The sequence below is a fragment of the Rousettus aegyptiacus genome, unplaced genomic scaffold, assembly GCF_014176215.1.
Source record: "Rousettus aegyptiacus isolate mRouAeg1 unplaced genomic scaffold, mRouAeg1.p scaffold_m13_p_3, whole genome shotgun sequence".
NCBI classification, from domain to species: Eukaryota; Metazoa; Chordata; class Mammalia; order Chiroptera; family Pteropodidae; genus Rousettus; species Rousettus aegyptiacus.
The window spans coordinates 28,021,688-28,143,647 of NW_023416306.1; the positions used below are offsets into that span (position 1 = coordinate 28,021,688).

Sequence of the window (121,960 nt, forward strand, 5' to 3'; positions counted from 1 at the left end):
ATGGGGTCAGGCACCAGATATAGGTCCAGTGTGGCTGATGCAGGACATGGTTCGCAATGAGGTTGGATAGGGAGAGTGTAGAAGGCCTGGGTCTTCAATGAGAAGCCACTCAGGATTTGGGGTGAGGGTCATGCTGGTTTGCTTGACTGTTCCTTCAGCAGCACCACTAGCTATGGGATGTGCTAAAGACTCGGGATAGTCTTCACATGGTTTGGTGACTTTAGGACGCACCACTATACCAGGGCAGAGTTAAGTAATGAAATTCTCAACTGAACTGGAGAAGAACCAGCACTGCCAGGAAGACAACATGAATAGAGAAAGGAACTCTTCATCTTAAGATCATTAACCCTCGAAATTATGAAGTAGTCTGTTTCTATATTGATAAACATTTTATTCTAATATTATAGTAATAATTCAAGTACAATTTTCTTTGAAAAGTCAACTCTGTTAAACAAAACTTGTTAAATATCTTTCATCAAACATAGCATATTCTTTTTAATCCCCTACCCCGGTCAGAGCCATGTAGCAGAGATAATATTCTTTTAAGAGCCTACTACATTTTGTTATTGCTAAAAAATCTGAATTAGTTGGCAAGGTCTCAGAAGCAGTGATTAATTAACTTTTGAAAGCTCTACCAGATATTCTGACATAAAATCATGAATCCAGATATCTGTGTCTGGCAGTGATGTGTCCACTAAATAGACCACTACTTTCCGGTCCCAAGGGTTAGTATTTTCTATAACCGTCTGCACCAATGCCACCAGAGGTTTCTTCTCCACATGATTTCGAAACACCATCGAAGCCTCCTCGGACCACTGGTTGCACTTCACTCCTAGGAGAGAGGCAGAGCAGTGAAGGGTCAAATAAGTCTTTCTTTGATCCATTGTAATAGAAAACTATTTAGTCAATTCCAAAGCAGCTTAAACATACCAGGTTAGACTTGCCTAAAGAGTTGCTGAACGATCTCAAAGCAGTCCAGCTTACAGCTTTTCTATTCTGAATGGGGTTATTTATGTAAACTTTTACCTACAGACACAGTTTCATTTGAGATTTAATGCTGTATTATAAAATGAAGTTATAATAATTATTGTCCATTTCCCTACATCAAGTATATGTAAATTTAAACTGATAATGGAGATATATAAGGGGAATAAAATATATCAATGATATTTCTCTTATTTACAGATTTTTTCCTGATGAACCAGATAGAGTAAAAAGTATATATACAGTATACTAATTTTTCAAAATTATATATATCATGTCAAAAGCACTGGATTGGAAGCCTGGAAACTCAGTTACTATTTCCAGCTCTCCCTCTATCAAGTGGTCAGATCTTGGGCAAATCAGTTATCTCTCAGGCTTTGCTTTACTTATAAAATAAACTGGCTGGACCAGATAAATTTTAAGTCTCATGTATTTCTAAATCTTCATGACTTTTAAATTTGAGAGCTCAAGTTAGTGACTTTTAAATTTGGTTTTAAAACAAAATTGAGACAAGAAGATGTATTTTTCAAGAAATATTATTAAACTAAATTAAACCCACATATATTTGATTAAATAAAGTATAAATTGTGCCCCATAGTGAGGAAGGTCTGAGAGTTTCACATATAATGTAAAGGACCTGCTATCTATATAGTAAGTGAGCTAAATTCTTTGATTATCAAGAATTTCCCACAAAAGAAGCCTACAATAGTCTCTAAGCTGTTATTTCCTGATCTGTATAATATCGATAGTAACAAAGCCTAGACCTCCTAGTGTGGGAAGAATTTAATGAAATGAAGTAGCATGTAGAGTAAGCACCAGTGACTTCAGCCACAGTGCTGGTGACGGGGATGAAGGTGCCACACACTCAGGCCTCACAGAGGCTCCTTCTCTGGGCATTTTGATTGTCATGTTTAACAAAATGTGTCGTTAACAAACTCCGAGCATTAAAAAGCAAAAATGAAAAAATGTATTAAATCTGAAGAAACCATTTAAAGGTTTGAGTTCAAAGCAGATCAATGGTAGCCATACTATGTGCAAGATGCCATTTTTAATTTATACCCAAATACCATGGGCGTTTCCTTTAAATTCTAGTAGGAGACAAATACTTTAAAAATAAGCATATGTATGTGTATATCTCCAATAAAAGCCAGTCAATAATAAAAACACAAATCTATATAAATAATTGATTTCATTTCTGAAATCAAATCTCTTCTGCCACTGTGCTAAGTGTAAGGAGTGAGCAGGGGTGAGGAATCAAGGTGGTACCACGTGGTCACAATTCCCCTTGTCCCAGCGTAGGAAGACACAGCCCCTGAGGACAGGAGGTGTCTGTACCCCTCAGCCCTTTTGGCCTTCACACCCCTCTAATGCTGACAGGCCTCTGGATGGAGCTTCATTCATCTAACTGCTCAGGCTACCTACTGGCGGAGAGCACATAGAGAAGCCACCAACATTCAAACTGCTTTTGTAAAAGATAAACAGAAATCTCATTAGACAATATTACAATTACGTTCCACTGTACACTATTATTAACTTAGCTACTCGAACTTTAGTGATAGTCAATAGGCTGGTGTAAATGTGGTGAAATCATGCACAATCGCTCCAAAAGTAGAGAAAAAGTGCTAAATAAAGAAAGGAGGATGCAATATTATACCTGTACTAAGAGTGCAGCTTTAGAAATAAACTCATACGTGAAACCAGAGACAGAAAGGAACGTGTTAAAACAGAAACTGCAGATATAGTGTGAGGGCATGACTGTGAGAGATCATTAAAAATTATTTCCATTATGGTAGGAAGTTGTTTGTGGAAAAAAAAAAAACTATCACAATGAGCCAATGATTTTGTACTCTCTAAGTACCCAGGACAAAACGACAATATAAACTATGTTGTGGCATTAGTTCACATTCCACAGAAATTACCTGCTAGTTGAGCTGTAACTGCTTGGAATGGCAGCTTTCGGAACATGTCTGCTAGGGGCTGTACTTTCCTTATGTTGACTAATTCGTGCTTGCCATAGTCCAGCTCATACACGGATACCAATCCATTGGTCAGGACTCCTTTTAAAAGCACCCTGTGCCATCTAGACATACAAAGGATTAAAAAGGAATTTAAAAACACACAAAGTCAACACCTGCTTTAAGGGTAGCACTTTATGATAGAAAAAAAAATTAATATGTTTATCAAAATAGAAAACTATACTGTCATAGTTTTTAAAGTGATTGCTTCTTCTTTTTCCAAGGTTATTATTCCCTGCTTTGCCATACATAGGCTTAGCTGATGAAATGCGCTCACTCAACACCCTTTTGCAGGCCTCATGGAGCTAAAGGAGAATGCAACAGTCTACCCACCATCACTAAGCAGGTTGAAACAAATGCCATGGAGGATGTTCAGAAATACCATAGTGGATCCCTTCACTCTGACAGGGAGATGGGGGATGGCCACATGTTGGGACAAGGTACATGTGCAGAAGATGGAAAGAGGGAGGCACGCAGGACCAGGCCAGGCTGAAGACATGCAAGATTCTACAGGGTACGGTGGTCTGAAGCAGAGCAAATACTACAGCACAGCTAGGCGGTGGAATATGTGGAGAAATGGAAGAGGAAGTCAGACTGGAAAGGGAGGTTGGGAAGAGATTACAAACAATTTTTAATGTAAAGTTGAATATTTTAATTAGGCCAAGTAAGGACATTAAAAAAAAAAAAGAAGAAGAAGAAACAAAAACCAAAATCTAACCCACTACCTAAAACAAAAAATCCAGAAAGGGTAGGGGACTATGGGGGAAGATCAGTATTCAAGGTGCCAGGAATTCGCACAATTATACTTTCCCTCTCTGGGCCTACATCATCATTATCAAAATTAGAAAAACTTAGACTTTGAAGTTCAGGTACAAAGGACTATTTTAAAGTCCTATAGTCTTGATTACATGATCAAAGAGTTATTACTCTAAGGAAAGGACATTGTTCCCAATGTCTCAAAGGGAAGTGTCTATGGAGGTGGTCTCTGCTCCTGAAGGGTGTGAGACAGGCTCTGTCTCAGGTGGCAGACCCTGCCACCCTCTGAAACAGGTTTATCAGCATCAAGCCCAGCGGAACAGCAGGCCCTTCACTGCCACACACAGCCGGCTGAGGCTGGCCAGACCGGACCGACTCCCCAGCTAATGTGCATCTAGTGGAGAATGGGCACAGGAAATCTATACCGCTGCCGTAGGGTGAACTACACAGTAAGAAAGCTACAAAGAGGCCAACTCGAAACACTGTATGTGACCGGGGGCTTCTGGCAGATACTCCAGAAACCTTTAGATAAGCCCAAAGTGCAGCAGGTGATAATCCACGAGATACAAAGACAACAGGCACACAGACAGATATCGTGGTAAGCATATCAGCTTAGGGGGCCAAACTCCTGAGATCGAATCCCACCTGAGTTGGGCCATTTTTCAGTTGTGTCACTTGGGCTCTTTAACATCTCTGAGCCTCAGTGATCTCATGTGTAAGATATTTAATTTTAGTTCACTTGCAGAAATATTACATATAAAGTGCCTAGCACATTACTTGGCATATAATAGGTGCTGGCAAATGATAGCCATTAATATTATAATAATTGTTATTAAAGGGAAGATCACCTGTGTAAATAGAAGAACTTCAGACCAAATTAAAGAGAAATTTTCACATGTGGAAATGCCATTTTGGTACAGGCTGTTAATCTGTTTAAGTGCAAAAGAAGATGAAAACATTTGGATTCCACTAATAGCATTGTCTTTAAATTGTACAGGGCAAACGACAGTGGTCTGTGCTTTTAGTCTATAAATAAGAGGTACAAAGCAGCGAGGAGAGAGCCATCAGAAAACTTTTGTGTGGTATTTCTATTTAGCTTTCAATTTTCAGAACTAATAGCTTAAATAAAGGCTTCTGTTTTGACTAGATTTTCAATTTCAGTGCAAGTCTGCTTGTGAATCACCTGGAGAGTTTGTGAAAACTCAGATTCTGGGGTTCCACCTCCAGGTATTCTGATTCAGAATGTCTGGGGTGAGGAAGGAGAATCTCCATTTTAAAGAGTTTTTCCAGGTTATTCTTAGTCAGTATAGATTTGGAAACCACTGTAATCAGAAATGCATCCAAAATTTCGACATCTTCACTTACTATAGTTGGGAAGGTTTCATAAATAGTCCTGGGTTGTAAACGAGATAGAAATTCTAAAAACTTTACAATGATGCAGTTTGCAAAGTTTTTTTTAAAAATCAAATAATCTGTTCTTATCTAGAAGATGTCTCTTGAGTATCTGGGGACAAATTAATTGGTTAAAGCCCAAGAGTCTTGGGGCAGGACCACTGGACACACCTGTTGGGGGTGGAGTCTGATGCCCCACACTACAGGCCTCCAGTTTATGGGTTCACCTCCCCCACACAGCTCTTGCCTACAAGTAGGACTCCACCCCCACCAGTAATCATCATTAATCTGCCCCTCGGATAACAGGTAACATTGCTTTGGTTTTGACTGTAATGAAATTATCCTCCAAAGAATTCTGATTGAGGCGGATTTATACAAATAATGTTCCCGTACTTAAACCCGTTTATGCCTATGGTTATAAATAATTTGACATAGTAAAAATGTTCTTTTGAAGATGAAAAGCTTGCAACATAAAAGTTGAATGCTTTTCAGAATGAAAACTACTATACTTTTAACTTTTAAGAGTTAAAAATTAGGTTTTCTCCCATGAAAGTAACAAAATTTTATAAATGCTTATATTTACTATCTTGAGAAAGAATGAAAACATTTTATAGAAAAAATAAGCAGTTTGAGTTTCCAATCTGAGTTTGGGTGTGTATATGTGTGTTGTGTGTGTTTGAAGTGAAGACAGTTTCTTGTGTTCAGCATCATCGAATAAGCTTGGTTATTTCCCCTAAGAAAGCTGGCCAAGGGGACAGGGCAGGGGCAGTTATGCCATTTTCCGAGCCTTCCGTGGCCTGAGTACAGAGTGTAGAATACAGTGCTTGGGTTTCACTGCATTGAAACCAGCACACACATCAGAGGAGGGCTTCAGAAAAGGAGGAGATGGATCCAAATGTGAAAATTTGAAGAAACAAATGGAAATGCTAAACAAATGTAAGGAATTATGGTTCTCACTGTCTAACGGTCACAGAGTAGTGAAACATGCTTTGTTGTCCATTCAAGGTGGTACAAGCTCTCTAGGAGACAACTGACAACACATATCAAGAATATTTCATCAAACAAGCTATTCCTCTTCTAAGAATCTATCTCAAATAATCGGAAATGCAAACAAAGATTTATGTGCAATGCTATTTATAATAGCAAAAAGTTGGGGAGAAAAATTCCTACGTGACAAAAGAGAATGATAAGTTATTATTTCTCTATATGATGGACTATTATTCAGCCATTACAAATGTTTATGAAAAAATTTTATCACATAAAAAAGTGTTCACAAGATTATGCAGGTAAAAAAGTAAGAACAAAATTATGTAATAATGATCCAACTGTATAAATAGGTATAAAAATCTAGAAGAAATTCATAAGTAGTTGAACGAGGGTGGTGTCTAGTTGATTTTAATTTTGCATACTTTTTCGTATTTAAAAAATTTTCTACAATAAACATCTTATTTTTAAAATTAAAGTTATTGAATAAAAACTAATTTTCAGAATAAACAGCTATTGTTTCTAATAGAAAAGTAGAAAAAAACATTCAAACTTTTACTTCAGATAGAATTATATTTTAACAGAAATGCAGTCACTAGAGTTGTAGCTAAATCACATCATTTTAAATATTAGAAAATTATTCATTAGTCTCATTTCACATTCAAAATTCTCACTCACGCCATTTCGGCCCCCCTGCAAGGATTAAGGACTCTTGGTATCACTCTACACATTTTTCTTAGGAGTAGAATAAAATGCTTTGTCCAAGGACCTACTTATTTTCCACTTTTGCGGCATACACTTGATCTTTTTCCACTGCCACGTGGCGCTCTTCTGACACACTGTAATACAGAATCATCTCTTCCATCAGAACTTCCAACTTATGTATCTCTTGCCATGGCTGGATGACAAAGTAGCCCGGGTGACAGGCCACAGGCACATACACATCCATGTGTTCCCCTGGCTTTGACAAGAGGACAGGAGGTGGCAGTTCCTCCATGGAGAAAGAGACGGTGTGGTCCACCACGGACTTTTTGATGACATCTGTGAGGCTCTTTCTGAAATTCTCTCCAGCATTGCTCACAGTGGGGGTGTTGCCACTTTTGCTGCTGGGAGAGCTACCTCCGCTGGATATGGCACTCAAAAACACATCCTTCTGATGCTTCCACAAGTCGGCATTTGTAATCTGGCGATTAATACTACGATGGGGATCAGGGAAGTTCTTAGGAGTAAATAAATAAACATGTGCAATTCTTCTGGTTTCATCCACTTTGGTAACCTTCGGAAAACACAAAAAAACAATTTAAGAAATCTGAGTTCACATTGAAATATATACACACACAAAAACCCAACTTCCTCAAAGCCATTTTAAAGTCAGATGAATTATCTATCACAGCTATATCGATGAATAAGCTCTTACGCAGTCTAGAAACCAGCAGCAAGCTTATGGAAGTAAAAAATTTGCTGACTTCTAAAATCGTTGAGAATACTTTTATAACTTGCTAGAGGTCATTATCACTGAGAGGAAATGATTCTATATATTGTGATTTAAAAAAATTTTTTTAATGACATTTTAAAACACTCAAAATAGAAACAACAGTAAGTATAATGAATCCCCATGTGCTCATCACCCAACTTCAACAATAAAAAATGATCATTATAATGGGAAAATGTCCTATAAGCACTCTGCTTAAGGCTGGTGCACCCTCAGACTGGGAAGAGAAGGGGAAAGCTTTGACATTCACCACATCCTTCGGGACCTCTGGTCTAAATTCCTTGTGTGGTCCTATTATCTGCTCTCACCCCTGAGAGAAGAGGAACCATGGGAGAAAAAATGGAAGAAATCTCCAGGCCAAAATTGCAGTTTTGCACCTTTTGCCCAGGAGACCTTTGACTTCCCAGCTACCTCTTTCTGACAGAGGGGTGAGTATCTGTATGGGAACACCACACACTGATAACTGGAAGCCAACTGCTGAGTGTCCGAAAGGGCTGAGTGACTGTTAATTCTTCTCATCAGCTCCTCTGGTCTATCTTAGGAATGACCGAAAAAAGACACTTCTAGCCACATCTATCTTTTATCAAATTGGGCTAGAAACGAATAGCAAGAACGTAGGCATGAAGACAGAAAGACTCCAGGAAGGCCATCCTTCTACAGTAATGTACTGAAATTCTTTTTCCTAGCAAGATGAATCTATTTAAATTCATCCTTTGGAGTGCTAATGAAGTACTAACTGCTAATTCATTTTGATACTTATGATACAGAAGTACCATTTCAAAAATCAATCATTAAAAAATATTGTTATTGAGTATCCAAAACCTTGGCTTTAGGAGTTGAAAAAGTAGCTGAAAAAACAATATTCATTATTATGTGGAAATTGAAGAATATAAAGGGTACATAATTGTGTGGCTATACATCACAAATCTTAGAGGCATGTGAAGATAGAAAAGTCAATGTGAGCTAGAATAATCTAGAGATCTTCGCAAAGCTATTTCCTAAGGATATGTCACTGTTAAATGTTCATATAAAATAATATTATTTGCAACAGTTAAAGCAAATATCATCTCACATTTCTATCCTTGGAAATATGAGCAATGATTTTATATGAAGATATAAAGGCACAGGAAAAAAGCAAGCTAGTGAAATAAAGCAGTTTAAGTAAGCTTTAGGAAAAGAGGCAAAATCCAAGATTATAAGCAAATAATTTGTTTATAATGCAATTTACTTTAAAAAAAAAAAAAAGAAAACTTACGTACCTCATTTTAAGAAACATTTACCAAGAGATATATGGTGCTGTCTCTGTTGGAAACTTAATTCCTTATCATGGTATAAAATAGGAGCAAGGAACCATCTCTGCTACTTTACTAATAATGGAAAAATTATATAAAGGGTTTAAAAATGATACTGGAAGTAAAAGTCTTAAATAAAACTTAAACCGTGAAGTAGCATCTCCTACACATGTAACCAACCTCTTGACTGTAAAAATGCGTCAGATATGAAGGCATCAGTTTACAGTAAGATAAAATTCTTTCACAAAAACCAAATGAGCCCTTTTGCCTGACAGCTCCCTTTCTAAATATATCAGAATTAACAAGATAACTAACCTTAATGCTACAGTCCGAGCAATTCAAAACAGAATCTCGTAACCAAAGCACAGCATCTGGGGTCCACATGCCAACAGATTGTGGAATATCTGCTAAACAGCATTTGATGGCCTGAAAAGAAAACACGACGGAAAAGTGAACATATCACCTTAAAATAGGGACTTATGAGTAATGTCAATGTTATTTTCCTAATAAGTCGGACGTTGCCAAGACAGAGAGCAAGCGATGACAATCGCGGCACCCAGGCTGGAACACTGCTGTGTTCCTGGCTCTGTCTGTGTTACTACTATTGTCTTTGCTCCTATTATGAGTCAGGGCTTATGCCAGGCACTTCACGTACGTCCTTCTCACCGTACAATACTTCTGCATTACGGGCCGACCTTGTGACCTCATTTTACAGACAGTGAACAGGCTCAGAGAGACTAATTTATGTCAGATCACAAAACTGAGAAGACAGAATTAGGCTTTATAGCTGGGTCTTCTCTCTAAACCCAACTCAAAAAAAAAAAAAATTGAAGTGTCATTTAAATGAAAACTGTCTCTTGTTGCAAAACTCTTTTTGGAGGCTAATGTGCTTCATACGGCATTTCATGTGTACCTTGTGGGTGCCAGGCATTTGTGCTCATCTGTGGAAGGAGGTTGTAATGAGAGTTAAGGAGGGTAAGAAAAACTGAAATCCATAGACAGCTAAAAGCCTCATTTCCCCCCAACACGTTTGACCTCCCACCATCAATGCATAAGCTTCTGTAGAAGGGCTAACGCAGGGAGTAAAAGGTGATCTCGGGAACTTCAGTCTCATGGAAGGAAGCCTTCGAGTTGATGGAGGCAATTTTATGAAGGAATGAAACCTGCTTCCAGGATTCCTGGGTTCCTTCTTTCTTCTCTGAGCCTCATCTTCCCCATCATGCTCTTCTCCCTCTGGGGCTCCAAGTCTCTTACTGTGCCCCATGGATAAGGTACCTTTCTTGGTGGGGAGGGCGTCACACACTCTCATTCCTGTAGGACCAGGAAGGCTATGAGGGAGTGAGGTGGCCACATAGGGCCAGTGCACTGGACAGCATGGCCCTGCACAGAAGAATGCCAGTCCCTACGCTCCTGCAGAACACTGTCTCACAAAGGAGAGTGCTCACTACCGTCAGATTTTCTATTTTGTCAAGAGGAGCTAGAAAGAGGAAGTTTTGTGTGAAATTTCAATTTTAAAATTTTGATTTTTAAACCTTGGCAACCAATCCACATTTTAAAACACTGTAAATGCCAAAAGCCCAAACCCAATATTTATGGGTTAGCTTTGGCTGACAGGCCATCGGTTTACTGGTCTGACTTAGACCTCCTGGGGAGATGCTGTTAGCCAGAGGCTTGGACTAACTGGTGTTCAAGGTTCCCCCAAATTCACATCTATCAAACAAAGAATCTACATAAAATTAATAGAAGAAAATTCTCGTGGCTTTTAATGCTGTAGCACATAGAAGGTACCATTGTGTGACTTTCAGTCAGAAGCAGTGGGATAGAGTCCTCTCCCTCTCCAGCCCATAGAACTTTTCTAGGTAAGGCTGGCCCTGGCAGATGTTCTAACAAGAGGTACAAAGGCCAGAGGTGTTATCAAGTGAAATAGCACTTAAAAGTCTAACAATTTTCAGTATTATGACTGAGCAAAAACAAGAGTAAAAGTAATCTTGAAAATTGCTTCTCTGTAAGTCACTTTAGAAAAGGCAATGGTAACTGAAGTGAGAGAAATTATAAAAGCCATGCTAATTATCATCAAGTGCTTTTTATTCACCGTGTTTTGATGGCATAAGGTATCTTTTGGCAAATATAAGTCAAGCGGCCTTTTGAAATTACAGAAAGTCAAACAATTTTATTTTCAAAAAATGATTAATTTCTGTACAAAATCCTCTACTTCTCCAAAAGGTAGGAAATAATTCTTAACAATTTTAACTAATTCAAAATTCTTATCATCTAAATTTTTACCAACAGAGGAAGGACAGGTTAATTTTTTTACTAAAATCTATGGGGGAAAGGTCATATAAGAAAATGATTAACTATAAACAGATATCTGAAGATAATCACTACCTAATTAAACTAAGAATTCTGGAAGTCATATTTACATCAATAACCCGCGATTGTGTAGAAGTCAGCATTCATATCTAATTGTTAAAAATCAAACCTCTAACTAGACAACATAGCCTAATGACAACATACTTAAAAACAAACATTTATTAAACAACATTCTGTAAGTCTGACTAGACTTGTTGTCTAAGTCAGCTGACTTTTACATCTGAAAACCAGTGAACGACCACATCTGGATCATTTCCAATTTTGTGACAGACTTCCATCATTATCAAGAACAAAAATAAAAGGGGGAATCTCACCACCTGATAACTGATACATTCAAATCTCCTCCAGCAAACCTCCTAGGCCTGCGGCATATAGTACCTGAGGTGGTATTGCAATCATTTCTTGTAGAAACCGAGAAGGAATTTCCCTGAGCTCAGACACTTTTACGGATGTCACGGTGCCAGAATCCAGGAACTGAACATCAAGAGCCCGGCTGCTGTGAACGTTCGTGATCTGCAATGAAACAAGTGTTGGCTAAATTCATTAGCACATCCAAAAGGTCAAGATGCTTCTGTGCAATTACATTTCCTTCAACCCTACATTGCATATAAAAGGCAACAGAGACTGTGTTATTAAATTCTAATTTTAAAAAGTACTTACAGGTATCCTTTTAGAACAGAATTGATTTCAATATCTAATTGTTAATTCGTTTAATCAGTAATAATCACTAAACTAATAATAATCAGTAAAATTAATAAACTAATATTTACTATGGTTTCAATTCTAGGACACTATTGATTATAAAATAATTTGATACATTATTATATATTGCTGATCCTAAGAGGCAGTCTGTTCTCCAAAATACTAAAATGTGAGGAAAAAAACTCTTGTGTCTTAGTAATGAGGAAATAAAAAGAATACAGAGACAGAGTTTTACTTGTAGTAGGTAAATACTATATATTTACCTATGATTTTTAAATCATAACATATTTTGTTATTTTATAGCTTCATCATCAGAAAACCTAATGATAATTTGTACCATTTGTCTTAACTAAAAAATTGAAATTCATAAAGTTGCAGAGAGGTAAAATATATCCAAAGTAATAATTCAAAAATAGGAACATTACACACTGAGTCGAATTAATAATTACCTGTGATCGAATGGCAATCTCACAATGTAAGATACTGGGTGCACCCTTAAATGACTATAATTTTCCTTAATAAGCCATTATGATATTTGCCATCATTGAACATAGTTACATTGGCTGAATATAGCCCCATGGGGATAGTATTCTTGGCAGGGACTTCTACCTACAACTGCGCTAACTACCACCTTAAGACTGGTGGTGCCTTCAACATGGTGACCATCAAGAACTGGACACTCTTAGGATGGAAGTCAGATATACCTTTACTGCCCCAGAGAATGCTTTATTAATAACATAAATTTTTCGTCTCTTAAGACATAATAAACACAAACAGCAGTATGAGGCACTATTTTAGAATGTATTTATTCAAATATATATACACACATATATATATGTGTGCGTGCGTGTATGTACACACACACACACACACACACGCTGAACATATATATTTGTATGGATGGTATATAGTGAATGCTTATTACATCCAGGCATAACTGGGCCACACAGATATACTTCTCCATCTCAAAGAGCTCCTAGTCTCATGAGAGATAACACAATTATATAACCACAATATAATATACTTAGGGCAATAATAAAGTTATATATGGAGTACTATGAGAACTCAGAGGATGGGTACCTGATCCAGCCAGGAAGCAGATGTCACGGCAAGCTTTCAGGAGGAAGGAATGCCTAAAATTGGTACCTTCCTTTAAAATTTATGTTTTTTTCTTCTTTTTAATTGTAGAAAATTTACTTACAGGAATGACATAAAAATCACTTGTAATCTACTATAGACTACAATTACCCTTCTTATCTTTTATCTGTGCATTTACAAAAAAATTAGATTTATAAAAATTAGAACATATTAGTATAAACTATTTCATAATTGACTACTTTTTGCTCAATGTCTCAAAAATATTTCATGTCATTAGTCTTCTATATCATTTTAATGTTACATAAATCTAACACAGAGATACAGTGTAACTTCTCTAAACTTTTGGATGGATAATTTAAATTGTGTGACTTTATGCTCCTTTAAGAAATAATCACATTTATTAAACATCTGTATTTCCTTTTTCGACAACTTGAATTTCAGAAATTTCACAAATGTATGTCTTTTCAGAGCTGGACCTTAAATGATGAACGGGAGTAAAACAGGTTGGTAGGAGTCTAGTGAGGGGCTAATCTGGACATTTCAAACAGGGGAGAGGATGGGCAAAGACACACATACTTCTCACGTGTGGGGCCTGAAAGCGTTTTGGTTATGTTGGAGCATGCAGTGAGGGCAAGGCAAGAGATAAAGCTTGGAGATAGGCACAGGCAAGGTCTTAGAGAGCTGGATATAATGTTTTAAGGAACTTAGGCTTTACCTTGTAGATGAGAAGAAGCCAACGTCGAGTCTCAAGTAGAAGAATGAGACGGTCAGCTTTAGAAAAAGCCATATACTGTTGGTGGTAAGACTCGGTGAGGGTTTTGAATTGGACAGATTGGGTTTTAAATCTCATCTCTCCTACTTTCTAGTTCAATGACTTTCCTCATCAGTAAGAATGGAGATAGTAGGGTTTTGTAAAGATTAAATGAGATCGGTCATGCAACATTTAACAACATTTAGTGTCTGGGAAACAGTAAGCCTCATCAAACATTGAACATATTATTTGCTATTATTTGCACTTTGGGTTGCTTACTCTAGTAGTATGGAGCTTAACTGGAAGAAGAGTAAAGGTAGAGAAATGAGTTGGTATGGTATTGCAGTGATCTAGATAAGAAATGACAAAGCTGTAAAATTGGCAATTTGGTGATTAGTTGCACTAGGGGCTGAAGAAGATAGAGAAGACAAAGATAACTCTTAGGGGACAGCTTGAATAGCTACAGGAATGGAGGTGCCACCAAAACACAGACATAGGAGGAAGATAAGGATGGAGAAAGATAATTTTGGTTTCAGACATGTAGAGCTTGAGAAATTTGTGAGACAGACAATTAGGCTGGCTTTTTTGCCCAAATCTGAACCTCATTGAGGTCTGGAAAATGACTTTAGGAGACATTAAGACAAAGATGATAACTGAAACTATGAGATGTGATTACCTAGAAGGATGCAGAGGCTAAAAAGATTGAAGATCCAGGATAGAACTTGGGGACACTAACTGACACTTCAGTGATAGGGATGAGGGAGAGCTTTAGGTGAAAAATAAGAGAAGGAATCATTAGAATATCATGAGGAAAATTAGGAGGATTTGATAATATGGTAGCCTAGTGAGAAGAGAATTTCAAGTTTCAACACTTGTTAGATGTAGCAAAGAGGTCTGATAAAATAAGACCTAGAAGTTACTAATTAGATGAGTGTACAATTCAGGTGCTGTTGCAAGAACAGGCTCTCTGATGAAATGCAGGCAAAAGGCAAACAGCAGTGGCTGAGGACTGACTGGAAGGTGGAGGAGAAAGTGAACGCAGACTACTCAGGATGTATTTGGAGGGAGAGTGATGATAGGGAGAGGCAATATCTAGTGCAGCTGAAGATATGCATTCCCTATGCCCAGAAATTCCATTCCTACATATGTACCCTGGGAGATAGGCACAGGAAAGTTCATGGTAAGCGCTGTTATCTAAATATCCATCATCGGGAGAATGAAGTGGTAACATTGACATGTTCATACGCTGTTAGGTCATACGGCAGTGAAAACAAATGAACTAGAGCTACACATCGACATGGATGAATCTCACAAACATAAAGAATGAGAAAGTATGTCTCAGAAGAATCAATACTTTTTACTATTTACATAATTTTAAATTTTAAAAACATTTATTCATTTATATTTTACTCATTTTTTACTATACTCTATATACATACTCATTTCTATATTTCTACTACCTATATACGAAAATATATAGATGGTAAAAATGTGTGCATATAGATACACATATAGTAAAAGTATAAAGAAATGAATAGGAATGAGAAACACCAAATTCAGCTGGCTGCTCCCCCAGGGGTGGGAGAAGACAGGGGGTGCGCAGAGGGAACGTCGACCATATTGGTCATGTGTTACTTCTTAAACCGACGATGAGTATGTAGATGCTTACTATATTTTTAAAAAACTTGTTTGTATATCTGAAATATTTCGTAAGAAGTTTAAAAAGAGTCAAGTGACTGATTTTACCTCAACTCGTAACCATTTTCCTTTGCAATGGAAGAGGCAGATTTTCCCACAGAAGGGTAAGGAAACGAAGTACTCTGAGGTCATGTGCTACAAAACAGAATAGCATGACACTTTTATTACTCTTAGCAAAGAGCATATTGCTACACCGTTAAAAAAACAACGCTGTGGCACAGGCCAACTGTTTCACCCATGTGTAATCAGTGGATGCAGGGCATGTCCAGGGGGTTACAGAATTTCTGCCTTGTTTCTCATACATTTGTTGATGGCGGTGATCTATTCTCCTTCCTTGCACATGGCTTATAAATCAGCTCTGTTAAAATGTCTGAAAATGTCAGTGTGGAGGTCAGTATGATTCATCCAGGCTCTGGTGCCATCAGTTAAACACAAAGAGAGAGGATGAATCTGACAAAGAGGGGGCCAACAGGCTGGATAAAAGTGAGGAGGTTGGGCTGGCTGTCCAACCTAAGGCCTCTTCTTTTCATCTTTTTACATATAGATTCAAAAATAAGATTTTATTTCCAAAACAAATGTTGTCAACACAAATACGGATATCAGTGCCAGTGAAATGTCAACACATGACGGCATAGGTCTCTTCAACCTCCTCTTCTGTTGTAGCTTGAAGCTGGGGACTTGCCATGGTCTCTTTCCTTCAGGGTGAGTGGGTGTATTCCCCCCCCTCCCCGCCCCCCGCCACAGGTAATGTCTCCACTCGGGTAACAAGAGCACCAGGGACTATGAAGAGTGCATTTCACCGCCATAGGTCATAAGCACATGCGTGCGAATGAGCCACTGGAATCAGCCTCTCTGGGTGTCTCAGATTTCTCCAAGACAGATTAACAAATTAAACTTAAGTAATATATATATATATATTTAAAACATCCGTAACACAGAAAAAGATAAAGCTATAGATCTAATGCCTCAATTCTAGGCTGTAGTCTGAATATAGGTTTAACCTGATTCGGCAAGTACTTTGGAATACCTATTCTACATAAGACACTGAATTAGGTACTATAGTATCTAAATGAACTAGGTACTTACCAGTGCCAGGTAAAGTTCAGTCTCTGCCCTCAAGAAGCCTACACCCTAGTACAGCAACAAATCCTCAAATAGTTAAAATTTGATGCTGCTACATAAGTGCCACGAGGTGCTCTGTGTGCTTTGCAGGTTAGAGGAAAGGGTTCACTTCCAGGGGCGAGAGGGCCTGGGTTGAAGTGGCATTAGGGTTTAGTCACTTGGGAACTACAGCACATTCTGGATGATGACTATAATGTCCTACTGAAGGTAAGCAAATCACCTTAGAACCTTAAAACAAAACCTCTAGATATCCTGATTCAGAAAAGAATTATCAGGGGGATCATTTCATAAACTCTATAAATGTCTAACCAATGTACTGTATACTTGAAACTAATAATAAAATGCTAAAAAAAAAAAAAAGAAAAAAAAGAAAAAAAAAAGAAAAGAATTAAAGGGTAAGATGCTTTTTAAATAAATTTCAATTGTAGAACCACATATACTGAGGCGGTAGGTTCTCAGGGACTGTAAAGAGCTTAGGAGTGATGCCTTAGAAGTCTTATTCTACTCCTAAATTTCATCTTTGCCCAAGGCAGAGGAGCCAGCTGGCTCTAGCAGACAGACACACGCAGCTGCACTTAGGATCATCAACTGAGCCTTGTAAATAACAAACCTACCAGTTGTTGAACACTTAGTATGTGCCCCACACTGTGCTAAGCTGTCTTGCGACCTCTCCACATGACAATCCTATGGGTACACACTATTATTATCCTCATTTCACAATGCAGAAACTGGTGGGGTGTTGTTGATTTGTTTTTGTTTTATTGTCTTTTGTTTTAAATTATGCAGTCTGTGGTTCTTAAGCCTGATTCTAGAAATTCTACCTCAAACTATTCAAAAGCTACTCATACAAATTAGTGACCACTCTGATTTGCAATTTTAAGACAATTTTAGAGGTAGATGATGCTCCGCCATACCTTACAATGGAAGTAGTCCTCTATCTTATGCAGAAGGTCATTGAGCTTGTTCAGACCCTTACAAGGTACCTGGCAGTAGAGTGTGCCATCAGAGCAAATATTAGTTACTCTGACATTTGTGTACATGGCATCGACCTGGAAGGAACAAAGGACACATCAAGGGTGCTGAAGAACCAAGCATGGCTCTTACCTACCTAAAGGGTATCTACCTAAATATCTCATTAAAAGTCTTTGTATTTTAAAATCTTCTACGCTAGGGGATAGATAGGATAGCATGAAATCCACAACTTAAATGTAAAAAACTAATTTAGATACTTCTTTCCAAAAGGAATATCTGATATCATTTGTGTCAGGCACAAAGTTGACATTCTGTATACACTAACTTATTACTACTTTCCATTGTCTGAAAAGCTGAGAATCTCCTTAACTTTATTTTCTCCCCATTAATTTATAAAAAGAATTATTACATAAAACATATTTTTGCAACATTAACAGAAATAAAAATAAAAAACTCTCACCAAATCAATCCCATTACCAGCCTACTTTCTAATCTATATCCACAGGCAACATGAATTTTAGTAATTTAAAAAATTGTAATCATAGTAAAGGTTTAATTTTAGCCATTTTTAGTCAAATCCTAATATAAAGACAATTCACTGTTGTTCTACCTTTCCCAATGTAGCTATGAAGCCTTTAAAATGATCATTTTTAATATCTCATCCTACTCTTTAAAGAGGCTGTTCTATAATTTATTTAAAGGTTTTCTTTTTTGTGGACATTTATGTTCTTCGCATTTTAAAAATGTTAAAGTTAATAATTTAATAAATATCTTTATTAATCTAATTTTCCTTTCTTTTGTACTATCCTCCTCTATTAACTTTGCAAAATAATTCCATATAAAATTAACATATGCTCATTGTAAAAACTGTAAAATTAAAAAATTCCAATTCCTAATCATTACTTTTTATGTTTTGGCATTTTTCTCCCTTTCCAGCCCTCCCTTCCCCTTTTACTCAATACATATATAACCTGTCTCTATGCAGTGTTAGTCTAAAATCTACAACATTCTTTTCTGATAACCTCCTTTCCTACAATGTGTGTAACAGATGACAACATTGGGCCCAGTGGTACCTGAAGGTGAACCTCTAATGACTCATCACACATGGCCTTTAAGCAGGTAGCATTGATATTGACGTCATCGTCTCCTGAGGTATCGTATAGAACAACAAGTGGAATATCAGCTTTTTCAAGTATTTCCACTGCAAAGATCTTCCCACAGGTTAAAGATTCAACCACCTTCACTAAACCAGGATCATCACTTAGAACTTCCAACCCTAGAAAATATCAAATATTTAAATTTCTACTTAATTAGCAAAATCATTTTAAGATGGATAGATCGATTGCATTTTTTGGCAACTTATTACAATTATGAATCTACTATAAATTCTTAAATTTTAGAGGGAAGCTTTGTTTTACAATTTTCTTTATATAACCTACCTTTAGGTTTTAAAATATGTTATAATGTGAACGCCCCTTTTGAATGATTACACTAAGGCAGGCAATCTTAAAAGAAGAAGAAAATTTGATGATCAATCAGAACTTCTACCTTGGCAGAAACAGCCTTCACTTATATACAAACACATATTTTTTTAAAAAAAAAAAAAACAAACTAATATGTATGTTATCAATTTCTGTTGCCAGTCATGTATTTGTAATATTCTTCCTAAAAATATACCTTTGACTTTTTAAATTTTCTAAATATACACAATTCTTTCTTTCTTATCAAATAAACATACATTCATTGGAAATTGAGACAATAACTCTTCCTTCCTTCCTTCCTTCCTTCCTTCCTTCCTTCCTTCCTTCCTTCTTGTACACCAAGATACCAAATAATTTCCTGACTTATCATAGAAAGATTAGTGTATCAGGTGAATTTTATTGTAGTCTAATTACTCTTTAAATTCTTTGAAGATTGTAATTCCATGTATCATATATGTGACGACTCTAAATTAATCTACTAAAATTAGCTCATCATCTCCCCAATGGTACTATAATGTCTATTTGTATATTTTTCCCCCTTTAAATCCATAAACATAAGCTCACAGACTCCCTCTGAGCCAGCTTTCTCTCATTCGTGTTCTGTTCTCCAGACATAGAACTTTATTGCTTTTATCAAACCTTTATCAGCATCCCAAATCTTGTCCTATGGTCTTGATATGTTCTTTTCAAAACTAACTCCCACAGGTTTATAACAGGGTTTTAAACTTACTTGAGATTTATCTCACCAATAGAGTTAAACCCGGCTTCTCTGACACAAAGACTTACCCCTGATAGGAAGGAGGGATTTCTTAACAGGGCTAATTTTCATGAAAGAATTTGGATCATTTTCTTAATTGAGCTCAGGCTCCCCTGGCACTAAGCATACACATTTCAATGCCATTCTTCATCGTTAACATGGCCACTGCATCCTCCATACTTTCCAGTTATCCCTACAATGACACTCTCACACACGTGCACACCTCTATGCTTCCCTGAGGAGGAAAGACCAGCACAGTGATACATCGACTGTGCCAGAGGCTGAACGTGACCTACAGCTGAACTAGCACTTGGACACACGAGGCTGTGTTACTTGGTAATAAGCAGCACCCACAGGGTCCATCTCAGTGGGAATGAAGCGGAGAGCCACTTTACAACATGTCGAACATGATTTAAACTGATCAGACCCCAAATACAGGGCCTCCAGCAGTTGTGACTATGGCAGTTAGAACAACAACAACAAAACCCCTTTGAGATGGCTAATACACATTTTTATAATAAACTAAAATATATGTTACATATAACAAAAATTACAGGAAAAACTATCATGTTTTCATAATGATTACGTCTGACATAGACTACATTAAACATGAATTTAAACCTTTCAAGAAATAACACACTATAAAACCTTGAGCTACTTAGTATCTAGGATTTAACCACCCAAAAGTACAATGGTGGTAATGTATTGCAATGGAAAGAGCTTTAGAGAAAGTTCCTCTTACCTGCTAGCTTACACTTTGTAGCTTGGAATGAGAGTGAACAGAACTTGGGATTCAATTTGTATGCTTTGCTCTTTTCAACGTTTTCACTAAATCCATAATCAACATAGCATACCTAATAATAAAAATAACAACGTTTAGGTTCAAATAAGATTCTTTATCCTCACTTAAAAAATTAAAAAAAAAAAAAAACACTTGATGCACTTAAGTGGCTCCATTTTATTTCATAATCATCACGTTAAGTGGCAGCAACTCCCTGAGATGTGCCTGGAGAGGTGCCTGTTACGTAGCCTGGAAGAGAAAGGCTAGGCCTGGGACCGGGCCGCCAGGCCCCACTCCTCTACTGTGCCTTTGTCAACAGGGAGAAAAGGAAAGACTGCTGAACTCTGATGCCCTGCTGTCACCAGCTTCTCAGCAGCGCACCCGTCTGGTTCTGCCAGCTTTGGCCGGCCTACCCTTCGGTTCATGCATAATGCCTGCATCACCTTATTCCTTCTTGATTTACACACTTCCACTAAGGATTTGCATACTTAGGCAACAATATTTTGTTTCTAGAGAGGGCATCACTCTGGTAGTATTTATCATAGTCTAAATCCCCAAAGCAGCACTTGTGATGGCTGCTCTTGGCTATTATGCTTCCAGACACCAAAATGATTTCTGTCGATGACAAAAATGATGTCATAGCTGGGTAACCTTGAATTCTACACTGTAAATATGGGTAGGACTTCATCTAGTTCAGCAAAAGGCCCCAAATCTTCTGGACAGAATTATGTTTGCAGAAACCTGCAGGCTACTTTCTCACCATTAATACAGATCATTAAGAGCCTGGATATGATTTTTAAAGTATTAATAAAATCTTCATTTGAAAAGGACTATGTAAAGCCTTTTTTTAAAAAAATAAAATAAAACCTGGAAACATTAAGCTATGGTTTAGAGTGATAACTAAGAATCTGAGAGAAAGTAGTGAAAAATGTAGTATGATTCTCTAATTAAAGCAGACGATAGTTATTATAAAAACAAACAAAAACACAACACAATCCAGAGCAAAGACATGGCAAAGAAAGATCAAGTAATAGAGAATTCTACTTAATGCAGAAAAATAAAATTCACAGCTTCTTAGTACCTAAATATGGTACTAAAAGTACAAAACAAAAATTCTCCCAGCAGAGAATCTAAGGGGGGTGGGGAGGAGAGACACCACTAAAGCTTTGCCCTGAACACCCGATAACTGTATATCTTATATTGAAAAGGATCATCTCTTAAGAGTCCCTATCGTGACTCAATGCTCCCTTAGACCTAGATTTCCAGAAGGGTTCCCGTATCAGCCAGCCAGCCAGCCATTCGGCACACTGGTTCATTTTTCCAATCCCAAATTAGCACCTGTTCTCCCTTCTCACAGGCCTCAGGACTCAGGCAGCTTTTGTTTCCTTTAATAGCTACCACCACCTACAACTTGGATTCTGCTCTTCCCAGGCCTAAAATGGAGATAATATGATCCAACAACAGAAGATAATATGTGAAATCATGATTCCTGAGGAATGCAGAATATATTTCTAGCATCAACAGACTAAAGAATAACTGCTCTAAAATCTTCAAAAGGTTTCTGTGATGTTTGGAGCTTGTTTCTTTTTTGAATCACGGCACCATATATTTGTATGGCAGCTGAAGTTTATAAAGCATTTGCCCATGGATTGCCCAGTCTGACTCTCACCACACTCTGCCCTTGTGTCCTTTGCTCTGTGAGGACTGGTGAGGAGTGTTTCTCTAACGCCCTGGGGGCAGCACTAGCAGACTCATATCCTGGCATCAGGCCCCAGTCCATTTCTGATTCTCTGGCACCATCAAGTGGCCAAAGGTCTCACAGCCACTTGAGTAATCAGTAGACATCACTAGGATGTGGACCTGGGTCAGGTCAAACTGGCACCAGTCTCAGGGGGTGACCGCATGTTCCTTTTTCTCACTCGCCAAGGTCTGGGGAAAGCAAGGAGGGAATCAGTACTTGCTGTCAGGCATAGTAGCATTCAAGAGAAACAAGACTTGCTAAGTAGCTGAGGTTTCTCCAGATAAAGGGAAAAATTCACCCCTGTCTGGTTCACGGGGGTGTGGGGAACAACATCAGGCCACTGTTGTTTCCTGATTTGCTACAACTGCTGCTGTCTTGAGCGCTTACTGCTGTACAGTATATCAAGCTACCCTGCCTATTCCCAACACCAGCCCAAGGCTCTCAGCAACGATCAACAGCCGGTCACTCCCTCCAGAACAAGACACTTTCTTGTTCTGGCTTCCACGATCCTGCCCTCCTGGTTTTCTTTCTTCTTCGGCGATTCTTGCAGTCTTCTTTGCTTCCCTAATGCCTACCATCTAACCGGTGATGTTTCAGAGCCTGGTTCCAGGTCCCCTTCTCCTCTCTATGGGTATTCTTTCTCTAGGTAATCTTAACCTAGTACCATGACTTCAAATAGCACCTACATGCTGATACCTCCCAACAAGATATATCTCGAGTCCTAACTTCTCCCTGAGCCCCAAGCTCATCTCTAATCTACAATGTCTTAATTCTCTTATACACTGGTCCTTCTCCCTGACTTCCCAATTTTAATAAGTGGCACCACTCTCTATCCGATTGCTCAAGTCCCAAACCCAACAATCCTGAATCTTCTCTTTTCTTTCCTTTCTCATCCAGTGAATCAGTGTCCTATCAGTTCTACCTCAAAATACCCTCTGAAGGTGTCCTATAACCTGTCTCTGCTACTGCCACCACAATTCAGGTTACAAGTTACTTACTAGCTATTGCAATAGCTAACTGATCTTACTTTCCTTCTTGCCCGACTATAATCCATTCCCCACACAGGTACTGGAACAATCTTTGAAGCCAATAAACCAGATCCCATCTTCTTGCTTATTCTTTTATTTACAGTTATTTTCTATTACAGCACCCTGGTTATTTCCTTCACTGCACTTAAAATGTCTCATTTATTTATTATATACTTGCTCGTTGTCTGTATTTTTTCACTAGAGTGTAACCTTGAGAACAAAGACTTGTTGTCTGCCTTGTCCCCCTATCCAGAATAGTGTGTGTGTGGGGGGGGGGTGGAGAATAAAAAAATTTATCTGATTTTATGGGTAAGGAATCAGAGAAGTTGAGTATCTTTCCCGAGGCCACACAGCTAGAAATGGCCGCAGTGGGATGCAAACTCAGGCTTAAATGACTCCAGAGCTTAAATTCCACAGTAAAAAGAAGGAAGGAAGGGAGGCCCAAGTGATTTTTGCCCTGCGGATTTCAGACTAAGAGATATCCTTGTGGAGCATTTGCAGTATTTATTGTAAACAATGTTGCACTGTTAATGAGTCACTAGAGTTCATGCAGTTTGTCTCTTCATAAGCAATCTCTATGTCTTCAAGTAGCTTAAGTTTTGTTGACCTTTCTAAAGGCAGGGAAATCGTCAGGAAGTGGAAGTTCACCTAGGAACATTTGGGCCAGTTATCTCCTATCAACTAGAAGCCACTCAGGTTTCTCAATGAACAGAAAGCAGTGATGGGGCCCCACTGACTGGGGTTCTGATCACCTAGACTTCCTGTCCTGTTGCTGCACCAAGGTTTCTGAGATATGCTAACCACCCTCACCCCATCCCCTCCCTTTCCCCTAGTATCATCTCTCCTCCTGGGGTCCTGACCTTCCACTGAGGGCACTCTGGCTTTGGTTATGGTACCCTCTCCCAAGCATTTCCCACCGCCACTCCCCCAAATACAAGTGTGTTAAAGGTTGACCCCTTTGTGGTATTCTTTCCCAGAGGCAATGCCAGTGAAGACGGGGCTCTCTATTGGAGAGTTTTCACACATGTAATGTCTCCAGGGACAGGCATTCCAGATACAGATAGGGAACAGTTAAGCAGAGTCTTTGGAGTCCAAGACCTCAAACTCCAAATCATTTAGTCTAATGCCTTTGCTTTGTAGACCCTTGGGGGGAAACTTGACCAAGGACACACGTCCATTAAACAGGCAGAGTTGGGACTAGTGCCCAAGTTGCTAATCACACTGCTCTCTGCTGGTCCAGTTATCAGCTTGGTCCTTAACTTTTTCTAGATTTTTTTTTTCAAACTTTAAGCATAATTTCTATTGAAAAAAGAATGCCCATTTAAAGTACAGTTTGATGTGTTTTGACAAATGTACATACCCACATAATCACCATGACCAAGGTAATAGACCTTGTCTGCAGCTCCAAAACGTTTCCTCTTACTCCTTTGCAATTTACCTGCCTCCACCTCCTGTCCCAGGCAACCACTGATCTGCAACTACAGATGAATTTTACCTGTTCTCAGACATTATTGCTATGGAATTATTCAGTGTAACGCCTTTCTGTCAAGCTTCTTTCACATGACCATCTGTGAGTTTTTATCCATGTGACTGTGTTTTCAGTAGTTCATTCCTTGTTATTGTTGAATAGTGTCCTATTATTTGAGTAAACTAAAATGTGTTTTGTTTATACGTTCGCTTGTTGTGAATATTGGGGTTGTTTCCAGTTTGGGACGATTAATAATAAAGCTGCTACAAACGTGTACAAACCTTGTGGACTTACGTTTTCTCTTGTGTAAACACTTGTTTCATATGAGTATTTAACTTTATAAGAAACTCTCAAACTGTTAGGCAGTTTTCGGTTCTTTTAAGTCAGGTCAAATTACTTAAAAAGTTTTATCTCTGTAGATTTGGTTAAGGAATTTCCTAAATTTCTCTGTAAAAGGTAGGTGGAAAGTCAGGGCCTCTCCTACTGAACAGACTAGGTAAGAAACAGAAGCATCCCTTCCTGACCACCTGACACTGTGCTTGAAGGCAGGGGTTTCAGGGGAGAGCACCTGATGGACCTAGGCCTGGGTTCACGGAATGGTTATTGGCACTTAGTAACACAAAAGAGATTATTTGCCAGGGGCTGGCTGATGCTGGCACAAAGGACAGGTTTTATTTTTTAATTTTTAAAAATTTATTCTCAATTACAGTTGACATACAATATTATGTTAGTTTCAGGAACAGATTTTATATTATGAAACAGAGGCCAAAGAAATAGAAGTGTATTTCTGTGCTTGCAAAATCTAGACAAAACTGAATCTTGAGGGTAAGAGCTCTAGTTGTCTCTGCACTGAGGGTACGGAAGGGCAATAGTCTAGAGCCTGCTGATGGAAGAGACTGCTGAAAGAGCTTTCTGACCTTCCACAATGACGGAGAGGGCAAGACTCAGAGCACATCTCAAGTCCTGTTTGGGGTTCTCCTCAGCTAACGGTGGAATTGGGGAGAGGAAGAATGTCATTTACTCTGATCTGCATTGCTTCCCTCACTCCAAAGTACTGACCTTCACCAAAAGCCCACATAGCTCTGATCAGTATTTATTATATATTCCTGGAGAATGGGAATAAAGGGCTCTTCCCAATTAGGGGTTATAGATACTCCAATGGAGGAGAATTTTTTTTTCCTTTTTTTTTTTTTAACTAAAATTCTGAGATAATATAACTATCACTACTTAAAAGCTGACAGCAATAATCTTTTATAGATATTATCTTTTCAACTTCTGAAAAAAACTAAATACAGTTTATTTATCATGTCTTTAGGATACACTATTAGAAGCAACATTTTATTTGAAAATATATGTGCTTGTCTTCATAATGCTATGACAAAGTAAACAGTGCTTGCCTTTATTTTGTTCTCTTCTGTTGAGATGATCTGTGCCCGTAACCAAGCGTCCTCCTCAGCATTTACAGCTAGCAACTGCCCAACATGCACCGTCTGGACTGGTGTGACCTTAGAGTTCTTACTGTAATACTCCTTCATTTCATCTTCCATTAACTCCTGAGCAGCAGAATAGTCCTTGCCCACATACCTGAGTTAGTTAAAGGAAGAGAACACAAATGAAGTAACGTAGAAGGAGGCAATCTACAGGGCTTCATTAATATTAGTGTGTTTCTACTGCCACCTTTGGTTCCAGTCTCAGACTTGCTTACGTCAGTAGAGAGGAGAACGTGTATTTAGCAACATTTATATCTTGATTAAGGAAAATATAACATTGTAGGGCTGATGCAAAAAAGAATACGGTCCAACACACCACAAAACAGAACAAATGCCCGACAACTGTCCAGCAGCTGGAGAATCTTCAGGAGGATAAGGCTGAGGAAAGACTCCAGGGACGAGAAGAGAGGAAGACACCGTGGAAAACGGAGATGCCAATGGACGCCAGAAAAGCAAGAGTCGACTTAAGATTTGACTAAGGTTGCTGTAGATCTTTTCGGATTACTGGAAGAGCATCTAGTTCACAGCTTTGCCTTAACTAAGGCTGGGTCTGAACAAAGCTCAAGCTCTGAAAACCAATGAAGTTTTACCAGAGAAAAACAAAGCCTTACACACACTAAACACAGTATGTGATAATCCCTCCCCAACTTATTGAACAAATTTAAACATATTACAACAAAATGTTGAGTTCTGACACCCTTAAAAGAGATAACATGTTCTAGGTAATGCCTTTTAAATTGTTGCTTTCTGAGAAAAATTTTTTCAGAATTTTTTTTTATCTCTCTCTATAATTTTCTGGTGTTGACAACTGAAGTCCCCTTGTCCTAATTCATTGCTGTCAAAACATACTGCCACAAAGAGACTATTTTATTTTGCCTTTTGGTCCTCAGAGACAATGCCATCAAAGGCCTCCTTCCAGGATTTAAAACCTGGTGAGTCAAGTTTGGCTCCTTTAACAGGAGCTGTCTCAGCCTTAGGATGAAGGGTTTTTAGCTAGAAGGCTATGCTGTCACCCAGCCAGGGAACTGGGGGATATGCCATAAATACATTGTTCTTTGTATTGTTCTAGCTTTTACCTAGGGTCCAAGTAATCCTACAGAACATTAAGAAATTACTCCTTTAGGAGTGGTTACATGTATTCTTGGTAATTATCTGCATGGCAGAAAACACCATAGTCAGTTAATTTGTTACTAGAGGGAAAAAAAAGTTTTAAAGGGTCCTATACAAAATGGAAAAAATGCTTCTTTTGAGGTAATGGCTATTTAAAAACCCAATTATTACATGCATATTATTCACTCCAGAAACAGCTGTAGGAATGAATTGAGCTTTACAAATATTAAAGTACTGCCTGGAATGCAGCTGCATTCTTGGTTCTAAAGTTTCCTGGAAGACCTGTAATTCTGCCCAAGTGCCCATGTCCTGGGACTTGTCTCATGGGACCTGCTGTAGTGCTGCTACAGCCCTGGGAGCTCAACTGGCAGAGACCTGGGCTGTAGCCCTTGGTTTGGTAGACTCCCTAGAACAGACTCCTGCCAGGGAGAAGGAAGGTGGTGAGAAGCAGCACGAGATCTGCAGGCAGCTTCCGTCTCTGCAGCAACCGGCGGAGGAGGATAGCTACACGGCTTGGGTGGGGTAGTGACATGACGGTTGGTACGATAGTGGGTAGTGGCAAGAATGAGGTCACATATTGTCCCCAAATTACCTGAGCAAGTGGGCAAAGAATGTATGTAGGCCAATTTAGGTATGCCATAATTATAAAGTTTTATAAAGTTAATTTTTGAGACTGGAGACAAGAGATTCCCACACTTGACCCGAGGATTCTGCTGCAATGCCTCTCTGGACCCTTTATGAGCCACAGGACTAGTTTCCAGAGCCTACTGCCTCCCTGGGTTATGATGTGGGTATAAAACAGGTCTCAAACCAGATGGAATTTGTTGTCTTCAGGGCGGTGGGGGATGCCAATGACCTAGGGTCACTCTAAGAGGAGACACTGCCTTTCCGCTGAACATGTACAATGCTGGCTCTGGGATTCAAATTTACACTGGAAAAAGGAATCTAAATAATCGGAGGATTCTGGATCTAATCATCCTGGAATAGACTGGAACCCTCCTATTGAAATCCTAGACTGATCCAGATTCCTGCCAAACCTTTGGGAAGAACATCAGAAATTACATGATTGACCTAGGCTCACGCTGGGTGCTTGGTCTCTGACGATGGGACCAATGACCACTGATTGGTAAGAGATACAGAAGGATCCTGCCAAGGAGGCAGATTCAGACTTTTTTTTTTTAAAAAAAAAATGTCATATAGTAAAAGTTAGCAATATGCTCAACATCCTTCCTTTACCTGAATTTATTAGTGAACCATAGGGGCACCCCTAACCCTTAGCAATCTATTTATATCTTCAGGTCATACTGCATCTTGGAATAAAAGCTTTATATGTTTACTATCCCTGTACAAAACAAGACTTCTCCAAAATTTCTATACATTCATTTAGTTTGAGCATCCTAAGATATTTAATTCTCATTACATTATCCACTCAGACTTAGTTTGTTCAAATAGTAGAGCTTTAATATTTTTGATCTATTCTTTCATTGAAGGACTTTATTTTTTGCGGTCTTTAGGCATTCCCAGCTCAGCTGACTCTCTGGAGGAGTAACAGGGCAAACTATAAGGACATTTTGGTTGAAGAAGCCTGGATTTGTTCTGTTTCAGCCATCTCCTGTTTTATCCAGCCACGGTCATACCCTAAGCTACTGCTTTGAGAAATTCAGCGACATTGAGTCAGAAACTTCAAACTTCAATATCTTCTATGTATTCTGTATTTTCTCCAAAAGTCCAGGTCAAACGCCTGGGGCTAGGCCGTTTTTTGTAATTCCAATTGTCATTAGCCATTTAGACAATGACTCCTCCCAGGCAATGATATCAAAAGGCTCAAAACAGAAGCACCTTTGGGTCCAAGGTCTAATCTGATGTATTATATTCTGAAGGTGGTACTTAGCTATTTCGAATATTAGGAAAGGCCACAGAGCCCCAGATTAAATAGTATTAACTACCTCGTGGGTGACTTGCTTTTTTTATGGACTAGCTCTTTTGACATATATAGTTACCATTATGCTTTTGATGTAGTTTTTCATGTTCAGAAAACATCATCATTCCAATTTTTAAAACTATTAGTAATCTTTTCTCATAAGTTATATATTTTGAACATTTAACAAATATTAAGAATGTATGTAGAGATTAATCTTTTTAAGTACTTTGATGCTCGCCATCTACTAGGAGAGACAAATATACTTATATAACCGTAAGTAGAAGAACTAAAAATTAAGTCTCTTAGGAGATACAGACAAAGTAAGTTCTGGCAGTTGAGAGAAATGTGCAAGACATGAAAAAAAGAATATTTTTGTACTTCACTATAACTCTATAGAACTTAGATTATTCTTCCTCAACCCCCAGCACCCATGTGAATAGCCAAGTAATGACAGTACACCAGGGTACTAAAGAATTGGAAAATAAAACTTGCCTGATAACCACTTCGTTTGTGTTGCTCAGTTCAACCACCAGTACAGATGGGGATGCCTCAGTTGGAATGATTAAGGGAGGAACTGTTATATTCTCCATAATGGTCTCGGCAGTTTCGGCAATGTTCTTTTCTATCTGCAAATATTCTTGTTCGATCATAGATTTGATATCGTAATCACCATGTGCTTGCCCTGCATCCTTCGGGGTTTTGTCAGTGGGCAATGGAAGTTTAGCATAGAGAATGGCTTTCTGGGGATTTCCAGAAATGTAGTCTATAGTGCATACATCAGAGAGTGAGGAAAGATTTTTTAAGGCATCTTCAGGGAATTTCACTTTGTACATGCCCTCAAATGCTTTTGGGAGTGCACTGGCCCAAAGACCACTTGAGTATTTCACTAGCAGCTCTCCAACTTTCTCTTTAAAATCCCCTGGCATAACTGTTGGACACCCTTTTGACGGTGGTATTTGTTTTGGAGCAGGTAGTGGGGGTGGAGGCACTTTTTCAACATCTAGTTCACTTCTCGAAAGCTGCTTTCTCTTAGCTGGATAAAGGAGCAAATCTTGACCGCCACTGCAAGGTTTTTCCACCTGAAATTTTTAAATAGAGCAAATGAAAATGACTATAAACAACCTGAAAACACATTAAAACATTACATTTGAGAGCAACACTGTTTTACAACTAAACAAAAGAATATCATAAACCACATTTCAGAAATACATGGAAATAAAATAGTATTAATTTCCCTTGTGAGGTATCTGAACTCCAAACACTAGGAAATCATGAATGGTTCTACCCAGTGCACCATACATCTCATTTAGTTCTCCCTGCCAAATTTAAAGCAACAGCTTACAAAATTGACTGATTACAAGATTGAATGAAGTTATGAAAAGGTATCAGGACAGTCAGGAAAAAACCACTGGGAAGAAAGCTAGGAAATATTTAGATAAAACTGAAGTGCTGTCTCTCTTCTTCCTGCAATATCCTGAGAAAACCCTCAGCTTCCCATTATTTAGAAAAAGACGCTCCAGAAATAAGGTACAGTTTTTACAACTATTACAATAGAAAGTTAGCTGAAAGTATTGCCTTTCCAACGAACAAGGGAATGAACAAATGCCTGGCATTTGTATGTTACCAATTTCTAATTTTATTTGCATAACATTCAGATAACATGAGAGGCATGGCAGATTGTCATCTCTGTGTAAGAGAAAAAAGAGAAACTGATGTATGGAACCATTTTTTCCAAGTTCTAAGACTTTCTAATGCTAGACCAGGGATCAGCAAACTATAGGCTCCAGCCCAATGCAGCCTGTCACCTGTTTTTGCATAGACCATGAGCTAAGAAATATTTTTAAGTGGCTGAAAAACTAAAATAATTATTTCATGATGTGAAAATTATATGAAATTCAGCGTAAAGTTTTTTGTTTGTTTGTTTTTTAACACAGTCATACTCATTTGTTTTCTATTGCTTTTGTAATGCAATAGCGAAGTCAAGCAGTTGTGCAGATGGTGGGTGACAGTCACGTAGCTCTTGGCCTGCAAAGCCTCACAAATTTATTATCTAGCCCTTTACAAAAAAATTTCTCAACCTCTGATTAGACCGAAGTTAGTATTTACAGGCTTCTGAAATGTTCCTATTTTGTCAGATCCTGCTCAGCTATTCCTTGGCTTCAATTTAAACCCTTAGAAGAGTACTCCAAACCATTAAAGCCCATAAGAAGTCTTCTCTCCCCTCAGAAGAAAAGAATATTAAAATATGCCAAGTGGACAGCTTGTTAGCAAAGAATACTGACTTCATTTACTTCATTTTTAATATAATACTTAGAACATAAATATGTATAAAGAAGGTATTCTCTTGTCACCAGAGGTTTAATAGTAAAAAACAAAAACAAAAAACAAAAAGTCAATTTAATATTTAGATTCCTTTCAGTCTGACTATTCTAGATGACATGTGAGGATGAATATTAATATAAGCGTAAATAAAGCATTAGGTTTTTCTCATTTTCTTCTGCCAGTGTGTATTGCTTAGGTTTCAAGGGCTGGGGAAAATTTTCTTGCCCCAAAAACCTAAAGCATCATTGAAAGCAGACATAATCTGGTCTGCCTTTAGCATCTGCAGGCATTTCCTGTCACCACTGGTGGATTTGTGACATTATGGATGGTGCAATAAATGACAAGCAAAATTTATGTCCCTAATTTTAAGCCTCAGAGGGACACAAATATTAGAAATACTTCTCATATTGCTCACGAAGGTTAGTCCGCCTCACTAGAGACTCGTGTTTTTAAATACGGAATCTTAAAAGGCCAATCTTCACTACACTTTAAGGTGCTTCACAAATCGCAATATAGATTGGGTATCCAGAGAAGGTTTGAGAAACATAATTTAAAAGCAAATGGAAAAATAAAAGAGAATTCTATGCGAGTTATTCACTTTGTTATATAAAATCCCAATCAGTGTAATTTTAGATTTAGACATGGCAGTCCTCCATATCCAGAGCTGAACCCCTGGTTTCATCTTAAAACCCTCCTTCAGTCTTCACCTACCAACCTCTTCTCAATTTCCATGGGTCAGTCTTATTTATCTAAAATAACTCTCACAAGCCCCATGTTCCACATGGCTTCTTATAACCCAAAAGAGGATAGGAAGGCTTTCTCAGGTTTATGATCCTTTTCTTTCTAATAAGTGAGCTGAGAATATGGGATACTTCAATGTGTGTTTTTAATAGTCTCCCCAATTCCCAGTCCCAAAGCTTCCATTCCCATCTGTGCTTTAGATGTAATCAGGACCAATCGCCTATCAACCTACTTTATCAAACCTCTAAACATGACCTCTGAACATGACCTCTGAACAGCACATTGAGTTCTTCTAACTAGGAATTACTATCTTAGAAGATATGAATGCTAGGTCTACTTAATGTGAATTGGTTCAGGGAAAGGGTAGAGTTCCTTTTTTTTTTTTCCTGACCTTTATTCCAGAATAATGCTTAAGGAGCATTTGGAATTAGTAAGCTTCCGGGGCTGTGTCTACAGCATTTAAGTCAAGCTCTGTAGCTTATAAAGTAGATTTTTGACCAATAAGCCTGAGTTTTTCCAAAGTCCAAACAAATGCCAAGCAATCATATGAACTAGAAAATTTCTTCCTTTAGCAGTTTTATTTTATTTTTGTTATTTAAAGTAGACACACCCCCATCCTCAAATGACTAGTTCCTTGAATTGTAGGCACTTTCCAATGTGCTTCTTCTTGATCTCAAGAGGCTGGTTATGTGCTTAAATTCTACTTTGTTCTCCAGTGATTTGGCCTCTTTAAATCAAACTAGCATTTACTAAACACAGGCCTGACTTTTAGGAACTGAAACTGACACTAACTGAAGTTGATCTGGATGTCTTCCAACACATTAGGAAAATACTCATGGATAAGTTTAGTGATATGGAAAATATATGTGATCCACATATTTCATTAACCTAATCCTTGGAGAAGGAAAAGTTACTTCAATTCAATGGGAAAATTACATGACACTCATTGTTTAGAGTTAAAAATGCAACTTAAATGTAATGTTTTTTCAACAAACTTTGTTTCGAAATTTTTTCATATGAATGAAATCTGCTTTTCCCAAGCATTCTACTGTGATCGCCATCTTTCTTCCATAAAATGTGTCTTTGTCTCTTTTAAATTTTCTGGTAAATGGGCTTAGGAAAGAGACCATACTACTATATTTGTCCCTAGCCTACAAAAATCTCCCCAAAGGTAAGGAATTGCTATAATGTGGGCTACAGCAAGGTGTCCATTTTTCACTGTGCTCTACTGCATATGACCAGACTTATAAGTTGATCTCCTGTCTCATTCCCCAAGGTAGAACAGCTATATTCTGGTCTTTGCAAATGACCAATGTAAGTCAACAGCTACTGGAACCATGCCTTTTATGTTTCCTTCCTGTGATAATCAGCTAATAATTTCAGTTGGATCTCTCAAGAGGATACTTTACAGCTTCTAGTTCTTTTAGTCTACTGGATTCAGGTATATACCTGAGGAGGGGATCAGGTCTCCTATTTTGTAGAATACTCAGGATCATAATCCTGCCCTTTTCCTCTAGCATTTCTTTGATTCATGGCTCTATTTTTGTTTTGGTTTTGGATGTCCACCCCCCAAAATCAACAGTCCAATGATTGGCATGACCTGGAACCCCATATATTTACTATGTATGGACCCTAACCTCCACATCCCAATAGGAGAGCCAGGTAGGTAACATAAAAGATTAACTCCTTATACCATAGAGTTCAAGCCATCTCCTTTGACAATCATCAGAAGATTCTGGTATCTATTATGCCTTATACTTTCTATCCCCGCAAGTTCATTACATTTAGCTTGATTTCTGCCTCACCTGGAATCATAACTTGAACAAGATACTTCTCTCCCACCTCTCTGGGTTTCTATAAATTTGGAGTAGACAGATTAGGTTTGGAAGATGTGAGATCCAAGGACTTAAAACATCAACTTCTTTAGGAACCCTGTATGTTCACACAAATAAAAGTCTTCATCCTATATGCCTAGAAACTTTCTTCTCCTTAATTCTAAGAGGCCTTAACTTCTTCCTTTCTAATTTACCTGTGCTGTAAACTTAAAGTTCTTGAAGACAAACTCCTTCAAGTTTATGAAGGCTGACCTGTTAATCTGTAGCATGGGCCACTGAGGTAAACTTACTGTCCCTTATAGAATTAGAATTTTCTTTGGGATTCTATAACAGAATTGGTATTGTCCAATTAAATCATAATTTCCAAAGCAGTTGTACAGGTCTCATTGAGCCAGTTTCATTTCCATTGGCTAGTGGTTCTTTGTGTTGAAGTTGGAAATTAAGTTCTAAATTCCATTTTATCTGGTTACCACCCAATACAAACTGGAAATAGAATGGCCTCTCTGCAGTTTACTGAGGCTAGTGATACAAGCCCAAGATAGTCACAAAGGGTTATAATTTTTTATCTTCTTCTGTGTAAGAAAGTACAACTGTTTGTGGCACATTCAGCAGAGATTTAATCAAAAAGTAAAGGTAAAGTTTCCTTGTAGGGGATAACTCCTGTTTACAAACATCTACCCAGATAAACTCTTTCTCTACTATCTTAGATGAGTAGTTTTATAGACTCTCTATATTTCAAGGTTCATACTCTTTCACTCCCGCCCCTTTTGCTAGTAAGGACTTTCTGTTGATGTTGACTGCAACTACTCATATTAGGATAAACTTCAAGTTGTTTTCTTTCCGCATGGCCCAAGGGTACGCCCTTGTTCACAGGTTCCTCCCGAAAGACAAGAGTCCTCTCTAGGTTATGTGTGCAGAGCTTTTGGGAATGATCTTGGCTGCCATCTGTGGCGTTCACTGTGCATTCTAGGCTAAGCAGGTACTCTAGGTATGCTCTCAATACCTTTGGTTGGCAGTGAGTGGGGGTGATCTGTTCTTCTAAGATGGCAGAAACTCACCTCATCCTAAAGTTTCAATTCCTTTGATTTCAGTCATTCACCGCTCATTTCCTCCCCTCCCCCCCCATTTTAAACTTTTATTCTGCCCTCTTTAGCTTTGCTTTTGTTTTCACTGAGATAAGTTCTTTTACAGAGCTTCCTGGGCACGTCTCTGGTTTACCAGTGGGTTTTAACCTGCTTTAATTCAAGCTGGGCTGCCCCTCAAAAAATAACAGCTGCCTTTTCTGAAACATCTGTCACGTTTCAAACACTGTACTGGAAGGTGCTTTTTATCATTGGTCTCATTTAATTCTAACAACCCTATGAGATGGGTAGAAATTGTCACATTTTAGAGCAGAGTAAGGCCCTGAGATGATGATTTGTATGGTAAAATTAATATAGCTAAGAAATGGCAAGGCAAAATTCTAACTGCAAAGCCCAACTTTTCCTATTGCACTATAGAGCCCTCTGAGGAGTTTCTCTGTTTTAAGTTCCCGAAGAGCAACATCACATTACTCCTCAACTTCTCTATTCTGATTTTGCCATCATGCTATTCTTTCTCCTATGCAGATGTTCACTAAAACTAAATTTAAAAACTGTTCCAATGTGTTCACTGCAAATTTCTTTTTATTAGTGAAAAATTAGAAAAAAAATTAGATTCCAATCAGTTTTTACGGCTATGCTTTCAAGTCCTTTGTTTATTTTTCTCTGCTGTTTCTGCTGGCATTGCTATACAGATTATATCCATACCATTTAGCCTGAGGATACATCACTGCTGTTTATTTTCACTTCCTTAGAAATCTAACACCAAGAGGTATTGCTGTCTTCTCTGAGGACCCAACAGGAACTGTTACTTAGACGACAGTATTCGTGGCTTATAGGCTTACCCTTTTGGGTTGTCTTTCCAAGACAGCTTCTGTACAATTTCCATTTCCCTCACAGGTTACCTAAGAAGATTACTATGAAACTGGTTTGTCCTTGTTAATATGACTTTATATTCTCTTTAGCTTTCAAAAATTTCAGTCCACATTTTTTTCTCAGAGAAATCAGAAAGGTTAAGAACAGATTCAAAGCATCCTTCTGTCTGCATACAAATGTTATCCGGTGTCCTTGTGAAGTAGCTTACTGCATAAAGCTGATTAGAACCTCTATGAAGGTAAAATTTCAGAGCTGCTAGTTGGTCCCTGAAGCTTATGCTGCCCATTCTGATATTCAAATGGAAATCCCTACAAGCGGTTATCTGTAGGTGGTAGGATGATCAGTAATTCTTATTTCTTTTATGATTTTATTTTTCAATCATTTTTACATAGGATGTTTTATATGATTGGGGGAAGCACTTTGTTTGTTTTTTAAAGAAATACACTGTACCTAGATTTCTTCGGTTATACGACATTTAGAGAGATACGCATTACCAAGTATTTCTTGTCTTATCCTAAATTTTCTGTGTTAGAGATTGTCTGACCTTGCTTATAGTAGCAGTAGCCTGAGCATGCTATCAGTGTTTCTGCTTTTCAGCAAGGCGAAAAGCAAGCAGTCAGAAGAAAAGGAAAATAACCACGGCGTACCTCTTTAAGACTGGGTAAAAATAACTATGGTGCAACTGTTTGAAACTGTTTACCAATAGGCTGTTAAAAAAAATTCAGAGGTTAAAATATTTTTTTGAAAAATATCAGTAGACATGGGTGGTTTTTGGCATCCTAGACACAAATGTTCATACCTAATAATTTATAGTGATTGCATTTAAACATTTCTACTTAAAGTTGAGAGATACAGGCAAAAAAGGTATATTATATTTCTGCTTCATGGTCCACCCTCACTGCTGGACAGAAAATAATCATGCAACAAAGATGAAGCTGAGTGCTGAAAAAAGCAACCAAAAAACAAAGCCAGTTGTTTCAACGCCTGAAATTTAGTAGGAAACCACCCATTTTAGGTAAAGTTTTAACATCGAAGTGATATTCTCTCATTTTTATCCTACCAAGAGAAATTGAAAAGTTTCCCCAAAAGCCATAAATTAAGCCATACAAATAATAATTATCATGGAGTGTGTATATATATATACATATACACACACATAAAGTAACCAGAAACATAATACGTTAAGAACCTGTGAAGTTAATTTTTAAAATGTCTACTCCAAAGATATCTTCTTTGTCAAAGCTTAATGAGTTATGTGTATTTTGATGATAAAAAAGAAAGGTTCTAAGTTTGTTGAAGACATGCTATAAGTTCATGATGCCTATGGATTTAAAAAGTAAAACCAAATGTATTCCAAGAAAGAGCTCTAGCCCCTGAACCTTCACATTTAGCATCCTTGATAAAACCTCAAAAGTCTCCTCCATAATAGGACGTCTGAGGAGGTAGGTACATCAATGCTGCTGAAACTGTATTCAGAAAATTCTTCCCAGAAAGGAGTAAAAATAAAATGACTGAATAGTAACCCTTGGAATTCCTATTATACTACGAAATCCTCCATTCCACATAAGTTGGGGGTAACATTCTTATGATCATTAAACATTCCTGCCTTTTAAGTAGGGAGACAGCCACATTTCCAGAATTTGGTATTTATTCTGGGTTTCCCACTTCGCACTGCATTTTCTAACACATCACACTGCCCTACTGTGTTCTTAGCACCTAACGCAGTGACTGGTACCTGCAGGTGCACAGTAAAGGTGTATGAACACACAGGATGAATGAGCCAGTGGATGGCTCTCATGCATCGGACCTGAGTGGGTGTCAGTGGCCTAGAGGAAAAAGTGGTTACGAAAATATATTCTGTTTTTAGGCCAGGTACTTATAAAGAGGGAGTGGATGACATTTTGCCCAACAGAGTTTGGCAAAATATATATTAAATTAAAGAAATGAGAGCCCTCTAACAAACACTGATCATCATGTATATTTAATTTTAGGAGTTTAGAATAACCAATGCTATTGCTACCATTTAAAATAGTTATATTGTTGAATATAGTCTATGTAAATGAAACATTAAGAAACACTGAAAAGTTATTTTAAGAATTTAGTTATCTCTATCTCTGGCTGAATTAAAATTTCTAATAGACTATTCTGATCCCTCATTTTATTATAATAAACTCTCAAGTAGGAATAGGTATGAAAATTAATGTCAGCTCACTTTTATTTTTCTCCAAAGACATTTGTAAACATTTTAAGTCTTAAACCTATATTAATTTTAAAATAAAAATAAGATCATCTATAAATAATTAAAACAACTAAAGTATAACTAAATATATGTATTTAGTTATATATTTATATATTTAATTATATATTAGTTATATTAGTAGTATAATATATAACAAAATAACTGCAATTTGTTCAGCTAATGTCTTTAAAAATACTCAGGAACAAACACAAAATTTGAGGCTAACAAAAAAAGTTTGATTACCAGTAAGTTCGTTATTAAAATGGGTAAGCTATTAGTATCTATTAGAAAGCAGGTCAATACAAAATGGTATACATATTATCATATATTAAATGCATTTTAAAAATAATTTAAAACAAAATATATAATAACAGCAATTATAACACATGCAGCTCTTAACCCTTGACATACTTCTCTCATAAATAAGAACCTATATGTGTTAATATTAGAGATAAAGATTAATGAAGCAATATTATGTAAAGTGCTTCATGCTCCCTGGATAAAAAGTGATATGGCTAATAACTCAAAATCTGAAAGCAGGGCAGGGAGGAGGCATCAGGAAAGAGAAACAAGGAGAAACATACCGTGCATATATGAGGCCAGTGCTCAAACTGTTGTAAAATTTCTTGATTAAGTTCTTCTTTATATAACTCTTTGTAAAAATGTGGAAGCTTAGATATCCAAATGCCATTGTTATGCTTGTTTAGTATTTCCTTTATGCGGTTTTGAACCTCATCCATTTTATAAGTGTAAGAGGCAGGAGGCGTGACATTTGGTTTTTCAACAGTCTGATTTAAATTATCTTTAAATTAAAAAAATGATAGAATTAACCAAAATGCTTAACAATTTAGATTATCCCCATTACCTAATATGTGTGTCATCAGGCTTTGTTATACTTCAGGCTCTATGGGGGTCAAGGGATTTAGAAGGGATTTAGAAGGCAAAGTAAGACCAAGACAACCTCATTTCAAGTTTTAATCCTAACATAACCAGCACAGTCAACAGCCACCCACAGAGGAGACCTAGCCCCTTTATTTTGCAAGGGTGCTTCATGGTTTAATTTAAATAGAATAATCTTGCTTTGTAAAGAATAATGAAATGTATTATTTAACTGATCATCTTCTAACTGCAAGAAAGGTTAAATTTTAGATAATAATGGGATATATGCAATGCTGAATTTAAAGCTATGTTCCACAAAGCATGAGAACAATGTCTTAATAGTAAAACTGAAAACACTTTGTAAAAAATAAAAATTGTCCAGGTTTTAGGATACAATTAATTTCTCTTATATTAATGAGAAAAATAATTTAGCAGTACACAGAAGTTCAAAAACTTATCTACCTACAATAATCATCCTAGCCTCAGTTTATAAACATAAAGGTTTGAAGCCCACAGGTTACTATTAATGACTTGTTTTTATTTCCCCAATTCAAATAATTTATCTTTTATGAGTGACTATTTATAAAGTGTTGATCAGCAATCTTACTCACATTTACTTTTTATTTAAAACTTTGAATGTTTGAGTTAGCATCATAAGACAGTAAAAAAATTTGAGTGTTCACTGTAGCTGACAGTTTGGTATTTTAAGAGCTATGAAATTCATTCCAAATCTCTTCTACATTTCACTGGTATACAGATCAGAGTACATTAAAAATTACCAACTATAAGCAAAATATTTTCATATTTTAATCATATAGGATTTTTACTGGGATTCAATAATTTTTATTTTAAACTGCCTGGTCTTGACACACAGGCTGGTTTGGGGACACTGGCCTCTGAACAGACCAGGAAGTCAAAGGGCGAGCTGTTCCTTCCAATGGCTGGATGCTGACTCTGCTTTACCCACCACAAGGCCTGAAACATGGCCTTGATGAGACTTAGTTTGGCACAGAGGGCCTGAGATGTCCATATATGTCTCCTGTTAAAGGCAGATCTAATTTATTTAAGTTCTTCTCAAATAATGATATAAAAGGACCAGGAGAAAGAAAAATATGAGTTTCTCAGAAGTGGCCAGGCCCCACACTTAAAGAGTGTCAACAGCTGATGCACAGCTGTAGTCTTCGCAACTGGACCTGCCCCTGGGGCCACTGGAGTCACCTGAACTTCTGTACCTTTTGTTAAACAAATCAAGGAGGTAATCTAGGCTGCCAGCAGGTAGAGAGGTTGTGGATAAGTGTGCACCTACAGAGATACTTGTACCCCTTGTCACCCTCTCACTCTTTAGAGGTTAAGATTTAAAATACATAAATATGAGACTTCGATTCAGAAAATCCTTTCAGATACTCCACCATTTAAAATCTGGGAACCCAAAATGTGTGCCGTGACCACTAGTATCTAAACAGTGATATAAATGATTCCTTGAGTTGTAAATTTGAAAGGGCTGTTAAGAAAACAATGGTGCGTATCAGCTACCAGGCGAATCACAATCCTCCTGAAACAAGTCCTTTTTGTTCTGCTGAAAAAGTTTATTCTAATTTGAAAAGATTTACAACCTCTAAAGGGTATACAACTTTACTCAGTAGTCATGTATCAGAAAATGCATATGTAAAAGTAATTGATAAACAAAACCATATTGTCCAATAAATTTCTATAAGAAATAATACAGATGTGTTCTTATGGAAAAGTATGATTTCAGCTCAGTAAAAACCAAACTGAAAGCAGCAAATCATTTCAAATCACATTTCAATTTCATGAAACTTAAGTACGAATTCTGAAAGCACTATGTCTCTCAGGCGGGTCTCTAAGCGGGGATTTACACTTTGGTTGAAAGAGACAAGATGAAGAGTGGGTGCATTTCTAATTTTCAGGATCTTTGACTTCATTATGTCTCCAACTGCTTCCTAAACAGGCTTTTGGATTTTATAACCCGAGGAATCATTTATATTCATATTTAAATGATTCCTGGTTACCGCATACAGTTTAGGGTCTCAGCTTTTAAGTGGTAGAGTTTCTAAAATTATTTTTTACCATTTTAAATCCCGTATTTATGTACTTTAAATCTTAACCTCTAATGAGTGATAGGCTGACAAGGGACACAAGTATTTCTGCAGGTGACATGTGGAAAAGAAACAGAATGGGTCTGGTGTGAGAAAAGCCTCAAGTCTGAATAATAATGATATGTCTGGAGGTATTATTTTCTCTTTAGATCATTTCAATACATAACTTTTAAAAATTAGGGAAAAGAGGAACAAAGATATAGTCCAAGAAAGAGAAGGTGAGAGGAAATGTCAAAAGCCACCACCAGATGATTATCTTGAGGCTCTGAAGCTCCAGAAGCCAAAATGTATATGTTTTAGAAAACATACCACTAGTTTCCTTAGTACAGGTTCTTGAGGGATGCATCTGAAGAGGTGGTGGAAGGGATGCCTTTGGGCTAAACCTAAGGTATAAAAAAAGAGTAGATTAAAATTAAAGTAGTAATGTCAATACAAGTTTTAAACACTATACTTTTTATTTAAATTCTCTGTGGCATTGAAAAGCAAAATAAGTCCTTAAAATATTTTGACATCAGCAAAAATGAAAATATACCTGGAATCAGCTTGCATGATTCATATTCACCCAGAGAAAAATGTATTAATGCTAAATTTAAACTAGGACTTTAAAAGAACTTGGAAGTCAGAGTTCCAATTAATCACCTTTAAGGAACAAACAATACAAAATTAAGAAAACAATGTAAAGAGTAAGGAGTTGACATAAAGACTATTTTGGAATATAACTAAAAAAATGAAGGACATGCATCATCAGATAGTGAATGTATTATAAGTTACAACATTTAAAATAGTTGGATAGATAAGTAAAATGGTAGAGAGCTTAAAAACACACGATAAAAGTGGCATTTCAAACCAGAGAGGGGATTGCACCAGTAACTACTCAGAAAAAAATAAACATAGATTCCCCACCTGAAACACTCGCTGAAGTAATTTTTATATGAATTATACTGAATATATAGAGATTATTTTCCAAATATGAGGACAAAGAAACAAACCACGCACACATACACACACCCATTTGTTTGTGTCTGTCTCCCTCACTAGCCTCCAAGTGTCTTCATTGCCTGTGTTGCTAGTGCCTCGGGCAGTGCCTGTTACGTGCAAGGGAATGTTGAAGAATAAACAGTATAGAATTTATGGCTGACAGTTTTTTCCTTCAGCACTAGAAAAACACGCCATTTTCTCCCTCCACAGTTGTGACTGAGAAATCTACTGTCATTAAAACTGGTATTCTCCTACAAGTGATGTGTCATTTCTCTCCAGCTGTTTTTAAGATTTTTTTCTTTGTCTTTAGTTTATAGAAGTTTAATGATGAGGTGTCTTGGTGTGGGTTTCTTTAGTTAATCCAATTTGGGATTATCTAAGCTTCTTAAATCTGTAGGTTTATGTCCTTAGCAAAATTTTAGAAGTTTTCAGCCATTATGACTTCGAATACTCATTCAGACTCCATTCTCTCTTCTATGACTTTGATACTATAAATATTACATCTTATTTTTCCCACAGATCCCTAAGGCTGTACTAGTTTTTTTCCCCATGGGCCCCTCATGCTCTGCTAGCTCTTTTTTGGTTCTGGTTTGGTTTGATTTTTTGAAGTCTGTTTTTACCTGCTGTTCAGATTAGGTCAATTCTATTGTTCTACTTCAAGTTTATGGATTCTCTCTCTGATCATATTCACTTTGCTACTGAGCTCATCCAGTGCCTTTTTTATGTTGGTGTTGTACTTTTCAGTACTATAGTTTCCATTTGTTTTTTCCCTATGTTTTAGTTCTGTGGTAAATTTTCTCTTTTTTCATTTTTTCAAAAATCTTTGCAATTGATCATGAAAGCATTTTTATGACAACTGCCTTAAAATCTTTGTCAGATAATTCCAACATCTAATTCATCTTGGTGTTGGTGTTTGTTGATTGTCTTTTCTCATTCAAGCTGTCATTTTCCTGGATCTTAGTATCACAAGTGATTTCTTTTTGGTATCCTAGACATTAGGACATATGTTAGGACACTGTGGATCCTAGCTAAATGTCCTATTTCAGTAGGCAATTACCCTGTTTAGGTTTAACACATAGCTTCTGGCCCACTTTTGTAGGCTGTGGTTCCATGGATAATTTAGTATTTTGGACCCTTATGGTACTATTCTGGTCTGGTATATTCACCTGTTGCTGCTGGGGCTTCTGCTTGATCTCTATAGAAGCTGCTCACGGAAGCAGAATATACTTCCCTGGGCCTGGTGCTGCTAGGTGGGAGGGGTAGACGTGCACTAGGCTATTGGTCAGAGAGCACCATCTTGGGTCCACTATTTAGGCTGCTGGCAGAGCCCCCCACTCAGTCACTGCTGGTGCTACCTGCAGAGATGGAACACACTTACCTGGGCCACCAGTCCCAACAGGTGAGGGGTAGGAGGCCCCAGATTGTAGGGTGGAGAATACTCCCCTGGGCTCACAACCCAGGACGACTCATTTTGCTATAATTTTATAGATTTGATTCAAAATTGGATTTTTAAATTTAGGCATGCAACTAGAGGAGCCAATCATACCTCAGTCACAAAATACAGTGGTCCCCAAACTTTTTGGCAGCAAGGACTGGTGCTCCTATGGGAACCTAATGCCTGAGGATCTGAGGTGGAGCTGAGGTGGTAACAGCATTGGGGAACTGCTGCGAATACAGATGAAGCTTCTCTTGCTCACCAGCTGCTCACCTCCTTCTCTGCAGCCTGGTTCCTGACATACTGGACCCAATTAATGTTTTGGGTCAAGATCCAAGTTTGAACTATATATTTTCTAGACCTTATCAAAATTATAAAAACCACAAACAACATAAACAACATTAAATATATACCATTGTGGCAAATACTGGGAATTTACAGAAATATCAAGATATAAAAAATTAATACCCTTTTGTCTAACTTGAAAAAATTAATTCTTTCCAAATATTCCAGTATTGGATAGGTTCCATGTTGTGTGTGGGGGGTGGGGGAGAACGAGAGAAACTATCTTTTCCACAAATGGAATTTTTGAACACTAAATTAAAGAGATTTGATATAGCAAAATTTGTTTTGTAAAGGCACAAATAGATGGAAGAATGTGATACTCATTTATCCATATCAGGACTTGGCAAACTTTTTCTGTGAAGGGTCCAATAATTCATATTTTAGGCTTTCCAAGCTGTACTGTCTTTGCACTGCTATTCAACTCTGCAGTTGTACGAAGGCAACCACAGACAATATAGAAAGGAATGTGGCTGTGTTCCTATAAAATTTTGTTTACAGAAAACAGGCAATGGGCTGGATTTGGCCCATGGACAGTAGTTTGCTGACCTGAGCTACCGTAAAATTTAGGGCCAGAAAGAAAACTTGAGATTTCCCAGCTAACGTTTTTGTTGGACAAATGAGGACACCACAGCCTCATAAGATGAAATAATTTCACTAATTTCACCTGACTAGTGAATGGCAGTGTCTAAACTAAGACTTTAAGATTGTGTTATTACTGCCATTCTGGTATTCTGATGCATGGATGTATTATGCTACTATAAGATTACGGACACAATTATTGGAGCACAGTGTAGTATACAAACCAATCAGATTGTACTTAAAACCTCAGAAAAAGTGGAAGTTATGTTGAAATTACATCTTAGGATAGCTTTTAAAGTGAATTTCACAAGGAGAGAGTACCAAAACTGTGGAGAAAATATAAAATGGAGCTATTCAGAGAATGACCCTCATGCGGCCAGGAAAAGTGAACTTAGTAGCAATGATGCATTTCTCTACTACGTATGAAGTTACATTAGACAAAACAAAGTATTTCCTTCTTAACCTAAACATGCATTTTTAATGTTTATTATCCTGGGTTCACCAAACGTCTCCTTGCAGACAAAGCACAAATACCTGCTGCTGGCAGACAGGGCCACGTGCCTCTGTACTGACACATCTCTGAACGCGTCACTTCCGACAGTCATGTGCAACGTGTAAGGCGGCATTTCGGCATCAGACTTAACTCCAAGAGAGTTTCCTTTGTCTCGTAACAGCGTTGGACTGGGTTTTTTGCTGATAGAAAAATCCGAAGAAAATCCTGGTTGTCTGAGGGTTGCTTTTGGTTTTCCTATGAAGTCAGGCACACAGAATGGAATCGATTAGCTTACCTAAACTCAAATTTCATGTCACTCCCCTGTCTATATGTTTTCTGAGAAACTCTGTTCTCAGAACAGTGTATAAGAAAATGAGGAAGTCGCCACTGGTCAGCAGAAAGAGTAAACTAGTGAGTACCTAGCAGATATTAAAATCCATATTTAAAATGTGGCTTCATCTTCTAGACTAGCCAGTTATTTTCCCTCTACTCATCAACTAACATGTCAGTGGCAGCTACCTCATGTTCTTACCAATGTGGCACACTCAGCCACATCTCTGCCCCGTCATTTAAAGTCTTCCCATCATTTGAAGTCTGGGTTCAAGTCTCTTTTTCACTATAAAGCCCTCCATCGCCATTTTCGCTCACGATTGCTCCCTTACCTAAAGTGCTCATTGTGGCATTTGGGCATCTACTCTATTATACTACCATTGAACTATTTCTTAACAATTTAGTTTTAGAACTGATTATAAGCTCCTTGAGATAAATGTTCAGTAAACACAGGCTGAATTTCCTATATAATGCTTTTGTGTACTATATCGTTCACGGTTTTCTGAAAATAGAGGATTTGTACTAAAAGACATAATTTGCAAAATATGACATTAAATCATAGGTTCTTGGTTCATCTAACATTCTGGATGAGGCTTTTCCTCAAATAACCTAAAAGAATAAAACCACACTTTGCCATAAGCTTAATTAAAATCTACTCTTACTTCATACAGAGTGATTACTACATTTAGTAAGTCATGCTCATCATAGTTACTTAATTTCAAATAGAAATATTAGCTACAGGATTTTGCCCTTGACATATGAATGGCAACAAATATGTGTTTATCATAAATACAAGTAATCTTTCCATAATTTCATACATCCATGTATTCATAGACAGACTTAAAATTTTTAGCATGTGAAAAAAACCTTACCTTCTAGAAAAAATGGCATGGTCTTCTTTACTCTCATCTGACAATTAACTTGCCGCCCAGTTTTCCTTTTAGAACTCCTCTGACGAGCCACAAGCTGAGCAATTCTTGCAGTTTCCATGCAGGCCACGGCATAGCAGGTAACCTATTCATGAGAGGCAAAGTGATAGGAGAAATGTCACTCATATTCACTGGTGCCTAGAGGCCAATTTTTTATTTTTTTTATTTATTTTTTATTATTTATCATTATTTATGCCTATAGCACCTGGTCTTCCTAGGTGGTATCCCATCCAAGTACTAACCAGGCCCGACCCTCCTTAACTTCCAAGATCAGACATCAGGCTTGTTCAGGGTGGCCTGGCCATAGACCATGGACTGTGGCTCCTTTGGGGTGCAAACCCAGGATCTTCTGCATGTAAAACAGATGTGCTAACCTCTACACTATGGAACCATGTCATAGAGGCCAATTTTTTAAATTAGTGAGTTTACATGTCTCAAATTAAGTTGCATGCAAATATTCATGTCTCTCTTCCTTGATAACGTTCGAGCAAAATCATACTCTCTATAAGAAAAATCAATTACAGTCTAACACACTGAAAAATCTTCTTTCCTCAAATTGAAAATTTAATTTATTCCTTAAACAGATATTTATTAAACATCGACAGTGTGCTAGGTACTACAGGATTCATAAATAAACCAAAAGAAACCTGTGATCTGCACATATTATCTCGTATGATCTGTGAGAGGCATTTTATTCCATTTTATTCAATGGGAAAACATAGGCTCGGGAAAATTAAGCAACCTTCCCAAGTCACACGATTAGGCTATCACCCCAAATCCAAAGAATGTACACATAACTGCTATGTTGTGTTACCTTTCAGAGACCACTAAATCCTAGTCCTGCCACTCCACAGATTAGCTAGGTGACTTAGAGCAAAGCAGTTCACCTCCCTAGTCTCGGTATTTGCGGCAGTAAAATAGGGTTTTACAGGGCTTAGATCTGGGGTTTTCAAACTATCTGATGGAGCCATAGGATTCCATGGAGGTGCCTCAGGGCCTCACAGTGGTGAGGGTGTGGAAACTCAGCAGAGCAGGCAGAGGTCCTGGACCCTCTGCACCTGCTTAAAACATATATATTAAAACTCAGCTTTTTAATATATATTTTTAAAAAACTAGTGTGACATACAGAATATTTGAAAAAAATATCTGAAGAAAGAATGTAGACTATTGAGACTAGATGATCTCTGAAGCCCCATCTAGTGTGAAAGTCTTTGATTCTAAGCTGAAATCAAGAATAGGAGAGCAGTGAGGCTTTACACTACGAGCCAAAACATGGTCCTGCTGTTTTGCCCAGTATATCTAGTCCTGAAAATGTTACAAGAATACGATTCGAAAGAAGAAAAAGTTAAATATTCGAATGCATGCAGTAGGGGCTATTCTAATAGTCAAAACTTGGAAACATTAAAAATGTCCCAAACAGAGAAATAAGAGTAAATTATAGTTTAGTAACCATATGAAGCACTATTAATTAATTCATTCAGATATTTGATCATTTATACATTCAACACATATTTATCAAGTACCAACTATTAGAAATGAAAAAACGATCTCTCATTAAGAAACTCACAAAGGAAAAAGACAAAGAGACTAAATAGAAAACATTATGTCAAATATTTAGTGAATATATGGTGTCAAATAGACAGAAAGGAAGGCTGAAACCTCTCTGGGAGAATCAGGGACATGGGAGAAAGCTTTATTAATATGATATCTAATTAATTTATACCTTCTCCTTATGAAAATTATTATAGCTCAGGTGGACCTCCCCTTTGACCACTCTGCCGACCCCGCGCCCCTTTTTCCTCTTCCGCCCACCGCTTCCCATACCCACTGCAAACAGAGCAACTACTACTACAAGTTCTGGTGAAAAATGTTCCATACCAGTCCTATGTATTTACATATACAGAAATGTACCCAGAAAAAATGAACTATTTGGGGGGGGTGGGTGCTTTTATCTTTTTGGGCAGTGGTTTGTCCATACCTTTCATATTGCACATTGGGCAGATACTGAGGGTGAAACTGCTGGGTCACAGAGTACGTACAATAAAAAATTTACTTGCTACCCCCAAATTGCCCATGTTATACCTAAAATATTCTTCCAGAGAATATGAATATGAATATATAGTATTATTCCAAAAAAAATTAGAGGATGTAAAATTGTAGAATAATATGATCATATGAGTGTGAAGACAAGAGTAAGCTAGAGAGAGAAAGGACTAAAGATGGGGAGAATGGTAGGGGAGACTTGTAATAAACAAAGTGCTTAATGATTGATTAGGGTCCAGAGAGTAGGAAGTGAAGATATGAGTGAAGTCAAATGATAGAATTTAAAAGTGTCTGTTAGCTTTGGTAATCAGGGGGTCATTAGTGACCTGGGCAAAAAACAGCTATAGTAGGTTCATAACGGGAGGGCATGACGTTTAAGCAGTTAGGATCTCTAGTTCAGTAATTTTGTTTGGATGCTGAGGCTGGGTAAACTTTAATTTTAAAATTTCTTATTTAATGTGGTTAAAACCTTATTTTTACAATGGAAAGAATTTGAGGGGTTAACCAAAGTAATCAGAATCTAGGCTGTGCTTGGATGCTGTTTTCTCTATTACTACTAATGCCAAACCACTTGCTACTACTTTTCACTCTGACTTCTCTCCATTATGAAATTGGAAGAGCCAGATGGGCAATTAAAAATTGGTGTGACTCTTCTGACATGCACAATTACCTCCTTACCTCTCCGGAACGACTGGTGTCTATCCTGACAACTGCTGGCACACTTCTCAGATAGGCTTCTAGTGTAGGATACCCTAACTGCTTGAATGGGATCCAGTCTCCAGTTAAGGATCTGTACTCTCCTTGGAGCCGGGGTAATGCTATTCCATTCTTATGAGACTGCAGAACAGCTCGTAGCATTTTTGAAACTAGATCTGCTTCCAGCATCTTTACCTGTAAGAGAACAGTAGAAAGTTACTATGATTCATTAGTTTGTGAATTCAAATTTATTTTCAGAATTTACACTTGTTCGATTATTCCATAAATTGTTGCTGACTACTTTCTGTGCTATTACAATACAGGGAAATAGCTGCTACAGCAGAAAAAAGCAGAGAATACTATGAGAACATAGGGGAAGTCAGAAATCACAAAGACTAGCCTGGGGAGGGAAGGTATCACAGACTTTCCCAGTTGAGGGAAGGCCCAAATGAAGTCCTGAAGGACAAGAAGGAATTGGTCAGGCAAGGAGGAAGAGGGTGTGTACTGGGGGTGGGGATGGGGAGTGGTACTAGCCCCAAGTAAAGAGGACAGAAAGTGCTTCGGAAAGTGCAAAAGGCATAGAGGTGAGAGAGAAGTACCTGATTGGTTCTGAGAATTCCAGGCAGGAATTCCAAGACCTGAAAACAGAGTCTTGGGAATAAAAAAAAATAATCAAGTTGAGAGGCAATTAGGAGGTGGAGTCAACAGGAATTGACTAACTGGTTTGGCTGAGGAGAGAAGTTCCAAGTTTCTAGCTTAGAAGCATGGTGGCTAGTAATGACCTACAGTGAAGTGGGGTAGAGACAGGTTTGCAGGAGAGAAAATGAGTGAATTCATTTTGGACATATGGACAGTCACATAGATACACTCACTAGGACTTAAGTTAGAGGTTGGAACTGGTTATAGATGCGCTGGTCTTCAGCATATACATGGTATTTGGTGTCCAGGGAGTCAGAAACAAAGTTAAGGATGGACCTTTGTGGAAGGCTGTCATTTAAGGAATGGGCAAAGGAAGCAGAAACTATATAAGGCTAAGAAAAATGGACCAGAGAAATAGAAGTAGAAAAGGCAGAGTTACACTGTCATATAAACAAAAAGAGAAAAGAACCAATAAGAATGGCATGCTCAAAGTGTCATATGCAGCAGATAGGTCAAGTGAGAAAAAATGAAAAATTACTGCTGACTTTTGGTACCTGGGAAATCCAGAGGACCCTAGCCAAGGATTTCCATTGATCAGTAACAGGTATGTTGCAAAATTAACCACTCATATTTTCTTTGAACTAATGATAAACGGAATGGAGATAGATGCAGAGGATGACATTCGAGCAGTCAGGAAAAGTGGACTTAGCCTTTCATTAAAGGAAGGAGAAAGGCAAGCCACGGGAAACTTGATAATGTTTCCTTCAACAGTGCTAGCCTACAGAACTTTCTGTGATGATGGAAATGTTTTATATCTGTGCTGTCCAATATGGTAACCAATAGACACATGAAATAAGCACTTGAAATGTGGCCAGCATAACTGAGGAACTGGATTTTTAATTAAATGTAAATTAAATTTAGCTAGTGGGTACCATATTGGACAGCATGGGATTCTAAACAGTTTTGTTCTTTCTCTGGTTTAGAAAACAATAGGGAGGAATAATATATAATTCTATCAATTTCTTCATTTGTCCATTTGAAAAAAAAGGCAAAATATCAGCTCATGTGTGGGTGTTAATTATAAATATGATACTCAAATGACAGCAAGGTTTAAATAGAAAATAATCTAAGTATTCATCATGTACTTCCTGCTACCAAACATTAACCCTTTTCAATTTGTCGCCCCCAGCGGGAACAAAATTTAATTAATACTAACCTAAGAAAGTCATATACTCTAAGAAAGTCCAATACTAGATCTGTATTCTTATTCTCTAGATAAACAGAAACATATACACTTGTATACACATACATATATATTCATATCTTCATGTAGGTATGATTTACATACAATAAAATTCATTCATCTTATGTATACGGTTTTTTGAGTTTTGAAACATATAGATACCCATGTAATCATCACTACAATCAAGATAAAGAAATTTCCGTCATCAAAAAATTCCTCTCAAGTGGGGTGCATAATTATGTAAAAGTAAAATATACAACAGCAATAGCACAAAGAATGACAGAGAGGAACTGGAAGTATACCACTGGGAGGTTCTTATACTATACATGAAGTAGTATAATAATATCTGAAAGTGGAATATGATAAAGATGTATGTATATGGTAAACCCTATGGCAACCACCAAAATTTTTTAAAGTATAACTAATAAGCCAGTAGTAAAAACAATAAAACATTCAATCAAAAAACAGGCAGAAAAAAATAGATTAAAAAAGGAAAACAACAGCAACAACAAAGAATAGATAGGGCAATTAGAAAACAGCTAGCTAGCAAAATGCCAAATGTAAAGGTAACCATACCAACAATTACATTAAATGTAAATGACAGAAATATTCAAATAAAAAGTTACAGATCAGCAGAGTGCATAGAGAAGCAAGACTTACCTACATATTATCTATAAGAAACCTGTTTTAATATACATACATAGGTTAAAAGTAAAAAAAGAGAAAAAGATATGCCATGCCAACACATGACTATATTAATATCAGAAGAAGGCATACTACCAGGGATGAAGAGGGACATTATATAATAATTAAGGAGTTACTTCATCAGGAAGACATAACAATCCTAAGTGAGACTGCACCTAACATCAGAGCTTCATGAAGCAAAACCAATAGAACTGAAAGAATAAGTAGACACACCCACAGTTATGGCTGGAGACTTCAAAACTTCTTTCTCAGTAATTGGTAGAACCGGTAAACAAAAAATCAGGTAGAATATAGAAGAACTGAACACCACCATCAACCCAAATAATCAAACAGTTGTATATAGAACACTCCATTCCAACAACAGCAGACTATACATTCTTTTTAAGAGCACATGGGGCATTCATCAAGATAGAATATATTCGAGGACTTAAAACAATTTTTGACCAATTTAGAATAACTGAAACTGTACAGAAAGTATACTATGACCAGAAAACAAAATTAATTTAGGTATCAATAAGAGAAATATATGTGGACAACTTTGGTGTATTTGCAAAATTAGTGACATACTCCGAAACAATCAAAGGTCAAAGAGGAAGGTTCCCAAAACATCAGAAAATGTTTTTAAATAAATGAAAACACAATGTATAAAAATGTGCTGGGTGCTTTAAACAATATTTAGAAGGACATCTACAGCATTATGTGATCATGTTAGTGATATAATCAGTGATATAATATACAACCTTGAGAAAAAGAGATCAAATTATACCAAAAGTAAGGAAATAATAAATATGAGAGCAAAATAAATATTGAAATGATGAAATCAATAATAAAATAGGTAAAAAATTAGAGGAAAAATAATGAAAACTAGTTTTTTGAAAACTTAATGGGACTGAAAAAGGGGCCACACATTCCAACTTTCTCAAAAAGAAATTGATAACTTTAATGCCCCTATATCTATTAGAGAAATTGAATTTGTAGTTTAAAATCGTTACACAAAGAAAATTCAAAGCCCAGGTGGATTTATTGGCGAATTATACCTAACACTTAAGGAAGAATGAATACTACTTCTAGACACTCTTCCAGAAAACAGAGGGGAAGAGGGCACTTCTGAATTCGTTTCATGAGGCCAGAATTGTGCTGATTCCAAAAAGAGACAGACATCACAGGAAAAGAATAGACCAATATCTCTCATGAACATAAAGGCAAAAAATTTTAACTAAATATTAACAAATCAAATTCAACAATATGCAAGAAAGATAACATGTCGTAATCAATTATGATTTACTCTAGGAGTACAAAGTTGGTCCAACATTCATAAGTCAATCAATGTAATTCACTGTATCTGTGAATTAAAGGAGAAAAACTTCATGGTCATATCAATAGGTGAAGAAAAAACATTGGACAAAATTCACAATAGTTTATGATAAAAACTCTCAGAAAATAAAAATAGAAGGGGATCTCCTTAACCTGATAAAGAGTAGCTAGGAAAACCCCAAAGCAAACGGCATATGTAACAGTGAAAGAGTGAATGAATTCTCCCTAAGATTGGGAATAAGGCAAGAATGTCTATTCTCTTCCACATTCCTACACATTACAATGCTAAAGGTCCTAGCCAGTGCAATAATGCTGACATCCAGACTTCTATCAAATTATATTAATCAAAATATTGTGGTACTGTCAAAAAGTCACATTGATCAATGGAACAGAATACATAAACAGGCAACAGACCCACACCGATTTTTAACAAAGATACCAAGAAAATTCAATGGAAAAAGTTCAGTGAACAGTGCTGAACAACTGGTCATTTATACACAAAAACTGAATGTCATACCATATACAAAAAACTCAAAAGGGATCACTTAGGTCCTCAATGAAAACGCTAATACTGTAAAACTTCTGGAAAAAATATAGGAGTAAATCTTTTTGACTTTGGGTTAGGCAAAGCCTTTTTGGAACCACGGAAGAAAAAATTGATAAATTAGATCTCATCAAAATTTAAAATTCCTGTCTTGCAGTCATTTCATTTAAAAAAAAAAATGAAAACACAAGCCACAGACTGAGAGAAAATATTTTCATAACACAGCTGATAAGGGACTGTTAACTAGCACGTATAAACAACATTTGAAACTCAATAACAAGAAAACAAAGGGCCCAATTAAAAATGTGCAAAAGATCTGAACAAATACTTTGCTAAAGCAGAGATGTAGATGGCAAAAACAAACAAACACAAACAAAAACCCATTTAAAAAGTGCTCAACAGCGTTATTCATTAGGGAATGACAAATTAAATCCACAAAGAGGTATCATGTACATCTATTAGAATAGCTTAAATTTTTAAAAAATGACAATATAAAGTCCCGAGAGAATGCAAAACAACTGGAACTCTCAGTTTTGGTGGTACTTTGAAAAATAGTTTGGCAGTTTCTTATGAAGTAAAGTATACATCATCCACTCCTAGGTAAGTACTCATGAGAAATTATAACAATTATGTCCACACAAACACCTGTATTGAATGTTTATAGCAGCTTTATTCATTATTTCCCCCAAACTGGAAACAATCCAAATGTCTATCAACAGGTGAACAGATAGATAAATGTGGTATAGCCATTCTGTAGAACACTACTCAGCAATAAAAAGGAACAAATTATTGATGTACAAAAAATATAAAAAATATGAAAGACTCTCATATTATGCTAAGTGAAAGAAGCCAGACACAAAGGTTATGTGCTATATGAATCCATTTATGTAACACTTAGGAAAAGGCAAAACTACAGACACAGAAATTTTATCAGTGGTTGCCTTGGGCTGGGGATGTACGGGAGGGGACTGACTACAAAGAGAACACAAGGCAATTTTGGGGGTGATGAAAATATTCTATATTTGATTGGGGCAATTGCTACATGACTATGTAAGTTTATCATATAACTGTAAATCAAAAAATATGACTTTTACCATATGTAAAGAATATCTCCATAAATATAAAAAAAGCTCCTTCATGCTGTATCCCTTTGCAGTCGACTTTTTCCCCTCATGCACACACTGTTTGGCTCCAGTCTGCTTTCTGGCACTACAGATTAGTTTTGCCTAGTTTCTTGAGTTTCATCCATCCTACATTTATCGGTAGTTCATTTCTTTCTATTGTTGAGTAGTATTCCACTGTATGGATATATTACAATTTGTTTTTACATTCAAATGTTGACAGTCATTTGGGTTGCTTCCAATTTTGGGGTAGACATATGTTTTTAATTCTCTCGTGTAAATTCTGAGAATTTTATTTCTAAAAATTTAACATCTGTAACAATTCTGGAAGGAAAGTATTCTTATTCTCTAGATGAGAAAACCAAGGCTAAAAGAGGTTAAATAACCAAAATATCACAGGATATATGGAAGCCAGAATTTTAGTCCTGGTCTGTTTTATGTCAAAGCCCACATTCCTTTATCAATGACCCTGCCAAATGGTACTGAAAGAAACAAAAATGAAAATAAATAAATAAATAAAACCCTGAAGAAATAACAACAGGAGACAAGACAGTCAAAAAAGACAATAAGCAGAGTGAAAAAAAAAACAGCAGTATGAAATCAACAGTGGACTCTGCCACGGGGATGGTATGGATTCCAAACTGAAGACAGGCATTCTGAAGACTTTCTCTGCAATGTCCCCCCTCTTTCTTCCTTATTTCTCCTCTGACATAGCTGCCAGCAGCAATCTCCCAAAGAGAACACTTAATTTGGGGGGGGGGGGTCAGGGAGGGAGAGGTCCAAACACCCAAACATAAAACCTGTCTAAATGCCACAGAATACAGTGAAAGCTGGAAAGCTGTGCCCAGTGTTTACTTCCTTAATCCCTCCCTCTTTATTTTTTTTTTGTATCTAACATATTTTATTGTTATTGCACATAACTCAAAACTCTGACTTTTTTAAAGAACAATACAATTATGAAATGAAGCTACTAATACTGCCTGGTATCCCATGAGAATTACTATATTTTTCATTGAGCTTTTATTAGGTAGGAGGCATGGAGGACTGAAATATAAATACAAATAACTGATACATGGGGTAGAGAGGGACAAGCATTTTAAGAGACAAATCAATACCTCTCCATGAGATACGGATGAGAGCCCGAGTTTCCAAGTAGGAAAAACAGAGAAGATTAAAAAAAAAAAAAAAAAAACCAACATGGAGAAAAGACTTGGAGGCAGGAACCCAGAGGGAACCCAGTGGGCGTAGATTTTATTAAAACTCAGGGCAGATGAGGGACAAGATCATAAATTAGACTAGGAATAAAGATTGGAGTAGATTATACAACATCTTATATGTCAAGCTGAGGAGTGAATCTCACACTCTTTAAATGTATCTTCTTTTGGGACCTAGACTTTGCTAAGATATAGTAAATTTCTTATGGCCTATACCCTAATTATCCTAGCCTTCTGCTCTAAGAGTCTCAGATATGTTTCATGTAGATACAAGGTATGTATTTACAGTGAGCAACTGATAAATAATAATAATAATAATAACAACACTGCTAATCTGTGTGGCACAGAAGTGCTCATCCTTATTTTTCACTTTTCCCACTCTATCTAACCACGTGTTTGCCTGTCTCCGTTTCTTGGCATTTGTTAGATTGCTTTTCTTTAAATTACACTTTGCAGTCTGATCTGAGACAGGCTCATACTACAAAAATTAACTCCTAGTTTCGCTCCCTCTTTAATCCACATATTATCATAGTTAAAGTCCATAGTTAAAACCTGAAGAATAGTTCTTTCAATACTAAAGTTGCTGACAACTCGTTGTTGATATATTGATGCTGACTTGACCTGGGGGACAGAAGGGGGAGTGCAGAAGGTTCTGCCTGTGCCTCCTCTTGCTTGTGTCCCTAAGTTCAAAGCTGCTATGCAAAGCGCATTTATTTTCCTTTCTCCCGGGCCTTGGTCTCCATGTCTGTAAGATGAAGGCGTTCGGTATCAGTGGTTTGGTATCACTACCACTGCCACCACCACCACGACTGAGTGACACGTGAAGATGGACAGGCAGGCTGACATGCGCAATTCCCCCACTGCTCGTCACCTTCATGGTGATCACTGAAGTCCACACAAACAACATCTCTTGCCCAGACTGGGGCAACTGCCTCCTAGCTGGTCTTGCTGCTTCCACTTCACCTCCAAGAATTTATTCTCCACATCACAGCTAGGGTGATCCTTTCACATCACAAACCCTATCCCGTCATTCCTCTGCCCAAAACCTTCTAAGGGCTTCCTGACTAACTCAGACAAAAGGCCAAAGTATTCATAAGGGCCAAAAGGGCCCTACACAATTTGTACCCCACTTCTCTGGCCTCAATTTCTCCTTCCCTTTTCTTTCACTCATTCCACTCCACCCGGGCTGGCCTCCCTGTGTTTTCTGGAACATTCCAGGGACAGCCTCACATCAGGGCTTTTTTACTTGTCATTTCTTTTATGTGGGAAGCTCTTGCTCAGTGCTTCTCCTTCTTCAGGTATTTGTTCAAATGTCACCTTCTCAGTAAGCCCTTCCCTGGCCACCCTATTCAAAATCAGAACTGTTATTCCAGCTGCCCGGTACTCCCTACACCCCTTTCCAGCCTTAGTTTACTCCTTAGCACTCAGAGCCATCACCAAATACTCTTTATTTAATTTTAAGGTCCGTCTTGACAGCTTGGATATAAGCTCTGTGAAAGCACAGATTTATAAGGTTTTTTTTCACTGCTGAATCTCTAGCACCTAGCCAACAACAGCTCAAAAACATTGAATGAATGAGAAACTCTCCATCTACCTTATACCACTCCTTTTTTCTCCTACTCACTAAAATATATGCATGTTAGCTATTAAAGAAATAATCTTTAATTTATTTAAAAATTATTTGCAAAGTTTAATGATTGTTATAAACTGACTGAAACAGCCAACTGTGTCATCAAGCTGTGGTCGAGAAATACCACGTAGATTATTTCTGGGCCTTTCCACTCTGAGCCAGTGTTCTCAGGAGCACTGCCTGAATACTTGTGTCTCATACTTATATACATTCCTGTTTTTCAAACTGTGCAGATACTGTTGGGATTCACCAACACAAATTGATGTAGAATTCATAACAGCTTTTGGGAGTCATATATTTTATCAAGCAGTGGATACTATGAGTACGACTACTAGCGTGTGAGGTTTCACAAAGCTTTTAAAAAGCTAACGACAACAAAAAGGACCTTATACTTGAGAAGAATGGGAAGCAGTGCTTAACGATAGGGCTGCAATCTGAACAAAGTACCCCTCCACCTCCTCCTACCAGCTGCCTTTTTTAAAATATGCTATTTTTATGGAATACTGTAAGTCTCTTTGCAAACAATTGTTTTTGGAAAGATGGGCAGTCCCTTAAATTGTAAGACTGAGGATCTCAAAGCTGGTGAGAAGCAGCTGAGCTCCGTAAAACTTGTTCAGGTGTACGTCTTGTTCTGATGCCTGTCAATTTCTTGGAGTCTGGTCTGCAATTTCTACATTAGCTTTATCACCTTAGGCATTAAACAAAAAGAAAGGTATAACTAAAGCTTAAAAAAAAAAACCCATTATTTTCTAATCTACTATATTGCTTCAAAAATACTCTAATTTTTGTTAATTCCTTGGTTACCATGGCATATTTTGAGATTTCCTGAAGATGGAAATTATATTAAAGAACTTTTATAAAAAGTACAGTATATATAAGAATACTTTCCTCTAACTATAAAAATCAAGTTTACCATCTTGGATGTCATCCATCCATTAGAAACAAAAAAGGAAGTTTATTATGGGAATTTTAACACTTAGTTTCTCAATGGTAAACTTTTAGGTATCTCCTCCAAAAAAATTAAGTTTGGAAGTTTCTCTAAAGTAGCATCCCAAACTTTTAAAGTTGCCATTTTGAACTTTCAAATCTCTTTCCTCCTTATTTCTATTATCTAAAAGTGTGAAAAATATAATTTAGAGTTTCAGAGAATCCAAATTACTTTTATTCTGAGAATGTTATGCAAGTGCTGGTGCGCCACAAGTCAGGCTGGGCTGGCAGAAATGAGGCTGCCAGCATAAGACACTGTGCTCAACCTCAACATGGGGAGCTGAGAGACGTGCGGAATGACAGTGGGCACTTTCATACCATCTCAAAACTGTTCACTTAAAACTGAGAGAACTGAGGCCCAGGATAGATATTCCAGGTCTCACATATTTTTATGGCCATAACCACAAGGACCCAGGTCGTCTGGATCCCAAACTTAGAGCTTCCTTTCAGACAGCTGCTCCAAATGTATAGAGCAGGCTTCTGAAAGTAAATTTGGATTTATTGACAGCAACCCTGGGGTATACTTAGCAACCAGCCCTTAAAGTAGCATGAAACAGGAATCTGCCACATTCTGAAGGGTATGGCAACCAGATCCAAAAGAATTGCCAACTGTTGCAAAAATTCAGTGGTGGCAAGTGACACCTTTTATCCTTTCATTTTTGTCCCTTTTCTCTTTGCTGCACAATTTATCAAGAGTACCCCCAAAGTGCTAGTAATGTACAAGAAGCGGGTCAAGGAGTAGGGGGAAGTATGACAACCTTTAGGAAAGCAAGGTTTGAACAACTTCAACACCCTAAAAAATTCTCACATGTAAAACTGTATTTTGGAAATTCACAGCTTATAATATACCTGAAAATGGTCCCAAGAAAATTTGATTCTGAAGAAACTGGTTTTGCTGTCGTTTAGATACATGCCTCTACCACTGATTGATTCTCCCTGGCTCAGCATTTTATCTGCCTCCTGTTGCTTGAGTTTCCTCTCTACTGGTGCTCAAAGACATTTAGCCAAGCTGGTCTGGCTCTCACCGATGCTTTCTTGTCTCTTAAGTTTCTCTTTTCTCAACTATTTCCAACTGTACTATTTGACTCATCTTCCTTGTTGCATTTATGTTGAGTTGTATAATTTGAGTTGTAGACTGCTGCTAAACCCCCAAAATAAATCTGAAGAATTATTAGGGTAAATCAAAATCACCAAGTAATCTCTCTTACCTTCTTTAGTCAGCTACTCAACTTTTATTATCTCCTCAGGGCATATACTCTGGTCACTTGCTGCCCTTGTCTTTGAAGATATGATTTTAGCAACAAGCTGAACCCCTAAAGTCCAGAATGTAGGTGCTGAAAAGATTTTAGACATCATCTAGTCTGTCTCAAGTCCCTCATTTTACAAATCAATACACGAGCCTAAGAGAGCCAAGGCTTTTTATCTAAGACCCCTCCACATGATTTCTCATCTTGCAACAGTTTAACATGTTATCTTTTCTCTCTGATTGTCTACTTGTTACCACCTCCCAAATTACTCCTTGACCAACTCTTTTTAAAAAGAAAGAGTAATTAATACCTTCAGATGGTGATATACTTTTTGAGGATACCTTTAGGAAGCAGTTTTCTTTTTATTATTATAATTTCAACTCCAAATTATGCACACTTTACTAACTATATACTATGAATATGAAAGCAGGGCTTTCCATAAATCTATATACGAGAGATGACAAAGTAGCTTAGAAGTGTGGGTCTTAATCCTAGTTCCGTTACTAATTAGCTGTGACCCTGTGAGCAAGTCACTTCAGGTCTCTTTTCATATGGAAGATGAGGAAGGTGGACAAGATCCATGATTCTCAACTTTCCTTGGAGTCCTTTGAGTTTTGAAATGGGGTCCAAAGGTCTAATGGGAACTATGGGTTTGCTTCCTCCTGACAAAGCTGCATGATTAAAATATCTAATTCATTTTGGAGTTACACTGGGTATCTCGTGCTGATCAGAAGCTCTACTTGGCAAATATACAGATCTTCAGCTAAAAATGACAAAATGAATTACTTTTCAATAGCTTGTTTGAAAGATTAAAAAAAATTTTTTTAATTGGCCCAATGGAGGAAATAATGAAAAGAATGAAGCTTTTAAAAGCACAAATGTGGGAGGGCTGAGAGAGTACATTTTCCATAAAAAAGGAAAAACAAATTCACACAAATATGAAATTAGATTTCACTCCAAGCACCAAGACGTTTCCATCCTTGTATTTATCTGCTGACCATGAAAGCGCCCAGAGGCAAAGGACTCACTCTAGGTCAAACCTCAGTTCTTGAAAATGGCACTCGATCAAACATAGAGTAGGCACTTAGAGTTGGATGATAAAGTGTGTTTCCTTTACATTCATATTAAGTCTCCAACGAGATTACGTTGCACAGAAAACTTAAAAGAGAGGTCCTTCAAGGAGTTTACATCTCTTGGTACAAAATACAATAGTTCATTCAGCTATGCTCAACCAGCACACTTAAAAAGGGCATTAGCAGGGATTACATTTCATTTCCAATCTACAGGGTCTGAAATCTGAAGTCGCTAATTGCTGCCTCACAGTCTCACTGTGTTTAACTAGCAAAGAGGGAGGTTATATGCTACCAAAGGGCCCTGGCCTGGCCACAGGAGATGTGGGTTCTAATCCAGTTGGTCCCAGGAACAATTTCCTGTACCCAGCACAGTATTTTGCATGTAACTGATGCTCAACAAATGTCAGTTGAATGGAACTACAAAAATCACCACCATGTGCCACTTTATATTACACAGAGAACTTAAGGCAAGAAGGAGCCTCTAAGAAACTGAAATTCAATTGCGTAAATTATGGGAAATTTGGTGGAAGGAAAAGAGTTAACATTTTCTGACTAGTATTATAAGCCAAAGGATTTACTGTAGTTATCTCACAAACGCCTTGCAGTTTAAGTTAAATATTTCCATCTGATACATAGAAAACCAGGCTCAAAGAAAGTATGTAATCTGTTCAAGGTCACAGTTAGTAAGAGGAGAAGCCCAGATTCCAACTCAGGTCCGCAAAACCCACACAATTTGCCTTATGCAACATTTACACACAAAGACAGCCTAAGATACGTTCGGGGCTTGGGTCTAAGTTTCACTTTCTGTCATTAAGTTGGTGCATATCACCAGGCAGCACACTTTTTTGCAATTTATCCACCTGCACCATGGGACGTGATGGGGTAAGTGACTAGATAAGTGGTTTTGTTTCGTAGGGCAGTTACGGAATCCTTTTGGGCCAGGACTTTCTTCTAATATAGGCATTTCCTTCTCCTGCTCTTTGAAATTATTTGAGAGTGATACCCTTGGTTGTTAATGGAAATATAGCCCTCAAGAGGATCAGAGCAGAAAAGTTGAGCAGGCTCCAACGCCCCTCTCATTAAGTTGAGGCTTAGAACTTGACCCTATTAGATCCCTGGTGAAAGTTAAGAGACAACTCATTCATGGATTCAATGTTTCTTTCAGAGCTTGCAGCTCTGTTCCCACCCGGTGCTCGCGATTTGAAAGGAATGGATGGTTTTGTGTCCCGCGTTACTTGAGCGGCCTGCATGGGCTGGTCCACGGAGAGAAGTGGGTGCGATTACAGAACTTAAAGCTCCTGGGGTAAAATATGAGAGTTCAAACAGCCTGGGGCTCAGATATTCCCTGCTCCGGACAGGCGGCTGTGGCCAGTCCGCCGGTACCGGGAACCACTTCCTGGTCAGCATCTCCCGCCCCCTGTCCACACCCCCCACTGCTGCATTTCCCCCGGTGCACTGAGTTTTCCAGGCAGCAAGACTGTCTGTCCAACTCCGGGGTGAACGTCCAGCCCAGCCCCGAGTGGGATCCCATCAGAGATTTAAAACACAACGCTCTGGAACTCCAACTCCCCGGCGCCCTGCCCGGTTTCCGGGGGTCGGGACTGCGGCATCCCCTGCGGCTGCAGGAGGGAGACCCCGGGCCCGTTCGAGCGCTGCCCGGGCCACTGTTCCGCTGGAGACACAGGTGCGTCGCTCCCGCCCGAAACCTTGTCGGACTTCGCCCGGCACCTGTCGTGTTGGCAGCGGCAGGACCTGCGCTCACCTCGTTCCGGGGGCCCACGGCCAGTCTCTGCGTCCCCGGGCTCAGCTCCCGCTGCCGTTTCCGCCTGAGCCCACAGCCGCGGCCGCCGCCCACTTTCGGTTTCCCCGCACGGCCGGAGCCGCCGCCGCAGCTCGGGAATCACCTCAAGCCCCCGCCCCGCCCTGCTCGGCCCCGCCCCGCTACGCCCCGCCCCGAGGGCAGCCCGGCCTCGGCTCTGCGCACGCGCGGGCAGCCCGGCCTCGTCGGCCCACGCCGGCGTCCGCGCGTGGGAAGGAAAACCGACGCCGCCTAGCGGTTTCTGCGCGTGCCCACGCACGGGCCGACGGCGAAGACGACTGTGGAGTGGGCGCAGGAGCGCCTCCTCGTGGATAACGCAAGTACAGGCGGACCCGGCGGGCCCGGGACCCAGCAAACTTCACCAGTATTTACGCGCTCCCACTGTTGCGTTCCTCCTCCCTCCCGTCAGGCGTTTCATTCAACCCTTACTCACTTTTTATTCTGCTAGACATCCACCTGGTCCTGTCATTTCCTTCAGGTCTTTCCTCAAGCATCACCCCTCCAGGAGAATGGTCAAACTCTCAAAATCATCGGCCTCCTTTCCTCATATTCCCTGTCTCGCTTCTCAGCTTTATCTCTTCTTAGCACCTATCTAGCACACTGGATGTGTTTTATCTTTTCATGTCTACCATCCTCCTCAAATTAAAACTGCGTGAACACAGGAATCTTTGTCTTGTTCCTCAGTCTTTTCCCAGCGCCTAGGATAGTGCCTGGCACGTGATAAGCGTGGCAAATATTTGTCAAATTCCTTCTCCCCTAAAATTATTGAACATTTAATACTTATTCACTTATTTTTTTTTTCTGCACATAAATTCTACCAGCATTTATCGGGCATATTGATTTATATTCCTTAAGCCAATATTGAATACTTCTCTGCATTCCTTCTGTACACATTTACTGAGGGCCTGCTATTTGTTCAACCAATATATTTTTTACTTTATTGAGGTATAATTGATATACTGTAAGCTACACATGCTTAAAATGTACAGTTTTATGTTTTGACCTATATTTATATATATATATATATATATATATGTCACTGCCATAAAAACCATGAACATATTCACCCCAAAAAGTTTCCTCATGCCTCTTATAATCCTTATTTCTCATGCCTCTCTGTCTCTCCCTCTTAACCACGGATCTACTTTCTATCACTTTAGAATTTGTTTAGAATTTTATCTAAATGGACTCATGGTATGTGTTGTCCTTTTGGGGTGGAGGAGGGGGTCCAACTTCTCTCAAGTCTGTTGAGATTCATCCATATTGTTTGTCCCAACAGTTCATGTCTTTTTATTTTGAGTAGTATTCCATTGTACGGATGTGCTAAACCTACCATATGACACAGCAATTCCATTCCCAGGATTTACCCAGGAGAATTGAAAGCATATGTCCATCCAAAGACCCGGACAAGAATATAAATAGCAGCTTTGTTTATAATAACCAAAAATGGAAACACAAATGTCCATCAGAAGGTGAATGGACAGTCAACCAGTATATACTGAACACCTGCTGTTAATAAACTTTCACGGAGTGCCTGCTGTGTTAAGGAACAAGCCTGTGCTTGAAGAGCTTTGATTCAGTGAAAAGATCTAGTAGATCTGAAATAGATCATGGAAGCTCTGATAACCCATGCTCAGGAGTTTGGGATTTTTCACAAAGGCAATGGGGAACTGTTTAAAGCCTTCTTTGAACACAGCTGTCTATTATACTTCCACATCTAGTCTCTGAGTCTGCCCAAATGTCTCTCCCTGGCACTTCCATCCTGCTGCTGTATTTCAATCTATTTCAGAGCTTTTTCTCTCTTCTTTCCCCTCCAATCTGCTGCAAACACTGCAGTGGATTTGATAGACCTAAAATACAACTAGACCCAATTTGGATTCTGCAATGCTCATAACATCCTTGGGCTCCATATTTAAGGTGGGAAAGATGTAAAAAGCTGCTCCCAATTGAAAGAGTGCCAGTGGAGTAGGAAATTGGGAGTAACTCCAGAGTCTGATGTGCAAAATAAATCATAGAACAAGGTGAGTTGACCGCAAGTCTAAGATCCTTTATCCTTGCAGAGGGGCTCCATGTTTAGACTGTCCTATAAAGAAAATGATGCTCTGCAGCTAGTTTTTTTTTTTAAATCTGTTTTACTGATGAATAGCTTACATATAATAAAAATTTTAAATGTACAGTTCGATGAATTTTCGCAAAATATATTCAGTCTTGTGTCCACCACCACAATCAAGATATAGAACTAGTTGATTATTTTAAAGTTTCCCTGTGCCCTTTTACAGTTCATTTCCTCTCCTACATCCAGCCCCTGGGAACTACTGATTTCTGTCATTATAGCGTTGCCTTTTCTAGACTGTCGTATAAATGGAATAATATAGTATGTATTCTTTTTTGTCTATTTTCTTTCATTTAGCATCGTGCTTTTGGGAGTCATGCATATTGTCACATATATCAGTAGTCTGTTCCTTTTTATTGCTGAGTAGTATGCCATCATATGCATCATTGATATATCACAATTTCTTTATCCATTCACATTTGGTACACACTTGCATTGTTTCCAGTTTGGGGCTATTATGAATAAAGCTGCTATAAATAGTCACATGCAGGTCTTTGTGTGGTCCTATGTTTTTCCTGAATAAAGGCTTGGGAGTAGAATTGCTGGTTGTAGGATAAATGTATGTCTAACTTTACAGGAACGGTATAACTGTTTTTCTAAAGTGGCTACACCATTTTGAACTCCTCTCCTCACCCCCTAGCAATGTATGAGAGTTCCAGTTGTTCCAAATCCTCTCTACTACTTAGTACTTGTCAGTCTTTTTAATTTTAGACATTCTGGTGGATATATAGAAATATCACATTGAGGTTTTAATTTGCATTGCCCATGACTAATAATATTGAGTATCTTTTCATGTTTATTGGCTCTTCATATATGTTCCTGGGTAAAGTGTCCATTCTAGGTAGATTTTTAACTAAGACATAGTGGGAGGTTCTCAGAAGTCCCTGGGGAGCTGACATGGCAAGAACAGGTTGGGAAGTTGTGTTTGCTTTCTTTGGGGATGGTCCAAGGCCTAAGGAGTCCAAGAATTAACTGCCATGCCCTGGATATAATTGGATTTCAAGAAAATTAAGGTACATCGGAGATAACACAAATTGGTTACTCCTTAGGCACAATGGTTCTTACCTTTCTGTAGAGAAGGAGGTCAAAATATGTGAAAGTTACGGACAGATACGAAATTTGGCATATGATTTCAGAGAAGGTTTTGCACCCCCTTTCCATGATAACTTCTCTTGGAATGCACATCAAGGCCTAGGTGTGAGGAAGGAAGATGGATTTGTTGCCAGCTTATCCTGGGCTGAGAAAGGTGAAAATATTTCAAGTGTGAAACCTCCATCTAAAGCCTTTCATGCATTTTTGTCCACACCTGGGGAGTCTTGTTCATTTGGAGAGAGCCACGTTGGACACAAACACCAAAACACCTGTACAAGACAGGACCAAAGCCGTTGGTTGAGTCGAATTTCTGTCCCTTCCTCCCTTCCCTCAGTTCAGCAAGTACCATTTAGAATGAAGGGGAGACAGCGACCATGTTCCAAGAATTTATTTGTTCCTCACCTTGTTTTTATTTCACCTGATGGACTTTTTTTTTTTTTGGTGTTTGCAATACAGCCCAAGAAAGAGAAACTCCTCATCCTCCCTCTCACAGCCTCTCAGGCTTTACAGCTGCCATGAGCAGCTTTATCAATGTCTCTCTCTTCCACTCTCCAAAGTTTAGAGGGCCAATTTTAGAGACCTCTGGTTGCCCTGAACTCATGTTTCTTTTCTATACTGTCTTCAAAAAGAAAACGAAAACCAAAACTCTCATTTCTATCACCTATGTACTACCAAATTAACTAGCTGTAGGGACTTGGCTGTGGCATTATTTGGTGTCTTGAGTAATTCCTTCCTGGGAAATCTTCCCTGAACCCCCCACCTGAAAGTGAATTCCTCTTTTAGCTGAGCTCCTAGAGCACCTGACTTGTTCCTCCAACATGTTTACAATGGAGGAGAATGTAGGAAGTGACTACGTGTTTTATCCCCACTGTGACTCTGAAAAGGAGTTTAGATTTCATTCATCTTTTTTCTCTGAGTTATTTAATTGAAAATAATTTCAGCAATAATAATTTTAACTCTTTTTGAAGCTAAACAACACATTCAGAGTTGTATGTGTGGCTGAAACTCAACCTCACAGTACTTTGGCTTACATAAGGGAAAACAGATCCATGACAAAAGGGATCTTTGGACAGAGCCACTTTGGGTTAATCGTTAACATCATGATCACTCCCTCTTCTATCAGCTACTGCCTCACGAAAAAATGCAGAGAAATTTCTAGGCAATTGCATTTGTTTTAACTGAGTAAGGAGAAAAAAACCAAACCAAACAAAACAAAAAACAAAAGGGAGAGAGTGCCGGAGCCCTGCTAAAATCCAGGCCGTGGTACCGCTAAGGATATGCTGATCCAGCAAAACTCCCTAATCTGCCCACAAAGGCCTCCAAGGTGAGTCAGCTGAAAGGGGCTAATCCCCAGAAGAGACTGATCCCTAAAGCTGTAGCGTCCACACAGCCACAGAACCCTGGAAAACTGGGGATAATGAAAGCTTAAAGCAATATTGTGTAGAGAGAGGTCATAGAAGCAAGAGGGGAGGGTCTTGGCTATCTAAGAGATTGCCTCTCCCCCCTCTCGAGTTGTGGGTCATTCACACAGCTCAGCCCTGGACAAGGCCTGGATATCGGGATGATCCCAAGGATGCAGATATTGAGTTGTCAGCAAGTTAAGGGCCCAGTTGAGGGCATGGAGGTGCAGTAACTAATACTTTAAGTAAGGTAACCAACTACTATTACTGATTCCATAATAGTAGAATAGCTGGTACAAAATTTATACTAAACTAGAAGCTGGGGTGAGGAAAGGAAAAGGCAATGAGAAGAGAAACCACATAAGAATATGGGAGCAATCTCATGAGTCATTAAAAGAGAGAAAACGTGTGAAAATGTAAACTGATGCAAAGCTAAAATGCCAACCGTATGAAAGAAACAGGAGTTTGTGATGTTGAGGAACAAATGTGAGCCGCCTGTCCAAGTGGCACAGAAAGCTACTGACAAGTGAGACCGGGTATGATTGAGCCACCTAGCAACCAACTGAAGAAGAGAAAGGGAGAGAGCAGGATGGAGGTTTCCAAGGGAGAATGATCTGAGTCCCAGGGGATTAAAGAAAGAGGCCCTTAGGGAAATGAAGGAGGCCCAGTTTTCTAAAATGCTGTAATTTGGTCGGGCAAGTTGCCAGGCAGATACCCAATCAATACCGGGTTAGGTCTTTGTTGGTTCTAGGGATCGGTGCATAGTTGCAGTTATAACCCATATTTTGTTAAATGTCAAATATACTCTTTCCTGTCAGTTTTAATTATTTCATTTCCTAAGGTAAAGTACCAAGCATGACTTTGGAAGTTATTTCCTTTGAAATACAGGTCTCAGTTTTAAGTGAGCCACTCCTTTCACCCACCATCCCTGCTAACCATGTAAAACTCCTTCTTTCGCCTCAGTCTTCCTCGCTGGAATGGATGTTCACATGGGCAGGGCCACACTGTGTCCCGGTCACTGAGCGATGAAGCTACAGTGCTTGGCACAGAACAGAGATGGACGGGTGGGTGAGTGAATGGATGGATGGATGGGTGGACGGACAGACGGACGGGTGGGTAGATGGATGGATGGATGGACAGACGGATGGGTGGGTGGATGGATGGATGGACGGTTAGATGGACAGACAGATATATAAAGAAGGAATCCACACAAAATGAGCCTTTATTTGGGGTAAGGCGAGGCTGTCAGAAGTACAGGCCCTGGATGGTGTGCACGGAGTTCTTCCAGCTGTCCCTCCAGCGCTGAGCCTCCTTTACCAGCAACGTGTTGTCATCGTGGATCGTCTTCAGCTCCTCTTCAAACAATGCTAAGTATTTCTGGGAACAAGGAGGCCACATGAGGAGGGACTTCTGGACTTGTGCCCTACAGGAGTGCTGTAACCTGCCGGCAGGCAGCTTTAACCCACCCCAGGCACTGGCAAGATTTCCACAAGTCATTTCTCATGTAATGCACCCAACAACTGATCAGGCAGGTCCTATTGTTTTCTTGTTTTATACATAGGGAAACTGAGAATCAGAGCCTTGCCTGAGGTCACCCAGCTAGAAAGGGGATGAGCAGAGACTAAGACCCCAGTCAACCGGGCTCTGGACTGTGCGCTCCTTCCTAACTTCTGTCCTGCACTGAGGCGTCCCTGGAACTCAGGCATCCTGGCTTCCTTGGGAGGCTGAGCACTCCAAGCCTTGAGCCCTTACTGAACTCAGCAGGCAGAACTGCCCCCTCTGCCCGGGGCTTGACATGCTGGCTCAGTAAGGGCCGGCCCTGGGCATGCTATAGGTTCTCCCAATACCAGGCTCAGCCTGTCTTTGGGCAGGACAAGGTTTCTCTCCCGTGCACCAGGACCAAAGGTCTACACATCTTCAGGGCTTAGAGGTTCCACAGGTGGCATCTGGGTATAGCCTCTTCTTCAGGTAGGCCCCACGAGTCTCTAACAGGCACTTGGGTTCTAATCCTAGCTCTGCCACACTGTAACAGCATAGAAGGGAGCATGTTTCTTTAAGCCTCAGTGTCTGTGTTGGTAACAGGATAATTCTGCCTTTCTCATGGGATTATTAAGAGGATTCAGTGAGATGCATCATGTTGAGAACGGAAGCTGTAGTAGGTGCTCAGTAACTGTCAGCTGTTCCATTCATTGCTCCCAGGGCCCCCATGCCTCTGAATAACTCTGTCCCCTGGCTCTGATTCCTTCACCCCCCTCCCTAGTCTGGGCGGGGTGTCCCTCGGCTGGGCTCCCATAGCCTTGGGGTTCATGCCATTGGACCCATGCTGTCACTGGGCCTGGACATGACTGGCGGCTGACGTCCATGTGCCTGAGAACATCAACTGCCCTGAGTGTTGACACTGTGCTCTGTGGCACCCTGACATGTATCATCCGCTCCACGGGCCAAATGTCAGAGCACCTGTGATGGGAAGATCCCTCCTTCCCCAGCCGGCCAAACCGAGCTGCCCTGCACTCCCTCAGACACGCCCTGCCGAGTCTGTTTCTCCACTCACCAGGTAGACAGCATCTCGGGCCTCCACGGCTGCCAGGTGGCCCAGGGTTGTTTTGGTGGTAGTGATTGATGACGTTTTCTTGAGGAGAATTTTGTTTTGGATGGTGGCTTCAGTGGGTTTAATTCCGGGCCATTTCCTACAAACAAACATGCACGTAAAAGCCCCAGACTTGACTTCATCATTCACAGTGCACACACTAGCCCTGGCAGGAAGGGTTAGCATTCCTTTAAATGCCTTAATGAAAAGAAAACCCCTTCTGAGCATTTAATGTTAAGCTGCCTCAAGTTATTTTTTTGTATTTTCATATTGTTTAAATCGTGTGAACAGACAGTCTTGAGTTCTCCATGGGGAAGGGGGGATGTCACACCTCTCATTGCTTCCCGTGTCTGAGCCTCGGTCTCCTCCTCAGTTGGCCGCCAGGTGGCAGTCACCAGCTCCTAGTCCCTTCTTCCCACTGTGCTGTAAACGCAACTGCTAAGAACTTAGCTGGGCACATCGCCATCTTACTTCTTCCAGGGTCACATTCTTCGAACACAGGGGACAAGCACTTTGAGAGCTCCCATCACATATGACGGACAGCTGCAGTGGTTCACAGTGCCACCAGTGACCCAGAATGCGCTTCACACTGGGACAGGCCTTCCTTTCTTTGTGGGGCCTTATCACATAAACTAATAGGGGCTAAGCTCTCAGTAGGTGCCAGGGCCAGTCCACATACAATCTCATTTAACTTTCTCTTCATAATACCATGTAAGGTAGGCTGCCATGCCCATTTCACAGATGAGGAAACTGAGGCTCAGACCATGATGCCTTTCCCAGGTTACAGGTCAGTTATCCCACTATACCGTCCTCAGCAAATGCAGACATCCATTGTATTCGTCCTGTTCTTGGCTCTCACCTGCTCCCCCGTTCAATCAGGGGCTTCTCACTCTCTTCCTCCAGGGAGAGTCTGGCAAGTTTCCTCCGTATAAGGATTGATGTTTTCTGTTTAGGGGGCTCCATCCCTGGCAGGCAAGAGACAGGTTACTGACCATGGCCTCACCCACAGCCTGAGCTCAAGGGGTCTACCTCCAACCTTACATTTACAGAAATGAGGGCTCACCTCCCTCCTCCCCACTTGGGAGTCTCCCATGGGAGGCAGAGCCCCCTCCCACAGAAAAGCTGAATGCACCAAATACATTGGAGTTTTTATTTTACTATAATAAATATTATCTTTGTAATACAAATTTAATAAAAGAACATATTTTACTTAATAGTTTAATGGTAAATGGACAACATTTAGTAAATGATTCGAGTCTTTGTATAGTTTATAAAAGTAATATGCATATTATAAAAACTTTAAACATCACTTAACCTAGTAAAATGAAGGATTTCAGAAATCTCTCACAGTCCCAGCCACCAGAGGTGACCATTGTCAACAGGCCGGTTCCTGTCTCTCATACTCTTGTATCTCTCCCACAGATTCATTTATGCATATGTGAGTATGCATATTTATCATACGTGTTTTTAAAATAGTATCATAGATAATAAGTATTGACTGTCAACTTGTGTTTTCACATAATAGCATTTCTTCCTGCTGCCTTTCCACACTGGCCCTTATAGACCTACTGCACCCACATTAACAGCTGCACAGTACTCACTTGTACATCTCAAACACAAAGTATTTATCCGGTCTTCTATATCTAGTTATTACTGTTGTTTCCTATTCTTTGCAATTTTAGTGCTGTTATGAACATGCTAGAAAAATCTTTGAGAAATTGTGCAAATATTTCTGTTAGGGGAATTCCTGGAGTACTGACTGCTAGGTCAAAGGTGCACACATTCAGAATTTTGACAGGTACTGACAGAGTGTTCTCCAAGAGAGTGAGTGGTGTCAATGTTACACTTGGGCTTCCTCGCATTCTCTTCAGGGCTGGTTACCACTAAATTTAAAAGCCTTGCAAGGCTGTTGGTGAAAACTGATATCTTAATAACATTTGTTTTCACATTTTTCATCATCTTTTACATTTACTGCCACAAGAATTGCTTCTTGTGTTTGTCCATTGTCTCTTTTTACAAATTTGACCTGTTAGAGTTCTGTGTACAGCAGGGATAATTGGCCTTCCTCTGCCCTTTAGGTTATTAGGAATATTTTTCCAGTTTGTGGTTGGTCTTTCCATTTTTTAACATTTTTCCTTTTGTTTTGTTTTGTTTTGTTTTGACCACAGAGAAGTGCTAGCCATTTCCTTCATAGTTTCTGGCTCTTGTCTTATATTTAAAAAGCTGTCCCTACCCCAAGATTGTGAAAATATTTACTTATTTACTGTTAGAGTTTCATTTTTCACATATAATCTTTGACCCATTTGGAATTTTTTTAAATTTAAAAAGTTACTTTTAATGAAAACAAACAAAAACTCATCAGTCCTCTTGGTGGAGAATGTTTTTATTCTGGTGGAATTGGGGGAAAGCAGGCCCCCAGGCCCATCAGCCTATGCCTCACTAACCCCCTGGGGCCAGGGTACAAGGCTGGTGGTGCCACTTACTTGCAACCTGGACATCATCGATGGTGACCACTTCATCTAACTGCAGCAGGAACTTCTCAGTGAAGGTGGCCAAGCTGGTAATGAAAAAGCGGCCGTACTTCCTGGTAAATTCCTGGAAGAGAGCCCAGTGCCCAGAGGGAGGAACTCGCCTCCAAAGCAGGCGGAGGGAGGATATGGGGAGCCAGCAGGAGAGACAAGACCAAAACCATGTGTTAATTGTGTCCAAGGTAACTGGCATCTAAGATAGGAAATGATTCAGAAATGGCCAAGGGGCAATTCACCGAAGAAGAAATAAAACTAGACCTAGATCTTGAAGAACAGTTCTCATTAGTGATTTTATAATTAACTTAGAAATTAAAAAAATACAAGTTAAAACAGCCAATAATGGCCATCTCCACCCCTAAAACCTGCCCACTTTTATGTCCTGCTTTGGCCAGGGTGCCAGCAAAAAGCCATGCTCAGTGTTGGTGGGCTATCAAATTAGGGTAAGCTCTCTGGAGATAATTCCTCAGCACCTGGATTTGGGAGCCAATAGTACTACTGACCTCCAGCTTCTCCCTGGTTGCCGTAATTACAGCATCCAAATCTTCCTGTCTTTTCTGTTCTGATTGACATAGAGACTCCATTTCTTGGAAATGGGCAGGGTGTCCGAGAGTTGGATGGAGGCTCTGGGCATTTTCATCCTTCAAGCAAAATATCCAGAAATTAGCAGGGATTTTGACCCCACTATCTTGATGTCAAGACCAAAAAAATCACTGGCCTAAGTCCTTTGCCAATTATAGACATGGCCAGACTGATGTGTCCTCTGACCCGGGCATGTGAAGGGCCATGTGTGGGCAGAAGAGTGGCAGAGAAGACAAGATAGGGACAGCTCTGAGGGTAAGGAGAGGGTGAGTCGAGCATCTGTCCAGCCTAATCAGGGCTTTAGTCCAATGAAATCAACAGCATCCACATCCCATGGCTGCAAAGACCAGGTGGACGATCATTATTTATCTCAATGACCATGGCCACACAGAACCCAGCCGACCCACCCATTACATCCAACAAGGAGTTTACTGAATGCCTTCTATGAAGAAGCTGTTGTTCCCACTCTCATTTTTCCATTGTCTGGGGTCCCTCAGCCCCCACCTAACAATCCCAAGCCTGGCCCTGATACTCAGTTCTGCCTATGCCTTGCATCCACGGCCCCTGGTCCTAGAGAGGAAGAGCTAGTCCTGGGGCCCTCACCCTTTTTGTCTCCAGTTGCTTCTTATAATCCCAGAACTGTTTCCGGATCTCTTTGATGGAGGCACAAAATTTTTTCCAGTGCTGCTCCTTGAAATTCTCCATCACCAGCCAACACACCTGGGGTAGCAGCTCCTCAAATCTCCTCATCTGGGCTCGTAATTCTGTAGAAATTGGGGGCGGGAGACCAGGGGACAGGACTGAGCAGAGCCAAGTTACTGAGGTGACCTCTACAACAGGGCTCAAAGCAATTTCCCAAAGAGAAAAACTGGTCTTCAATGTGGTAATAGCTATTTCATCGACGGGGGTCCTGTGATCAAACCAATATAGAAAATACTGGATTAAACAAGTTCAAAGGACTTCTCTATTCTGCGGGACTTTTTCCCTCATTTAAAATGCATTGTGTCTCTCAGCAGTTCTCTCTCAGCCCTTATCTCTTCAAATATTGCCCTGACTCTAGTCTCCTTCATCTCCCTTTGGACCTCTAAATAACTATATGCTAGACCTCCTCTTTCCTCTATATCTCTTAACCTTGCTCCTCGATTTTCGTTTCTGTTTTTCTGTGTTGTATTTTGGGTGCTTTTGTTGCATCTACCTTCCAGTTCACGGATTTCACCTCCAATAGGGAATAATCTGATAGTAAAGCCTTTCATAATTTTTCAATTTCAACTATTTATTTTCCCAATATAGGACTTCTATTTGGTTTTATTTCATATCTACTTGGTCCTCTAATAAATACATTCTTTTATAATCTGTCTGATACATTTAATATCCAAAGTCCTTACTGGCCTCATCCTGCTGCCCCTTGCCTAAGGTTCCTTTTTCTCGTGTGTGTGTGTGTGTGTGAGAGTTAGGGGTGGGGGTCTACTTTTACTGTGGGCTCTTAGTCTGAGCATGAGACTCCCGGAATTGAAAGTGAGTTTTTCTAGAGAGGATTTGTAGTGTCTCTATTAAACAAGTATCTGAGCACAACTAACTTAAGGTCACTTTAAGCAGAAGTATCAGCATGAGGTCTTGTGGATGGTCCACAGAAACAAAGTTGAATTCAGGTTTATCTCGGTGTGACTTCTGGTTTAAAAACCACATAAGGGCTGGCTTATACTTGTGGATTCTCACTGGTGTTTTTCTGCTTCTTCTTTACCCAGTACCAAGGTTTTGAATAAGCTAGCTTTAGTTTCCTTCCAGTTGTGGGGGTGGGAGGAGTGGTTTTTGTTTCATTCACTTACTCCAGCAGGTGGAGTCCCAGTTTTATGTGGCTGTGTCCTTTCAGACTTTCCACCTTGGGAGGTCTGGAGCTTTGTCTCCTTTTCCCAATGCCCTAAAGGCCCCCCAAACAGGGGCTTAAATTCACTTGGGTGTCAGCAAAGCCCTTGGGGCAATAGCCAACATTACTGCTCAATTTATCTCTCAGAGTTCCTATTTTATTTAATGTTGGGGCCTTATGTGTTTCTTACTTTACAGCTAGCTCAATGCATTTAAAAGAGTTCATCACGAAAATATTCTAACCAGCATTTTTACATGTTTTCAGTGGGAGAGTTGGTCAGGTAACTGGATTCCCAGACTGTAGGGAATGGAAGTGTCCATTTAGCGTGAACTGTCAATCTTCAGAGAGGGACATAATCTGCAGCCTTTCTCAAACCGATTTGTCCATGGAACCTTTCTTTTGAGGAGGATCGTATAGGATGGGATCCCACGGAGTTCATCTAGGGAAATTCTGAGCTAAAGAAACAAAATGCTGTCTGTGGTTTCAATTCTAGTCATTGTCCAACCACAGTAATGAAAACTATGGCAGGCTGTTTCCTTTGTATACAGCAGGTCTATACAAGGGGCTCGTCCTCAAAAATGCCTTGCGTGGTGGGTTTACAGACAAGGAAACTGAGGCTCACAGAGGTGAAGTGACTTGGTTAAGGTCATATAGCTGGGAAATGGCAGCGCTGGGTCTTGACCCCAGGTCTGTCTGTCCCCCAGTTCTCTCCTTCTTCTACCCATGCTGCCCCTCAACCAGCATAGCAGCCCCTGAGGTTCCCTGCCTCAGAAGCAGGAATAATTAGGACTTATAACTGCACAAAATACACATGGCAATGGACAAAGACACAGAGGAACATGGAGAAATAGACAAAAGGGGGTCTAATGGGCATGTTTTCACAGCTCCTTTATCATCGTTATAATAAACGTAAATGGAAAGATGTAGTCCACCTGCCTGTTTTCATGTCCCTATTCCCCAGGAGGCTGTATCTACCAAGTTCATCATAGCCCAGCACAGGTCAGGCATACAGTAGGTGCTGTGGAAGGCTTCTTCAAATGATTAAACACAGAGTTACCATATGACCCTGCAATTCCATTCCTAGTTATATACCTAAGAGAAATGAAAACATGTCCATACAAAAACAGGTACATGAATGTTCACTGGAGCATTATTCACAATGGCCAAAGGCAGAAACAACCAAATGTCCATCAATGAATGAACAGATAAACAAAATGTGGTACATGCATACAGTGGAATATGATTCAGCCATAAAAAAGAATGACGTGCTGATACGCACTCCAACGTGGATGAAGCTTTAAAGAATTATGCAAAATGAAAGGAACCAGACACAAAAGACCACATAACTATATGAGTCCACTCATATGAAAGCCCAGACTAGGGAAATCTAAAATTTCTGGAGACAGAAAGTAGATTAGTGTCGCTTAGGGCTGGGGGTTCTAAGATTGACAGTGATAGTGGTTACACAACTCTGAATATACTGAATATCCACTGAATCGTACATTGTAGATGGGTGAATTTTACGTATGTGAACATTTCAGAAAAGCTGTCAAAAATATCTGTGCAATGAACAAAACATTTTTAGTGATACAAATCACCATATTTCTCAAAAAAAAAAAGAGAAGCTTTGGTGGGGGCAGGGGTAGGGGCACTGTTGTCTCTCCTGGTTAAATCTGATCAAGGTTTTTACTTAATTCTAAGATGTCAGCTTTTTACGGGGCGAGGCTCCTCTGCCTCTACCGTGACCTGCAGGTCAGGAGGGTAGCATGCAGGCCCTGAGCCCCAGGCCTAGATCGATCAGTAGCTCCGTGTCACACCCTTGACTGGCCTGCCTGCCCGCACCCACCTATGAGGCAGGAGTTATGGTACTCGTTTGTCTGGCTCTGGTACTCCAGGATCTTCTTGCCGATGTTCTCTGCACACTGGTCAAAGGTATCGTGCATGCAGTCAGGCCTGGTGACTGAGCGCTTCTCTTTCCGGTAAAACTCCTGCAAGAGAGGGTTGACAGTGTGTGGGCAAGGACTCTCACTATGGACTCTTGCCCATGCTCTCAACATCTTCCACCCTGCTCTCGACACCCCTTAGCCTTCTCTTCCTGCCTGTCTGCCCTTCTCACCACAGATAGCATCACAGGGCTATGCACGGCACAGGCGGGTGAATGGCAAAATTCTATTTACCCTTCAAGACCAAAATGGAATCTCATTTCATGATGAGGTTGAAAGCTTTCTATGAAACTCCAAGCTGGGTACCAGGCTGTGGGCCACTAATATGGATGACCCGGAGGCCCTGTACTGAAGGCATTCACAGCCCAGTGGGAGGCAGACATTCCTGTGTTACATGTGCTGGAACTGGGCACTGGGTAGCTCCGACTGGAGGACCCCCAGGTGCCTGCTCCCATCACCCCACCTGTCTCTCTGTGCTGCCGCCAGATCAGCCCCCCTCTTGCTGGGCACTGACCTCGGGGACAGAGATGGGACTTGTTCCCATTGACACGCCCAGTATCTGACATACAGTTAGTGTCAAAGAAATATTTGGTGGCTGAATAAATGGATAAATGAATGAATGATGTTTAGCTGCGTAGCCATGGTCATGGGGGCTGGCATCCCCTTTCCTCAGTTTTACCCATAAGGGCATTATCAGTAGATTTCAGGAGGCAGAGGCAGCTGGGGACATGTGATCCGTGGCTGGCAAGGGGGCAGGCAGAGGCCTGTGGGCAGCAGTCCTCACCTCTGCAACACACAGCAGATGGTCGTTGTTCTCCCAGAGGAGGGTCAGGATGATCCCTTTAAAATCCCTGCAACACACACGAGACAGATCCCTGAAGGGCCTGGTGCAATCACACCAAATATGGTGGACAAAACCAAACGGACAGAACATTCTGAGGACTCAGCCCCCCAGCCAGGATTGGAATAGGACCGTTCATGGGATGCCCAAGCATGTGCCCACCTAATACTTCCATTGTCAAGTTTAACACCTCTTGTAAGTGACGAGATAGGTCTGGCCCCTTCCAAGGGTCTCTGCTCTTTTTTGGCCTCACCACTCCTTGTAACTATTCACTCCCACCCCAGGACCTTTGCATGTACTGATTCTTCTCCAGAGAATACAACTAAATTTCCTCTTGGTCACACTTGTTTCTGCTCATCCTCAGATACTGGCTCAGTGCCAGTTCTTGACTGCCTTGTTCAGATGCTCCTAGAGTGGGTCTCAGTCCTACTGCATTCTACACAGGGGGAGGGGAGAGGGTTGTTTGGGATTGCTCCGTGTGACTGGCTGATTAACCTCCATTTCTCCCTGCAGATGGTAAAGCCCATCAGAACACGGCCTGTGTGTATCTATTTCCTTCATGGAATTCCTAGCCCCCTATCCATTCCTCAGTATTAGTTGAAAGAAGAAATAATGACTTCTTATAAATATCAATCAAATGAGCAGGACTTCCTGTAGGACCAAACATTCTCCTTCCAGCACCTCTGGCCTTTCGGTGCCAGTGCACAGACTGGGGCTTTATTAAACAAATTCACACAGATCTAGTGGATATTCCTGTCCAGTTAGGTCAACCATCTCAGCAGTAAGATTGAAGTAAAGAACAGATGTATTAGAACTACATGTAGCTGCAGGACATTTAATTTTTCACGATTTCCGTAAAGTGATGGCAGCGACTATTGTAAACACAATGTTGTCGGCCAATGTCTAAAATACATGTAATAGGTTCCTTGATCTTTCATTTTAAAATTCCTTCATCGTAATTAAAGAAAATTGAAAATATGCTGGAAAAGAAGAAGGAAAAATGAATGATGACATTTTATTTTATTTCCATTTGTTCATGTGTATGTTACATTCTGCTCTCCTTTCCTTGAACAAGAAGAGAAGCCAATGAAGACTCTCCTTGACCAAACTTTAGACAGGCTCCTCTGAGCCCGCTTTCCAACTAGGCCTCATCCTTGGGCATTGTTTTTGGCCTGTTGGGTTCTGTTTTAGCAAGAACTCTACTAAGCCAGTTTAGAGATAATCCCCCACCCTTGGTAGCTGATGCCCCTGGGTTGCCTGGAGCAAGAATCCAGTTAAGTAGGTTTACCAGAAACCCCAGTACCCTTGAATTTTCTATCCACTGACACCCCCCATCCCAACCCCACCACTCTGCACACTGGCAATATATTCCCTGTTACATTGTGAGTGGAGCCCCATCTCTCTCTCCCCTACTGAGACAGTCCTGACACCTAATGCAAAAGTCCCACTTAAAGTCTTCCGTACTGTTTTAACAGGTGCCAGGATAATTGTTTCTTTAACACCTCCCACCTGCAGTGCTTTGGAGGAACCACCACCACGCTCCCTTGATAAACTGGGAACTTCCACTAAAATCTATTCATATATTGATTAATCTCAGGCAAAACATGGAATGAACCTGTTTCCTTTTCATGTCTTGGCATTCTACTGAGAATGTTTGCTCCTAACTTTATTTCCTCCTTTGGGCATGGTCTCTTCAAATTTTCCCCTTACCCTACTGAGTCCTCAAGATTTCCTAAGTGATTTGCTGGGGGACGGGGAGGGAGCCAAATTTTAAAGGTCTTTTTCTTTGTTGTCCTTTTCTACCACCATTGTTTCATGGCTGGTTGCTATCTAACTTTTAATTGCATTTTAAACTCCAGTGGAGTTTGAAAATTTGTTTGCCAAGTGTTTCCATCTTTTTCCTTGTGATTTTTTTTCTAACGTTTCTCAGTGTGACAATATTATATTAAGGGAGGCCTAAGTGTGACACTTGGGAACTTGTTGGCTCCTCTCTGTAGCTCTAAGGGGAGGGTTCTTTTTTACCTACAGTGCAGAGGGGAAGACTGAGGCTTGGGGAGAAGTCCCAGTTTGGAGGTAAAAACATGATCAGTCTGATTCTATTTTCTGAGCAATTAACTACTGTGTTAGTCCAAGAAAGTCTTCCCGCTTTGAGAGATTTAATAAGTGCTTGATTTATTTATTTTCTGTTTAGCTGACGATTTTTCTTTTTAATCACTAAAAACACTGTGGTGCCTCCGCATCATGGATATCATCCATACCATTCAGCCATACAAAACAGGAAACTGTTGACACACTTGACAACTTGGATAGATCTCAAGGACATTATGTTGAGTGCAAAAAGCCACCCTGAAAAGATAATATACTGTATGAGAACGCTTATGTGACATTTCTGAAATTATAGGGATGGAAAACAGATTAGCGGTTGCTCATGCTAGGGTTGGCGAGGGAGGGGCATGAATGTGGCTGTAAGGAGCAGCAGGAGGATCTTGGTGTTGGTGGAAGAGTTCTGTTACTGGATTGTGGTGATGGTTACACAAGCCTACACATGGATAAAATGACAGAAGTATGCAAAACTGAGAGAAAGAGTCAAGGTTTTAATGATGTGGAATGTCAATGAGTGTGTGGGACAAGGAAGCGTCTAGCTGCTGATTTGGACATGACTTCTGGGCTGCCTGATGTAAAAGCCACCATTCTTTGCATGTTTACAAAACTCCAGCGACGAGACCTTTGGTGCAAAAAGACTGATTAGTAGAGGATACTGTGAAGGTGGGGTCCCCTGATTACAGGGAGGGGGGCCAGTTGTAGACCTGGACTTTTCTCTGAGTGCTTTCCATTTTCAGAAGTTAGAATTTTGCTGGTTTGACTGAAACGTAGCCATATTAAGTAGAGCAGATTTCGTTTTAGTCGCCACAATTAAAATAAGGGAAAAGAGGAATGAAGACAGGGGAAAGCATTTAAAACAAAACAAAACGACACTAAAGAAGCATGCTGTCCTGCTGTTACAAAATACTTAGTTTGGAAAATGTGAAAGTTTGATAAAAGTTATCTCTCAACAAATTCAAGTGAAATGGGTTGAGACAAACTGACTTTGACCTCTACCTGTCCCTTCACCAACCCCTCCTGCTCTGCCCCCTACTTCTTATTTTCCCTTCGACTGAGTCAGGTTTAGCCACCCCTAGATGGAGACAAGAGGTTAAAATAGTTAAAGGACAAGGTGTTGTCACTTACGCAGCCAGAGGAGGTGGCCTCTCCCCGAGCACCTGGTACTTTTTGTCCATTCGATTCGGCTTGGAGTACCGTGTGATACTGTGAGACAAAGGAAAGTCAGGGCTCTGGATGCTGGGGATAGACACGGGCAAATCTGGGCCTACGGGAGCCCTGCCTGAGTTTCTAGAGATGCTTGGTCTGCCTTTGGGGCAACCTGACCCCTGTTTCTGGGGCTGAATCCTTCAAGATGCCTCCTCATAGCTCTGGAGATGACCTTACTGTGGGGATGGAGCCCTTGCCACTGAAACCTACCCAAGGCCATTGAGAGGGGGCAAGTGGTAGAGGTGCTCCAGCCCAGAGATTTGAATCCTTGCTTCTCCGTGGTGAGGCTCCAAAGAAAAATAGGTTGAGCCACATTAGGATTGCTAGATTTTTAAATAAAAATATAATACGCCCAGTTAATCTTGAATTTCAAATAAGCAATGAGTAATTTTTAGCGTAAGCATGTCCCATGCAATATTCAGGACATACTAAAAATATTATGTCTTTTATCTGAAATTCAAATTTAACTGGGCACCCTGAATTTTTATCTGGCAGCCCTAACAACATAGATTTCACTCTGTAACTGCTGAGAGACTGGATATACAAATAGTCGGGGGCTGGACCACATATAAATACAGAAGTCTAACCCACAACCTGCAGCAATGTGACCAAGAAACCAACTCTTTATTATAATAAACAACTCGGGAAGCCAGCCTGCTGTACGTCAGACTCGAGAGATGGTATCCTAGTGACGATCCATAAAGCTAAGCAATAGTTCCTGTAACAAGTGGCCCTACGTAACCAGAAATTATTAATAACTGGTAGCTTCTCAAAATTTTGTACCTGCTTCCAACTTAAGACCAACCAGAGAAAGCCAAATATGCTTCCCCAACCAATCCCATAGGATGCCCTGCTGTAGGCCTGCCTCCAGCTGTCTGCCCTGTGCCCACAGCCTCCAATCGGCCATGCCCGAAGCCCTCCTTTGCCTCCATTATATACTCCTCTACCTGCCTTTGAGGCTCCGCTAAAATACAGTCAATGTGGCCTAGACCCTTGCTGTAGCAAACTCTGAATAAATAGCCTTCGCTTTTCTCATTTGGTTGGTCTTTGTTTATTTCCACATTGCAGATGCCATGTGTATTCAAAAAGACCTTCTGGAGATATGCAAAGCACACCGGCCACTTCCTCAAAACCTGGAATTAAACCACATCAACAAGGGCTCACGGGAGACACAGAAAGTTGGCTCAGCCACATGGTTTCTGTTATCTACCTTTTGTAAAATACAGGCGAGTGGGCCAGGACCCACCATCACTGAGCCATGAGTCCGATGACTCCAGTGGAGCACAGTGGGCAAAGCGCACGGCCAGGATGCAGAGGCCAGGACTTCCTAAGGCTCTATGCTATCACCCAAGGAAAGCCATCTCCAATGACCTTCTTTCTGACCAGGATGATGTGTGTGGGAAGGTAGCAGGGCTGTGATCCACCTGCTATCACTGTGGGAAACCACTGAACTCCTAGACAGGCTCTCCAAGTGAGTGTGGCCTGTTGAGCTGAGTCACTGAGCAGGAATGAGTACAGATATGACTAAAGCCAGCATCGGAGCTGGCTCTTCACTGGATCCCAGAGAATCCTGGAGCTGTGAGCACAGGCAGCACATTCTGAGGACAGACTCCGGTAAAGTAACAGGGTGCTCTCTGGCCTCCATTCAGGGACACAGGGTAGGGGTCCGGGAAGGGGAGATCGTGGGCAGCCCAGCATCCCTACCTCCCTGCTGAGGTGGCACTGCCACTGGACAAGGCCTTGATGAAGTGTTCTCCCCGGTTCCGTTGTCGCTTCGCACCTTTGGGTGACGATTACCCAGAATAAGAGCAGAGGACTCAAGGTAAGGATGGGTCAAGTATCACCACTGGCTTCCCCACCTGAGACTTGCAGGCCTGTTGGCCTTTACCTGTCTGGGATCGGACTTTGTCACATGGGGCGACTGCGCATTTTGAGTCGTGAAGTCTGAAACCAAAGGAAAGGAGGTGAGCTTTTACCCAGTGACCATGAGGACAGCTCAGGCCAGGCACTGGGCACCATCCTGGTTGTCACACACCACCACATGACTCCATCCTGTCAGGAGCCCCACTTCAGAGGAGGGAACTGGGGCTCTAAGAGGAGAAGTCCCTTGCTCAAGGTCACAGGTTTTCAGGGGTGGGCTGACATGGGCACCCAGTGTGTGGCACCACAAAGCTGGTCCCTGAAGGCTCAGGGCTTGGCCCATGGTGGCAGAACCTCATTGTGCACCCCAGGACCACTCACTGCAGGATCTTCTTGACCACCTCTACAGCTGGGTCTTCAATCATGGGCTTCCCCATGCGGCTCGGCTGAGCGAAAGACTCAGGGGTGACTACATCTATCTTGGCCTCCTCCTCAAAGGTTTCTGAAGACATCTGTATGTCACTCTCCATCTCCAGGTTGGTCAAAATGTTTTCCTAAAGGCCAGAGAGAAGGGCCCGAGTATGTGGGACCGGCAGGCTGGGTTTATATTCCAGCACCACCCTGCCCAGGTGCTGCGGCTGGAGGCCAGATGCCTGAATTCTTTGAGCCTGTATTCTCCCTTCTTTAAAACAGTAATGGTCATATCTCTTTTAGAGGGCCATGAATTCATTCATGCATATATGCTGTTAACCTTCCAAACTGTTTCCTGAGTGCCTGCTCTCTGCAAGGCTTGCCTGGGTCCTGGGACACGGCGTGAAGAGGTCACATGCGACTCTTATCCTCATGGACCTTATAGTTTAGTCCAAGAGACAGACATTTAATATGCACTTATACAAATAAATGTTTGGTCAAACTTGGGACCAGTGATGTGAGGGAAAAGTTCCAGTGTCTTCTATGAGACCGAGGGTCACAGACCTGTCAGGCTGGCCTGTGGATGTGCTTTTTAATTAATGGGCGAGTGAATGGACAGAAGCATGGACGAGTCAGCGGCTACCTCCCCCTTGAGTTGGCCCTTAGAGAAAGGGTTGGAGTGGCAGCTCGCGATGAGCACTTAGGCTGTTCCTTGTTTTATTCTGAGTCTTGCCTTAGAGGTGGACTGTAAGGTGGAGGGACCCTGGCTGGAACCCTGAGTCCCATCTCGTAGGCACGGTACTGGTGGTGCGATGGAGGCTTAGCGTTGGTGGCATAGAGGGAAGAACCTCTCTGTAGCTGGTTCAAAACGTGGCAGTGAGAGGCAGGGCCTGAGGGGGACCGGAGCCCATTTGTGCTGTATGACCCCCCATTGGTTGTATGACCCCATCCCCAGCCTTTGGTGTTAAAGCCTGGTGTGAGGGGCTGAATGTGGGGTGAGGAAAACACAGGTTCTTTGGCCCTCTTGGGGTGCACAGTCCAGGGGAGATAGCCCCTAAAATAAAATGGAGACCTCACTGTATGGTCTGTGGGCTCATGGGGCAGTGGGAGGTGCCACTGGGCCAGGAAACCCTGACCAGACCAGGGGTAAGAGAAGGCCTAGGGCAAAGTGACATCTTCGGGGCAGGGGCAGAGAAATGAAGAGGCCATGGGAGGTGGACCGCAGAGGCTGCTGCTCAGGTCTGATTAAAGAGTCTGGATGTTGCCCAGAGGGCAGGAGAGTGATATGGTCAGGCTGGCCTTTTCTAGTGTTTGGTCTGGCTGAAGCTCAGGAATTAGATCAAGGGAGGACATGAGAGGATAAGTCAAGTGGTCAAGACACTAGGGGGCTTGGAGGGGGTGGTAGAAATGGGTGGGGAGAAGCTAGTGGCTGCGCATGGGTGTGGGTGGGAAGGAAGAGACAGAGAGGCGAGGCTGCCCTGAGAGCCGGTGGGCGGGGCGAGCTAAGGGTCTTGATGGGGGCGAGGAGGTGAGACCAATCCAGTGAAGTGGCCCATCCAGGATGTGAACCCGGATCTGACTGAACAGCCCGTGGTCTTTCCAAGGCATCCCCGGAGGCCTGAAGTCTAGCAGGGGCCTGGGAGCCCCTCTTCCCTTGAGCTCTGTTGAGCCCTGCAAGTCTCCTAGGAGCTCACCCACCCTTCCCTATCACCCCAGCCCATTTCTTACAGTAAAGACCACTTTAGTCACGGACTCAGTCTCCAGCCTGCAGTTGAGGTACTGAATCCTGTGGTTCAGTTTTTCTTTCCAAGTTCGGATGAACCCGAGGAGGTCTTCTGTGGTCACTACCTAGCAAGAACACAGACGAAAAAAGCCACAGGAAGCAGGCCGCAGGAGGGCAGACTGACTCCATCTGAACCTCAGGAATGTGGGCTGGCTGGTGAGGATGCCTCTTGGTCTGATGGAGGCTCCTCGTTTGCAGGGGGCACCCTGGGGAGTAGGGGACACCGAACCGGCTCTCTGCACTGGGATGACAGATCCCTCATTTGATGGGCCATCGGGAGTTCTGTTCCTGGTTCTACGGGTTTGTTCTGGGCAAGTGACTTAAACGTGCTCAACTCAGTCTTCCCATCTGTGTGACAGGGACACAGAATACTCTCTAGGATTTTTTCTAGCTCTGATACTCTATGTCTAGAAGGAAATGTGTGGCCCAAGATGGTGAGGGTGTGCAGGAGTAAAACGACCACAGCTTTTCTGGACGGGGAATCTGGCCATCTCCGTGACAACGTCCAATACATATACCCCTGGAGTAGCAATTCCGCTGACCGTGCTCCACAGGTGTGCAAGGAAGCGCCGTAAGGATGTTCGCCTTCTTCACACGTCCCACATGTCACTCAGCAATCCTCACACACTGGCCCTAAATGGGTCACTGACCTAGTAGATGACCCAGGCCAGGAGGTGCCTTGGCCTCTTCTGCTTCCTTCATTTCCAATGCACTCTGAGTCCTGCCAATTACCCCTACCACTCAGCTCCACTCATGTCCCTGCTAGCACCTTGTCCAGGCCACTGTTCTCTCTGCCTCAGTCCCAGCACCCTGCCTCTCTCCTACCAACCTCCCTGTTAGCAACCAGAAAGCCCTCCTCAATGTGGCCCTGAGCACATGGCCGTGGCCGCACCGTCCCTGGTCCCCGCTGCCTTTACCACACATCTGATGCATCTATCCCGTCTCCTCATCACTGCTCTGGAGAAGTGTCCAAGCAGTGTCCCCCATCAACAGAGGATTGCCTGCCCACCTGAGCTCATGCACTTCCAACCTGGCCGGAAGGCTCTACAATGCCCCCCGCCTGCCCAATCCCTTCTCTGTCACCCTGCCGTTGCCCTGATACCAACAGAAGGCAGGAAACGGGGTTGTGAGGCGAGGAAATGCGGGAGAGCCGACATTTCTGCCCTGGAGAGCCAGGGTGGTCCTTGAAGGGGTCACAGCAGATTAACTGGGTTTTCCCTGCTCCCCAGGGGATGTGTAGAAACATCTGCATAAAGACACAGAGGTCCCAAGGGGCTATACAGGCAATGAGAATAACATAAGAGATGTGTATTCTCCACTCTGTACTTTGTGGATATTGGAACTATTTTCAAGAAGCACACATTACTATGCAAGAAAAAGCAATAAAGATAGAAAAGTAACTGTCCTCCAATGAAACCATAACTCACTTAAGTCACTGAAATGGAAGAGAAAAGGCACTCTCACTGGGCTCCACCTGCCTGCCTGGGGACTGGGGGAGGTGGCTGGTTTCTCTTCTCTTCCTTAATTTCATTGAATGAAACAGGGATTGAGGAGGAAGGCTCAGGGGCCCCTTTGGTGCTGGAGATATCTTAACCACAGATGTACGTTTATTTCCAGTTTATGATTCCAGCACGATGCATCTTTATTTTTTGTAGCTTAGCTTTCACTGAGCACTTACCTTTTTATCTCCCTTTGAGCTTCGACACATTTCTACTTTGCTTTGAAGCTGTTCCAGAGAAGAATTTAATCCGTCTGTTTGCAAATTGGATTTTGCCACCTAGAAAAATCAGAGATTCTAAGATTTGTTTCTAGAATACCTATTTTGACCAGGAAAATGTTCAACAAAAAACAGATGGATTAAGTACTGAAAAATTGAAATCAGGGGGAAAAAAATGCATGATCTTATCAAAAACTTAATCACTGAATTTAAAAGATTTTTTTTTTTTTTTACTGTCAAATAGATAAGGCTTAAAAATAAAATTAGTGACTCATAGTATTGGTCAAGAGCATAGGTATAGTTCTAGGAATTTATCCATTTCTTAAAGGTTATGCGATTTGTTGGCATATAATTGGCCATAGCAGTCTCTTCTGATCCTTTGTATTTCTGTGATATCAGTTGCAGTGTCTTCTCTTTAATTTCTGATTTTATTTATCTTGTCTCTTTTTTTCTTAGTTAGTCTAGCTAAAGATTTGTCAATTTTGTTTATCTTCAGAAAACCAGTTCTTAGCTTCATTGATCTTTTCTGTTGTTTTTCTGGTCTCTATTTCATTTATTTCTGATCTGACCTTTATTTCCTTCATTCTGCTAAGTTTAAGTTTCATTTATTCTTCTTTTCTACTTCCTTGAGATATACAACTGGGTTGTTTATCTGAGATCTTTGACCTGGAGTCACATTTTGGGTCTAACATTGAAGAGTTCTCTGTTTTTGACTAAGTCACATAATCATTCTCTGCTTCAGTTTCTTTATCTCTAAAATGGGGATTAAAAACAGTACTTGCTACATACAGTTCTTGTGGGGATTCACATAGCTAATTGGAAGACATCAGTAGGATGCACGCATAAGAACTCAGTGAATGCTAGCGGCTATTATGATTTAATCTCTATCTTCCTGGCTGGAGTGCGAGTCCCACTGTAGAGACCACATCGGTATCCCCAGCACCTGGGACAGTGCTGGCATGCAGGTGTGTGTGATGAACACCCACCAGATGAAGAATAAATCTGTCCTACCTCGCATTTGATGTTCACTTGCAGATTTGTCAGCAACCGCTGGATTTTCTCTAAGAAAATAAGGTCCACAGACAGGTTATGGAATTTACTTTCAAACTTGTTGATGACATCATTGGCCTGCAAAGAAATAGAAAAAGTAAAGGAGTGGGGGCTTAACTGGGAGCTTGTGGGCTTCAGAAGCAGAAGAGGACAGGCTCAATTAATGGTTGGAAAGGGGGCTTGACTGGCCCCCCTTGACCCTGTCACTATGTGTCCCGGGAGCTTGGCTGGAAGTCAGGGTTGGGGCTCCCCGACCTGGTCCAGGTACTCGCTCTCCATCTTCTCCATGTTGATCATGATTAAGCTTTCAACAAACTCTATTCGGGCAGCTTCCTTTTCCAGTCGATGACACAGTGAGTCAATTTCTTCAGAGGAAAAGTTGCCTCCCTCTGAAAATAGTCTGAAAGTAATGTGGGACAAATAAAAGCCGGTGATCAGACCTGAACCTTTCCACCCATCCCAAACACTGTGGTTAACAAGGATTTAGATTAAAAGTATAAGATCAAGGAAAAATGAATGGAGGTAGTTCAAGGACAGAAGCAGGAAAACAACCCAAATGTCCACTGAGGGGCGAATGGATAAACAAAGCGTAGCATACGTGTACAATGGAATCATATGCGGCCTTAAGAAGGAATGAAATTCTGATACATGCTACAACATGCATAACCAGTGAAGACATTGTGCTAAGTGAAATAAGCCAGACACGTAAAAGGACAAATGTGTGACTGCCTGACATGTTGTGTGAGGCACCTAGAGCAAGTAGTCAAGTTTACAGAGGCAGAACGTGAGGTGGTGGTTGTCAGCGGCGGGGAGAGGAGAACGGAAGTTGGTGCTTCACGGGTTCGGAGCCTCAGTTTGTGGAGAGGGAGGGTGGCGATGCCAGCACAGCTACGTGATTGCATTTACTGCCACTGAACCACGCACCTGAAAATGGCTAAAATGGACAATTTCGTGTTATGTATATTCTGTCACAGTAAAAGATCTGAAAACACTTATTCATAAAGATCACACGCACACACACACACAAACACACACACACACACACACACACCTATGCTCATTGCAGCATGAATCGCAATAGCCATGACACCTAGGTGTCCTTTAATGAATGATTGGATAAAGATTTGGTACACATGTATATACAACAGAATACTCCTTAGCCATAAAAGACGATGAAATATTGCCATTCGCAACAACAAGAATGGATTTTGAGAACAACGTGATGAGTGAAATAAGTCAGAGGGAAAAGGACAAGAACCAGGCAGTCGCAATCACGTAGGACATAGAACAGAAAGCCACAAATGAGCCAACAAAACAAACAAACTCGTAGACACAGACAACAGCATGGCGGTTACCAGAGGGCAAGGGATGTGGGGGGAGGACGAAGAGGGTAAAGAGGGTCAAATTTATGGTGACAGAAGGAGACTAGACTTTGGGTGGTGAGCCCACAACGCAAGATACAGATGATGGATCATAGAATTGCACACCTGAAACTTATATAATGTTATTAACCAATGTTACCCCCAATAAATTTAATTTTAAAAAAATTAAGAAGAGAAATGGCCAGCTGTCAGCAGAGAAAGCCTGGTGGCCCGCAGAAGCCCCGGACGCCGGCTCCCACCTGCAGTGCTTAACGAACTCGATGTTGGTGTCGCGAACCTTGCCCAGGCTCTCCTCCAAGTACTGGCGGAAGCTGCGCAGGGACACCTGGATGACGTCAACGTAGCTAAGCAGCTCCCGGTGCAGCGTGTTGCTGAGAATGACCAGCCTGGGGGACACGGAAGGGGCAGGGTGGTGACCTGGGCATGGAAGAGCAACCTGGAAGGCTGAGCTCCACTGCCGCACCCAGCCGTGGGGCCACCAGAACCACTGCCCGTCTTCTCTGGGTGAAATAAGAGGCATTAGAAGGACGTCCAAAGTGCCAGCATGTATAGGACAGTGTGGAACTCTGTGTGCTGGATCAGAGGGTGTCCCTCTCCTCGTTCTGGCTACTGCCACCGATTGGTAAAAGAATCCCCAGGCCCTCAGTCTGACACGCTCACTCTAACTTCCAGCAACGTAGTTCCTGTGCCCCGGGGCTCTCCTGAAAGAGCATCCTGCAAGTTTCCCCTTCACATCCGAGTCCACCCTCAGCAGCTGCCTCTGTGTACCTGACCACCGTATAGACACCTGGGAGGGCTCCTCACCTGTTACCTGACTGAGGCTTCGCTGGAACCCCTTGCTCTGCCCTGAGCACATCCCCGCCTCAAGCTGTGCCGTGTTCCTTCACGATGGGAGAATTCTGCTCCCTCCCCACCTTTCTCCATCCCAGACCTGGGAGTCCCTCCTATAGGAAACGCTTCCTGACTTCCCCTGATGGAAGCGGCTTTTCCCACATTTTGGGGCACATCATTTGCATCCCTGCACTCGGACCATGAGCATCCTTTTTTTCTCTCTGGCTGCTCACCCAGGCCCAGCACCCAGTCTCCAGCCCCTAGACAGATGTCTCTTGCGAAGATCTGAGCTGAAAAGAGACAGTTGCTCCGGGGCCTGGAAAACATGATGACTCTTATCCATTGGGGCTGGAGGCGGGGAGCCCCTCCTCTGAGAGCAGCTCTCTGCTCTAGGCTGGATTCTAGGCCCACGAGGCCAGGGCCCTTACTTCTGGCTCTTGGTGGCGTTCAGAAAGGTGTGTTCCATGTCGTAAATCTTGCGGCGGAAGTTTTTACTCCTCGCATTCTGCTCCTCTTGGAACTGGCAGAACATCAGCCTCTCCTTCCTCAGCGTCTCCATCACCCCGGCACAGTGGTTGTCCAGCTGCTTTTGATGCAGCAAGAGCTCAGCTGAAAAGGATGAAGGGAGCTGAGGCCCTTTGTGATCCTGAGTCACCTCAGGACATTCTTTTCCTAGACGGTGATGGCTGCCTCTCCCAGGCCAGCTGAAGAGCAGAGACCATTCAGGCCAATATCCCTTATCCTGCCCCGCTGTCCTCACCAAGGCCTGGCATGGGACTTGCCACAGACCTCAGGGAGGCCACTCTGAGACTGCCCCGGGGTCTCTAACTGGAGAGGAGGCTCTACCTGGCTGTGACAGGTGGGGAGGTCCCTGCTGCTGGAGGCACTCTGCCTGCAGCTGAAGGGAACAAAGCATGGGAGATGGAGAGTCCCCGGAGAGCAACCCTGCGAGCAGGTGGGATGGGGGAAGGGTGTTGGAGAAGGTGGGGATCTTGGTGAGAGGGTCAGAGAGAAAACAATGAGCACACAGCTGGGCAGTCGGAGGTTGTTCCTCATATCAGTGGCTACTTACTTCCAATGAGCCTGAAGCCTAACAGACTTCCACAGTGGAGTAAAAAGAGCCAGGATTTAGCTTCAAGAGCTCCATCATAGGCTTTTAGAGCTGGCAGAGAGCCCCAGAATGCCCTCTCTGAACTCCCTACTGCTGGGAGTGGTCAAAGTGCTGTGGTCCCAACTCCGCCAAAAATGAACGGTGTGACTCTAGGATGTTCTTTCTCTGGCCTCAATTTTCACACTGTGCATTGGGCCAGGGAGCCAGGGAAGAGGAAGGAAACCAGCCTTCAGAAAGCACCTTACTTGTATTTATATTTAAGGCACATTTTCCAGACAAAGGCAGTGAATTTCTGAAAGCCAAGCAGGTCTCCTCAGGCCACAGGCACTGGGACTCCTGGCCAGGTCATTGCCCCGAGCAACAGGAGGTTGGATAAGATCATATGAGGACTCTCTTTGAGCTCTAAATGTCTATGATGGAGCTTGAAGTGTGACTCAAGTGAAAAACTAACAAGGTCATTGAAAGATCCAACTAAAAGTGTGCCCCCCCCCCATTAATGGAGCCCTCTGCCTAGGAAAGAAATGTCACCTCTTTTTAAGTGTTATTAATTATAATCTAAAATTAATGGTTACCACTTTTGGAGGCTGTGGCATGTACGAGGTGCTCATTATTTCTTACTGTACCACAACCACCAACAATAGTCCCTTCTACAGGTGAAGAAGGGATCGGAGAAGTCAGGCAACCTGCCCAGAGTGACAGCCACAGTGGTTGAGCATGATAGCTCTGATTCCTGGGCTACAGGCTTGCCTCTAGAGTAGGGACCCCCAGCACCTGGGCGTCAGACTGGTACCAGTCAATAGCCTGTTAGAAACTGGGCCACCCAGCAGGAGGTAGTTGGCCGGCAACTGAGCAAAGCTTCATCTGTATTTGCAGCTGCTCCCCAGAGCTAGCATCACTTCCTCAGCTCCACCTCAGATCATCAGGCATTAGATTCTTATAAGAGCACTGGTCCCTGGTGCCAAAAATGATGGGGACCATTGCTCTAGAGCATCCACCATGCAGGTGTGTATCTGATAGGTGTGTAGCACATCTGGGATCTACACAACCAAAAAAAAGGACAATACTCTTCATTTCAGTATCTAATGCCTTCTTAAAAAAAAAGAAAAACAATTTAAAAAGTCTTGAATGAGGATTCTGCCAGCCTCAGAGGTCCAAACCCTCACACACATCGTCCACGGTGTGATGACAGCTGGGGCAGCTAATGAATGTGGAGCTGTGGCGGCACAGATGCCGGGGCTCTGGGGTAGGACAGCCTTCCCAAGCAGGGTCTGTACCTGCCCTGACGTTGTGGATGTCCCTTTCGACGTGCTGGACTCTTGGCTGGTGCAGGTGTAGACGCAGCTCCAGTTCCGAATCCAGCTGATCAATCTTAGTGGCCACGATGCCCTGGGCATTGAGGGTGCACTGGTCAAACCACTTCTCTAAGTGCTCAAAAAAGCCAGCTCGAAGTCTAAGGAAGAGAACAGCGAGGGTCACTCCTGACAACGATCATTACGGGGAGGAGGTTTTTCTATTTCAACGTATAAAGGTCTCTCCCCATCCCCTTTGCTCCTTGTTCCTTGTTTTATTTTCTACTACAATGTATTTTTTTGGTCTGAGCGGACAATCATTCATTAACCATACCCCTGCTGGAGGACATAGGGTGGTTTCGAACCGTTCGTTCTTGCAAAGAAGGCTGCAGTGAATAACCTTGTGCATATGTCTAGTGTGGAAGCATTTCTATAGGATAAATTCTGTGAACTGGGATTGTCATTTGTATTTCTATGTAAATTTGATATCAGTTCGTCGGTTTCCATAAGAGGACATCTGCTGTGATTTTTCGTTGCTGTCGTTATCTCATTGAATCTATAGATAAATTTGGGGAGAACCAACACCTTAAGTACGTGTGTGATTCTTGAAGATGTGGCCAAACTGCTTCCTTTGCAAGGCAACTTGAACTCCCATCAGCAACGAATAATAGTTCCTACTTCTCCATAGCCTCAGAGTGTATTGTCAAACTTTTGAATTTGACAATTTTGCTATGTTATAACTGAGCTTGAGCATATTTTTATGTGTTTAAGACCACTCTCTTTTTCTGTATACTACCCATTAACATCTTTTGCCCATTTCTCGATCGTATATCTGCTTTTTTTCTTATCAACTCTTTAAACCGGAGCTCCTTATATATTAGGAACAGGAGGTCCTTTGACTGTGGTGTGAGTTGCAAATATTTTTCCCAGCTCGTCATTTCTTCTTTTTTAAAATGTACATATTGATAAGATGGCTACGTATTGTTAAAATGTCGGTTGTGCCTAAATTTATCTATAGATTCAATGTGATAACAAACAAACAAAAAAATCACAGCAGATGTCTTCTCATGGAAACTGATGAACTGATTTCAAACTTATGTAAAAATACAAATGGTCAAAGATAGTTAAGAACATCTTAGAGAAGACCAAAGTCAAAGGACTTACATTTTGAGATGTTAAGACTTTGGGCAAAGTTATAGTCCTCAAGCGAGGTGCTGTGGTGACATAAGGAGAGACACATAGAGAGATAGAAAGACACACAGCAGACCAGTGGGGAGAGGAAGAGTTTTCTCAAACAGCACCACGTCAGCTGGTTACCCGTATGGGAAATACGAATAACCTCACACTGTAAACAAAGATCAATCCCAGGTGGATTTTATACCTAAATGTGGAAGTTTAAAACAATAACATTTATAGTTGATAACACAGAATATTTTCATGACCTTGAGACAAGCAAAGATTTCTTAGATAGGATACAAATACACTAAACCTAATGAAAAATTTGATGCATAGGACCTTATTACAAATAAGAATTTCTGTTCATCAAAAGATACCTTTAAGAGAGTAAAAAAGGCAAGCACAGAGAGAGGATGAACATTTGCCATGTATTTACCTGACAAAAATCTCATATCTAAGAGAGATGACCAACTCACATAAATTAGTTAGAAAAAGATAAGACAATCCACCCAAAAGAAAATGACAAAAGATTTGACTAGGTATTTCACAAAAAGACAAGCAAATGGCCAACGAGTATATAAAAATGTACACGGCATCATTGCTCATCAAGAAAATCCTACTTAAAACCACAGCGAAGCACCACTACACACATACCGGAATGGCTAAAAATAAAGACTGCTGACAATACCAAGCATTGGTGGGGATGTGAAGCAACTGGAACTCTCACACACTATTATAAACTGTTAAAACAAAACCACTTTTGAAAACTCTTCAGTAGTATCTTTTGGTTGTATCTCCTCCAGATGGACACACATATAACACTATGTCCCAACAATTCCACTCTTAGTTCTATATCTAACAGAAATGTGTATATATGTTCACCAAAAGACTTGTACATATACGAATGTTCAGAGCAGCATCGTTGGTATATCCCCAAATGGGAAACAACCCAAATGTGCATCAGTAGTAGAATGGATTAACAAGAAGGGTTGTATTTTTTTATAATTGAACACTCTACAGAAATAAACAATGAGCTACAGCCACGTTCAAAAATATATGTGAATCTTACAGCCAATGAAGGAAGCCTGACATAAAACAGTACATTCTGTATGAATCCATTTAAATAAAGTTTTTTTTTTTTTTTTTTTAAAAACTCATTCAAAAGTTAGAATATTGCTATCCTTGGGGAAGAGAGGGCAGTGACTTAGGACAGGTACATGAGGGAAACTGCTGGAGAGCTGGTAATGTTCTAATTCTTGTGGCTACTGGTTATTAGGTGTGTTCCCTTTGGATAATTCATTGGGCTATATATACATTCATGATTTCCATACTTTTCGGTATATAAGATCCTGCAACACACAAATCTGTTGAATACAGAACTATTTTTTTTTTTTTTTTTGGTTAGCTGGCATAATGTTTGATTCAATACTGGAATGACAGGGTCTAAAACTCATATCTAATCATCTCTTATCTCTTGAGATCTTATTCAAGTTACTAACTCTTTGAGCTTCAGTTTCTTCATCTGTAAAATGGGCTAATTACTGTACCCCTGTACCTATTAAGAGTATTAAATCTCCTCAATAAATATTAACTCTTGTGGTGGTCTTTGCTTTTCTTTGTGCTGTGGACTATGGAGAAGACAGACAATGGCCTGTAATAGAGGAAGGAGAAGGATGAGGTTCGAGTCAAGAGACATTTTCAAGGTGAGAAGAGGCTGAGGTGATGGAGAAAAGAGTACAAAGGACTGACTTTACTCTTTTTATTCCCCACACATGTGCAAACATGGGAGGTAGACTAACCAGGTGATCTTGAGCTGATTAGTCCCAACAATGACATTGTTGAGTCAGGAGGGGAGTAGAAATGTTATCCCAAAGCTAAATGCAAATTTCCCCATTTGGTCCAAATTCAAACACGAAGGCCCAGAAACTTGGAAGTTAGGGGAGCTAAATTCTCAGTGGTAGAATTATGGGTTATTTGTATATTCTTTATTTTTCTTTTTTCAATTTTCTAATTTTCTACAATAAACGTCTTACATAATCTGAGCCAAATACCATACACTCACACCTATGATCTACATCTATAAAATTGAAAAAAAAAAAAGAAGAAGAAGAAGAGGAAGGAAACTCTAAGATTACTCATGGACCATGATCTAGAAACATCTTTCAGAGAAAACACTGTGTCCTACATACAAAGCCTAAGACAGCAAGGCATCCTGGGACAGATGGAGGGATCACTCTCACAGAGGATAACTATAACTGCAAATAACTCCTGGACATTTGTTATTTTGTATTGTGTTTCTCATCTCTACCTTCAGTTACCTACACATTTCCTTTTTCCAGCTGAAATTAGTCCAATTTTTTGTTAAAATATTTCACCTCGTTAATAAAACTCAGGACAAGAGAATAAAAATAAAAGGGTTTTCTACTCACTGTCTCTTAATTTCTAAAATGAGTGTGGGTGGAATTATCGCTTGTTCTAGGAATGTGGCAGTGGAAGTGTCATTGATGAGAATGGAAGAAAGTTTGAACTGGGACTTCTTGCGTTCCTCTTCATGTTCCAGGGGTAGGAAGACAGAATAAGTGTTCCCGCTGGAGGTAGTGAAGGTCTCCATGTCCTCGTAGCAGAAGTTGTCCAGACACTCTTCCTGGGCTTCAGACTAAACAGAAAACAAGACTTTAGATTCAACATCATCAAAAGACATGGGAATCACAAACCACAGGTTCCTTGACATCTGAGGTTGTAACCATGTGGGCAGAATCTTGCCTATAACTGCTTTCCCACCTCCCCTCCGCCTCTCGCCACGTAATGCTTTTAAAACCAGGAAATTCTACATTTCTGGTTTCTTTGAGCCTACATTCCCGCATGGCATTGTTGGCTGGAGCTGCATAATGCCTGCACGGTTGCCATAGACTGAATGTTGGATGTCCCTCTAAAATTCATATCCTAATTTGAGTCTGGGATCGCTGCTTGAAAAGAAGTCTCATGTGCCAAATTCTTCCACAAAAGAGAGCCTTTTGCAATTTTGTGATTATGAAATTCAAGTTACTGTTCTGTGAGTTGGAACATGTTTTGAGGATAAGATTGAATATGAAAGTAACTTTCCTGCATGCTAAGGAGAGCTCTGACTGCTAACTTAGATGTGGGTCTTTTGTGTTGATCTACACAATAAGGAGCTAGGAAAGAGGGAGGACCAGGGAAGGGCAAGGAAAGCCATACCAGTAGAGAGATGACTTCGGAGTAGGTTGTAGGATGTGAGGAGAGGAAGGTGAATTTTAAAACGCATAGCTGTGAGATAAGAACAGGGTCCCTGGACAAAAACGAAAGGTGTGCCTGCCTTTGTAATTCTTTATATGTACCCCCTAAGGACACTGCGCCACTGGGGACCCTGGCTTGTATTAGTGATACACAGAGCGAACACAGCACACTTTCCCTGAGCCCAAGAGTGAATCCACTGCTGGCCTACCTCCACCTCTTCCTGCTCCTCCACTTCCTCTTCCTCCACTTCTTCCTGCTCCTCCACCTCCTCTTCCTCCACCTCTTCCTGCTCCTCCACTTCCTCTTCCTCTGCTTCTTCCTGCTCCTCCTTCTTTGCCACCTTCTGTCCCTCTTCCTTCCTTTTCTTCTCCTCCTTTGCTTTCTCCTCTTTCTTCTCCTTCTCTTCTTGAACCATCACATTTATCTGGTTCAGAGATGGTTTTAAGGAGATGTCTCTTTCTACCTGTGTTTCTTTCAGCTCCTGAAGAGAGTCCTCTTTCGACTCACCGATCTTGTTACTCAGCTCAGATTTTTCCTGCTGGGTCACTGTCCCCTCTTCAATTGTAGAGGACTCAGTGTCTTGAGATCTTTCTTCTCCCATCTCTTCTGCTGGCCCGGAGGAACTTGTCCCTCTACTTACGCTTTCCTCACTTTTGTTCATTTCCACTTCAGTCCTCTGGTTTCTCCTTAGTTTTCTCATTTTCTCCTGGAAGCGCTTTTCATATGCTCCTGTTGAGGACCAACCCCAAAGTAGGTAGGAAAGACAGGTTACCAGTGTAACCTGGTTTGGGCATCCCCAGCCCACAAATATACAAAAGTGAAGTCAAGGAGAGTCAGACTTGACTTGTAAAAGGTTTACCTGGTTTCCTGAATCTGAAAATGACCTCCCCATTCAAGTTCTACAAGGAAAAAACACGGGAGACCGAGTGAGCAGTGCTGCCTTCCCTCAAGTGCCTCTTCTAAGAGTGTCTTTTGTCTTTTAAATAAAAGGATCGCCCCCCCCCCTAAAAAAATCATATAATGCAGGCATTGACCTTTATTTCACTGGGGTAATCAGAATGTTCTCAATATAGAGAATCAGTTTTCTTTAATCCCAAGCAGACTAGCAAACCCTTTCATCACACGATGGGCATTCACAGACTAAAGTCTCATTCTGGCACATTTTTGGTAGTGATTCGGGGCAAAGAGCAAGAGGGTATAAAACAAGAGATTCAAACAAAGGGGCATAAACTTGCTGCACCCAGTGCATTCTGGGTTCATAAACATACAGATTGAACATAATTTACAAGATCTGGGAGCCCCCTTCTTAGTGCTACCGATTCCCTGGATGAGGTTGTGGGTACAGTGTGCCATAGGTAATGGTGTGGGCTGTGGAGTTGGCAGGTTTGGATTCAAATGCCAACTCCTTACAAGCTGGGTGACTTTGGGCAAGCACCTTAAACCCTATTGGGCTCTGTGTCCCCCCTCATGACATAGAGACCGTGATAGTGCCTATTCTTTAATCCTGACAATCAGACTGATCTCAAAGGGCAGATGGTGAGCTCACCCTCTGACAGCCTGAGCTCTAACTCAACGCAGGAGCATTTACAAGCAATTGGAATAGTGAGTCCTGCCAAGAGGAGGCATTCTCTGAGGAGCCAGAGACCTTATGTATATAGAAACACTTCAGCCAGGTTCAGTGTCAACCACAAGTATTTTCGGCTCTGGCCATGCAGGACTCTGGCTGGGTGTGTGGGAAAGAGCCAAACTGGGAAAGTCAGATCAGGATTTTTCAGGTATTCATGCATTTGCCTAGGGGCATTCACTGTGTGTGAATCACATATAAGACACTGTGCTAAGGGCAATCTAAATTGAATAAAAATTAGTAAGTCAACCTGCTCTTCAGGAAACACTTCAACAGGGGCTCTGAACTCCAGTATTTGACAGGAACCAACATATAAGCATGCTCAGAGAGGAGAGGCAACAGGCTGAGGAAGGTGATATGGGTGGTACAGGCTGAGTGGATGAGGTACTTGTCACTGGTAGTGGAACAGAAATATGGGCGCGTCCAGGATGTGTGCAGACAGGCAGATGAGGCAGACAGGGGTAGGATGAGGAAGGGCAGGACGGCAGGGGCATAAGCAGGAAGAGTGAGAACTTTGCTGAAGCAGGGAGAGTCAAGGTGGGAACCAGATGTGGGGGCCTCTGTGGTCATCTAGGGACTGTGGTGGATTCAGGAAGAGCTGCAGAGTTGGTGAGGGCCTTCTGAGCAGGAGAGTGGATATGTCAGGGCTGTATTTTAGGAAGATTATGTGGCAGTGCTGGATTGGATGAATGGAACTCAAAGAGTCATATACATTAGCCTTTTTATTATAACTCCATCGAACCTTGGGGTCTGAATTCTGAGCCCTTCAACCTCTTTTAATCTGAGAAAGAGGCAGTCTCTTTTAGAAATGCTTTCAGTTTCTTATCCTTGATGTTCTGACATAGATTCCGACTCTATACAGGTTAGGGGAGGTGTTCAAAGTTGAAGCAAATCAAAACTAGAAATCATCCTTTGCTTCTTGGCGAGTGGCTATGTGTTTTGTAACCCTCTCCGTACCTGTTCAAAGATTTCACGAACATAGAAGTGTTGGCTGAGGTTGAAGCTGTAGGAGCTGAGTTCTTTCATTATGATTATCGGGTACTCCATCACTTCTTTTGTCAGGAGGACATTGAAATATTCATACCTGGGAGGGAGGGAGGTAAAACCATCGTCTAAGAAGGGTTTGGCTGAGTGTGGGAGACCCAGCCAAAAATCATACCCCTGACACCCCAGAGGTGGGCTGGAATTTGGCATTTAGTTCTGCACAGAGCTGCTGTATAGGTTTCTTTTTAAAATAACAGTTTTGGGGTTGTTTTTCTATTTTTCTAATCATACAAGGAATACATACTCTTTGTAGAACATTTAGAAAACACACATGAGAGAGTTCTTTGTTTGTTTTTAACACGGTTCCCATTTCCTTTCTACTGTCCTCTGTCTTTGAACTTCATCTATAGTATCCCATCGAACCCTCTAATGTCCCAAGACCCAGACTTTTATCTGTATCCTAGGTAAAGAGAGCAAGGCTCAAGGGGTTACTTATTTGCCTTAAGATATACTTCTGAATCTAAGTACTGTAATCAATTGGCAGTGCAATTCCATTTCTGTGAATGGTCCTAACAGAATTAGTTGTACAAAGGCACAAAGATACAGATACTTCACAGAGAACTATTCTTCACGTCGAGAAGCTGGAACTGACCTTAAAAAGCTAATCCACTGGGGGATGGTTAAATCATTATGAAGCAAACATATTATTAATAAGTTCTATGTGGTCATTTAAAAATAGAAATATAGCTGCACTTACAGAACAATTTGTATAGTATAATCCAACCTTTATTTAAGAAACACTTTATATGTGTATATATCCACATATATAAATGTACATTTCCAAAAAAAGGAATGAGGGGGAAATTTCTACATTTGTATTGGTTAACTTTTTCTTTCTTTAACAAAGAGCATATATGTTTTAAAATTTTAAAGGTAAGGGAGGGCCCATGCTTTTGACCTTTAAAACACATGGCCTTGAAACCTCCTTCTATAAACTTTTCAGATCCAAGTTCTCCCTGAAAGTTTCTATGGAGAGCAGAGCTGCAAAGGATTACAATGTTCTCCAGATTTAGAAGCAACATTTTAATCTTGAGCTTGCTGGGCACACCCCCAGGCTCTAAAGCAGGCAGCCTCTGACCTTAAATATGAATTCCAGGTCATCTTCTTGTGTCTTATGGGGTCCGGTGTGCCTACCTGCATTTTATTTTCTTCAGGAAATCTTTGGCCTTTACCAGGTGAGACTTCAGTGTTTCCTCACTGCTTTGCTGCCTCAGTTTGTCCAAGAGCTCATCGAGTTGGGCCTCCTGGGCCTGGCAGCCACCCCCAAAAGAGAAGGAAGCAGATGGGAGTTACTAAGAGCTCACAATGTAAGTGACATGCAGTGATCTTCCCACTGGAACTGAGGTCCGGACACCTAGGGCAGGCCCGGGACCCTCCTTTCTACAGAAAGTACACTGTTCTAGGCCTCCAGGATCTTCTTACGGCCTGGAATGTTCTTCTCTGTCCACTTTACATCCCCAGAGACCCAGCTCGGATGGGACTCCTCACAGGGACTCGACCCTCATACCTACCCGGCCTGGCCCTTGTCACACCTTCCTGTGGCACCAGCTCCTCACTCTCACCAGTCTTACCTGAAATCTGATGCTGAATATACCCCCTCCACCCCTTAAGCTGTGTGAAGGCAGCTGGGGTGGGGGCCAACTCATGTCCTGTAGGGACAAGGTGACTGCCAGGGATGGATGCTCCATACCCTTAGTCTGTCTCCCATGCACATTCTCTTACAGACACGATTGGATCCAGGGACCCACTACACAGCCCAGGCTACTCTCATCTAGTCTCATCTAGTCCCTCAACCAAGGTGAGCCTTAATTCCCCGATCTGCTCACGGTTATAGCTTGAGGTTTTAAATTTGAGATTCATTTTTGTTTATAGCATGAAGCATGGATAGAATTTTTTTTCCCATCTGAATGCTGGCTGAGTTTGCAGGCCACCAAGCAGAGCCATCAGGCAGCTGACAAGCCAGGTATGGCCCTTCCCTCGACCCCCGTGGTAGCTACCCTGGGCGCCAGGGGCCATACCTGGTTTTCCAGGTTGTGCTCCTCGCGCTGCTGCTCCATCCGCTTCTCAAGCTCCAGCTCCTGCACAGACAGCATGCTCTGATGTGTCTCCCACAGCTGTATGGCCTCCTGGAAGTAGCTGAAGAGGGCCAAGCTCTGCCACTCCGACTGGTTCGCCAGGGCTTCAAAGGATTTCTGCAGTGGCAGAACCCGGAGAAGGGGCCCTGAGTGCTGAGCACCCCAGGGCGAGGAGGAGGACCCTACTCACAGGGCTGCCTCACAGGACTGGCCGTCCCTGCCTGAGCACCACCCCTCACTTTGGCTCATGGCCCTTTCTCTTCTGGGACAGCATTTTGAGTCTGCCCAAGGCCATGGCACTGGTCTGGCTGATCCTGAGGTCCCACGTCAGGACCTTTTCCATATCTACTGAAGTCACTAACAGGAAGGAAGAAGAAAGAGAAATAGTTTGGGTCCTCACGTGGCCACCCCCAGCTCGGCCGGGGGCATCTTTCCTTCTTGGGAGTTCCCTGTCTCTCACCATCTAACCAAGCACCACACCCTGCTATTGAATCTTCACCTCCCCTGCCCACCTTTTAAAAAACATATCTGTCTATTGCTCTCATCAGTGTCAGGGGTCTGCAAACTTGGCCTGTGGGCTAAATGTGGCCCTTTGTCCCTTTCTGTTTGGCCCTGGGAGCTAATCTATAATCTAAATTTTAGATTTTTAGATGATGGGGGAAAAAATCGAAAGAAGATATTTAATGCTGTGAAAATTATATGAAATTCAAATTTCGGTGCCCACAAATAAATTTTCTTGCATCACAGCCGGTGTTTCTGCATTGCCTAGGTCTGCTTTTGTGTGACAACAGCAGGGAGAACTTTTTAGAGATCCGACAGCCCACAGAACCGGAAGTACTTGCCTGGTCCCTTACAGAAAATGTCCGTTGACCCCGCTCCAAATTCTAAGTATCTTGGGGCAGGGGAGTATTGCTTCTTGTGGCCCTTCAGCACCTAGCCTGAGCAAGGGCTCTGGGAGCACCGCCCAACACTGTGCCTATGGAGTGTCATGGGTGCCAGCGGGCGGTGGGGAGTCAGGGTGAGCCTGGAGTGCCCATCGCAGAGGGACTGCTCCAAGGAGCTGGCCACGATGAGGGAAGTGGGCTCAATTCGTGACAGGAAAATTGGAGGCCCCTGGAATCCCATTCTTCTTGCAGCCCAGCACCCTGGGCGCCCCCCCCACTCCGTTCCCCAGCTGCATGGGTCCCGAGCTACGCACATCCAGGAACTCCAGCTCCTCCTCCACCTTGCTCTGGAGCACTCCCATTGTCTGGAAGAAGGATGGGCTCACCAGGCTCTCTGCCTCCTCCTCCGTGAAGGCTTTCCAGTCCAGCAGCTGCTTCTGGAGGTGGACAAGGCAGAGCCTGGCTTAGGGCCTGGCTTAGGGCTGGTGCGGGCTTCCCCTCAGGGCCTGGCCCTACCCGCCACAATTTGCCTCCCACCCATCTCAGAAATTCAGGGGAAACCCTCACAGCAGTGGAGATTGTGCACCTTTATGGTCTGCTTGCTCTGTCCAGGTGTTGTGTGCTGCCCCCCCCCCCTTATCTCACTGATTCCCCCAGAGGTGTTCTTATTAGCTCCATTTTGACGGATTAGGAAATCTGGCTCAGAGAAGTGAAGGAACTTGCTGGAGGCCGCTCACTTGGCAAGTGGTGGGGTCAGAATCTGAACTCAGAACTGTCATATTCACTGTTCTATATTGCCCCAGCTTTGCTGCAAGTCAAACAGGGCTCCCATTTCCTGTAACTGAACTAATAGCAACCAGAAAGTGGACTCTCTATATAAATAAAGCCTTGGTTTAGGCACAAAATCTAAAATAAACCAACCTTCCCCAAATCAAAAATCTGTCTGTAGTAGTTCATTGCCAGTGCTGCTGAATCGGAATACCAAGTGCCCTCTGTCAGGCACACACCCTCGGGGTGTGTGCTGACTTCAGCACTCATTCCCTGCATGTGCCAGACAAAAGAAAGACAGAGTGGGCACAAGGCGTCAGCACTCAGGGCCATCAGGCTCCAGGGGAGGACCCAGGCAGCAGGAGAGTGGGGGAGGTGAGTTCCAGGGGGTGCTCTCAGAGGATACAAGGTTTCCCTCTCCTTTCTTCCTCCAGGCTTCCCTCCTGAGGTTGGATGCCCCTAAAGAGCTGGTTAAGAGGCACATGGCTGTCCCTAAGGCCACAGAGCGAATGGACAGAGCCCTGTGGGCCTGGGCAGCCCCGGGCTTTTCACAAACTTGATTTTCTCATTTCCAGATGAGGCCGGTGACATCTACTCTGCAGGACCTTGTAGGAGTCACTAGCAGAGTATGCAAGCAGGTGGCATAGGCCCCAGAAACGACAGTGCCCGGACCATGCATCTTACTGTAAAGCACGGCTCACTCACCTCAGGGTCTTGATGGCAGAGCAAAAGCTGGACAGACACATGAGGGGTAGAGTAGCAAGAGCTTCTTGGGCACAACAGGTGGGACCCTCAGAGCTTGGGGACTCTTACGGCCACAGGTGGCAAGTTAGACCATTCTCAAAATGATTAGGCTTTCTAAGGTTTTTTCATCTAAACGGTTTTACTGAGGAGGCAGGGAAGGAGTATTTTGACAAAATATTCCCTTGTACCCCAGAAAAGCAGGCATTGTAACTGAAAGGACTGGCTCAGCCTCTAACAGAGAGAAAAGTTGGGCGCGATGGCAGTGGCAGCACTAGTTATAAAAGTGAAGCCCTGGAAATAACCCCCATGGCACAACGTCTGCTGAATAAATAATGCCAAGTGCTGTAAGTGACACAGAGGGTCAGGATGAAGTCTGAGGTGATTAGAGAGTGTGTAACTTTGTCTGCGAGATCAGGGAAGGCTTCCTGGAGGTGGTCATTAATGGGCTACAACCTGAGGGATAGGTGGGAAAAGCTGGGGAGAAGGGAGTCCAGGCGGAAAGAAACAGCTTCAGAATACCCAGAATCGAGTGATGGCCTGGGACATGTAAGGAAGGAAAGAAAGCAGGGGATCCAGGCTGGAGAGAGGCAGGGGCGGGCGAGGGAGGGGCCTCCAGGCCCACTCCCTGTGTTCCTCTCCTTAGGCCTGCCGGGAGGGGTGCCCACCTTGCACTTCTGCACATAGGCCAGACACTCCTGCCAGGTCTTCTCATACTGCAACCGGATCCGCATCATGCATTCCATGTGGTAGGTGTCTACACAGGCAGAAACAAACCGTGTCAGCGTGGCCATTGCTCTTCCAGAATAAAGAGAAATTAAAAAGAGGGAGCATCTTCTCCCCAGCGAAGTGCCTGGATAGTGAGGATAATATGGGTGAGCTCAGTGGTCCCAATTCAGTTCGGGGGCTGGAGTCTCACAAAGTTCCCGGCACACCGAGATAAGGACCTCCAAAGAGGAGTCATCTTTATCTGTTCTGAATCCATTCTGACCCTGATTCTTGATTCGGTTTCGAGGCTGGTGAAATCGTTTTGGGGAGTTAGTTGTACCAAGTCACAAAACAACAACAAATTAATGAGCATTTACAGATCATGTCTGTGGTTAATTTCTTAAGAAGCTAATAGATTAGCGGGACATTCGGAAGCTGATCGATTTTCTCCTCTTCCTCCTCTTTATTGTTTCCCAATTTATAATCAACTCAATGTTCACTCTCGGTGTCTAAGATAAGCAACAGAGGTTGAATGTGCCTGGCAGTTCTGGAACCTGAAAGACAAAGATTTTGTGGTGGCTGTTCTTTAACAAAGGCTCGGGTGGGGCAGGGTGGATGGCAGCTGGGTGTATTTTTAGGACACTGTGGAGGGTGATATGCAGCGGAACTGTCCAGGAAAAAGCACCAAAGCTGGTTTCTCCCAGACCCAGAGCCACTTCCTAGGCCAGTGGCTCTTCTTGTGAGGTGATGAACTAACTCTCCTCCCCCTGGCGTTTTCAGTCCTGTGCCTCTCTGATTTTTCTCCCTCTAACTCCATCACTCCCAGCTTAGCCTCTTCCACTGGGACCCCACTGCCCTGAGGATAAAGTCCAGCCTTGCTCTTATGCCATGTGGCCAGCACAGTCTGGCCCCTGGGCATCTTCCAGTCTCCCCTGATACCTTCTCCATTCTCCGAAGGCCTCAGTGCTGTCCTGCCTCTGAGCCTCCCTACATGCTATTCTTTCTGCTTGGAAAGCTCCCCGACGCCTGGGCTGGGCTCGCTCTTACTTGCTTTGCAGGTCTGAACCAGATGATCTGTTCCTTGGCAAGGTCTTGCATGACTCTTAACCAGGTTGTGTCCCCTAATAAATGTTCATATAGCTGGTCACCTGTCTGCTCCCTGCTGTCGTATCCTGCATGATCTGAGTTCAGCTCTGGCCTGGAAGCACCCACAGGGAGATCTACCCTGCTGGTTGGCGGGGTCCAGCACCATGCATGTTCCTAGGATGCCCCTGATGAATGGCAGCCATTGCTGTTATTTCTGGTCTCGGGACTCTTAGCCTTGGCATTAAAACATAATTATATTTGGAATTATAAACCTGAGAGCCCTGAGAGCGATGGTGGGTACTACTAGCCAAAAAACCCAGGTCAAGTCCAACCGTGACACATCATTTGCTGTGTGACCTTGGGCTGGATACTTTGTCTCTCCATTGCCTCAGAGTCCTTTGTCCCAGGGAGACAATGACACCACTGATTTCACTAGGTTCCTATGAGTCTCATAGGAGATGAAAATATATCTTCTAGGGCAAAGGTTGGCAGACTTTTTCAATAAGGGCCAGAAGGCAGATATTTCCAGCTTTGTCAACCATGTAGTCTCTGTCACTATACTTATTTCTGCTGCTGTAGAGCGGAAGCAGCCAGAGACAATACGTAAACAAATAAGCATAGCTATGTTCCAATGAAACTTACTTACAAACAGGCAGTGACTCATGGGCCAGTGTTTGAGGGCCCTGGCTGTAGAGAAGTCTCAAATATAATCATTTCTTATTTAGCACTCTCCATGTAAGCCAGGTAGTGAACTAGGACTAGACCACAGAATCACATGTAGATTTTTACATCAACCCCACAAGGTACTTGCCTTTATTATTTACACTCCTCTTGAGATCCCTATTTCATGGAGAAGGAATTCAAGGTCAAGAAAAGCCATGACCTCCCCAAGGTCACAGAGCTGGGGAAGCGTAAAGCTGGGACAGCAAGAGCTGTCCGTCAAGCCCACATCTCTCTGACTACAATACCGTGTGCATAACTTCACATGCCCAGGACCTGGCCCCTGAGCTGTCCTCACAGGTAGTCAGCAAAGTCATCCCTCTGGCTCCATGCTGGGGTCAGAGGACAGGGGTCAGAGTGGCTAGCACTGTGGTCAGTTGAGCAGTGACTTGGGAGGGAAGGCTCTGCCAGGCAAGGTCTTGGAGGTTCGATATGAGCCTCAGAACTTACTCTTCCTGCTGCACCCCATTCTCTTTTCCCCAAGAGAGACTTGCCACCCACTCCTGAATTTATAACAAACTCGCAAGTGAATGATTGACCAAGAGGCTGAAGCTGTTACAAAGATACTACTAGAATAGAGTTCTGGAGAGAGCAAGTGAAATCTCACAAACCTCACTTACCCAGGCACTTATTTTGGGAGTTGAGAAAAGAATACCATTCAGTGAGCTGAGCCTTGCTGTAATTGGGGGGCAGAAGGTCACTGGGGAAGAAAGATATGACAAGTAAGCCACACTTAAGTAAAACGTTCACTTACCAAAATTGGTAGCATCTTTAAGAAACATCTATGTAAATACTAAAAACAAATTACTTGCTGGGGATTTCGTGTTGTCAAATAACACTCCATGAAAAGGTCTATTCACATTAACGAGCCTGTTACTTTGAAAATAAAACTGAATTTTCCTAATGGGGAAAAAACAAATGGCTTACAGCACTTCTAGGAACCTAATCCAAGTAACAAAATGCATACTGAGTTATGTATTAAGATGGTTGCTTAACATTACTGTTTATAAACAAACAAAAAAATATCGCAAACAACCTTCATATCCAATAATAATAGCAAATTGTCTAAATAAACTACAGTGAATTCTCTTGCGAAGTCATTAAAAAAGTGTGGCAGATTAAAAAATGGCCGCATAGCATTAGTGTCTTCCATGAGGAGGCGGAGCCTATTTCTCCACCCTGGATCTGGGCTTGGCTAGGAGATTTGCTTTGGCCAATGGGACGTTAGCAAAAGCAACAGCAGGGGCTGGGAGAGGCTGAGAGAGCATGAAGAGAGAGGCCTTAGCTGTCCCAGAAGAGACTCTGGACATGGGGGCGAGACCATCCTAGACCATCGAGCCCCAGCCAAGCCAGCCCAGACCAGGGAAACTGCCCAGGCAACCCACATAGAGTCCTGAGAAATAAGAAAGGATTTTTGTGTTAATTTTGGGGTGGTGTTTAATGATGTAGAAAGATGCATATGTCTAGGGGGACCATATAATTTATTGTCCAAACCAGGACATTTTTGACAGCGACAGGGGAGATACTATTAATGATTATGCCAGGGCAAGCTGTGTAGCCCAGGATGGACTTGGGCACTCTACCTATAGTAGGGCAGTGAAGAACAAGAGGTAAGTATAAGTATATAGCATAATCTCAAGCCTAAATATTACACTAAATACAGTGTGGTGTTCTAGATTGAGTCCTGAAACAGAAAAAGGACATTTGTGGAAAAACTGGTAAATCCAAAAATATCTGATGTTCAGTTACGGGAACGCTTCAGAGTTAATTTCTTAGTTTTGACAAATGTCCAGTGGTAACATGAGATGACAACATTAGAGAGACCGGGTGAGGGGTAGACTGAAATTCCGTGAGCTCTCTTTGTAATGTTTCTGTAAAGCTAACACTCCTCCAAAATACAAATTCGATCTAAAAATTATTTTTAAATTATACGTATATAAGCTTATTGGGTCCAAGAAAGTCCCTGTGGATTCTCCCTGGACTTTGGGTACTCGCTCTTGGGGCCCTGTCAGTCTCAGCAACACTCCCCACTCCTCTCCCACGGCACTGCCCACAGGCCTGCAGAGGGCCTGTGCATGAGAACAGGGGCTGGGGGAGGTACAGACGGAGTTGGGTGGCAGGTGCCTGGAACTGAGTTTTGCCCAGTTTAATAAACGGAAGCTCGGAGTCCGAATTAAGTGGAGTTATAGAGAACAAAAGCACTTTCCCTCGCACTGAGAATTTCAGCTACCTTGCCAATTTTCCAGCTGCTTGTTAATGTAGCTGCACATGGAGCAGGGGGCACCAGCCGGGGAGACCATATGAGGCTCTAACTGTAATGGATATCCTAACGGTGAACTTAGGCTCTCTGGTAGGGAGATAAGAACCACCCGAGTCCCAGGCTTATCAGGGTGGGAGGACCAAGGAAGAGGAGGAGCACATTAAGTGATTTCAGCTTGCAGGACCACACAGACCCCATCCTGCTGCTGAGAGTGGATGCTACAGACTCCCCGAACGGTGGGCTTCCAGAGTCTGTAACATTCAGTATACCGCCCACCACACAGATTATGAGATCGGAGCTGGGTGGACCCAGGTCTGAGGGTGGTGTCCGCAGCCTCTAACAGGTCCCTTGCCCGATGGCAGCTGTCTTCTCACCAAAATCCAGCCTCCAGCCTCAGATCCCTCCAACCCACCCTCTAAACTGCAAAGCGGATGGAGCCACTCTGCTTCCCTCTGCCCTCAGGGAAAAAAGTCTAACCCCTTAACCTGGCCCCCCCCCCACTCTCCCCTTGCCATTGACTCCTCCCAAATTCCTTGGCACAGTCACACTAAACTTCTTTCCGCAGTAAGCATATGGTCTTTGTCGCCACTGGGGCGGGAACACCCCAGCATGTAGCCCCAGGTGACCAGTCCAGGACCAGAAAACCAGGAGATGGCCTGGTCTGGACGATGCCTCAGGAGAAAGGACAATGCTGTCCCTGCCTCCCCCATGGACCTCCAGAGGTGGCCTTCCCCAGGGACGCCTCCCGCTGTACCAGATGGTGCAGAGATGCTGCAGTCGCTTTTGCTGCAGGGCTTTCTGATTCTTCACCATGTTCTCCACCTCCTTCTTCACGGCTGGAGGAATCTGGATCCTCTCAGTGGCCATGAACTCACTGGGTGTCCACATGTTGGTACCATGAAGAGGAGAGGAAGGGCAAGGTGGATAGGAGAGAGGGGATGAGACCTGTGGTGAGAGAACATTCGGAACCCCAGCATTCTTATACCTCTCCCAGCCCCCCTCCTCTCCATCCTGGGCCTCTGGGACACTGAGGAAAGGAGGGACGGTCGGGGAGAAGAATCGAGGTTACTGCCAGTGAGACCCTGCTGCTAAGAGTGTGGTACCAGCGGGTCCTGACTGTTGCCCGCCAGCTCTGTGACCTTGGGCACGTCACTCCCCCGACTCTGAATCTCAGTTTCCTCTTTTGTAATGAGGTTAATGGTGAGGACCCAACAAGGTATTGCACGCAAGCGAAAGCCTTAGCCCTGCGCCTGACTCATGGGAAAAGCCCAGTAAGCGTCGGCCCTGCTATCGCTGTTGCTGAGTGCTGACGTCTGTAACAACCTCCCAGTCCCAGACCAGGTGCCTTCCCTGCAGTATCTTATTGACCATCACTGGTCCCTTATATCATGGTCCCTGCTCTGCACAGGGAGAGAAAGGCCCCAAATGTTCAAGCATTTGACCAGGAGCACAGGGAAAGTACGGGTGGATCCAGGTCTCAGTACACTTCCCTTCATCCCCAGGATCAGACTCTGGAGCTCCCCATTTGGAAATGAAGAGGTACAGATAGGCCTCCCACCCCCAGGCTTGCAGCACAGATGGACGGACACTCTGGTATCCTCAGACATCTTGACCCAAGATGTCCCTTTCTTAGCAAAAGAAAGTCTTGCTTATTGGCCAAAAGGTGCAGGTCTCTTTGTGTCAGTATTAACGAAAGTGACGCCTGGCAAAGGAAGTGTGGAGACGGGCCCTCTCTTCATCCTTCTTCTCGTGGGTGAAATTCGCTACTGGAAGGTGGGAAGAAGTATCTAAACCTGAGGGACAGCTGTTCTCCTTGGTCCAGTAACACAGGGCTACGTGTAATAGTCAAGAGTGGAAATTGGCCAGACAGCCAGACCAAACGTTTCCGAACAGTTCGTATTGTTCTCAGAAAATGCTTATGAAGAAAATAAGACCTAATCCACCAATGCATGTGTGTGTGTAAAAAATCCTAAGAGAAAATATACCAAATCTCAGCTGTGCTTCCCACTGTTGTGAGGGATTAGTGGTGATTTTAAATTTCTTCTTTATGCTTTTATCTAGTTTAACTTAAAAAAAAGAGCACTATTACTGTTTTTTTTATATATATTACTCTTACCACCAGAAAAACAACAGCATTTTAAAGTAACGAGCCCTCTTGTACCTCGTGCCCGCTGTCCCCGTGACTGTAGGCAGTGTGGGCAGCTACTGACCTGAAACTCAGCACCAGGGCCTCCTTCTTGAGAGCCTTCCAGGAATCGACCAGGCTCTGCCAGCGGCAGCGGCTCTCGAGCTCCTGCTTCAGCGTGACCTCCCTCAGATTGACGAACAGCTGCGTGATGGCCCTCCGGTTGCCCAGCAGGGCGTGGTTTATGACCTGTGGTCGCAGGCAGACAACCTTTGGATGGGGTGGGGGCTCTTGAAGGTCAGAACAAGGCTCAGCTGGATAGGGGCAGTGAGAAGCTGGGGAGGGGCCAGGTGAGGTGCAGGCCGAGGGCCTGGGGCACAAGGGGCCATGGCAAAACGGGGTGGTGGCGCCGTCTGAGGAGTCCTGAGGGGTCACGGGGCACTTAGAGAAGCTGTCTGGGACTCAACAGCCACGGACAGTGACAAGGGTCTATCCTGAAGGCTTAACCGTGAACCTTGATGACATAAGCGTCAACCCAGCTCCAAAGCCACCTCAGATTGTTTGCTAAAAAAGCTGATTTTAGTTCACTGGAGTTATGCACTCCAGTGGACTCTGTGTTTAACTGTTTTTGGTTGTTTTTCAATAAATTTGTTTCAAAAGCAGAATGTTCATGCTATCAAGGACCTGCCACGTATGCTTGTGATGAGAACCAGGACCCAATTACCAAATGAGGCCAGAGCTAGAACATCCTTTGGCAGTCCTCCCAGTAGTTCTCTCCTGGCACCGTTGGCCTGGCAGTGGGGATAACTCTTCATCGTGTGGTACTGTCCTGCCATTGAGCATCCCGGCCACCTTCGATGGGAGCAGCCTTTCCATGTCCCCAGGGACTGTGACAGCCCCAAATGCCTCCACACATTTCCCAAAACCTTCTAGGCACTACCCTGGGGCAGAGCTGAGAACCTGCCAAGCTCAGTGAGGAGAACTTTCTGTAACACTTGCCATTGGAACCTGCGGTTTGATGCCTGCTGTACTTCCTAGCACTGGCAAGGATCTCCTGAACCTCCAATTCTGCAGCCATAATATGAAGATAATGCTACTTAAAGTATAGGAGATTTGTGGAATTAAATAAGATAAACGCACATAGAGCGAGTAGCATTTGCCCGTTGTTATAATGCATAACATAAGCGTGGGAAAGTCAGACAATGAAACATAACGGGGCACCGCTGACTCTGACTCCCCCAGTAGATCAAATGGATAACACTTAGGAACTCTTTCTTGACTCAAAATGAGAGCTGCCACTGCTGAGCCCTCTTTTATCATCTTCCCAATAAGCACCGGCAGTTAAGTATCACTATCCCCATTTTACGGACAGGAAGTTCCAGGTTCGGAGGCTGAGTTACTTCGGGAGTGTTCGCGTCTGAGCAGCGAAGAGGGAGGTCTGTGCTCCCTGTCTGCGCTTTGTCCAGACTCCGAGGCACGAGGCACGGGCCAGAGCCGGAGCCCATCTGGGATTCTGGACGCTGTGCTCCCTTCGCCCCGCGCGCTGCCAGGAGGCCTGTTCTCTGGCTGCCGGCTTTCTGCACGGGACCTAGAAACCCGTGCAAGCAAAATGCACCTCTGAGTAGCCAGAAGAGCTGTTCTCTCACGCAGCGGAAGAGTCAGACTTAACTCTGACTTTGGAGACATCATGAACCACCTTGAATTTTGGGAAGCAGTAGGGACAAAGCCAGGGGGGCAGGCATGGCTCGGCAACAGGCACTGACAGCCAGCGGGAGAAGAGATAAGATTCACTAGGAAAAGAAACTAGAAAAACAGAGCAGGCTGCGGTCACTCATCCAGGCGCAAACCAACCTGAGACCCTGACAGCCACGAGATGATGCCGCCACAGTGCAGCCCCTATTGCTCTGCACATGGTAGCTGAGACATAGTCCAGAAGGCGCTTATAAAATCAGTGCTCAAAACCATAATGCTGTGTTAGGTACGCTGTGATTAAGACGGCAGGGAAGTACAACATGCACTTTAGAAAGATTTCTATTGAAAATACTTTACCGAGACTCTGCTTCTGAACCTAAGTGGCCAATCTGAGTTACTTGGAAATGTCACCTATGATAAGCCCTTCATTTCTGAGACACCAGGCTCTGGGGCACCCGAGGGTCCTGGCTCCTTCTTCCATGAGCTGATCCCCAACACATAAAAACCACTCACCAAGGCTTCTTTGTTTATCAGCCTGTACACGTCAGGCTGCATGAGGTAGGAAGTTTTCTCTATGATTCCCACATACTTCTTTAACACACTTTTTAGCTAGAAATGACAAAGTGCTATAGTTAGTGACTCTCTCTTTTCCTGGAGAACTAAAAGGAAACAGATGATGCGTATAAATCCCACAAGCGAGAACCATCAAGAGCCCATCTGTAGGCCAACTCACTTTATCTGTCCGGGAGAATTCGAGTGAGTGCAGCGTCTCATCCAGCTCCGTAATCCCTTGCTTCTGGAGCAGGAACTTCTCAGCCACCTTATCCCACAGCTCCAGCAGGGTCTATGCCGAGAACTTTGGGTCAGGCTGGGAGAACAGAGGGCAGGAGAAGGACCAGGGGTGTCGGCCAGCCCACGAGGGGACCCCTACTTGGATGGTGTAGTCCTCGAGCTTGTCATCGTTTTCCACCTCTTTGAAGAGATTGTCAATGTTTTCATCAAACTCAGCCAGCTTTTTTAAAAGAAGTACTCCTGGCTCCAAGATGAGAGGTTCCATTTCCTAAAACAGACCAGGAGGGCGATGGCTTTGGTATCAGGAGTACCGCCCCCCTCATATAACGAGGAAGTGTCGGCCACTGTCCTGTCTCACAAATAATAATCGTCACCTAGACGTAAGGAGTTAAGACTTACTAATTAGTTCACAACTAGAGTACAAGGGCAGCCACCATTTGGGGCACATGCCGTGTGCCAGACACTCTGCTCTATGCTGAGCTGAGCCCTTATCCTTAGACACACTTAGTCCTTGTCACAGCCTGTAAAGTAGGTATTGACATCTGACCAGACCCATGGCTGGGCCTCAACAAATATTCATTAAAGAAGTAGCCAATGAAAGAATTCCAAGTTTACCTCAGACGGGTAGACTGGGGCTCCGTTATGTCGTGGGACCAAAGCCCCAGAGCTCATGGGTAAAACAGCTCACATCCAGTTGGGAGGTGTCAGGAAAGTGAGGAGCTGGCTAGAGGGGCACCTCACTGATACCTCCGAGAACAGAGCCAGCTCCAGGAACCCAGGGGAGCAACATGAGTCAGAGGAGACACAGGAAGAAAGTGGCGACTGCGATGTGGGGCTCAGAGAGGACCCAGAAGGACCAACACAGGTCTCATTTAGGGAACACCCTGGGACTAGTATGGCTAGGGACGAGGTCTCTGGAGAGGAACAGGGAGCAAAGCGGGGGGCAGTACCTAAGGGACAGGCTGTCCGTGGGGCAGGCCGTTTGGCCCCTCATGAATAGGACTGAGCAGGGAGATCAAAGTCTGAGTGTTGGTGTCAGACCTGGAATCCAGTTCCCACTCGGCTGCTTCCACGCCAAGTCAGACAAGACTTGGTGGGCCCACCTGTGAAACGGGAGTAATAACGGAACCTGACTGTGTTATAACAAGTCCTCGTAACGAGCCACTCAAACATGGTTACTACAACACCATGGTGAGCCACTGAGAACCTCTGAGCTGGAGTGAGGGCAGTGACAGATCGCCTTCAGAATGGCCCAGGGACAGAAGGGGATCAAGAGCCAGGATTCTCACCATCCCAATCTGAGCAATTTCTTCCTTAAAGCTCCCCAGAGCGTTCTCGTAGCACCTTCTCTTGGAGTCTCCTTGAAGGGCAATGGTGCTGACCCTCTCAGGAACTGGGGGAGAACAACAGAGGTGATGAGTCTGCCCTCAGAGCTCCGAGGTGAGGGAAGGGGGACCCAGGAAAAGGCAGCCGGGCAGAAAGCACCCTGGCTCAGGAGATGGATCCAGGGCAGACGGCCAAGTGAGGCACACAGTGGGAGCTTCACATGCACCTGCGTTAGAGCCCCTGGGAGATCCCACGGCTTTCTCTCGGGCCCAGGCCAGGCCCACCAGCATGGCTGATCAGAGGCTCACCGACTGTGTCCATGAGGCCCCGGACTTCTCGGGCAGCAATGGTGCTCTCACTCTCTTGAGCTTTTTCCTTCTTCATTGTTTGCTTTTCCCTAAGACCAAAGCAGAACCCCCGGACTCCTTACCCCCAGGGAAGTGGCACATGGGGGAGTCTCTAGAGGGACCCTAGGCATTGCCAATGGCCTGGGCCCACTGATTCCAGCATGTCCCAAGGCTGTGCCATTCTCCAGCAAATACCACCTGGGCGTCTGCTGCCAGCAGACACCATGGATCCTAGACAAGAGGTGGGGCCCTGCCCTCGGGGAGCTTGCTTCTGCTCTGGCTGCAAACCAAGTGTAGGTGATGGCCTGGAACCATTTTCCACAGGCGGAAACTGAAGACCAGCAGGGGTGTGACCAGCCTGGGAAAACCAGATTGGTGCTAAGAATTCGGCATGCTCTGCATCTGCTCTTTCAGCGGCCCATCCTGTGAGGCAGTTGGGGTAATCCCATTGTCCAGGATGGGGGAAAGGGCTTAGAGAAGTCACTCACTGTATGAAGCAGAACTGATATTCTTAGACCCATGCTTATGACACCAAGGTCCATGGTGCATGAGGTTTGGGTATAGGAGGAGAGAGCTGGGATCCCAGGACAAACTACCTCAGCAGGGAGGACCAGGGTGGGTGAGCCTGGAATAAAAATCCCTAAGGGCACGGTCCCCAGGGCAGGCACCACAGAAATGCAGCAGTTCTCAGCGACTCCTACTCTTCCTTGGGGCCCCCACATGTGCAGCCCTTACTGGACATTTTCTTATAGTCCTCACCAGGGACCTACCAGCAAGGAAGACTGCTAGGCCTGGGCTGCAGCTGATGGAGCCCAGCGCCAGTCCTCCACAGGTGGGCCTTTTTGTCTTGTCAACCAAATACCTCTGGACTAAGGCAGCCCCACGGAAGTCCAGGCCCCTTACTATATATAGCAGCTGCTGATGGCTCTGGCTTCTTGGCCACTTGCCCAGAGGACTTGGGGGCTTGGTTTACACTGGTGGTGATCTAGCCCTCTCCTGGCTCCTTTTTCACTCACCCAGAGGCCCCACCCTGCATGAATGAACACATAAATTGACTGAATTTGGCTGGCTGAATTTCCAAGAGGGGACCCCAAGAGAAGCTGATGCCGAGTTAGTGACTCCAATTATTTTGAGGGTGGCAGGGCCTGACGGTTTACAAACCCATTTCTGTTCCTGCCACAGGCCATGGGGAGAAGTGCTCTGGATCTGCATTTAGGGCAGAGCTGGCCTTGTGTACAGGTCCCAGGAGGCCAGTACGGCACAACGCCAGAGCCCTTCGGGAGAAGTTCCTCTCCAAAAACACTGTTCTGCAGGGGGTGCCAAGAGCTCCAGGCTGATGCTGGCTCCGGTTATGAGGATGAAGGGTGATCTCAGGCTAACCTCTAGGGAAGAGGGGACCCTCAGGAGGCACAGAAAGATATTGGTAGACCCTGGACCTAGATAAGAACAGATCAGCTGAGAGAGGGTTGGGACTCTTATGGAGCCAGAGTCATGGCCAGGCTGGGAGACCAACCTCCTGGGAGGTGGGCGGAGCACAAATGTCTGTGCTCCTGAATCCCTGCATCAGGTACTAAGGACATGGGCTGGAGAGCGCTGACCTCCAGTGTGGGCTTGGGCAGCTAGTGGGTTGCCCATCTGTAGGTAATTAAGAGTGCAGCACGTCAGAAGCCTCAGGGGAGCTTTCTCTGGGAAAAGTTGAAGGTCAGGTCAGGGTGGAGACCTTTACCTAGCATTGGGTTGACCCCTGCTACAAAGGGAGCAAAACGGAAAACAGAAGCAGGTAGAGGAGGGCTGACTTCCTGCTCCAGAGTCCCAGACCCGAGAGGGTTTATGGCTGGGCAGAGCTTGAAGAGCGGAAGAGAAGCCCAGCTTCTGCTACATTCTCCCAAGCACCCTGCGAGGAAGATGCACCCCCTGCTTTCCTTCCCTTTCCTTTTTCCCTGCTGAGGACTCTGAGCTCACGGAGCTGAAATGGCATGCTCAAGAATCTCAAGTTTGACTTCTGAACTTGGAAGTTCAGAAGGAACTCCTGATCTCCTGCTCCAACCTCATCTGCTCCCATCTCAGGAAATGGCATCTCTGCTATCCATTCAAGCATGCAGGCCAGAGACCTAGGACACTCAGGGGATCTCTCCTCCCATTCAATCCATCACCTGGTCCATGGGTTCTGCCTCCGAAAATACACTTGAGGTGCCCTACTCTCCCTCTCACAGTCTACCAAGCTTACATGGACTACTGTGGCCTCCTCCCTGCCTCTTCTTGAAGGCCCTCAGATTCTGCACACAGCACCCTGAAGACCTTAAAACTGCCAATCAGCTGATCACTTTAGTAATGTCCAAAATACTGCCTATGGCCTCCAAGCCTCTCCTAGCCTCATCTCTAGCCCCTCTCCCCAGGCCCACTGACTTCTTCAGCCTCCTGGAGTGGGCCGATCCCATCCTGCCTCAGAACCTTGCCCCATGCTTTCCTCCCCCCACTCTCTGGTCTCAGTTGAGGCCCTTCCTTAAACAGCTTTTCCTGACTCCTGTCTCACCACCTCATCCTCTGCGTCAGAGGGACCAGCTTACTTATGTACCGTAGAGGCCTCAAATTCCAGGAGGGTGGGATCTCCATACCTAGTGCCTGGCCCTAGATGCTCCATCAATAATTACTGAGAGGGGAGGGGAAGGAAGGGAAGGAGAAGCAAACAGTCCTGCATAGTAGATGTTTTTACCTCCCTCTTTCAGTGGAGGTACCTAGGACTTGATTCCTACCTGGCACACATCTTGTGTGAGCTCTTTTTGAGTTTCTGAAGGTTCTGATGCACCCCCAGTATGTGAGGGTGTGGCCTGGATGGCAGGACCTACCTGTAGAGAACAGGGTTTTCCGTGATCCAGTCATTGGGTAGGCTGTGCACCCACTTCTGCTGCCGAGGAGACATCATCTCCCCTTCAGGAATGTCCACCTTCTTTATCAAGGGCTTGCTGCCATTCTTCAGGGTCATGGAACGCTCTGCAGCAGGCTTCCTAGAGGCTGCCAGGGATTGGACCAGCTGCACCTGAATCCACGGAAGATCCAGGTTGGCGGGGGGTGGAGGAGTCAGAGTACAGAGTCCTCAGCACCACTATTCTGTGTCATAGAAGGTCAAATTGGAACCGGCCAGCAGGAAGGCACTTTGCAGGGGAGCCTTCAACTCCAGACAGGGCATGGCATACACAGGGGATTCTCCACTCCCTGTAACAGCCATTCAGCCACTTCTAGGAAGGCATCTCTTAAGAAATTTTAATGACGACCAAGATGCTCATCCCAGCAGTTTTTATATTCACAAGGAATTAGAAAAATGGAATTTTCCAATAATAGGGAGCTGGCTGAGTAAGCACGGTACGTCCCTTCAATAGAATGTTAAGCATTTATTAAAAATAAGTTTTAGGATTTTTTGTGACATGGAGAAATGCTTATAGTATACCATAAAACATATTAATTAAAAGCATAAATTAAGAAGTATAATCAAAATTATACATCACGATCTCAAAATTTTAAATGCATAGAAAAATGACTGGGAGAAAAATATGCCAAACGGTTATGAATGGTGTGTTGCTTCCTGAGGGCAGGACCATCTGAGTAATTTATTTTTTTTTGTTTCTTTATCAAGCCTTCTTCAAAGAGCACTATTTAGGGCTCAAAGCAAGAATGAAAATTATTTTTAAATAAGCAGTAGAAAACTTCCAAGGAAAGATTTGAGTCTGTGCATTTCTTTTAAGTTATATTTTGTCTGTACAACCATACAGGCAATTCCAACAATGTATCTGGTTGTCAGCAGGCTGTCACTTTAATACATGATGAGAAACCCTAGATCAAAAACTAGGTAGCCACTAAACATCAGAAAGTACACAAATGTCCACTAATGTGATATACTGTTAACAGAGAAAAAGCAGGTTTCAAAACACTAGTTTAAAATCAAACCTTGTTTTTAAACAGAAAAATCAGAAATATTTTTATGCATAAGAAAAAGGCCAGGGCATGCTGTGATTAATTCTGGCAATTTCTGAGTCATTTAAATTTAATTACACGACTTTAAAATGAGTCATTTAAATTTAATTAAAACTTTAAATTTTCTAATTTTCAAGAATAGACATTCTAATTTTATATTCCCACATTTTAAGAACTAATAAGAATTTCTCAAATCAAAGCAACTTTCAAAGCTCTTATTTCATTAGATTCCCAGGCAAAGAAGCCTGCAGAGGGAGGAAAGTTTGAGGGAAGCAAAATTTAGGGAGCACTGGGAAGTTTAGACAGCAGGAAAAAGGGGGACAGAAGGACAAACATACCTCGGCCTCAAAGATCTGCTGGTAGACTTTCCCGCTGGGGACCTGGGTCACCTTCCCCACTGAGGACATCGTGGCCGCTGGCTGGGCACCCCTGTCAGGAAGCAGTTATCTAGGAATTGGGTCTGCGGGTTCCGGAGTTTGACAGATCAACGCCCCTCCCCACTCCTCCCAAGGGTAAGTCCTCCCCAGAGGACAGAACCCTGCAGGCAGCCTGGGGCCGTGACCTCTCTGCTCGGTGAGAAAGCATCTAGCCTATCTTCAGCCTCAGGGTTTTTATTTTAAACAAAAAGACTGGAGAGGTCGAAGAAGCAAAAAGGAAACAAACCTCAGGCAAGAACTGAACTCACGGAGAAGGCTGGCTGTCCCAGTCGCCCAGTTGCGCAAATCTGAGAGGGACGTTGAGGCAAATCATAATAAATGATTATTGTTTGTTCTTCACTCTCCCAAGCTCTTTTGGGAAAAGTCAACATGCCCAAGGTGTCAGCTGGGATTTCAACCCAGCCTTAAACCCCCAACTTGGCATCGAACACGGTTCCAGGACTCTCTCCCCATCCCTTCCGGGAGTGGACACAGGGAGGGGTGAGTGGAGGGAGGGAGCAGCCTGACTCTCGCCAAGCTAATTAGCGGCCTATTGTATGCTAAGACCAGGCACGCTCCTCTCACACCTCACTCCCAACTCCTTCCCCTAGCCCCTCAAGGAGCAAAAACAGCCCCTTGACATCCCCTCTGACCCCGGCGGAGTGGAGGGCAGCTCTGAGCCCAGGTGCCCGACCTCACCAAAACCTGCAGAAAGCACCACTCAAGTCAGCCGGGGACTGTCCAGCCTCAACTGCAAGTGGACACACTTCGTCTCCAAGGCAACGAGGGAAGGCGGCCCCGGGGCCCCGCCCTCACTTCCTTTCCTACTGGGTATCAGGGTTGCCCTTAGCAACTGGAGTGCGCACGCTCCTCCCCTCAACCTCCTACATGAAGTTGTAAAACTATTAGTCAACCCCTTCCCTCTAGGCCAGTTCCTCTGTGCAGAGGTTATCTCGGCGCTGTCATGAGGGTCCAGAACAGCATGCTAAATGTTCTGAAAACTAGTAGGAGATAGGAAACAGAGCTCTGAGCCCTTAATCATGGTCTAGAAAATCCATCCTATCTTTGCCTTGACTGAAACCAACCTGTGCCGGGAAGTAGCGGCATATTGTTTAACTATAAGAATCAGCATCTCTAAAAGAGACTGTGTATTTCTCAGTTTCTCAATTTCAAAGAAATTGAAGGGCTCAGAATTCAGACCCCAAGGTTTGAAGGAGTTATAATAATAAAAAAGCTAATTTATATGGCTCTTTGAATTCTATTCATCCAATCTACCACTGCTACATAATCCTCCTAAAATACAGCCCTGACCTATCCACTCTCCTGCTCAGAAGGCCCTCACCAACTCTGCAGCCCCTGCCAAATCCAGCACAGTCCCTAGATGACCACAGAGGCCCCCACATCTGGTTCCCACCTTGACTCTCCCTGCTTCAGCAAAGTTCTCACTCTTCCTGCATATGCCCCTGCCATCCTGCCCTTCCTCATCCTACCCCTGTCTGCCTCATCTGCCTGTCTGCACACATCCTAGATGTGCCCATATTTCTGTTCCACTACCGGTGACAAGTACTTCATCCACTCAGCCTGTACCACCCTTATCACCTTCCTCAGCCTGTTGCCTCTCCTCTCTGAGCATGCTTATATGTTGGTTCCTGTCAAACACTGGAGTTCAGAGCAGCCATTGAAGGTGTTTGCTGCAGGACAGATATGTCTTACTAACTTTTATTCAACTTGGGCTGCCCTGGTTAAGGATGGAAAATTTTCAAATGGCCAACCTCTGCTAAGGTGAAGGGTGTAGTTCTAGGAGATATCCCGTGCAAAGATATCCTAATAGCCAACCTCTGCTTCTGTAAACCTGCTTGCTTATTCGATGTGATTTTAGGCTTTATAAGCTACCCCCTCTGGAAGCTCGGGGCTGATCTCCTCTGACCCTGTGTGGTAGAGAGTCAGTCGCCGGCCGGCTAATAAAGGCTCACAATTCATCTCGATTGGGTCTGTGGGTCTGAGAATTGAATGCACTATGACACCCTTAGCGGGGGGGCTGTTCTCAGGAAGCCAGGCCCCTGTTGCTGCTCCTGTCTTCACTGCTTCTCCAAGGAAAAGGGCACCCCGCTTGAACCAGTGATGGGCACTGCAGAGAAATCCCACAGGCCAGGTGGACAAAAGGGTCAGAATGGCTGGACCAAGGACAGATATGTGTGCATTCTGCAACTCCCCTCTCTGCCCCATAGCAGTCACTGTTAATCACAGAATTTTCACCTGGGTGAATTTTCACCTGGGTGGCAATGACATGTGTCCTAGAACATGTGGCCTAGATAGCTTTTAAGTCTGGTAACTGATGGATTGATTCTTAGTGGATCCTTCCTGAATAAAAGTCATAAGCTTCATGTAAAAGAGGAAGCAAAGTG

At 42.3% G+C, this 121,960-nt stretch overlaps 2 protein-coding genes and 1 pseudogene across 6 annotated transcripts; all 3 read right to left on the reverse strand.

Moving 5' to 3' along the window:
• Positions 1-368: 368 nt before the first annotated feature.
• Positions 369-63,010, reverse strand: TDRD7 (tudor domain containing 7). Of its 2 annotated transcripts, XM_016146268.2 has the most exons (17): positions 62,801-63,010; positions 49,304-49,516; positions 46,526-46,667; positions 45,365-45,578; positions 41,803-41,876; positions 39,082-39,299; positions 29,898-30,484; positions 26,282-26,468; positions 20,609-20,720; positions 18,702-18,904; positions 17,571-17,705; positions 15,583-15,669; positions 11,664-11,798; positions 9,231-9,341; positions 6,905-7,407; positions 2,904-3,064; positions 369-832 (listed from the first exon to the last, which is right to left on the reverse strand). In XM_016146268.2, exons 2-17 carry the CDS (start codon positions 49,508-49,510, stop codon positions 612-614), a joined length of 3,297 nt encoding a protein of 1,098 aa, XP_016001754.2. In that variant the 5' UTR covers positions 49,511-49,516; positions 62,801-63,010; the 3' UTR covers positions 369-611. The 2 variants fall into 2 exon arrangements, with proteins under 2 accessions (XP_016001754.2, XP_016001755.2); XM_016146269.2 differs by lacking the exon at positions 15,583-15,669 and having other exon boundaries at positions 62,801-62,956.
• Positions 46,776-46,891, reverse strand: LOC118600879 (annotated as a pseudogene).
• Positions 63,011-68,666: 5,656 nt separating the features above from the next.
• CCDC180 (coiled-coil domain containing 180) lies at positions 68,667-120,235 on the reverse strand. 4 transcript variants are annotated; one of them, XM_036217633.1, is made up of 38 exons: positions 119,825-120,234; positions 119,478-119,568; positions 118,017-118,207; positions 115,132-115,220; positions 114,787-114,890; positions 113,637-113,765; positions 113,439-113,549; positions 113,219-113,314; positions 111,099-111,262; positions 109,643-109,762; positions 107,249-107,328; positions 104,783-104,871; positions 102,920-103,042; positions 101,665-101,838; positions 100,781-100,896; positions 99,560-99,686; positions 97,838-97,877; positions 97,187-97,707; positions 96,153-96,379; positions 92,533-92,708; positions 90,576-90,756; positions 89,556-89,702; positions 88,190-88,334; positions 87,896-88,012; positions 86,846-86,944; positions 85,113-85,232; positions 83,355-83,527; positions 83,002-83,057; positions 82,818-82,893; positions 81,033-81,110; positions 77,748-77,814; positions 76,867-77,008; positions 73,760-73,920; positions 73,078-73,215; positions 72,533-72,644; positions 70,909-71,014; positions 70,014-70,149; positions 68,667-68,839 (listed from the first exon to the last, which is right to left on the reverse strand). In XM_036217633.1, exons 1-38 carry the CDS (start codon positions 119,887-119,889, stop codon positions 68,708-68,710), a joined length of 5,019 nt encoding a protein of 1,672 aa, XP_036073526.1. In that variant the 5' UTR covers positions 119,890-120,234; the 3' UTR covers positions 68,667-68,707. The 4 variants fall into 4 exon arrangements, 3 of the variants coding, with proteins under 3 accessions (XP_036073526.1, XP_016001752.2, XP_036073527.1); XM_016146266.2 differs by having other exon boundaries at positions 68,708-68,839; positions 119,803-119,857; XM_036217634.1 differs by lacking the exons at positions 68,667-68,839; positions 70,014-70,149; positions 70,909-71,014; ... (3 more) ...; positions 76,867-77,008; positions 77,748-77,814 and adding an exon at positions 79,169-80,150 and having other exon boundaries at positions 119,825-120,235.
• Between the last annotated feature and the right edge of the window lie 1,725 nt (positions 120,236-121,960).

Coding starts and splice junctions, on each gene's coding strand:
- TDRD7 (XM_016146268.2), bottom strand. CDS start 49,510: ATGCTGGAAGCAGATCTAGTTTCAAAAATGCTACGAGCTGTTCTGCAG. Junction 15,670..17,570: donor AGGACTACTTCCATTGTAAG/GTATGGCGGAGC, acceptor TCTGTTTTGTAG/CACATGACCTCAGAGTACTT. Junction 11,799..15,582: donor GAAAATGGTTACGAGTTGAG/GTAAAATCAGTC, acceptor GTTTCATTGCAG/ATCACGAACGTTCACAGCAG.
- CCDC180 (XM_036217633.1), bottom strand. CDS start 119,889: ATGATTTGCCTCAACGTCCCTCTCAGATTTGCGCAACTGGGCGACTGG. Junction 96,380..97,186: donor AGGAGCAGGAAGAGGTGGAG/GTAGGCCAGCAG, acceptor TTTTCTGTTTAG/TCTGAAGCCCAGGAAGAGTG. Junction 82,894..83,001: donor CAAAGTCCGATCCCAGACAG/GTAAAGGCCAAC, acceptor CGTCACCCAAAG/GTGCGAAGCGACAACGGAAC.